The 144,179-nt window shown below is 35.6% G+C and overlaps 3 protein-coding genes across 3 annotated transcripts; 1 reads left to right on the top strand and 2 right to left on the bottom strand.

The window, feature by feature from the left end:
- Positions 1-48,871: 48,871 nt before the first annotated feature.
- On the bottom strand, positions 48,872-82,478 carry LOC129257701 (PHD finger protein 14-like). Its single transcript, XM_054896089.2, has 12 exons — positions 82,396-82,478; positions 77,069-77,180; positions 76,525-76,619; positions 75,201-75,243; positions 73,445-73,611; positions 72,311-72,558; positions 71,700-71,806; positions 69,829-70,025; positions 68,644-68,775; positions 61,044-61,194; positions 59,092-59,172; positions 48,872-49,365 (listed from the first exon to the last, which is right to left on the bottom strand). Exons 1-12 carry the CDS (start codon positions 82,476-82,478, stop codon positions 49,324-49,326), a joined length of 1,458 nt encoding a protein of 485 aa, XP_054752064.2. The 3' UTR covers positions 48,872-49,323.
- Positions 82,479-86,769: 4,291 nt separating this feature from the next.
- Positions 86,770-109,619, bottom strand: LOC129256493 (PHD finger protein 14-like). The gene is made up of 7 exons (XM_054894681.2): positions 109,456-109,619; positions 93,106-93,228; positions 92,460-92,653; positions 91,873-91,934; positions 90,525-90,580; positions 90,123-90,232; positions 86,770-89,685 (listed from the first exon to the last, which is right to left on the bottom strand). Exons 1-7 carry the CDS (start codon positions 109,523-109,525, stop codon positions 89,626-89,628), a joined length of 675 nt encoding a protein of 224 aa, XP_054750656.2. The 5' UTR covers positions 109,526-109,619; the 3' UTR covers positions 86,770-89,625.
- A 12,222-nt stretch (positions 109,620-121,841) lies between these two features.
- LOC129257702 (cytochrome c oxidase subunit NDUFA4-like) lies at positions 121,842-132,937 on the top strand. The gene is made up of 4 exons (XM_054896091.2): positions 121,842-122,270; positions 127,997-128,085; positions 130,615-130,675; positions 131,992-132,937. The coding sequence occupies exons 1-4, from the start codon at positions 122,226-122,228 to the stop codon at positions 132,049-132,051; spliced, it is 255 nt and encodes an 84-aa protein (XP_054752066.1). The 5' UTR covers positions 121,842-122,225; the 3' UTR covers positions 132,052-132,937.
- Positions 132,938-144,179: the final 11,242 nt, after the last annotated feature.

Genomic DNA, 144,179 nt, shown 5'->3' with positions numbered 1-144,179 from the left:
GGACATTTATAGACAAAATCTGTTCCTTTGACAATTGGGGATGCAAATAGCCTTCACGGTTTAGATGGTTTCATAAGGAAGCAAATCGTACAGTATGCATTTATTCTTATTTCGGGAATTTTCTTCGTCACACAGTTAACAGGTGATAGTGCTTGCTAAAAAAGCTACCCTCTTGTTTCGGTTACGCTGGATCACTTATTGGGATATACAATGTTGCGTAAAGTGGCGTAACTACGGGGGGCATGAGGGGCACGTGCCCCCCCCCCCATCGGCTGGCCAAAAAAAAAACGGGAAAAGGAGAAAAAGAGGGAGAAAGGAAGAGAAACGTAGTGGGAAAGAAGAAATTATTGTTCATTATAATGTTATATTATATTATAATTATGTAATGTTATATTACATAAGAAGCATTTTTTCATAACTTTATGAAACATAATTTGCTCAGGGCCTATGTCTTCACATGGGGCTCGCATAGTCTGTTTAACGAGATATATAATCATGTTATACTAAAACCTCCCGTTTTCAAGTCAATATACACCAAATACATTTCCTCGCACTTCGAGTTATTATTGTTTTATGCAGTGACATGTGCTTCTTTTTCATCACTACTTAAAGTGATTGCCCCATTTTAAGGTCTTAATATATAACATTTCCTTTCTGTGCTTACGTTTGCATTAGTGGATTGGTTAGATATGTCTGCTTAGTCCTAAAATCAGTCCTCAAAATATATCCCCTTTTCTGATCTGAATATAAAAAAATTTCAGCTCGCGCTTCGCACTCGCATCATTTGGTTAGTGAAATACTTATGGTCTTAGTGAATTCCTACAAACAAGCCTTAGAATGCCCCTCTTCAGGTCTAAATTTCCAAAATTTTCAGCTCGCGCTTCGTGCTCGCAATATTTGATTAGTGAGATGCGTATGGTAATCATGATAACAATGACTACAAAGAGTGCTTCATGTGTTTAAATGTAATTCTAACAAAATCAGCAAGCGCTTGGCACTCGTATTAGATGACTAATGTGAGATATATATACACTTAATGGATTCCTTAAAAATAGTCCTTAAAATATCCATGTTTGGGGTCAATATATACAAAAATTTCAGCTCGCGCTTCGCGCTCGCATCATTTGGTTAGTGAAATACGTATGGTCTTCGTGAGTTCCTACAAACAAGCCTTAAAATGGCCCTTTTCAGGTCTGAACTTCCAACATTTTCAGCTCGCAATAATTGATTAGTGAGATGCGCATGTTAATCATGATTACAACGACTACAAATGTTTCATGTGTTAAGATGTAATTCTAACAAAATCAACAAGCGCTTGGCACTCGCATTATATGACCAAGGTATAATCTGAATGGATTCCTAAAATATAGTCCTTAAAACGTCCCTGCTTGGTGTCAATATATAGAAGAATTTCAGCTCGCGCTTCGCGCTCGCATTGTTGTTTAGCGAGACAGGTACGTAACATGATTATAAAAATGTGTTTATAGTGTCCCTTTTAACGTCTGAATATAAAAAAATTTCAGCTCGCGCTTCACGCTCGCATTAATTAATCAGTGAGATACATATCCGTTTAATGGCACCGTCCATTAAATGTCTCTATTAGGTCAGTACGCCTATACGTGGCAACTGAGCGCGCTTCGCGTGCTCACTAAGTGACTCAAAAATTTTGCTGGTGCCCCCCCAGAGCCGTGACCCACGGTAAGCCACTGGTCGCGTATTTCAAAATTTCTCTATGTATTTTATGATCATTATTATTACGTTTAAAAGATTATACATGTTATAAAGAAAATCATCCACACGTCATTTTAGCTTTAATATGACTGCCTTTGAACGACTGTCCAAATTAACGTATTTAGTGATATGAACCAAGTGACATTTGTGAATAATGATATGTCTATAGGGAATATACAAAAGGAAGAACATATCGATGACTGAGAGATATCAAGATAGTACCAGTTGTCACAATTTACGAATGAGACAAATTTCTGATAGAAGAGTGACATATATTATATTGTAAAGAAATTGATGAAGAGAACAATTGGTAGGCATAGCTTAAATCAAGATTCCCCAGAGCTATCTACCCTTTGGAAAAATTGGTGATGCCGAAAAAATGTCTCCGCCGGGAATCGAACCCGGGCCCCCAGTGACCGTCAGATAGACAGATTTTCGACACTATACCAATTATAATTTCCTTTGTCGGGTGAAGGTGGGTTTCGAACAATGACAAGCCGCCATGCTTCAGCTGGATCAAAGCTATTGCTTTGATACAGTACACGTATGGGAGAAAGTATACAATTGTGTAAAGTTATACATGTACAACAGCTTTGGCAACTCTTTTATTCAAATATTGTAAAGAAATGGATGAAGAGAACAATGGTAGGCGTAGCTTACTTCAAGGTTCCCCAGAGCTATCTACCCTTTGGAAAAATTGGTGATGCCGAAAAAATGTCTCCGCCGGTCAATCGGATCGGGGTCGCCCTAGCCACTAACCCGTCTCTGTGGTCTAGTGGTTAAGGCACCGGCGTTCAAAGCTGGGGGCCCGGGTTCGATTCCCGGCGGAGACATTTTTTCGGCATCACCAATTTTTCCAAAGGGTAGATAGCTCTGGGGAACCTTGATTTAAGCTACGCCTACCATTGTTCTCTTCATCCATTTCTTTACAATATTTAAATAAAAGAGTTGCCAAAGCTGTTGTACATGTATAACTTTACACAAATATATATATATATATATATTTGTTAAACTCCTGAAGAAGAAGTTTAACAAATATATATATATATTTGTTAAACTCCTGAAGAAGACGGAGGACCGTCGAAAATTTGAGGAAACAATAAAAAACTTTATTGGCAATGAAAGCATTATCTTCAGCATTATTTTGTTACCTACAGAAGCCAATACGTGAATCTTTAAGATATATATATATATATATAGTTGTGTAAAGTTATACATGTACAACAGATTTGGCAACTCTTTTATTTAAGTATATATATATATATATATACATTTATATACACATATATATATATCCAAAATGTATTTTAAACTTACGGAATATGGCTATACAGGTAGGACAGGACGCTAAGATGTATAATGTAAGAATATTGAAGAAATGTTTGAGCTGTCAGATGCATGTGACAATGTGGAAAGCCTATTATAAATTTTTAATAATACTGGAGCACCTCAGAGCGACAGTTGTCTTGCCATGCTCAGATCATTCTGTCGTATGTTTGAATATTTACTTTATTCCCATATGGCCAAATAGGTATGTCCATTCTTATCTCTCACTTTTCACACCTCATATAGGCTGTTTATTTATTAAACTGAACGTTACCAGAATAGTCTTAATTTTGTAGGTCAGTTTTTTTGTTGTTGACATAATAAAAAGTGTTGAATCGAAGTTGAAAACACATTTCATGCGAAACATAAAATTGTATTTCATTTTATCCGATATTTTAAAGATTGTATATTTATTTCGCCACCAAAAAAATTATATACATAATTCGGCATATATTTCTATAATAAATAATCTGTACAACTGGACCTAGATAACATTGCCAAATGCAGTAAACACCAATAATACAACTGAGAAAAAAAACACGACCTGAAAAGTATGTTTTTTGTAAAATTTACATTTACTACCAAAATTTGAACGCTCTTTAATTATAATACGACGTTGCTTGTATAGCACATATCACTGTCTATGGGCGTCTCTATGCGCTTAATAGGAAAATAGACAAAGAAAGATAGAGGATTAAAGCTAATATGTAGGCTGTCTTAATCATAAACAGTTTCATAAACAAATTTAATCTACGACCTTTAATGCATTTGCTTCGTAGATCTAAACATGTGCGGCACATTTCTTTTTCACGTGACAGAATAGAGATAAAAATGTATCTTAGTAAAGTAAAGTATCATTTTATCTTATTCCAAGGGCGTCTGTAAGAAGTTAAAACATGTAAAAGGAAAGAACAAAATACCAACGTGGTGGTCTATTAGAGTATGAGGTGAATGTATATATGCCTGCTGGTGCGTGGATGTATGTTGGGGTGTGAGAGTGTTTTCAATGGTACGTCGCTTCTTTAAAGTAAAATTTCGCTTAACGCTTTACAAAATGTGTATTGTGTTGTACTGCGAGTGTTGGTGTCTTTGAAAGCATTCCGTTGCTTTCTGACAAGAAATAGAATATCAAGCTGACCATAAATCTATAGTCAGTTTATTTGCAAGAAGTGCTTCAATCACTTCTACGAAAGTTTCATCAGCAAGAATAAAGGGAGAGAGAGAGAGAGCGGGGGAGATAGAAACTAAGAGGGGGTAGAGAGAGAAGGCGGGGGGGGGGGGTGAAGAAGAGGGCAAATTGACGGACAGAAAAACAGAAAACGTGTTAAGAGAGACACTTGTCATCGTGATATGAGTTCGTTACATTGACCGTGTCACATACTTTGGCCGCGTGTAAGTAAACGTCAGTGCACAATATTCATTGGTCTTCATAAGATAAGACGTTTTTCAACTTATAAATGACTCAAAAGAACATATCGATCAATATGGTTGCCTAAGCACTAGCCGGTAAATTATAAGGTAGAATACAAAGAGATGTCCTTGGGTCATTAATCTTTACTCGGAGAAGAGAAGAAATAAATCATGTAAAAGGAATGAGGTAAGGAAAGCAACCCCTTTCCTGTTTTATATTTTCTGCAAACCCGGTCTCTAATGCAACACTGTTACTACCTGAATAATTTTAGTATGCAAGCTCTGAAAAAATCAAATTGTTTTCATCATTGTAGCATCTTATATCTGGAATTTGAAAGAAAATATCATCAAGGGGTGTCGTTGCGCCAACATTATCATCACGAGCTTATTAGAAAATCCTGAAAAAACAATGGAACTAATAATTTTGCTCATTACATGAGCACAGCTGGAATTAGTCATTATGGGACTCATGGGAAGCTGGAGTCCGTGTTCCGAAGTGCCAGGACATCGGTGGCAAAATTTTGATATTCAAAGGCCAAATTGCCATTATGGCTCATTACAGATAACATTGTCTGACGGCTTATTGTGCGTTTTGAGCCACTGCTCAGCGTACGAATGGTCCCTGATCCGAATTCGGAATAAATTCGTGTTTTGATCATGTTATGAGATTATGAACGAATAGAATCATTTCATTTGAGGGGCAAATTAACTATAAGAATAGTATTATCGAAATTTTTGATATTTTCAAAACATTATTTTTTGATAAAGGCCAGATTTGTTTCAAATTGTAGTAGAGCATATGACTGTTATACAGTGGCGTATCTTGGGCAGAAGGCGCAAGGGGCAAGGGCTAAAATCTCACCCCTTTCAAAGTGTATAATAATCACAACTGGTTTATTAAAATGCCGTAGAAATAAAATCATAGATTTTAAAAGGAGCGTAGCTTTTAAAAATGAAAGGTAACGTCACACTCTTCGTCAGTGCCCATAATGTGACAAAAAAGAGAATGCAAAATCATATACATACTCTTTGTAAACACAGGACCAGTCAAAATAAAAGATAACATCTATTCGACTGCGAATATTTTTCAATCTTAAGACGTTAAAACGGGATATTCTAAGTTGCTCTTTTGTAATCATAAACATGATTCGTATCTAACTAAACAGTGAATATGAGCGCGAAACGCGAGCTGATAATGATCGATATTTAGACCCGAAAGGGAACATTTAAAAGGCCCTTTTTAGGAAGTCATAAATGACAGAAATCTCATTAAATGAATCGACCTAATACGAGGGCGAAGCGCAAGCCTTTTTTTTTTCAATATTAATATCTTTAGACTGATTATTCTAAGCGTTTTTTGTAATCCTTAACATGATGTATATCTAAACAGTTTTAAACAGTTGTGAGCGCGAAACGCGAGCTCATTATCATTGATATTGAGACCAGAAATCAGGATATTTTAGGGAGAAGTACTCCCAACAATGGGTATCAAAGTAAGCTATCAATGCACGCACGAGGGTTAAGCTAGAGATGAAAAGTTATGATATTTGAGTTTGAAAAGGAAATATTTTAAGGACTCTTTGTTGGAATTCTTGAAGGAAATAAGTATCATTGATATTGAGACCAGAAATCAGGATATTTTAGGGAGAAGTACTCCCAACAATGGGTATCTAAGTAAGCTATCAATGCACGCACGAGGGTTAAGCTAGAGATGAAAAGTTATGATATTTGAGTTTGAAAAGGAAATATTTTAAGGACTCTTTGTTGGAATTCTTGAAGGAAATAAGTATATCACAAATCGAAATTTGGCACGAAAATTCATCCCTGGGTAAAGACATGCAACAACCATTTTCCAAATGTGTTGGAATCTTCATTACCATGGTAACAGCATATGACGGGGGTATTAATCACCTTCGATGGTATTCCTTTTCCGCCCCTTTATTCCTTTGCCCTTTTATCTTCATTTTTTATTTTCCTTTTTTTATATGCAACCCTTTTCCCTTTTCTAACCACCCCCCCCCCGATACAACAGTTGCTATATGGTCATGACCATTGGATATATAAATTCGATTTAATTCTCATAAGGAGGGTAGCATATAGCCAAGGATTTGAAATAAGTACGATGATTTAAAACTTTGCACAGACGCTCCACGTCTCGACATACGAAGATTGTCTTTCCCTCTCATTGAAACATCCATTCATTACACGTGAAATCAGATGTAGATGTGAACGTATTCTGAAAAGTCTATTTGGCATAATCATTAAGCCGGTATTAAGCAAGTGCCCTTTTTGTTAACTGCCATTGCAAAATATAAGCATATATTCTTTCGCACTGAAGTAACTGAGGGGGCAATACATGGTCTATGACAACATTTCTTAAGAGTCCCGAGCGAGCGAAATGAGCGAGCAAAAATTTAACTTTAAAAAAATGAAAATCTAGTTTTGTGACAGATTTTGACAAAATGTTTTTTTTTTTGTATACCTCATAACGTCATATCCTACCTTTTTTAGTCTCCATTTTCTTTCTTTTTCTCCTCTTACCCCCCCCCCCCCCCGGTGCATTTTTTTTTGGGGGGGGGTAAAATTTGGAGTAATGTTGAAATTCAGCCATGAAACATGCTTTTTTTACACGGTAACCCGGCAAACTTAAAAGTTATGTCACCATATTAAGCATAACTATATTCTTCGTATCTTTGTAGTGGTGACGATTGAATATTTTACACAACGGCGAGGATCAAGTACGAGAATCTAATAAGAATAATAACAACATTCAATATATATTCCCACATTTCCCGTTCCAAAACACGTATATCTCTTTTTTAATTGTCGTCCCTTTTCAAAAATTAGAGATATATATTTTTCACTTGGTTCCTACCTTAAGTAATAGAGAATATATAATCATTCACTCATGGGACGTCATCACTATTTGTTCATCAACCAACATTTTGCACTTTTGAAGGCGAGAAGGCCTTACGCATTTAACTTGGTCTCTATATAATTACAAAACAAATTATGAATTCTGATTTCGAGCTAATCTAGCCCATTCAGTTAATAAAATGCAGTTATCATCACTCTTATATTTTAAATCGAAAGTTATTTCCATTAATATCTCAATTGTTGAAAATTAAGTGAAAATTTGAATGTGTCTCCATGTACTTTCCAGGTCAATAATAATGATGCAATATTGACTGATAGATCACACAGTAATAATGTCTTGTTGAGCCTGAAGAAGAGTGAATTGATTTCCACAAATGTTTTATTCCTCCAAGAATCTCCCCGGAGACGAATATTTGATTGTGTTTGGGAAGGAGTTTGTATAAAGATTTATACTTCCGATCAGACTAGTGGATATCCACTCTTCTGTACAACTTGCCGAACATGGTACACGATTTTAAAAAAAGGGGACTTACTTCATTAATATTGACCAAGTGCATTCTTCGAGCATCGATTTGATTTCCCTTGGGTAATGCTAAGCAATTAAATATATCGTCAATTCATTCTGGAGTTATAAGATTTAGCATTGTTTCATGAAGGATTTGCATGGGGAAAATTTGGGTATGAAATTCATTAGTATAAAGTGCAAGCACTTCTTATTGCTCATACTGTCATAGGCCAACACGAACAACTTATGAGATCATGAATTTAAGTGATGATTCATAAATTGGGCATATTTGTGTTGACTATTCATTACAATAATATGAAAGACATTATGGCCTTCCTATAATTAATTAACCTTTCAAATGATGTGCGTGGCGAATCACACATCTATGACCCCCCCCCCCCTTCAATACAATCTTGAATCCGTTACTGTGCCGCCATCGGGAACAGTAGAGCTAGAACTTTTTTATTGTAAGGGTCGCTCTTATAATAAAAAGACCAGGAAGATGGTGGGGAAAAACGAGCGATACCATGCAATAAGAAATCAGAAAGTAAGAAATACATGTACATGTGTCTTTACAACCCGTTCCCCCATTTTTCTATTATTTATTTTTATTTGTTTTTTTGTGCACAGTAGCCTACAATAACTCCAATAGGAGGGTCGTTTTGTTCCCTTGAAGTCTCTCGAATCTTTAAAAAAAAAATAAAAAATAAAAAATCCGCTCATGATTCGGACCAATGAGAAGATACGTTAAATTTAACTTGCGCGTTTACACCTGGATGTGACTGTTTGACAACTACTTATCTCATTGTGACACACTCCCTGGTCCAGGCAGTATTGATTTGAATTCAAGAAAGAAGACTGTTAAGATTGAAAATGATTGTGTCCATGGGATCGTGATTGTCAATCCATGTTTATGCCAAACACGCAACCTAGTGGCGCAGTCATATTTCCCCTACGGCGGCCGTACGGCGAGTCGACATTTTTTGTACCAGCTATATACTTCGTTTGAATAGAAATGAATAAAACCGCTGTTTTTGACTCGCCGTACGACCGCCGCACCGTAGGGGAAATGTGACTGCAGCATAAGTTCACGAGCATGTGAAGAGATTTTCATTGATATCAACATTTGCATGACTTTTCAATCTGGTGCACGTAGTAATCATAAAGTATTACATAGATCATCGATGGGCATTTTTTTTTTCTCAAAAATTAAACTAAGTATTGATATCGACTTTCTTACGTGACATCATAAATTTAATACGGACATATAATTGCTTTTTACTTTGCGAATTGTAGAAAATAACGAATTTGACGTATAATCCCTGCTTGAAAGAACGCAATGTGATTAAAATATGTTCACATGATCAACTATATGAATATGTGATTCACACTGTTGAAATGCTCAAATTTAACAGTGTGAAGGTGTTTTCACACTGTGTTCCACACTGAACTGTGAACACACTGTGGCACACATAGTAGGGATATAAGGGGCAGAGAAAGGTTATATCTTAGATTAGAATATTGCTATTTTGCGGGGCATTGCACAACACAATTTCCAAGCAATTTAAAGTTCTCAATGCAGAGAAATTATATTAGCTGAATAAAATAACAAAATAGAAGAGAAATGGTATCTTGGGAATATCACTTGTCAAAATATTTTCATTTTATTTATTTTTATTTTATTTATTGATATATTCATATTCCACAAATCCCCAAAGTACATTTCATTAAAAAGCATTTTTACAATGAAAAGATGCATCAACTGCATAACATAAATTATGCAGGTTTGAAACGTACCAACGAAATAAAAAAAAAGTGGAGGGGCCTACTGATATGCAAAGCTTGTAAGATGTAGACCCCCTATCAACATTTTATACAAGGGTAATATGATATAAGTAGAGCAAAATAATCAGCAAAACTCTATAAATGTATATATATATAATTATATACAGTATATATAAACACTGTAACACGATGGTATATACATCATATACAAAATAATATATTGACCTTAAAATAATCAACACTACCGTGGATAGTATTCACAAAGTATTTGATTGAATCAGTAAGAATTCAGAAGAAATTTTTTGATGAGTAATTTAAATCGGTTCAGATTAGTTGCCTCTTTTATATCTCTGTCCAGAGAATTCCAGAGTTTGGGTCCTGTGAAAAATACAGTTTTGCTAGAAAATACTGATCTTCTTTTAGGTAAGTGATAGTTATTTGACTGTCTCGTATTCAATGAATGCAAATTATTGTTTCTCATAAATTGATTTTGTAAGACATTAGGTACACTATTTCTATCTACCTGATACATGAATTGGAAAAGTTGTAAGCGGTACATGTTACTGACTTTAAGGATACGTTTATGATTTAATGGTAATTATGATGATGATGATTTTAAAAATTTCGGTGTAGAATTAAATTAACACATTATGACAATTATCGCACTAACATTGTTTTCCAAACTGGGAATTGTTGGGGGAATTGCTAATAGTGTTATAGTGCTAGACGCAAATATTTCGTAAATGGAAGTACGGACATTCCCTCGAGTTTTTAATCTAAAAGACATTTCATTTACTCAGCATACATCTGGAGACCAAAATGACTTTCTTAATATCGCATCCTTTGGACATCGTGTCTGCGAATGAAGATATGAGAACATGCAAAGTTTCTGTGAAGAATCAGAAGATGAGGTATTAGCTATCTTCCAGACGTCATAATGGGAAAAAGTAGATGAGCTAGTCAGCGGCGTGTAATGAGCTAGAAAAAAAATTGAGGGGGTCGCACATGGCGTTTGGGGCCAACTTTCTAAAATGTCGTGAGAAAACCAAAATGATGACGTTTTAAATGACATATATGACATATATATCAATTTGTGATAGAGTTTGACTAAAATATTCAGAAGAGTATATCCTATTGCACCCTTTTCTTTTCCTTTTCTCTTTTAATTTTTGTTCTTGTTATAGAGAAACCTTTGAGAGTCAGTGCCTAAGCACTCCAATCTAAAATGCGTATCAAAAAAGTTTACACTTTGAAAAAGCCCTGGGAATTAAAAAATATACAACATGTGGGTATTTTTTTCATATATAATCTTGGGTTTGGGTCTCATCTATCCCATGAAAGTAAAAGTTTTTACAGAATGTTACACTTGAGTGTGCACCGTCCATTTTTTGTAAAGCTCGCAAAAATGCTCGTTATCACGCTGTGTCAAGGGGAAGGGGCGAAATCAAACTTACCCTGCGAAACATTTCTCATACATTTCCCTTGCACTTTTAGTCAATTGAAATAAAACGGATACATTCAAGCATTTTGCAACAATTTTCCCACCAAAATTGACATTTTAACACTTAGTTAGCACAACCATAACGCCTTTTGTGCCAGCTGGATCTGAGGACATAACTGAATCTGAACAAACGTTTATATCAGACAATTCTAGCAATTTTTCACTAAGTTTTTATCATTTAAAGTGGGTTTACATTTCATTTTTCTTTCAATACTTGTCTCTCCACATTTTTCCCAAGCTTGACAATGATTAACAAAATAAAAATCAAGCCTAAGCCATTTCATGTAAATCACAGCTCGGTGTAAAGCAAATATCGTCACGATGGCCTCGGTGTTTGGGGGAGTGGTGTGGGGCGCAATGCACTCTTCGAAGTGTTTTGGGCAAGGAAACAAGTTTGAAAAAGGTAAAAGATATCTTCAAATCAATTTTACTTGCTAAATTCCACGTGTTCTTCATGATTAAGGTCTACTTTTATTCGCATAACTATTTCAAAGTTCTGCGCAAATCATTTTTCACTTACTTTTCAAAGTAAGTGCTGCTCACTCAAGCGGAAATATTTTTCGACAGTTATATCGTCATTTGCTTAGATGGATCTGTACCAATGTTAAAATGTGGAAAAATCTTCAGGATATTACAAATGTATAATTTTACAGAATTTTTTCTAAGTGTAAACTTATTTTTTGATACGCACTGTATATTCCAGTGGAGCAGGGGATGGTACATAAAACTGTTCTCTTCTCACCGAAGAATTGGTTGCCTGTTTTTGCTTGAATTTCCCGTTTTTTACCAGTTCTGTAAATGACCTGAATCACCAATAACCCAACTGAAATCCTTACAATTAACGAACATTCTTATTCAGATGGTTATTAACAACATAATAACTTTAACTTGCAAACCACTTCTGCTAATGGGAATCAAGAAGCTTATTTATAGCCAAGAACATGATACAATCGATCCATGCAATACTGACGAATGGTTTCATAAAACAACACCGGATATAAGTTTCTAAAATTACTCATGGTCAGAATCAATGAAACATCTACTATATCTACGAGAAGGAAATATCAAGAACGATGAAAGGGAACGCACACTTTGACATCGATTTGGTAAAAAAAAATACTAAAAGCAATGTTAAAACAACAGCTCAGGTCCTGAACCGCTTAGGTAAATCCTAGTCACTTTCTTAAGATACCCCACTTTAGTCATCAAATTCATATTTCAAATTTGCGTCATTATTGTTATCATCCCCATTTTCATCACCTTCATCGTCATCGTCATTCAATCACCAAGGAGAACCATTCCTATCAAATCACCAAACTCTGCGCCTGGGTAGACACCCTTCCACCATGCCCAATAAGATCCACCCTCGCAGTGCAATATCAAGTTTACTTTATTATCACTTCGAAGGAAAATGGATGAAAACATATTCTCTCGCTCATCACCCTCAATCAGGCTGATCTCTCACCGTTGTCATAATAATAAGACTATTTTGGGGTATAACTTACGATTTCTTCGACAGTAGAAACATAGCTCGCTCTTCCTGCTTCCACCCGTGCAACGTGTTTGACAGAAGCTCCCTACGGATTCAAAAACACAAGGCATTAAGTTACAAACTTGGTGCTAATAGGAAACGACTTTGTCCGATGAGTGAGAGAAATAAGAAGATGAAATTCAAGTCTGTTTAGTTATCATGCTATGAATAATTCACTTTTTTTAACTTATGAATCATAACACCTGGGTTTCTTGAGGTATAAAACTGCCATTTTACTGGATTGAATAAGTCTTCTAGTCAGACGGAATTCAGTAGATCTTTACCTGACTTGGGGCAAATAAAATAATAATGTTCTTATGTTTTTTTCAGAAGAGTTAATAGGTAAATGAAACATTTACCATCCGTATTGCCCATTATGTTTTACATTATAACAATTTATCTGTTTTAATTGACTTTTATTACTTGAAGTAGTATACGTAAATACAACTTTTACCATCAGTCTTCTTTGTTATGTATTACATTATAACAATTATTCATTATGTTTAATATAACTTATTACTTGAAATAATATTGGATCTATTAGAAGTAGCAATAGCATGTAGAAATACTGTAGTAGTAGTAGTATAAGTAGTAGTAGCAGTGGTAGTAGTATAGGATAAAAATTTAGGTTTTTTTTCTCATATGAGATAGTATCTTAGTATCACCATCATGATCATCATTACTCTTATCAGTTTGACTGTCAAAATATATCATAAGTAATAGGCAAATTACTCCAAATGTTTAGCATATTCCTTACTAAGTTTCTTAGTATCACCATCATGATCATCATTACTCTTATCAGTTTGGCTGTCAAAATATATCATGATAAGTAATAGTCAAATTACTCCAAATGTTTAGCATATTCCTTACTAAGTATATGCAGATGCATTTTTGCAAATTTCCAGTAGGCCTATCTTTGAATTAATTCTCCATGACTTTGAAAGCAAGTTCACAATTATAAAACAGGATTATTTCTGTAACCAATGTGCAGCTGTATGCTGACACGTACTCTCTATATTTACCTCTCCTATTTTAATACCACCAAATTGATTAGAATCAGCAAACGTGTCAAAAATCATGCAGATGTTCTTGCCCTTCGCATCGATGTACAAAATTTTGTTCATGAGTTACCCGATTACAGATGCGCAGAAGACGTTTCTTCACATTTTCGCACCGACTAACAATCTATTTTTTTAAAGTTAAAGGTTACAAAGTACAATTAAAGTAACGTTACTCCGTTACTGGATTGCATTTTTATCACATTTTCTAATTTGTGGTGTATAGATATTTATACATTACCGGTATATTTAATCGAGAGTTATTTTGTACATGAGAAAAAAGAAAATTAGTCTGGAAACAATAGCAACGAATCGTACAGTCCTGAAATAAACTTTTGTTCTGTCTAAAATTTTATCTTCTTTATTCATATAATATTGAAACTAATATTAGTAACAATAGTTAAAATACTACTGATAATGATAATCATAATAGTAATGATAATGATAATACTATTAGTATTAATATTATAATAAAAATTCATAACAATTTAATAGTAATAATAATGATAATGATATTGATAAAAATAATGATAATAATATAACAGTAAAATTATGATGATAAATCTTTTACCCAGGTAGTCATTTCAGCTTTATTGGCTGACCTTCTAGCATGTTATCCATGACACTAGCTAAAACTTGAACTTGTGCCGACGTTGAGATGACTGTAACCCGTTTTGTAATATTGTTTTAAAAAAAAAGTCTATTAGAAATAACTAAAATAATGAATGGAAGTAATTTTACCTAAATCAAGAAAGATTTTGGTGATGCTCCAATCGCAAGTAGGAGTGTACATAATTGCAAACTAGATACAGGTTGATCATGCAGTTTTTTTAAAAGGTCATTGATTGAAACTAAAATTAGTAAAATCTAACCTTCTTCGTTGGTCTCATGCAGACTATATCATGATAATAGATTAAGGATAATGCTATAAAGTACTACCTAGAGATTCCAATTTCAGTATTTTATAAATATTCATGAACAAATTTTTGCTCTAGTTAGCAAAATTATACCATTGAAATATTGTTGTTTTTAGAATTGTCCTGCATGCCATATAATCTAAACCGGAAATTGTTATATATTGATTGATACAAATACAGAAAAACTCTGAGATGTAATAATGGGGATACGGGGAGAAACAAACAGATCTTTCCCTCGTTTGATTGAATCCTTTTTCTACTTCCTAAATAGCGTATTTGACAGTGATGGAAGATAAATCGCTTCGGACAGTTTGTATGGTAAATTACTCTGGAGACCTATAAATATTCTTATTAGCGAGCAATTTATTTCATTCTCATCTTAATTAGACTAAAATTCATCCCCAATCAAGATATTTCCATCCATGCTAAAGAACAACCCACACCAAAGCCGAATGTTATCGATGATTTGGAGAGCATGTGTGTTATTGGCCAAAACTATTCCATTTTACTCTTTAAAACATGAAGACCAAATTCGAAGATAAATATAATGAAATTCCGTTTTGTTTATAATGACAGGGGAAAAGGGTGTGTGATCCTTGGTTGTATTGAATGTGTATGTAGGGTGTGGTTTGGATGAGGGGCGAGAGTACGCGTGCGTGTGGGGTGTAAATGGGATTGTAGTTGTGTGTTAAAACGTACCTAAGAAATGAATCTGTGCCCCGGACGACCAAATATATATGCAGTAGTGTGAGAGAGCGAAGCCAGCTAGCGGTGACTTGAGAGACATAATTGAATAGCAATAATATCAAATGCGTTTTACGCAGGATATTACATAATTTACCACTAAAACTTAGTTCTAAAATTGGGGGGACAATCAACATAAATGAATAATTTATGAATTTTTTGCATAGGATATTATTCGTTCATACTCTTCTGGAGGAACAGTACTTAGCAAGAAGTAGATACGAGCGAAAAAAAATCAACGACAACATTTAAAATTCTAAACCCAATTTTCCAAAAATGGATCTATAAGATAACGAAATGGAAGCAAATAAAGCGAGAACAGTTATAGTCTTTTTTCAAATTCAAACCATCAAATTCCATATTTCTAATTTATACAGATAACTTGCGATTTTACAATTTCTCCCTTTGATAAGTTTTTCTCTTTTTCTGCTTTATTAAAATCTAACATGAGGTCATTGTCAACCTACCTTGATGGTGATAAAATCCTTAGATTTTATAAACGTATAGTGATTCAATTATCTATGCGCTTTGCAATAAAATACATACAAATGAAGAAAATTATCATTTATGAGTAAGAGGATGAATCATATATATTTCATAAAATGGAAAAGAATTTGTGTCCAGTCTCTGACATTCAATGGGTAATGTAAAAGAAATACAAACACTATACGCATGGCCTTACGCAGTGGGGGAGGGGGCAGTTGCTCCCCAGAAATGTGAAAACTTACATTTTTTTACTGAAAATTCTCACAATTTTCACCAAAGGTGTGCATCAATTTTACTTGACAAAATGCAAAAACACCCCAATAACAAGCCCGGTCGCTTCGCTTTCGATTTAAAAAAAAAAAAGTTTACGCGTGCTGCCCCCCCCCCCCCCCCGCGAAAAGTTTCTGCGTACGGCCAAGACTATTTGTGTTCATTGAGAAGGAAAACATATACAAAATTCAAATAAAATATCTTTTCCGTGTGTCACTATATTATAAATAACATGGATAATACTTTTGGTATGCTAAATAAAAATATAAACAATAATTGATGAGGTCCTTATTACTATCAATGTCGTTGAAAAATGATAAATGTATTACAGTTCATCCTATATTTCCGTCAGACCAATTTCATTATGCACAAGAAATGAGGTTAAGGTGAAAGCTTTAAGATGCATTACGCAAATCTAGCAATCAGCTCTTGGGATTATGTAGTCTAGATCATACAACTTAAGTTCGTCATATATGCGAAAACAAATTATCTTTGCTAAAAGAGGGAACGAATTGATCCAAATAATAGGGTTTTTTTAAAGTAGTTTCTTTGCACTGGTAGACATGGTAGAATAACCTATCAAATCATGACATTACCAGAGCATTTTATCCAACGAGACAGTTCAAGTTATCCGTAATAAAATACAGTATATTTATATATTTCTAGTTTATCATAATCATAATGGTGGGTGTACGTGAAGTTCATGTAGAGCAGTGAATTTTGTTTAGGTTTCTAAACTATCATCTTTGCTGATTCCCCCCCCCCCCCACCCATGCACAAAAAAGTAAGGGTTTTAAAAAACTTAGTTGTGCCTTAATAGTGGTGACGATCAATTGCAATGGTACACGGTGTATATCATGATATCGCCGTAGTCGACTAATAGATCATGTCCAGTAATACTGAATTTGAACATTGAATTAATTCTGCATTTCAATATAATTATTTCATAAAGCTAACTCATCCCTGCCTGTAAAACCAAACAAAATAAACGTTATTTCATGTCCAGCACTATCTGGACCCTGGCATAAGACCGTCCACCGAGCCTGTGTATTTACCCTTATAGCTTACGATGGAGGAAAGAGGAGGGCGTGGGGGCAAAATCACCCAATGGGTGTGTTGAATTTGATGTTAATACATAATGAGGTATTCTAAAGTTGTAAGACCATGAGGACCAAGTAATGTGTTTTTCGTAATAATCCCTGAACAAAGTGGGCGTTTGATTTTAATGGCTAAAATTGCTTTAGAATCCATTTTATAAAGTTATTTACGACCAGCATGGGTTCTTTGAACATGTTGAAGAACTTAAATAGATGTATTATGGAAAAACATAGATACTTTCAACTTATAAGTTGGCACAGCTGTTCTGCCAAGTGAATAATGATAATTATACTCTCCAAGATCTTGATACCATTATTACGTGATATGTTTACGCTTGGATAATGAGAATACTATGTTTTCTACTGTGATGTAAAATTCGATTAACACGAATCCCTGCAGTTCACTTCATTAAAATATTATTTTCAAATGAAATACAGTGCGTCCCAGAATAAACGAAACCGAGATTTAGCGATGATTTATCATAACTTAATCATAAATACAATAGACAAATGACCTACCAATGTAAAGCTTAGAATCTTCTCTTTCACCTGATATTACTTAGATTATTCCTCATTCACGCATGAGTGAGCAAAAACAATTTGAAGAAAGGATACCAAAAACTCATTTGGCGGGGGGGGGGGTGTCTGAATTTCAAAAAGAAAATCACATGCCTAAAGAGTTCAATATCTGCTCTTTTATTTGATACCTTAATCACAAAAATTGGTCAAGAAGTAAAAAAGTTATGTTCCCTCGAAACAATGCTTGTATTTCCATAATTTCATTAAATAAACGTGCTTTCACCGGTTTCCCACAGAAGCTATCGCACGGTTAGCAAAAGACTTAATGCATGGCTGATCGTCAACAAAACGGAGTGTCGAGTGAGTTTGAACGCTATCCTGTAAAACCTCTTCATTTTATGAAATTATTGAAATTCAAGCCTTTTTTCAAATAACCAGAACTTTGTTATTTCTTGACCATTTTCTGTAATTGAGGTATCAAATTAAAGAACAGATATTGAATTTTTTTTAAATGTGGTTTTCTTTTTGAAACCCAGATACATCCCGCCAAATGACTTTTTGGTATCCCCTCTTCAAATTGTTTTTGTGACATAATCTAAGTAATTTCAGATGAAAGAGGAGATTCTAAGCTTTACAATGGTAGGTCATTTGTCTATTGTATTTGAGATTAATTTATAATAAATCATTGCTAAATCTCGGTTTCGTTTTTTCTGGGACGCACTGTATAGTTGTTTCATGAACACTTTAAAGGATAAATTTGTATGCAGGCGTGGAACGGCCCTCGATCTTTAATTATCTATCGAGTCATAATCCCATTCTTTCCTTGCACCATAAAAATGGGGGTAATAATCCAGGAAATGAGAAAGTATGAATCAAAGAAGTTTCATCACTCAGAGTGGTTGCTACCTTCTAGCTTTCCGCTGCTATAGCTATGTGATATCCCATCAATACGTCTAAATCAGATCAATGCAAGACACTATAAGAAATCGAGTAAAATGTTCATAATTTGCTGGTTACCCGGAGTAACTGACATGACTGAGAGAAAAAGAGAGATGAAGAGAGGTTAAAAGTGCTGCGATAGGGCGGACTTCTCAGGCAGCATGTTTGAAGCTGTCACAGATCATAGCGTCAAAATGTATTTTCATTTTTTTTCTTTCCTTGAGTTGCTTCCTTCTCTTTCCTGCTTTTTCTGTGGACGTTACTTCACGCTCTAATTCTTTCCCAATGGAGCTTGACGCAATATGTTTAGTTTTCATAAATCAACAATAAGAACTGTTAAATATTTTCGAGCTTCGTATTTCTCAAATTGCGCTCAACTTTTAATGTATTAAAATGTTACGTGGCTTCAAATACTGTCATAATGAAATATGTGCTGTTATTTCTATGAGATTCGCCTAGGTTCAGCCACTATTTCTTAATTATTGTATGTGACCGGCTATGTATTAATTCAGAAAATCGGTTAACCCCCGGTTTGAGCAAACGTTTCCAATAAAACAAATTACGTCTTATAGATGTTACATGAGAGTGGGGTAACGGGAAATTTGGGGGTGAACTTCGATCAATACGGAGCCCAACAACAAGAGACCAAAAATTAGATTATCTTGAAAGCCTATGTACCAGGGGTCATTTCATAAAGCTGTTCGTAAGTTAAGAGTGACTTTAAGAACGACTGGTTATCCTTTCTTGTGGTTAATGATTTTCACCATTTATGTTCATTGATGATTATTTAGCGCGTAAGAAAGTTTCACCAGTCATTCTTAGAGCCGCTCTGCTTCATATTAGTCTACAAAAACATGAAATAAAAGGCAATCAATATAATTTATTGATATGAAATGCAGATTCGTCGTTATAGGAAGAAGAATATCCTTTTCCAAAATTAGGGAGATATTGCATGAAAACAAAATAAAAGAAAAATGAAATGATTAATTTTTGGTTTGACTGTGCGGACCACATGGCAAAATGGCGCATTTTTTGACAGTCAGCGTAGACATGTAACTGATATTCTATGAATACAGGGTCATAAATCTGCCCTAGTATCCCACATTTTTTTTTATCCTTCTTGTTACAATCAGAGATGATAGAGTATGTCAAAGCTGAGAAATCTGAATTTCAGATTATTGCAATTATAACAGGCTCGTTCAAGAGCCATATAGTGTAGAGATTTTGATATTAGATGCTCTCACTCTCTTATATATTATACAGAAGTGTTACAGCGATATTGGACCGATGCACCATAATGAGATTTCATTTTTGGTAACTAGAATTTTTTATCACGCCCTGAACTCTTAAAATTTGACCCGAAAATCTGTCGTTTTGGTGTCTAAAATGGCTTTGACTAGGGTAAAAATTACCAGGAATACGGTATGAAATGGCAATGGGTCACCTCCAGCATCATTCCGGGTTATCTTTTAGTCGGAACTAGCGTTGCCCCAAAACATTGAAGAATGTGGCATTCTTATTTATGTTGTTGGACATCATGTTTCCGTTCATGTAAGCTTGGTCACAGTGCACGATAATCAAAATGATAAAAGCTAATGCTTTTGGACGTGCATATTGCGTTACTGTCCATTTTTCAGTGACATCCAACCTTGTGAAAATGATTTCAAGCGAGGCAAACTGAAAGAGTTAATGGAGAACCATGACAACGACATGGTTTATTTTTTTAATTTAGCCATTTCAGATCATAAGGACATTGCGTATATAGGTAGGTATCTTGCATCATGCATCATGCATCTTGATTCAAAGCTCTGGGAAATAATCGTGCTGGTTCTTTGAAAACAATAATATTGACAACTTGAAAAATTATAATATTCAATGTAAATATTTCGTTTTAAAAGCATTGGAAAGCACAATGAAAGACATTCAACTGCCTACTTATATACCTTAAATTAAATATTATGCGGTTCATGTTTGATTTATAGTTGATTTTCATAATGGCTTAATTATTGATATTTTTATATTTTATAGACTAATATGATAATGATTTCAATTGAAATGACCAGGATGAAAACCAACCTTGTAAAACTAAGCGTTATTATCCAGATAAATATATGTTTGATATCTAAATGAATGAATTTTACAATGTGTGTTATTCTGTCTGCTGTATCTGACCATAATCAGAATTGATATTTCCGCTTACCATTAATTGAAAAGATTTAAATGTAACAAGGAATTAACTGACGATGTGCTAAACGTCCGTTGACTATTCTTACGTATACAGGTCAAATTTCAAGGTTGTGTATGTTTTTGTTACATAATTAACATTGAATCATTTTGATGATGTGGCGTCAAAACCTTTGAGAAATGAGAAAAAACTTGCCCCTAGTGACGACCAATGTATAATGCTAATCAAATGACATGAGCAAGTTGATTGCATTACTATCATATATATAAAAATAATATTGTTTAAGATGGGTTAAAATGCATAGAGAAGATAAGTTTCGCAATAAGTCGCTTCATGTATTCATATTAATGCTAGACATATTCGAGAATAATAACTCAATTAAAATTTACGAAAATCGATCTTGAACAGTGAATAAAAATTATAGGAAGCATGAGCATGATGATAGGCACAATGTATCATGTGTATAAAGACGAACTCTTAGTCTATTTTCCAATTTTAAATCAAATTTAACTATTCTAAAATTTTCATTAATATGCTAAAATGCGCAAATCAATATAAAGGATGTAATAATCTTTGTTTGAAAGAAACGTTTTTGACGTTCCTGAGATTATTGCTCTCGTATTTCTATTTATTTCAATCACTTTGCTAAGGTAAATGTACAAACAAATGTAAACTTAATCATTTGAATGGTCACTCTTTTGAAACCTATCAAGAGTGTGCAGCAAAAACAATACTCCGCCCAAACTGACGAAATCTAACGTTGTTAATCTTAGTAAAGGATACACTCTAAGAAATATAGGTTTAACTTGCACCTTTGTTATTATTTTTTCAATTATAAGTTTATGAAACCTATGTCACACCGGGAGCATCGTTAGAGATGCAATTTTTGTCCCCATTTTGCATCTTTCAGAAAAGGGGTTCCTTTAAAGCTGCAACTTTGCATCTTTCAGAAAAAAAATATCAAGGTGCATATTTGCACCATTTTTCTGAATTAATGTGCAAAGTTGTTCATTGACGGAGTTTCAGATGTGACATTGGTAAAAGGATGTCGGAGGTCATCACATAGAGGAATTCCGAAGCACTTCAAAGTATATCCGAAATGTCTGCAATATGCAATTCACTTTTTGAAACCTCCGAATGTGCAACTGGCACTTACTTTTCGTCGTATACCACTCCTTCGTTTAATATCATCCAGGCAAAGTGAACTCTCTTCACATCTTTGCGTGTACAACCAGCAATTCGAATGGCTTAAAATTGGCTCGATAGGACCTATTATACGACCCTTGTTTACTTATGAGACATATTCGCTTGATAAGAAAAAAAAAATCATCATCTTCGCCTTGTATTTGTATCTATAACAGGGGCCGCGGAAACGGGGGCGGGTGGACTTCAGCCCCCCTCACTCCACTTTTTTTTCTTTTAGACTTTAGCAGTAGCGACAAAACATGTTCTTTTTCAGCTGTTGAAAGTGGTTAACACTAAATCCTAGCTTATGCAGGAGAGTAAAATAAACTTTTTTTTTTTGGTTACATTGTTGTCTGAATGAAATCTGATTAAGGGATTACAAAGGGTTTATGTTCCTCATTGTGAATATTGATAAAAGATATTTAAACGGTTAGGTATTCAAATGCGATTGTTATCTCTTTTTTTCATTTATTTTGGAAATGAAATAATTTCTAATCTGATGAATATTTGAAGAAAAAAAAAATCATTTTTTTCTTATGACATTTTTGACTGATGAAGTGGGATAATTATGTTAATGACACATCAAAGACGATTTCTAATTGATACTCAGAGCTTATTTCACATTCATATAATTGTGACATCATGAGATTAAACTGCCTCCCCTCCCCCATTCCAAAACAGCACCTTAAGTCTTTCTCTTTGTCTCCTTCTCTGTAAACTGTAAACTGGTAGTACTAAACAGTTGATGCAAAGTATTTTTGGACGTTCATCACTATCTATCCTGGGGGTGTTTCACAAAGATTTAAGTATGACTTACAGCCGACGCGTACATGATATGCAACGCGTGATCTTATTGATTGATACGCAGTAGTTCGCGTCCTCATGGCACGATCTGACCAATGCGGTCATGCCTTTTATACCGCACGCAACTAGGCATTTAAGTGCGACTCTCGGTATCTTTGTGAAACACCCCCGTCGGTATCTATCTCTTTTGTAGTCAAAGTCGATATTGTCCGGGTGAAGTCACGTCCTAAATAGAACCCGACACTTTGGAATAAACATCAAATCTATATAAATATCCTCGTGATCTGCCATAACCTTTGTGAACTTATATTAGTTCTGTCCAGGGTGGATATCAAAATCCATTTAAGGTTTTTATGAAACATTATCAAAACAGTCACCTTTTGCTTTCGAAAAATCTTTCAGCAGTTACAGTGGCTGTATGGGAGGAGGAATATGAGAATCTTGAATGGGCTCACTAATGAATTCTGGCGAGTAAAAAGTCACTGTGATCTGAAATACCGAAGTATCAATATATGGCTGAATGAGAGTTTTATTTTAAAATGTTGAGTCCATTTTAATCATCGTCTGCAAATCTAGCAATTTAACGTTTTGTGTTTCTTTCGTTGTTGGGTTGAGGGAGATGTCTATCTGAGACGAAACAAAAAAAAATCCGCAAGACGTCATCCCCGTGAAAATAATGGCACTCATTTAGTTTCATCTGTTGCATCGTAATAAATATTAGAGAAAAGGGACGGATCGATCGTTGAGATAAAAAAGGCTATTATTGCTGAAAGAGAGTTTTCGCTCACGCATTACGTTCTTTGGAATTAAATACATAATTCACTACGATATTATCTACATCAATAGCATTATCCTTGGTAACCTTGACGAGAAAGATGTTTTAGTTTACTCACAATGGAAGTTCGATCCTGTGAAATCTAGATTGTGAAAGCAAATCACCGTAATTATGAAATAAACAATAAACATCATGAAAAATATCGTCGGAAAACTGTATTACATTCCCCAGCATTCAGTAACCAAACAAAACTTTGAAATTCCTGTTCAGGTTTAAAGCCATGCTGAATGTTTTGCCAAAAGCACTATACATGCACACTAAAGTAATTCCATTTCACAAATTACATTATGATGCGGTGTTTTGCTTAGGGTCATAGATTTTCAGGTCTACTACATTTGATCCCGCGATGGTAAAGTATTATATTAAAGAAAACTAGATACTGACCCCAAGCCTAATTTTGATCTTAATCATTTCAAACGATTTTTAAGACTTAAGGCTAATTTCACGCCTACATAGTCGGGGAAAACTGGAGTTGGGGGCTTATTTAGAGCCGGTCAAAATACGCAATCTTGGTAAAAATCTGCATGCATGCCGTGATTCTTTTTTTTAATGTGTAGTTAGACTTAACGAAATTAACATGACAAAGTTTATTACGCTTATTTGTGCGTAAAAATGACTTTGTACTAAAATTAAAAGCTAAAGTTTTAATAACAATCGATTTTAAAAATCATTTTAGAGAAATTGTACCGACCTGCGAGTACAAGAAAATATTTGCGTTACCCCTGAACCGTGCACTCAGATGTTGCAAATGTAGTCTTAAAGATCCACGAGAAAAAGAATAAGAAACATCGCGGCGAGAGCTAATCGCATGATCTTGGGGATAATCAGCCCCCCATTCTTTTTAGTGTTAAGATATCATTTGTGATATTATCTGGAAATTTCAGACTATTTTCATTCTTAAGATCAGAAGTAGTAAGCCATGCCAAAATATCATGAAGAAAGTTAAAGTGTGAATCCATACACCATTCGCGTAAATTAGAAATATCTTGGTGGAAAAAAAGGTTTGAAAAAGTAATATCTCGTTGATTGGAAAAGTCATATAAAATTATGTTCTAGCGGGTATTACGCCCAACTAAGATTCTCTATGTCAGGAAAAGAACTTCAAGAAGGCTTATCTTATAGATTGACTGAAAAACGAGCTCACGTCACGGATTATGAATTTTTTATACCAAAGACCAAAGTAATTGAGTGGAAATAATTTTAAACTTCAGTTTAATAGTTCACTTTTACTTATTACTGCAGCTGATACCCTACTATTACCATCACCACTACCACTGGTAATACCACTTCCTCTTCTACTACTACCTCTACTACTACTACTTCTACTATTACTACTAATTCTATACGACTACTACAACTACTATTACTACTCCTACTACACTGCAACAACTCCGGTGTTGATTTAACACCAGCCCGGAATCTATGTCAAAACCAGAGAAGTATTGAAACAACACCAGTTTGGAATCAAACCGATGCTGTTTTAACACCAATTGGTGTTGTATAAACACATATCTGGTGTTGTATAAACACATATCTGGTGTTAACCAAAACGAAACTGGTGTTGTTTAACACTTCTCTGGTGTGGACATTTATTGATTCCGGGCTGGTGTTAAATCAACACCAGAGTTTTTGTAGTGTATTACTTCTGCTATACTACTTCCACTACACGGTTATGTAGGAGACATTGCCATTCATAAATGATTTATGTGGGGACAACGCACATCTACCGGGATTAACCACTTTACTTTCTTTCATCATTTTTTATACATCGTATACTGATGACTTATAAATCATCACGATTATAAACGCCAACGAATATCTGAATAGGTGATTAAGCAAATTTTAAGTATAACAATTAAACTCACCGCTAACCACTGTCGATGAAAGAAGCACCAAGGCAAGTATAACAGGAACTAAAAAGTAATAAAAAGAATTTTTATGTCTGACTCCACACGCCATTTTAGTCTGTGTTAGGGGTTGGTTGGCTTGTTGATGGAAACGTCGAGTGTCAGTGTTCACTCTCCTTTTGAGCAGACTATCAGATGCGTTTAGAGGGAGACCTGCTTTCAGAGAAAGCCTTTTTATCCAAAATCAGACAGAAGAAGAACTCCTTCGTACGTTCCTTTAGAGTGGGTCAGAAACTTATTTTCCTTTTCTCCAAAATCACCTTCATTGGTGTTTCATAAATTAACAAGTTGCTTTATCGATACTAATTTACGAAGCGAAGTTCCGAAGTTTCATAAACCACTCATTCCTCGAAGTGATTGACCTCACCAGGCAAAAGCTGAAAGGTAAATCGACGATGGCTAAAGAGGAGAAACCATTAGCGGATTAATGGAATAATTGTTGTGTAGCAGAAAACAATTAATTAGATGACTAGATACAAAGGTGGGTAGACACTTTAACTGTCTGCTTTTAAAAACAAGTACTTGTTGACTGCGTGGTCAAGCAGCATACCTTGTTTCCTCATCGCAGTTCGTCGTTTAACTGAGATGGGTTAGCGCAGCAAGACGGTTTCTTTTGTCTTCACACAGGCGAGTCAATTACGCATGTGAGAGAAGAAGAGGCGGGCAAAGATGAGTGGTTTTTAACTGTTGGATCCATGGATGTTAAAGTGGAACCCGCCCCTACTAACACATCGCACACCCACCCATCTGCGCACACACACCCTCACCCACACGCCCACACACCCATTTTCAAGCAGATACACATCATCATAGCGTAACACATCATCATAGCGTAACACATCCCCCACACACATCCACGTACACATTTCTCATCTGTCTCTCACCCACACGAACCCACCGCACTTATCGGACAGAATAAGGGGAGAAGTATACTTGTTTAATAGACAATATACACAACAAGCGGAACTCTTCACTTCCGGGAGATCTGAGGCCGGCAGGTCATAACATGCTTCAAATGTTAATTTTTTTTAGGTAATACCCAACCATTTTTTGGCCTTTTTTGTTTTATCCTTTTTTCATACTTTCGACTTTTTTTCTTCGTTGGTTTGTACTCTTTTTCCGTCTTTTTCTTCCTCATCTTTCTCCTTTTTTGTCAACTGCCGTACTGGTGGGTCTTGTTATTTGGCAGCAAAGTTTTTTTGGTACATTATTTTCAACATTATAAATTTCCATCGCATGCCATTTAAAATCTGCCTACTCTGACTTTTCATATGCAAAATCTATTGAAGAATTACTAACATATTTACATAAAAGATATCATGATTAATTTGAAAATGGATTACGTTATGTTGGTTATGTTCACACATGCACAGAAACACTGATCACATGAGGTTGCTTTGTTCAATAAGCTGCATGCTATCACTAATGAATTTGTTAAGATATTTGGTTGAACTTTATCGCTCCATGTTTTCACTAAGAATTTTTTTGAGAATAATAAATTAATGAACGGCATACAAGGAATTGACATATAAATCCCTAACAAAATAATAAGCGCCAAAACATCTAAATTTTGGTTTTGATAGTAAATGGCTAGGTGGATCATAAAGAAGAGGAAAAAACATAAAAATCTCTGCCATTTTAATTTACACAAGATAGTTTGTAGTATCATAATAAAGACCTACACTGATAGGCCTATAATAGCCACGCCTGTCACACCCTAATATCTAGTAAATCATTTGTGAAATGAAGCATTTATTTAATGTCGCTCTGAAAATGTAAGACAGTAGAGAGCAATTCCATAATGATCGACCTTTTCGTACGTCCGACCCCCATTTTTCTCAAGTCTTACTCTACTTCATAAACTGACCAAATCATGGTCCTGAGAACATTACAGTCTGTCAAACGTGCAATAAAAAATCAGAGACAGAAAATGTCATGAAGGTCCCACATATAGGGGGTCGGACGTACTTATTTTGCCATAAACATGATGGAAGGGGGTGAGGAAGGGGAACTACAGAAATTAGTCACATGAATTCAAGCTCTTATATCATCATCATCACCGTTACAAAATCTTGATTAATTACATTATCTTGGTAATTATTTTCCATTTTCTTTTCACTGTCACATGCCTACGGACAAAGAGACAAACAATACTTCAGGAGGTATTATTCTCCTCGTCTCTCTTGCGTAATGATAAAAGGCCTATCAAAAATCAGAATAGGATGGTAAAAACATGGTCTTCGATGGTGTGTTTTGTACAGACTTAAATAAAAGAAAAGAAAATCAATTGCCATAGCGTCAGACCAGTTTATAGAGGATATCATTTTATTAGCATCTACTTGAATTAGAAAAACTATACAGTGCGTATCAAAAAAGGAACAGTTTTGAAAAGTCTATCAAAATTTTGTTTCAAATTATAATGTCTATATTTTGATTTTAATAGATGCTCTGTCTTATCTCTCAAATGCCATTTTAAAAAATGAGTTTCATTCATGCTTGAGCGAACACCAAACGTTTTTGTCAGGGGTTCAAAAAAGGCTTGCGCCAAATGGCATAAAATGTTGACCATCAGACTTCGTGCTGATTGATTATTGTTTATGTTCTGTTGGAAATAAATCTGAATATGAATGTAATCTGCAAACTCTATTAAAAAATTTTCATCATCTTTACCATAATTTTCGAATTATGCTGTCAAAATCCATTTACAAATCTATTGATTTACTTAAATTGTGCTGTTTTTTTTGTTAATATTTAAAAGGTAAAAAAATTGCCAACCCAAATAAGGGGATTCACATTATGAGTAGGAGAGCTTGTCATTTAATCAGATATTTTTATTGTGTGCTGCAAAGGCTATGGTGCCTTTGACAGACATGAATCCTTCTGTTAGAATTTACATTGTCCGGTCAAGCAAACAATTTAACTTGTTCAAAGAATCAATGTCCCTTGACAATGGGATTCATGTTTTTCAAAGGCACCATAATCTTTGTTGCACGTAATAAAAGGATATTAATAAATTACAAGCTTTCCCCATTAATAATGGAAATGTCCTTGCTTAGGTTGACAAAAAAGTTTTCTTACTTATCAAAGACTATTCAATGCTAAAAGATAACATATTTAAATGTAACAAGGTGGTTTGTGAACCACGAGTCTAGCCTGATTTTGAGATAATTAAAATATGCAATATCGTTTGGCCCCAAATAACCTTTGACCCCAAATAACCTTTGACCCCATCATCTTCATGAATACACATGTAGTATTACCCAAGGATAATATTTACCAAGTATGAACATAATTGATGCAGAAACAAAGAAATGAGAGCAAGTTGAACAAAAACTTCAACAAAAAAGGATGGACATGACCTCATATCATTTGACCTTTTGATCCATAGATGACCTTCAACCTCATCATCCTCATGGACACATATGTGATATTACTCAAGGATTATATTTACCAAGTATGAAAATAATTGATGCAGAAATTGAGAAATGAAAGCAAGTTAAATGAAAACTAGGAAGAAGTCTGATAATCTATATTTTCTAATTTGATGCCATTTGGCGCAAGCCTTTTTTTTAACCCCTAACAAAAACGATTTTTGTCCGCTCAAGCATGAACAAAACTCTTTTTTTAATGGCATTTGAAAGATAATACATCAAAGCATCTATTAACATCAAAATAAAGACATCATAATTTGAAAAAAAGGATAGACTTTTCACAACTGTCCCGTTTTTTAATACGCAATATATATATATATTATATAAGGACATCGAGCACTCTATACAAGGATAGAATTCCCGAGGTATATTATATATATATATATATATATATATATATATATATATATATACACACACAGACGTATAACCATATAAATGAAGTCGTAATAACACATGATCGCGAATTGACCAGTCGTTTGTCTAGAATACTCATGAATATTCATAAGAGGGATATATATATATATGCACTGCAAAAACTCTGGTGTTAATTTAACACCAGCTCGGAATCTATATATGTCCATACCAGAAAAGTGTTAAAAAACACCAGTTTCGTTTTGGTCTAACACCAGAAAGGTGTTTATACAACACCAGTTAGTATTAAAACAGCATCGGTTTGATACCAAACTGGTGTTGTTTCAATACTTCTCTGGTGTGGACATATATAGATTCCGGGCTGGTGTTAAATCAACACCGGGATTTTTGCAGTGTGGCCTTACTGGAAATACATGTATACATTTTTATTCTCTACTTCTTCTTCTTCTCGCTTTCATGTCATTACGTCTTGTTTATCAAATATATGAACTTGACGACCAAGGAGGTACGCAACGAAGGTCCTCTTACAGGCTCGTGTTGCAGGAGGATAGTTTTGATATACTTTGGTATTACCAAAATCATTGAAAATATATTGTCATTGGTATAAACTAAAACGACCTTTGCATTTTTCAGGTTAAAAAATTTCAATATATTATAATATTTTCAGGTTGAAGTAAATGAAAGAGTGTAGTTGTAAAGTTTTGTAAATTCTACATTACTATTTCCTGTTTTCTTAGAAATCATGTCCATCCTAGAAACAAAAAAAGGTTAATATAAATCAAAAGGGAAAAATAAAACAAGCATAACACTGAAAATTCTTTCCAAATCGGATGTAAAATAAGAAAGTTATGAAATTCTAAAATTGTCCTTTTCACAATGCGTTTTAGATGCACAATTCAGTGCGGATGATAATCTGATTCACTATTTGTTTCATTTTTATTGTATGAATCACACAATATTCCATTTTATTAGACATAAGGACTCACTTGATTTAACCATAAAAGTTTATCAGTATGGCAATTATACAAGTCAGGAGGAATATCTACATGTTTATATTTCTCTTACTTTAAATCCGATTTTAATGAAATTTTCATGGTTCAGTTCGGTTTATCTTTTATTTGAATCAACTTTTGTTTGGGTTAGCTTCCCAATTAAAAATCTTCCTATATACGAATTGCCTTTTATTACAAAATTTGTTCTTCGATAGACTTTTTCCTTTTTGTATCTCATCTGTGCTCATGTTTACATATTTAATTTTAGTCCAAGGGTTCATGAAATGTAATCATTTCCAACCATAATTTCGTTAAAATATAATTTTCACCAACGTATAATCATTCTAATTGCTAAATCAAGCATTACTTAATTCCTTTTTTGTTGATTATTATCTGATTCAAATGAACTTAATCAAATTTAGCATACATGACCAGACGACATGTCGAAACGGTTGAAGAAAAAAATCCATTTGTAACTTCAAGATAGAGAGAGGGGGGGGGGGAGTCTCCAAAGTGGTTTAGGATGTTTATTTCGACCTCGCCATGCAAAACAGTTAATCATGGTCTCATTAAAAGGCAAATCGGATAGAAATTAGGTGGGTATTATTTAAGAAAATCTCACAAAACTGACATATTAGGATTCATCACTCTAATTACGATTTCTTATTGACATTCATTGGTAAATATGAAAGGCAGACGATGCACCATGACCTTCACTTCAAATGATTTACATTTTATAGCCTTAATGCTTACGTTGTTGTCACATTTTCCTTCATTTTAAGTTTACTTTCAGACAATCATATTGCATGTTAAGCCAAATTAGTTATTTCCAAACAGTGAGCAGTTCCTGTCATTCCCTATAATCTAACCCTTTCATTTTTTTTTCAAGATATGAATCTGTTGCCGTATTGAACATATTTCTTGTTGATTCAAGTTCGGTGGAGCCCTCTTCATTTACATTTAGATGAAACTTTCGGCGACGTTTATTAAGAATTCCGTCTACTTCTCTGGCACGCAATTACTCTTATTTCAAGATACATCTTTTAATTTTTTTTTCTTCAGACTAGGTTAGTATTGAGACCATTATGAAGAAAATCAATTTTGGTTGACTTGGAATGAAGTTTAGATATTGATTGATCACGGTAAGCTTGATATTGCACCCAATTAAGAAACCAGAGGCAAATTGTTTTAAAAATGGTCTACCTACATCGGTGACAGGGATAAGTATAAATGGACTTTAAAATGATGGAAATCGTATGGAGATCCTTTGGGAGATCTTTCTCTTTATGCGAACCGCACTAATTATGTCACGTGCTTGGTTTATTGTCATCAACATCTGTAAGAAAAGGCGGGATAAATACATTAATAGCGGACCCATTTCCAGCGGGCCGCGATTTATTGTCACACGATACTCGGAGATAAAAGTCATAAGTGTAGGCGACTTTACGGAGCGCGCGCAATTTTTCTTTCTCACCATAATTTGGCGTAGATTCAGTTTGGCTTTTAATCGGTTTCATTAGGGACCCCTTAACACGGCTGAACCAGTAAGTGCAAAGAGGTCGAGATGGATTCCTTAAAGAGGGCAAGGAGATCGTGTTTCCATACTAATGAAGGGCGACGAAAAATACTCTGTCCATTATACATGGATGGTGTGTTTTTTTATTACTGGATTCATAGTCATTCACTTTGTTGTCGCCATCCATGAAATAACTGTTTAGGGAGAAAACCATAATGCTTTGATTTGCAATTGAAGATGTGCTATGAATCTTAGTCATCCTTACCCCCATTGATTTTTAGTTCACAAAAATGTGCATGAAATAGCACTAACCGGAGACTGGTGTCCGTGTGTGAAAGTATGTGCGTGTGTGGAATTACGTTCTTATCATATCAATCGGATACATGTGTGATAATATAGGTTTGGGAGTGACTTGAAACTGTCACCATCCGAAGGACTCGGCCCCAGATTTAAAACCGCGGACCATCGAAATATTTTGAACAATTCAAAAGAATATATGAATATTCAAGGCATCAAAGTTGGTGTTTGTCTTATTGAATTTTATCCACCATGCCAATTGAGTTTAAATGACTTTCTTCTGATCATGCGCAAAATGGAACGCCGAACTAGGGAGCGTTTCATGAAAGAACTGGTCGGATGTTTTATTCGATATTTACCATAGTAACCGTGCCTCTCAGCCAATCAGAATCAAGGAAAGTTGTCAGATCTGAAAATTGTCCGAGAAAAATGTTGATTAAACGCTTCCAAGGTCTATTGCTTGTTCCAATTATGTTCCTTGTACGATCACCTACACATATAATCATAATATAACCGGATACGAAATAGACAAGTCACTATATTGTGCAAAACAGTAGCATTTTCATATCTACCTAAGATGTCTCACTTTCATCAAAATCTTAACATTTTACGTCTTCCTTTTCTTTTCCCATGTCTAGCTGTATGTTTGACTGTCTGAATCTCTTTCTCGTTATCTGTCCCGCTCGCTCTCACACATAGCATTCCACACGTGCACCACGCACACTCTACCCAATGACAATGAATGACAATGAATTTATTCGACCCATGTCACCCTTATTAGCCACTTTCATGCAAACCTTACAATGTATTCTTGAATACAAACCAAAGAACCAAAGACAAATACGCAATCACACAAACATACGCACTTCCACAACACACCCACACCTCACCCTTACACATACACACATCCTGACACAGGCCTGTGTACCTCACACCACTGACCATACAAACTTGTCAAGCTAGAACTAATACTCCGACAACATGCCCCAACTAGACCCTCACCCTCATCATCACCAACTTTCTTTTTCCATTCGTCTCCTTCGCTCTCCCTGTTTCCGCAGACAAGTTCGATTCTCCAGCATAAGCTGTCATTTTCTTTCAATGTTCTACACATAATTAACGGTAACGCATGGTTCTTTGTAGAACCCTTTCAGAACCAACGTCATTTCCCACCAAAATGTCATTTTCCCCATCGTTAGTGATTCCTGTTTTAATAGGAAATATTTCCTCTGACCTCTTTACTTAAAGGTGAAAGTATCTTAATATGAGACCGCTAAACTCCCAATGGTCGACAAACGAGCATAATGCAAAGTGAATATTGATTTGCGGAATTAGGTTAGGGGAGTATAGATTAATACGTGAAAGACTTTTAAAAAATCGTAGATTTTGTAGGCCTACTAATGCAAAACTCGTATCAATATCTGTTTATGAGATGTTGCCATGGTAGCGAATTTGATTTTCTACCTCTCTCCCTCCCCCTCTTACTCTCTCTCTCTCTTTATTTCGTCGTCTTTTTATTTTGATGGTAAAATGTATTTATGGTTGTTAGTCCGCGCATGCTTGATTCATGATTATAAACTACACCATCGTCAGACCATGCAAGCAAATTAAATCCTATAATTTGATATTGGTATCAATCAATATATCTATATAGCTTTTATCTAGATGGGGTTGTGAGGGTTAAATGATTATGAAATCACAGTATTGGCGATTGATAGACATGTACTGCGGAAAAACAGCTTTTGCATTAAAAAAAATGTTGTTAGGTTTGTTTACCACATCTGTTACTTCATGAACTTTGCAAATGCGTCAAACGTGATGACCTACAATGATTCGTAACTCATAGCTACCTGCGCTGTACTAAAGATTAATAAATATATTTCATCATTTTATCTCACGGCGCTGCGACCCCTCCCCCAAAGGAAAAAAAAGTCGTGCGTACACCGTACAACCGCCTCTTTCATCCACGCCAATTTCGCAGAAGGGAGATACGATATAGCATGATAAGTTTGCAGGATTTGTATAAGAGCATTATTATACAAATTTTTTTTTATTTAGGCGTCCAGTGGAAATTACGAATATGATAATCCAACAATTTTACCTACTAACGGTTGGTCAATGACCGCATCATCTGCTGACAGAGTTTAGTCATACGATCTTCGATAAACCGTCAGACTTTTGGACGATATTCTGTAGAACCTTCTTTCCGACCGATAATTTAATCTATCATGTTTTTGTGCAGTCAACATGGTAACAATACGAAACCATGTAAATCCGTGCATTAATTTAACCTCTTATATTGTTTTTTTTTATTTTTATTTTTTTTTTTTTTTTCCGAGCACTTCATTTTCAATGCAGTCATTTATATTATACTTCAGGCAGTGGCGTAACAGATGGGGGGGGGGGGGGGGGCTTGGGGCGTTTACCCCCCCCCCCCTAAATAAGCATGATCACGAAGAAAAAAGAGAAAAGGAAAGATAGAAGGGAGAAATGTGATATTATTTTCTGATTGTGTTAAAATCTATTACAAAATTTGATATTTGTAATAAACATATCGAAATTTTTTCTCGCTCGCATATTTTTAATACCTTTTTGCCCGATACGCCATATCTTGCCTCCTCAAAATTTGTGGCTAATTGTGCTACTGACCTAAAGGATCGGATTAGATTAATATGACTTAGAAGTCACACAAAACAGTTATGAAAGTACAATAATACCTATCGAAAGGATTCTATTTCAAAATGAGTGACACTATTTGGCGTCGACTACGGATTTGAGTTTCACAATTTATGGACATCTTCGTCAAGACACCATCATATTACTGGAGAAATTGCATGATATCACAGTTCAGAGTAATCCTATATTCTGCCACATGCAAATAAGTATCCCCCTCCCATTTCCCGGTTCATGATTAATGAATATTTTAACCAACTTGGTGATCATAATGTTTATGCCTAGAAAAGATATTTAAAGGCCACCGCACACCTTACGATCGGTAGTGCGACCCGATTTTGAAATAAAACGTAATAGAATTTGGCGCTTATATTGAGACATGAAATATCTTACTGTGTAATGTTCTAAATCGTATGACTGCTATAATCCTTTAATATTAGAATAAAAGCAAATTAAATTTCTTGACTTAATTACGTCTGATAGCAATACGATTGGCAATGACTTAAAACTAATTTGGCCTTTACTCCGAAATAAAGGCTTGCAATCATCCAAAATTGTTTTATTAGTATTTTTTCAGTTAATTTGAACTTGAAATAGTGTTTTCAGCGAATGAGCAAAATTGGATTTGTTCCAAAATCGGATCGTGAACCATTTGTAAGGTGTGCGGAGCTGGTCTGGCATTTATTATACTTGTCAGTTGCCATGATTGTAAATACCAGGGAAATTGAGAATACACAAAATCATCTGATCGTTCATCATTGCAGATTATTACGCGAGCTTTAATCCAATGCCAGATATAATTGTGGCGTCCATACGCCCAGCAAAAAATAAAATTTGAAATTCAATGTTTGAATGGCTATTATTTTTTGTGTGTGGACCATCATCTCTATTCCAATGGCAATTTTTTTTTTGTTTTTTTTTCTGAATAATTGGGACTATTTGATAAGCGCTTTGTGTGAAATCCCTTGGCGATTTTTTTTTTTTCAATAAAACGTAATGAAATTTGATGCGAACATAAATTTTAGATATGAAAATGTGTAAAGTTTATGTTGTCGGACGAATAATTATATTCAGATCCATGACTATGCCACCATTATAATTAGAATAAAACCAAATTGAATATCTAATCGTAACGGCGTTATATCAATCGCACGATTTGAAACTAATTTGGCCTTTACTCCAAAGAAAGAATTGCAACCATCTAAAATGGTTAGATAGGTATTCTTACAGTTGAGTTGAACCTCAAATAAATAGTTACTTTTTCATTCACATTTTCAGAAAATAAGCAAACTGCAATTTATTCTAAAATCGGATAGTGGACCAGTCGTAAGATTGCAAAGACCTTTGTGTACGTGCATACTGTACGCCTGTCGATCCATTTCTTGGAATCAAGGTACATCTCCGGTCATGAAAAATCCGTGCATTTCTTCCTCGAGATTCAGATCGCGATTTTTTTTCGCTGTGTGTGAATGGTAGAAAAAACAACAACGAAAATTGGATCGCGATCCAGCTTTCAAGTTTACTTGTGTAATATGAACGCCTCTAAGGATTATACCACAGTCGGGAAACGAATTACAAGAGAATACACGAGAATACATGCAAGCGAGAGGGAACAAAACGTCTAAGTTGTGTTCTTTTCTTTCTGTTCCATTTAAAATTGATTTTGGTGTATATCTTACGTGGATTTTGTTTTATTTTTTTTCCAAAAGCATGTTTTACATTATCTATTTTTTTTCCAATTATTGTATCTATCTCATTTTATTATATATATATATATATTTTTTTTTTTTTGGGGGGGGGGGGCTGTAATTATATTCCCTCGTTTGGACATTAATTCGACTTAGATAAAAGTATAAAGAAACAAAATAGCTCCACTTTGTATTCAATCATATCGCCAATCCGTTATCATTCTCTTTAACTGTCCTCTGATTGCCCCGAAGGCCAGTATTCATGGTATTCTGAACACGGGAGAGCAAAGTCGACTCAGTCGGTTACGCGTCTGCCTGTCGAACCAAAGTTTGTGGGTTCGAGTCCACCCCGGGTGGATGACTGAAGCCAGTGCGTTGTGTGGAAACGTCTCTCCCCTGCTCAATGCTATGTTACAGTGGGAAACACTCTGTCCCTCGGATAAGACGTTAAATGGAGGCCCCGTGTAGAGGAGAGTCACTACCTTTGCACGTTAAGATGGAAAACATATAATGTAAATGCAATTGTTGAAAGCGTTGGCTTCTTATACAGAGTTAGACCATAGACAATAAAGACCTAGTTACAACGGAACCGAACAGCTGCGAATCCATCCGAATACACGTATTCGGGTGGTTTAAAGCCAGGCCTTTTTTTATACCGAAACCGAATTCTCCCAAATAAAATCGGACCGATTATAGCCGAATTCGGCCTAATTCGGGTGGTTTCGTTGGATTCGAATGTTTCAGAATCCTTCTTGAATTTTCTCGAATTCGCGAAGGGAGAACAGAATACTCCCGAAACCACCCGAATTCGTGTATTCGGATGGATTCGCAGCTGATTCGGTTCCGGTGTAACCCGGCCTTAAAAGCCCCCTCACACCTGACCGAATGTAGACGGACGAAGGGTGACGAAAGGGAAAAATGAACGAAATGCACGCGAATTCAAATAAAATTTCCGTCAAATCATACGATCAGTAACTATTGTCAAATTTTATCAACGAGCGGTAAGCGAAGGATAAAGATGTCATGCAAAGGATATCAATCTTTCGGTTCACCTCTTTGAGAAAATTGCGGCCGTAGGCGAGCGAAGGGTTGATATAACCCAATAAGACGAAGGAACAGTGAGCAATGGTTTGATATGGCGTGCGATTAGAAACGAAGCCGAGGGAATAGATCAGGCAATCTTGTTCGTTGTGTCATCGTGTTGCTTCGTTACGGGTTCTTTCGAGATCGGTCCACTTTGGCAAAAGCGCGAAGAGGGACTATGCGTGACAAAAACACACAAACGTTAAACGAACGATTACCGCAGACTAAATAAGAGATGCAAATTCAAACAGATGACCAACGATTTTTCAATTCGTCGGAAATTTTTAACATGTTCAAAATTTCCGCGCGAATTTGAATAATCGCAGCTGTTAGTTCAGAAGATGTACGAACCCTAACACGAAGGGTAAATATGATGTACTATCAGTTACCATTGAAAACGATAAAAAAAATGCTTTTCGCCAGCCATCGCAAGGCATATTTCAGGCAATTCGGTTAGGTGTGAGGGGGCCTTTAGGTTCACACCCGACTTCAGAGTTGCGTATGCTACTTCTCTCTGTCACACCCCCTATCTCTCTCTTTTTAAAGGAGAATGAAACCCTTGAAACCAGCTGAATCCATATCAAAGAGAAAAATCAAAGAAACATATTGTTGAAAGTTTGAGGAAGATTGAATGAATAATAAGAAAGTTATGAGCATTTGAATATTGAGATCACTAATGCCATGTAGATCCTCCCATTGGCAATGCGACCAAGATCTGTGATGTCACACACGTACAACTCCCTCATTACTTTAGTACTTATTTCACTTATATTCTCACTTTTATAGAGTCTATCACAAGGTGAGGTGTTCTCTTTATGAGATGACAAGTACAGAGGTTTCACAACATTATATCATTGATGAATCGTTTGTCATATGATTAGAATGAGCAAAAAGAGATGTTTTGGGGTATATTTTCAGTGTCCAAATGGGAGAGTTGTACGTGTGTGACATCACAGATCTTGGTCGCATTGCCAATGGGAGGATCTCCATAGCATTAGTGATCTCGACATTCAAATGCTCATAACTCTTTTATTGCTAGTCCTATTTTTCTCAAAGTTTTGTTGATCTTATTCTTTGATTTTTCTGCTTTTACAAAAGCTAACTTGCTCCAAGAGTTTCATTCTCCTTTAATGTATCCTTAGCTTTCCCTCACTCAGCTTTCTCTATCCTCTGTCTTCCTCCCCTTCTCCACCCCCACACCCTCTTTTTCTCTCCCTTTTCTTTCTCATTATAATCATACTTCTCTTACACCTTACCCCTCCCAAGCTCTCTATTTGTCGATACCTGACCTTCCTTGATCTACAATGAACAAAGAAGAACTTATCATTCTTGGTATGAAATTATCGAGTTGCTCTCGTGCGGAATAGTCTTGTAATTGAATCCCAAATATAACCGAGGTAAAAAGAATGTAAATTATGGTTTCTAAAATAAAGATATGATATTGCATACTAATGGCTCTAAATTAGCTTTCTCTACCTTATAATAACCTCGTTTGATCGTTGGTCCATTCTCTTTTTATCGTGATTACAATTATTAACGATCCATGTCGCCAAAAAAGTATTACTTGAATGAAGCAGATTGTTTATTTATCTCATCATTTTCATACATGACGACCATCTTAAACGGCTATTTTGAATTTGGTTAAGGCGAATCTACAGAAGCGGCTAACACAGAATGCAATCAGAAATCTAATTTGCTAATAACAGTATTAAATAGATTTCACTGGTCAGGAATCATTAAGTAGGCAGGTCGAGTAAGGACAGCTTCGTTCTAATTTTAAAATATAAAGCAGCCCTGCTGCCGTACTCTCCCAAAAGGATTAAAATATATCATCATGCAACGAGTGATGTTGCATAGATACAATAAACATCCGGATGTGCATTAGCAAGACATTTTAGGATGCAATACATGTCACTAAACTGCGCCTTGTTCCCCAGTTGAAAGATGCTCTTTACCATCAGGTGGTGATGACGTCATAATGAGATTTTGTTAAACTTCAGGTCCCATGACGTAACCATCCGGTCGAACATAAATCTGTACATAGCATGACAAGAAGCCATCTTTTAGAGCAATATCTCTCAATACAGAGCAAAAATGGAATAAATTTGTCTATCAAAATGGGACGAGGACAAAAATTCTCATTTGAAATAGATTCACCACAGACTCATGTGCTTGAAAATACAGATTGTTAAAAGAAGAAATGTTGTCAATGTCTGATTTATCTTTTTCTCGCTCTTTCTTACCCTGTCTCTTGCTTTGTCACTTTAACTCTTGAAGGTTTTGAGGTTTTATTAGAATATCCACATATCGCAGCCATTTAGGGTGAATTGTATTGGATTTACAAAATATAACAATAAAATGATAACATGATACAGCAATCAAACATTAGAAATGTTAAAAAGTGGACACAATGCTCGTATACTTTCTTACGACTGGGCGATGTACATGTATGAAGTGATAAGGGTTCCCCCCAAAAAAAAGGTATAAAAAAAACTCTACCCCCCCAAAAAAAAATCATTTCATGCTAATTCAGGGTGGAACAGCAACTTTAAAAAAATGGTTTAGGGTACTCCAAACCCAATCTGAGTCGGAAAGGTAATCACTTGTTTAATCACTTGGTTAGGGTACATTTTGAAAGTAGTCTGTGTATCCACCTTAAAAAAATGATCCCTCTGGAATTGATGTGTTCCAAAATTTCATTTTAATAATCTTTAGGTGTGAAACTTAAGAATAAAGGGGGCACTACTGATTGGTTTACGAAGTGGCAAATTTCCTCTGGGTTTAATTCTGTTAAGTCTTATCCCACGTGGTCCAACTCCGGGACATCCTACAAATAGTTCGTCTACTTACCATCTGTATGCATACATATTGATTAGGAATTATGTTTATTCGATATAAGATCATTTAATTTATGTGCTTTGAATATCACTTTAATCACTTGATTTCACATGATCTACAAAAAAAAACACATGAATGATAAATAACCAAAGTCTGATCTCCTTAAAGGTGAGGAAGAGAAATATTTTGATCTGAAAGGTAAATATATCTTAAAGAAACTAGTATAACAATTTTCAACGAAAAAAATTGATTGTCTATGAATTATTTCATGAAGAATGCATCACTAGTACTTTTCCATTTAAAAGAAAAATGGTTAATTATATATTTTTGAAGATGAGTTCTACATATGTGTAAAAGAGTTGGATTCTTTGTGAACATTTTCATTTGTTGTGAAATAAAAATTATTTTTATTCTCTTGAATAAACCCCCCCAAAAAAAACAAAAAAAAACTAAAAATTTTGTTATTATATTCCATAAAAAAATATTTAGAAAATCCACTTTCAATTCAATTTGGTTTAACACAAAATAAACAAGAGTTACGTGAACTATTTATGAACCAAATTTCTGTTATACAAAGTACAAACCAAGTGCAAATATTATCAGGTAAAGTGGAAATAAGACATTCTCAGCATCAGACCAAGTGGTGGTTGGACTAAACAGTACTTACATCAGTATGACAGTGGACCAAGTTAGTCTAGCCATGATGGTGTTAGACAAGCTGATATTTAGACCATCTACTAGTACTTGTAGACCAGTGCAGGCCGCATAAAAACGTTGTTAGTCCAACAGAGCGCTTATAGTAAGCACAGTCACATCTTTCGGATTGTTAAGTCAAAATATTTATTTCATCCAATGTGTAAGTAATGCATTGTTGTAACATTAGGCATCGCTACCACATTACCGATTGTAAAGGGTCTCTGTTAGCGCACTGTTAGCACTAACAACGTTTCTGTGCGGCCAATACATGAGGATACAATCCAACAATGTAACATGAAATTTGCATGAAGAACATCGAAAAAATAAAATGTGTAATTAGTCATATAGACTAAGTGGTGTGAGACCAAGTGGATGTTAGATGAAATTGGTGTAGTCCAACTGGATATTACGACACAAAGAAGTAAATGGACAACATAGCAATCAAGCCCAATGTTTAGTAGACAAACTAGTTTTAGATGAAGTAGGGTTAGACCGTGAGGGATGATGAGGCAGGCAGTAGTTGTAAACCAAGTTGTAGACCAATTATTTTGCAGGGTTTTTTTTCTGTCACTCTCACTCTCCAGTCCTCCTCTCCCTCTCTATCTTTCACTCCCTCCCTCTTTTTTTTTCTCTCTTAAAAATGGCCTTTTCCCATTTCAGTAATTGGTTCAAGGAAACAAAACACAGTGTATACATAGCAAGTGCATTATTTAATGGCACCGATGAATGAACCACTAATAACACAACCTCAACATGATCCCATGTATTTAAAAGGGAAAGACCACCTTGAAAAGTTGATTGGATAGGAGAAAAATCAAACAATGATAATACTAAAAAATTTCATCAAAATTGGATGAAAATAAAACTAAAAATAAGAAAGTTTTGACAGTTCAAAATTTTCCTTATTTTTATGAAACTATTTTATGCACAACAAAGAAGCATGCAAATGAGAGAACTTATGATGTGGCAACTTTACAATTTCTTTTTCATTTTAATAGATAAATTACAGGATATATTGCAATTTTTGAAGATTTGAAAAAAGGAACCTCTACATTGGAACACAGTAGGTTATAGCAATGGTAATTCCTCATGATCAGGGAGGAATGAAATTTGATTTGCATTATAATGAGAACAAAATTGTAATACAGTATAGTAGTATAACATATAACAAAAAACAGAGAACTTAACTGAAAATGTGACATTGCTGGCTTTGTCATTTACATATCAGCTGTGCTTGAAGTTTCATAGCTTCTACACTGATTTTCATAAAATTTTCAACATTATGCTTGTTTGATTTTTCTGTTTTTTATCCAAACCAACTTTGTTGGAGGTGGACTTCCCCAATAAACTAAATGTTTCTGTCACTTTCAGTCCACATTACAAATGTAAAACTGCAATAATAATAAAACGAAGAGCACAAATTCTAATAAAATAATAACATAATACATAGAGCCTTATCGGTATACATCAATGACACAAAATAATGCCTAATCATTATACATGCATGTGACACTAACTGACACAAACACAAATTGAACAACTGCTTTGATAAAATACAGAAGTAATTCATCTCATTGTTATTGACATAGCTGTAAATATGTATTTGAACTCCCTTTTTTCTAGGTAAAAAAAAAAGGAAAACCTGACATTTTACATGGATTTCTTGTCGACTTGATGAAGCACACTTGCGAGCTGACAGTGGGAAATTGTTATTAGTATATCAAGCAAAATGTGATGCCATCTTTTTGAGCAAGAAAAAGACAAATTTTTTGCGACCTCATAATTTTACCTTTCTTCAGCTTTATAACAGGAACAATCCTTTTCCTTTATATATACAAATGACCCTTGACCTTTTGACCCATCTAATAAGATTACAGACACCACAAATTTTGAACAACATACATGCTTTTATTCTTTAGACACTTTCACGCGGTCTGTAACCACTTTGTCTCATTAAAAATTTGCTCAAACTCAACATGGTCCAACTTCTTTTTGTATTCTTACCAATTTTTTTTTACTAATTTTCACTTGATTTTATCAACTGTTCATTTCATATCAAGTTTGGCTAGCCCATTTCTTCTCATGTACTTTGACAAAAAGTAAGATAGAAATAGTTTTGACCAAAAATAAATTAGACTTCATGATAATTAAAGGGGAATCCAGCCTTGGCCATTAAATGTTGTGTTGGGAAGAAGAAAAATAAATTAAACGGAATGGTGAAAGTTCGAAAGAAATCGGACAAGCAATAAGAAAGTTATAGCTGCTTTGAAATTGAGATCACTAATACTATGTAGATTTCAAATTGGCAACTGGGTAAGTAAATTATGACAAGGGGCAAGGACAACTTTCCCATAGGCCATGTACTTTATTATCAGGGATTTGTGGTTTTCTCCTAAGTACCCATTCCCCTGGGGCAGTAATCTAAATATAACCCTGGTAGTATATTGTTTTATGTCCTCATGAAAGAAAAAATATAATTTGAAATAAAACTTTTGGGAAAAATGACATTTTAGCCATAATATGTATTGGAGTACATGGAAGAGTAGTCCTTGCCTTACATCACTATGACATCCCATATGCAGCCAATATGAAGTCTCCATGGGTATAGTGATTACCAATATTTAAAACTTAAAAATTCATAACTTTCTTGTTGTTTGTCCAATATTGTTCAAACTTTCACCTATCAACTTGTCTGATTTTTCTTTTCCTTATAAAAACAAGTTTTTATTTGGGTTGGATTCCCCTTTAAGTCCAGGTTGTCATCAGACCTTGAAGGGAAGTTAGACAAAATGAAACATACAACAAAAGGTTTATCCAAAACAAAGACAGCCGATCTAGAAATAAACCTAGCATACACAAATCCTCAAGATAACAAGTTCCTGAATAGAAACTGACAGCCATTCCCAAATAATAAAAATAAAATTCATGGGAATGAATCCCTGAAACAATACTGCATTTTTATGTTTTCATTTATTTTCAGAAATTGAGAAATCTATTTAAGATTTCATTGTCAGAAGAATATATATATTTTTCTCAACAATATGTAAATGTTGAAAAACAACTTGATTCTCTATGAAAGTTGTTATGAAATAAGATATGAAATCATTTTAAACACGTATCCTCTTCAATGCAATCAAACATTTGTACTGATAAAAAGTTGATGTTCCCAAAAAAGCTATCATGCAAGGGCATCACATTTATCATTTTGAACTTACCACTGAAATGCAGTCAATAAACATATTTCTAAAAACACATCCCTAATCTAGGTTCACATACAAATTTGCTATGACCAGGCATCTTTCATTGTCTACTATACTACACACAGGATAACGACCATTGTCAGTTCCACAAGCATCAGCTTCGAATTGGAAAATAATATTTTGATATGTACAATTCAAGCTTAATGATGAATATCTGTTATTGTACAATGCCTTCAGAGCTTGTTGAAACTTGCAATATCATACCATTGCACTCTGATGCTACCCTCCAAACTACACCATTGCAAGGCCACATACCTGAAAATAAGCACTGTTCATTCAGCTCTGCGTTTGCTAACTGCACCAGTGATAAATTTACTTGCTTTGTTTATTTTGTGAAATCACTGCTAGCTTGCAAAGTATAAGTCACTGGTAAGTGATGTATGTGTACTTTCTGCACTATAAGTAAATTCAAAATGTGTAGATATCTGTTTCCCCATTTCAAAATCCTTGATCATGTTTAAAGAAAACTTTATTTTTCCCATAGTGAATATTCCAACTTCTATTGTATTTTAAAAGAATAAATGGCAAATAGTCTAATTTGTGCAACACTGCAATGGTATACAATTTGGCCCAAGGTGAAATAGTCCAGGATAGGCCCCATAGACACGGGGTCGAACCTTGTTTTTTTTAGATATACAATGTTTTTTTATGGTTTCTTGTCAATTCGAGGGTGCTGATTCCGAATCTGAATGATGCCACTCTTGTAACCTTGAGCATTTTCCGCAAATTGGCAAAATCCAATATGGCCGCCAAAATATGCAAATTACCCATGAAAATTATAAAATTGCCAACACATTAGCTATAAAATGCATGTAGTTGTTGTGCAGAAGTGAAATACCAATTGGAAAAGCGATAATTGACAAAATATTTATTTTATTGATATTCAAAATGGCCGCCATAACCCCTGTATACTTTATTATGTAGAATATGAATGGGGAAAATATTTTTTCAAACAAGAGCACTATTATTGCATGTTATTGTGACCTGCGAGTGGACTACTGTCTGAAAACATGACTATTAACAAAACTATGTCATTTGTATACTATATAATGTGATAAATGCTGTATTATGATATTCAAAATGGCTGTCATAGACCCCTTATACTGTGTACAATATATAAAAGGGGACAAATAATTGTCACAACCTTTGAATTTGTTTGACTTTAAAATGCCAATAACTGCGAAATATTGGTGTAACATTGTCTGACAACAAGGATTTCTAACAAAACATATCATTTCCCTTGCAATTTCGGTAATTATGCTGCATGTTGGCATTCAAAATGGCTGCCATAGGCCCTATCTGTATTATGAACAAAGCGAATGGAGAAACTAATTTTCACAAGAGTAGAAACAATAAAATGAATGTAATTGTAATCTATACGAGTGAAATATTGTCTAAACACATGATTGGTGGCGAAACATATCATTTCATTTTTCATGCATGAGATAAATTCATTTTTCATGCATGAGATAAATGCTGTATTGTAAAATTCAAAATGGCTCCTATGGGCCCTTACAGTATTATCTACAATGTAAATGGGGACAAATACTTTTGAAAGAATTAGGATTTGCCTGACTATGAAATCCATATAATTCTGTTGTATAAGGAAAATATTGTTTGAAAACGTGATTTTTTTAATGAAATATAACATTTCCTCTGGCTCTCCCATAGGTGATAAATACTGTATTTTGACTTTCAAAACGGCCGCACAAGCCCTTACCCCCTACAAATTCTGTAATATGCGTATAGGGAAACTAATCATCACCAGAATGAGAACCAAAAACGCACGTAACTATGTGATGTATAGGTAAAATTTGGTCTTGAACATGATTTCTGACTAAATACATCACATAATGGTTGAGAAGGTAATAAAGGCCTTATTTTGAAATTCAAAATTGCTGCCATAGCCCAAATTAGTATGTACATTGTAACTGGGGACAGATAATTTTGACAAAATTTTTACTATGAAAATGGCTTAATTTTGATGTGTTAAGTATTGTCTAAACCCAATGATTTCTAACGAAATATATCATAGCTTGTGTCATAAAGGTGATGAATGCAGCCTTTTAAAAATGAAAAATGGCCGCCATAGTCCCTTATCTTAATATGTAAAATTTGAATGGGGAAAGATAATTTCCACAAAGAAACATATTGCAGCCATTTTGAAATTTAAATATAGCATTTATCACCTAAATATCATAAGAAATGATCTATTTGGTTACAAAATCATATTTTCAGACGATATTTCACTCATACATGCAACACCATTTAGTCAAGCAAAGCCAAATTCTGTTAAAATTATATGTTCCCATTCACAAAGTACATAATAGGCCTACCGTTAGGGCCTGTAGCGGCCAGTTTGACTTTCAAAATACATTATTTATCACCTACCTGGCAGAATGAATGGTATATCTTGTTAGGAATTATGTTTTCAGACAATATTTTACTCTTAAATCACAATTATATGCATGTTATGGTGCTGACTCATGTGAAAATTGGTTTCCCAGATCGATTGTACATAATACAGTCAATGTCTTTTGGTGGCCATTTTGAAAGTCAAAATACAATATTTAACACAAATATGAAACCCGAATAATATATTTCGTTGTAAATTATATTTGAAGACAGTATTCCACTAATTTACCACAAAAAAATACGTTTTAGTGCTCACCTTGTGATTGTTTTTGTCCTCTCTCACATCGTAGATCATAATTTTAGGGTCTTTGGCGGTCATATTAAATATCAAAATACAGGGTTTATCACATACATGGCATGTTAAATAATAAATTTCGTTAACAATAATGTTTTTAGTCAGTATTCCACTCGTTTATCTCAACAAAATGCATTTTAGTGCTCACTCTTGTGATTTTTTTGTGTCACCATTCACATTGTACATAATAGTGTTAGGGCTTTTGAAGGCCATTTTGAATATCAAAATACAGGATTTATCACATAACTGACATAACAAATGATATATATCGTTAGCAATCATGTTTACAGACATTGCTTCACTCATAGATCATAATTACTTGCATTTCAGTGCTCAATTTTGTAAAAATTAATTTTCCCTATTCATAATGTACAGGGGTCTATGATGGCGGCCATTTTGATATCAAGAAAATAAATATTTTGACAAAAATCATTTTTTCAGATATTATTTCACTCCGGCAACACAATTGCATGAACTTTAAAGCCAATGTGTGGACAATTTTATGATTTTCATGGGTAATTTGAATATTTTGGCGGCCATATTGGATTTTGCCAATTTGCAGAAAATGCTCAAGGTTACACGAGTGGCATCATTCAGATTCGGAATCAGCACCCTCGAATTGACAAGAAACCATAAAAAACATTGTATATATAAAAAAACAAGGTTCGACCCCTTCTATCCTGGACTAAAAGAATCTACTAGTATTCAACAAGCCATATGTCTCTTTGGTATCTGTTAAGAGCCAAAGATTCAAAGCCTGTATTAAGCTTTAGGTATAGATTCAATAATGTGACTGTTATAAACCTCTTTTTTCCATCTATTCTTTGTGAAAACTTAGAAGTTTACATTGAGGATATCAAGCATCCTATTTTACTAATGATTCTATTTTTTTTAATGGCCTCCTGAACACTGGTCCTAGATGTGCAGTGATTTCCTTTCACAAAACTACAAACAATGACTACATCCTGAATTTTGTTACACTTTCCATGTATTAGAAATTGCCTTTTTTGGGGAAAATTATGAATTCCAATTCACAGGGTCTGTCTATTGGAAATTTTTCTATAGACATTGTACACATGGAGACATATAGAGCAATTCCCATTCATAATTGAGAGTGTAACTATGATGACTTGATTTGAGATAAAAGGTGCTAAAAAGAATTTCTCTACATTTGCAAGAGTATATTATGCACCACTGAATATAAACATCCTAGACAGCCTCTTCGGTAATGGTACTATGAATACAGCAGAACTAAACAAAAACAATCAGACTTATTTCGGTCAGGATATGCTCCGCTGAGACTTTGTCTTGCTTCACGGCATCCTATATGCACTACAGTGGTGGTGATGGACATCATGCCATGATACACAAAGGTACCACAGGAATCAAGCCTAATTAAAGCTGGGTACATACTAATCCGCTGCAATTTGACTTCCTTCTACACTCCATCTTAAAAATAATCATTTTGGGATTACATTTTTATTTATCAAAAAATGTTTGTGCTATAGTGTATTCTGAAGTGATTTTCAATGATTTTTATCCTGAAGTGCTCTTTTTCCATCTCAAACAGCCGTTTCCATGTTTTCCATCCATTTTCTTTGATTGACAATCGTCATCCTTACTTTGATGAAGACATTTTCACATAAAATAACATGTACATCCAAACAAGTTTTTACATCACATCATATTTTGAGGACGTTCATAATTATAATGTAAATAATTTGAAGAGTGGCCAACACTTTTAGGGGGATTAACCAAAATTAAAAAGAAGCTTTTAACTGAATACTACAAGTTGGCAATGTCAGGGACTTGGATTACAATAAAGTATACCCATTTCTGTAAGTTGCGATAGAAAAACGGTTACTACAGTAAAATGACGACTTCTCAGCCAATCAAAGCCAAGGATTTCTCTCTCTCTCTTTTTGCCATTTATCGATTGATTGCTAATCTGTGTTACGGAGCCAAAGTCCAACAGGTATGGGGAAACACATGGCTCTGTTGTATGTAAGAATACAATACCCCTATATTTGATATTAACAAATACTTCATATTAACCTCTGGGGCTTCTCATTGCCCATAACAAAATACCCTGGTGCTGCCACTGAACACTTTCTTTATTATGCCACTATTACTTGTATGCTTCAGAAGTTCATCATCTTGACTTGCTCCTTGCCTTTGGAGTTGGTTCAGGCTGCTGGAAGACAAAAAGCAAATAGATACAGAGTGTGGTTTACTTGCATGAATATGAGTGAGAATTTCTAGACACTTTTTCAAATTTACAGATTGTCTTAGTTTGACTAGTCCTCATCAACAACTAAAAACAAGTGGAGCGCCTCTTGCAGTCTATCCTGCATTACGCGATTCAATATACTAGCAGTGCTGACTTTAAAAACTATCAAATAATTATTCACAAAAAACAATACATACAGTTGAGGCCAAACGTTTACATACACTCATGGAATTCAGTGAAATTTGTTCACTTGCCAAATATCATAAAATTTACTATATCTTCAGAAATATAAATACTATCATGATGAATTTGGTATCAAATGAAAGTGCATATTAAGCTCTTTTACATGGGATTAAAGTATATTTCAGGTGAAATTTTCTTTGAAGAAAAAAAGTAATATTCCTGCAAAATGCATTCTATTGTTTTTATTATATTTTCAAACATCGTTAATAGAAATATATATATGTCAAATCTATGATTTATATTACATTTTGTGACGACCCCAAGTCTGGATGTAGACTAGGATTAATAAAGAGTTCGCGGCTAGAGATCAAATACACAAACACGGCTTCCCTGTCTTTAAAAGATGTGTCATCGATTGTGAGGATTTGGGGTGACTTGAGAGTTGGAGAAGTTTAGGTTCTTGTGTGCTGAGATGTAGAGTTGGTCCTGGCCACGTAACATATTTGGGACCTTGTCCAGGAGTCGGAAAACAAGCCAGTTTTCTTGTCGAGGTAGTTTGTTTTCGTATTCCGTATACCGGTTATTACGTACAGTACATATGTATAATGCGCGAACGCTAACGCTGCGTGTAGTTATGTGCATGGTCTATGCATGTGTGTGTATGCACGTTTTGTGTGTGGAGCGTTTCGTTGGGCTCGTGTAGGCGACGGGTCACGCTCAATTTTTCTCGGATTTAGCCTTCGTTCAAGGCGCAGTGGATTTCTGGTATTTTAATTTGCTGCTAGGTTTCCTTTGCATTTTTGTGCTTGCTCACTGCATGTTTTGGATCAGTCTGTCTTGTTTACTAGCTGTTGTGCTGGTTTTGTCTCCTTAGTGGAGTTTGGTATATATTATAGACTGGTTGTTTGGTTTTGTGGTCTGGGCATAGTTTTATCTCAATGGCTGAAGATAGAGTGCAAAGTTTTGTTGATGGTCCCACACCAGAGTTGTTGGGGCAGTTGACAAAGGCTGAGTTAGTGGAAGCTGCTCGTCTTTTAGACATTTCGGTTCGTCCTTCATTTAGAAAGGATGAGGTTAAGGACTGCATTCGTCAGTTTTTGGTCCAAACGGACATTTGGTCAGCGCATGTTGATTCTGAGGAGGAGGGGGATGATTCTGCGTCTTCTATTGGATCTCGTGATTCTGAGTTAAATCTAAAAAATATGGAAGCACAGTTGCACAGTTGACATTGAAGGAGCTTGAACTTCGTACAAAAGAGGTTGAGTTACAGATGAAGAGCCTAGATTTGAAATCTAAGGAATTGGATGTGAGGAGTGGAGATTCCTCTGGCAAGTTTGATGCTTGCAAGTATGTTAGGTTGGTTCCTAAGTTTGATGAGAGTAAGGTAGAAGAGTTCTTTCAGCATTTTGAGAAGGTAGCTGTCAATTTAGGCTGGGAGAGATCTGTCTGGCCAACTTTGGTACAGAGTGTGCTCATCGGTAGGGCCCAGGAGGTTTATGCCTCATTGTCTGTGGAAGAGGGGGGTTGCTACGAGCAACTGAAGTCTTCTGTCTTGAGGGCTTATGAATTAGTGCCTGAGGCACATCGGCAAGCATTTCGCAATGCTAAAAAGGGCGAACGGGACACTTATGTGGACCTGGTTCGTAAGAAGGTTGTTCATTTTGAACGATGGTTGTCCTCAACTGGTGTTAATAGCTTTGATAGTTTGAAGGAGCTTATGTTGAGTGAGGAGTTGAAACGTTCGGTTACACATGAGTTAAGGCAGTACTTAGAGGAGCGTGAGGTGGTGAACGTTCATAGGGCAGCAGTACTCTTGGATGAATATGTCTTAACACATAAGGTAGTTGAGAGGAGTAAACCTCAAGGGAAGGTTAATCAGTTTGTTGGTAAGAAAGATTCTTCATGGAAGGATGAGAGTCAAGGTAGTAACAATACTGTCAAGAGTGGTAATAGGCAAAAACCTGTTCCTGGTCCTTGTTATTACTGTAAGCAAGAAGGACATAGAATGTCTGAGTGTAGTAAGCTGAAGAAAAAGAGAGAGAAAGAGGGTTTTGGTGAGAGGAAAGTAGTTCCTAATGCATTAGCTAGTGTCAAGAGGGAGAATAGAGCAGTGTCTGTAGGGTACAAACCGTTTATGACTGAAGGTTTTGTAAGTTTGTCAGGTAGTAGTGAGGAGGTTCCTGTGCGTATTCTTCGGGATACTGGGGCTACCCAGACTCTTCTCTTAGCTAATGTTTTGCCTTTTTCTGAAGACTCGGCTGTTCATTCAGATGTGTTTGTAAAAGGTATAGGTGGTGTAATTCAGGTGCCTTTACATAGCGTGAATTTGAAGTCTGACATTGTGTCAGGTCAGGTGGTTGTTGCAGTTTCTCCTGCCTTACCGGTAGAAGGAGTATCGTTGCTGTTAGGTAATGATCTTGCAGGTGATAAGGTTTTGCCACACCCAGTTAAATCAAACATTCCTGTGACTGATGAGGAAACTGAAAGTTTGGTAAAAGAGATGCCAGACGTGTTTTCCTCCTGTGTATTGACTAGGTCTATGGCTGCTAAGGAAAAACAGGAAAGGGAAAATTCAGAGCAGGGTTTGAAAGAGACTAGTCCGGATACTGTTGATTTGGGAGATAGTTTTCTTGGTCATTTGGATGATAACAGTGTGTTCTGTCAGGTAGATGATAGCAAATCTGCTGAAGATGGTAGTGGAGTTTATCAGGATGGTGAAACTGATATAGGACTTAATAGGTTGTCTTTGATCGATGCTCAAGGCAAAGATCCTGAGTTGGTTGGAAATATCAATAGCGCTCTGTCTGAGGAGGAAGCTGTAAATGAAAGCACATGCTTTTACATGAAGGATGATATTCTCATGAGGAGATGGAGACCTCCAGATGCAAGTCTTGATGAAGATTGGAGGGTTATTCATCAGGTTGTGGTGCCTAATGTCTTTCGTAGGCAGATTTTGAAAGTTTCACATGAAACTGGTCTTGGTGGACACCTTGGTGTCAATAAGACTGTTAACAGAATTCTGAAACATTTCTTTTGGCCAGGGCTGCGGAGTGATGTTAGTGAGTTTTGTAGGGCATGTCATGCTTGCCAAGTTGTTGGCAAACCCAACCAAAAGATCCCGCCGGCACCCTTACGGCCCATCCCTGCATTTGATGAGCCATTTTCAACAATAATTGTTGATTGTGTTGGCCCACTGCCTAAGACTAAGGCTGGACATGAGTATCTCTTGACTATGATGTGTGCAGCAACCAGATTTCCCGAGGCAGTGCCACTTCGTAGAATAACGGCTCAGAATGTTTGCAAAGCACTGGTGAAGTTCTTTTCGTTGGTAGGATTACCAAGGATTATTCAGAGTGATCAAGGCTCTAATTTCACTTCCAAGTTGTTCAGACAGGTGATGTCGCAGTTGGGAATTCGATGCGTGAATTCGAGTGCCTATCATCCTGAGAGCCAAGGAGCATTGGAAAGGTTTCATCAAACCTTGAAAAACATGATGAGAACTTATTGTTTTCAGTGTGAGAAAGAGTGGGACGAGGGACTACCCTTACTCTTGTTTGCAGTTAGGGAGTCTGTTCAAGACTCATTAGGATTTAGTCCATTTGACTTGGTATTTGGCCACACTGTTCGTGGGCCTTTATTGGTGTTGAAAGAGAAGATGCTTGAATCGGATGAGAAGTGTGGATTACTGGATTATGTATCTCGGTTCCGAGAAAGGTTGTCTTATTCAAGAGAACTTGCCATGCAGCACATGAAGACTGCTCAGGCAGACATGAAGAAAGTGTTTGATCGCAAAGCTAGGGAGAGAAGCTTTGATCCTGGTTCTAAGGTGTTAGTGCTGTTGCCAATTCCAGGTAATTGCTTGCAGGCTCGGTACTCTGGTCCATACGTTGTGGAGAAGAAAGTGAGTGAGGTGAACTATGTAATTCGCACTCCGGATAAGAGAAAACAGAAACGTCTTTGTCACATTAACATGTTGAAAGAGTATGTAGAGAGCAATGAGGATTGCGTAGCAAAGTCGGTTGCGAGTGTTGGTGTTGCTTGTGGTAGGAGTGATGATGTTGACGTTGAGGGACAAAAGGAAGTTGGTCTTTCCTTGCCCGAAGTAAAGCTTGAAAACTCGGAAGTTCTGGAGAATCTTGGTGAAAGGTTGAATTATCTTCCAGTGAGTGAGAGAGAGTCGTTGCAGGAGTTGATTTCCGAATACAGTCACTTGTTTGGTGATGTTCCCAGTAGAACCACTCTCGTAGAACATGATGTTGATATCGGGGAGTGTACCCCAATTAAGCAACATCCGTACAGGTTGAATCCGTCAAAGTTGGAAATTCTCAGGAAAGAAGTGAACTACATGATTGTCAATGACATTATTGAACCAAGTAATAGTCAGTGGAGTTCTCCTTGTGTCTTAGTACCAAAGAAGGATGGTAGTTATAGGTTCTGTACAGACTATAGGTTGTTGAATTCCAAGTCCAAATCAGACTCGTACCCCATACCTCGCATTGACGACCTGATTGACAAGATAGGGAGTGCCAAGTTTGTGTCAAAGCTAGATCTCTTAAAAGGATACTGGCAGGTGCCCCTGTCACCAAGGGCACAAGAGCTGTCTGCATTTGTTACACCAGATGGTCTCTACCAATACAAAGTCATGCCGTTCGGAATGAAGAACAGCCCTGCCACTTTCCAACGGTTGATGAATGCAGTGATCGCTGGTCTCGAAGGATGTCAGGCATACCTGGATGACATTGTGGTATATAGCAACACCTGGGAAGAGCATCTGCATCGCCTGAAGTCTCTCTTTGATCGTCTCTCCAAGGCAAACCTGACTGTGAATCTGAAAAAGTCGGACTTTGCTCATGCTCAGGTATCGTTCCTTGGCCATGTGGTTGGGCTTGGGACAGTACGTCCAATCAGTGCAAAGGTAGGAGCCATTGTGGACTTCCCGGTTCCAGAGGATAAGCGAGCCCTACGTCGCTTTCTGGGGATGTCCGGATTCTATCGGAAATTCTGCAAGAACTTTGCTTCTGTTTCTGCACCTCTGACGAACCTACTGAAGAAAGATGTGCCATATACTTGGACACCGTCATGTCAGATCGCTTTTGAACGCTTGAAGGCAACTCTTGCTAGTGAGCCTGTCTTGGCAGCACCGGACTTCAGCAAGACGTTCGTGCTGGAAGTTGATGCTAGTGGTCTTGGAGTCGGAGGGGTTCTTCTTCAAAAAGATGGTGATGGGATAGAGCGACCAGTGTGCTACATGTCAAAAAAACTAAATAGCCATCAAGTTAAGTATAGCACTATTGAGAAGGAGACTCTCGCACTGATTCTTGGCCTTCAACACTTTGATGTCTACACATCGAACAATCCATTGGTGGTCAGAACAGACCACAATCCCTTGACCTTCCTCAACAGAATGAAGAACAAGAACGCTAGGCTGATGAGGTGGTCCTTGATGCTTCAGGAATACTATCTTACCATAGAACACATACCCGGAAAGGACAATGTGATCGCAGATACCCTGTCTCGTGGATTTGCCGAGTAATATTGTATTGTAACCTAAACTGAGTAATGGTGAATTTGAATCCAACGGATGTACTGGATCTTGATATTGATAATGATGAATCGGAACTTTGACAGATATACTTCAATTTGAACTGATCTTGGAAACTAGAAGTTGAACAATCACAAACTGAACACTAACTGAAGTGCGAACTGATACTTCATCAGAATGAACCCAAAGTGAACTTTAACTTCCATCATTGATCTTGTTTTTGCAAACTGTTTGTTATTTTGTATCAAGATATACATGTACATTTATGCTCAGTCTTTGTCACTGGGGGCTTGTAAGCTTTATGGATGCAAAAATTAAACAAAAAAACAAAGAAATTGTACCCAAAATAGGTAATTGGGGTTGCGTTTTTCATGGCATTGATTGTTGCTGATATTTTCTTCACAAAGTATATAGTTGTCAGCTTAATCAATCTTATATTGGTTGTGTTTTTAATTAGTGATTAAAAAAATAATAATAATAATTGTGTGACAAAAATGAATGAGCATGATGTACAACTGTATTGCATTTTTCATACAATGATGTTTTCATTTGTTGTCGGTGGTTTTTGAGGATACTCAAATTCAAAACAAAAACCCTTATTTGGATGTGAAAGTATATTTTACTCAATCACTCAATGAGTACACTGTTCATGTATTTGATTATTTGGATACTAACGTTCTCAAAAGGAATGTTCTCTAATTAAACAAATTATTGAGTGTATTTTAAACCAAGGTATTGGTATCGGAAAGAGTTTAACAAATGCGCTCACAAAAGGTTTTAGCATCAAAATTTTCATTAGTCTTTTATTCCTCAATAACCACATTTATTATTGATTATGTACTATTTTGTCACGAAAGTTCTGTTATAACTTTCGTTCTTAGGGGTGGAGGTGTGACGACCCCAAGTCTGGATGTAGACTAGGATTAATAAAGAGTTCGCGGCTAGAGATCAAATACACAAACACGGCTTCCCTGTCTTTAAAAGATGTGTCATCGATTGTGAGGATTTGGGGTGACTTGAGAGTTGGAGAAGTTTAGGTTCTTGTGTGCTGAGATGTAGAGTTGGTCCTGGCCACGTAACAATTTTCTATCATGATGTGTCACCACTGAACAAAAAAGTGTAATCTGAAATGTTTGTGTTGAGAAGTAACTAGCACAAATATGAAATGTTTTTGTCAAGTTTTTATTTTTAATTTGTCTAAAATATGAAGATTTTTTTTGGGAAAATGACACCTAAATATTTTTCAGCTCCTGATGACAAAGCAATGCGATGAAGGGGCATGACATACTCATTGGTTTGATATCAAATTCGTCATGATAGCACAAACATTTTATAAGATACAGTAAATTGTATGTTTGGCAAGTGTCAACTTTTCTTTGAATTTCCTGGGAGTATGTAAACTTCTGACCTCAACTTCATAACAATATGCTATGTTCATTGACCCTAATTACGTGACCTAAGACTTGTGCAAGATGATCGGTGATATTTGATTTCCCCTATGTCCACATTTCATGAACTATATCCATAAACTTTCAAAGTTATGATGGCAATTCAACGATTACCTCCCCCCCCCCCCCATGTGGTCAAAGATCATTGACCCTAAATCATGTGTTCTAAAACTCGCATGGGATGTTCAGCGATACTTGATTACTCTTGTGTCTAAGTTTTATGAACTGGATCCATAAACTTTCCAAGTTACGATGATATTTCAAAAAATACATCCAACATGGCCAAAATTCATTGACCCTAAATGACCTTTGACCTTGGTCATGTGACCTGAAACTCGGACAGGATGTTAAGTAATACTTCATTACCCTCATGTACAAGTTTCAAGAACTAGGTCCATATACTTTTTAAGTTATGATTACATTCCAGAACTTAACCTTTGGTTAAGATTTTTATGTTGATTTCCAAACATGGTCTATAAAGCAGAGCTGCCAAGTTGTATTTTGCATTTTCAGTATTCTTATCCCCCAAAATCAGTATTTTGACAAAAAAATCAGTATTTTTACCGTGTGAGATAAATATTCTGTATTTTTCCCCCAAAAAGCGTATTTCATAATAAAGTGCTTGGCGCACTCGCCCATCACGGCGCTGAAGCTGCATGCAAGCTAAAATGTGCACTGCTCTTGCAGATGAAAAAAAAAAAACATTGAAACTTGTGTATATTTCACCCTGGTTTTTACAAAATGATTGAAAAAAAAAACAAGTTACCTGAAATAACATTGATCTAATAACCATATTTGTGTACGTTTTTTTTTTTTTTTTTTTTTAATACAAAAAAAAGTATTTTTTAAAGAAAAAACGTACTGCCATATTTTGGTTGCAAAAACGTACTAAATACGGAAAAAAATCGTACTACTTGGCAGCTCTGATAAAGTTCACTGACCCTAAATGACCTTTGGCCTTGGTCATGTGACCTGAAACTCATACAGGATGTTCAGTAATACTTGATAAGTTTCATGAACACGATCCATATACTTTTTAAGTTATGATGACATTTCAAAAACTTAACCTTCTGTTAAGATTTGATGTTGACGCCGCTGTCGCCGTCGGAAAAGCGGCGCCTGTAGTGTCGCTCTGCTATGCAGGCAAGACAAAAATGAACACACAGTGGAAATCTATGATTCCATCATTGCTAAATCTAAAATTGATTGATTGCCACCAAAATACGCATACACAAAAAATAAACAAGCTTGAATTTGATCTGACAAAAGTTTGGTCATTAATATAACAAGAACAAGTTATATCAAAATATGAAATTATCTCTGGAATGGAATATTCATTAGCACAAGGATTTCCAAGCATATAACAATGAAATTTTTTTACTGGATGTGACTGGATCTCATTCTTAGTAGTTTAACATATCAACTGAAATTTTCAGAAATAAATCTTTTTAGAGTTGAGAAAGAAAGGAATATATTTTATTTTCTTGGTAGTTTCTAACTAAATCAAAATAAATTCAAGGAAACTTGGGACAATATAATCAGAATTTCATGGATGCAAAGATATGAAATGTGAAATTTCAGCAAATTTTGGGGAAAAAGTCCCCCCCCCCCTCCGATACACCAACACTGCACACTTTTGAAAAGTTGTTAAAGAGGAATCCAACCCAAATAAAAACTTGATTTCAGAGGAAAAGGAAAAATCAGACAAGTTGATAGGTAAAAGTTTGAACAATATTGGACAAACAATAAGAAAGTTATGATTTTTTTTAAGTTGTAAAACTTGGTAATCACTACACTCATGGAGACTTCAAATTGGCCACATATGTGATGGCATAGTGATGTAAGGTAAGGACTACTCTTCCATGTACTCCAATACATAAAATGGTTAAAAATGTAATTTTTTCCAAAAGTTTTAATTCAAATTATATTTTCATTTGATGAGGACATAAAACAATATGCTACCTGGGTTATATTTTGATTACTGCCCTAGGGGAATGGGTACTCAAGAGAAAACCACAAATCCCTGATAATAAAGTACATGGCCTATGGGAAAGTTGTCCTTGCCCCTTGTCATAATTTGCTTACTCAGTTGCCAATTTGAAATCTACATAGTCTTAGGGATTTCAATTTTAAAGCAGCCATAACTTTCTTATTGCTTGTCCGATTTCTTTCAAACTTTCACCATTCTGTTTTATTTATTTTTCTCCTTTCCCATACATTTTATGACCAAGGCTGGATTCCCCTTTAAATATTTTCAAAGGAAATTTAACGACTCAGGCCTACATGTATATGAAATCATGGCCTTCATGGCCTTGCTTATTGTCAATTTAAAGAAGTCTAAGTGCTGTTTGAAACATATCAACACTTTACATTTCCCTCCAAAGTTGTGAGCAGAAACTTGATGGATTTTAAATCCCCAAAATGATTGTTTATCGCAGATTCAATACTGTAACATTTCAAAGATCAGTGTGCAGTGCAGAGGTGATGAAGGAAATGTTCTTGGCATAGTAAACTTACTACATCATCATTATTATCCATGTTGAGTTGTTTCCTTTTTGCTGCCGTCCTGCTATTTACTTTTCCCTTTGGTTTGGTGACCTAGAAGAGATTAACATGAAATGAACTATTTGATGATGAACACATTCTAATTGGTATTCATACAGGATGGCAAACCAGGATTTAGAAAATGAATGCAGCATGACCTTTTACCAAGCCTACGCCTATAAAGGCCAAAATTCACCAAGGTGGTTTTGGCAGATTTCCTGTAAGAATTACGCTAATGTACCACGCATATAAAAACAAATGTCCAATGGTGATGCATGCTTTTGTCACATTGCGCTAAATTGACACCTGTTGCCATGGTTGAATTCACAATTTTATGCATGAGCCCACAGTTTTGAACAGGGGACGGATTAATTCAAAACAGTGGATTCATGAATAATATAGCGTACTCAACCATGGTAACATGCGTCAATTTCAAATAATAAGACAAAGCAAGCATCAACATTGGACATTTTTTTTAATATGGTCAATACGGTAAATCAGCCTAATTTATACTGGAAATTTGAATAAACCATGGGTTCAATCAACAGTTTTCAAAACCACCTTTGAAAATTCAGGCTAAAGGGTGAACAAAAGAGAGAAGAAAAGCTAAAGGCCTGGTCCAACTGGCCGACGGACACAAAACGTATTTGTAACGGATATAGCGGACAAGCAAAATTCGGGGATCCGTTTTCATCCGTTCCAGACAATGGACAAAATGGGTTTCAGTTTTCAGGAAATATCTCAAAATATGCCATGTATCAAGGCAAGAATATACTTTATCTTCCTTTCACACTTTTCTGCACGTGAATCATGACATAACCTAATAAAAAGGAAGTTCACTTTGAAAATAACAAGGCATAAGCGATGTTGTGTCTTGCCCACTTGTGGAAATAACCAGAAATATCATGATTTGTGACAGCACGCAACAGAATTGTATCAAAAGTTCTTTGTGAAATAACTGGGATGTAATAACATTTGTCATAAGAGAGTCTTGCACATAAACTTTTGAACTCAAAATGACCTTTGACCTATCCATGTGACCTTCGACTGCACCATAACATGCAGGTCCCCTAAGTACATCTACAACCCTAGTTTGGGTGAAAAGTGACTTACGGTTGCTGAGTTATGTGACGGACGGACGACATTTGGATCCCTTAGGATAGTCAGAAGAAAAAAGTCATATATCAAATTGAAAGTTGGGAAGAAGTATCCAAAGCCATAACATAAAATTTTAAAAACATATTTTTGTCTGAGTGGAAGCATGGCTTCTCAACTTACAGGAAAGAGGGAGGTGGAGTCTAAATGAAAAACTTGATGAGTTTCTGTCTTTAGCTATCCAAGATTAAATCGTACTGCCACCACTAGCATACTTTGAACTCAGGGAACATTTAAAGGGAAATGAAACTTTTGGAACATTTGGACTTGTCTTGAAAGAGAAAAAAGTCATATATCAAATTGAAAGTTGGAAAGAAGTATCCAAAGCCATAACATACAATTTAAAAACATATTTTTGTCTGAATGCAAGCATGGCTTCTCAACTTACAGGAAAGAGGGAGGTGGAGTCTAAATGAAAAACTTGATGAGTTTCTGTCTAGCTATCCAAAGGTTTCATTTTCCTTTAATGAATGTTGTCAGCTTTGACTATTTTAGTAAATCTTCGGTTTTAATTGCCTGAGAAGCGCTAGCATCTGACTGTTACCATGGTAACAGTAAGAGAATGACAGCTTGTCCATTCCGGCAAGAGATAATGTCTCAACCATGTGAAGTAACGGGGAACACAGACTGTGTCACCTAACATTTGTTTGTTACAAAACTTTCCACCTTGGGTGATGGAGAACACTCATTACTGACAAAGTCCCAAAGTAAAATCAAATCTTCCATGAAAGCTGAAGACAATGGCATTAAAAATAATCATGAAATATTACCCTTTTGATAGTAGGGAAGTCTGTGTACTGAGTGGTAAACTTGAGAGGCTCCTTGATGATACGTCTCTTGCGTCTTGGCTCCTCTTCCACTTCCTTACTTTCTTCTCCCTCACTTTCGTCACTGCTACTGCTTACACACTCTGAACATTGCCTGGGGTAAAGAATGAATTACTCATTGTTTTACAAAATTACTATATTCTGCTATATTGTTATATGGCCTCTGCATAATAGCAAATATTTGTAGGGTTTGTATTAACCCAATGCCATCAAGGTGACATTTGGGTGCAAATCTCAACTGCCTTGCTACCCTTGAAATTCTCTATACAGATAATGGTTCAAAGGCAATTCTAAAAAAAAAATCTCCTTCCCCTGGAGGTTTACTTTTGTCACATAAATATTGGACTTTGACATTTTTTGTATTGTTTGTATTTATTTCCATTTAAAAATAAAATATATACATGCTCAATTTTACAATAAATATCAGACCATGAATTCCAACGTTCACCAAGCATGTAAAGCTTTGATGATAAAATCTATCATTTCACCTGGAAATACCGTAAATTCATTCATTAAAAATAAATTCATGTAATCTTTGGATTTACCTAGACTTTATACAAGCTTAAAAGAAATCTACTCATCTATGTTCATCAAAAATGTTTTAAAAATTAATGCCAACTTGGTAAAATTTCATATCATTAAAATTAGAAGCAATCATCAAAAAAGCTAGTAGAAAGACAAGTGTAACAATTCTACAATAAAAATAATGTAAATTTCTTATCTGCACCTATAGCCTACAGCGCATCCCAGAAAAAATGTCTCTCTGGCATAGGGCTGGATTAATTAAAAAATATGATAGTATTCTCAATTAAATGTACAGGACTCGAAAGGTCATTTCATGTTCTAACTTCTATAAAAAAAATCATTGGTCTCCCTTCAGTGGTTTTGAATACACAATCTATTATGTATTAGTGGTACTTTTCAGCCCATTCCAAGTTTGCATGCTGTACTGCTGTATGTTCAGCACTGTCTCGCATATCAACCCCTTTTGATCATCCAGAATCTGACCAGGAAAATATCCATGATCTAACAAGGCTCATCAAATTGCATCCTTGAGCATGTTCAGAAGGGTAACAGCAGTGCGTGATAGTCCATTTCAAGTTTGATAATGAGAAATGCACACTGATGGAGACAACAGGGGAGCGTTTCATCAATATTTTCATCCGACAAGTTGTCAGATCTGACATCTTTCCATGACTTTGATTGGCAGAGAGGCACTGTTCCTATGGTAACTGTCGGATAAAATGGGACTTGTCGGATAAAACGTCCGACAAGTCCTTTCATGAAACGCCCCCCAGGTCATGACTGTTTCAAGCCTAATTCCAACAATTGCATTTCATTTTATAATTTTTGTTATTAAGTTACTGGGGTCAAGTTAATTCCCTTTAAGTAATTGTTTCAATAAAAAAAGTCAATTTCACTGGTTATGTTCACTATCACAGAGTGTGATACTCTTGTGGTTTGCCTCCATTGTACAGCTTTTAGTACTCATCCATCATTCAAATTTTCTATCAGATTTTTGCGCTGATTCCCCTATCAATTATCAAACAAACTGCATGCTGGATGTTTCTTGCTCTGAACATGCTCAACTTTATGATTGGATGAGCATGGATAGATCAGGGAACTGTCCCTGCTCATATCCTGGATGTAAAAATGGGTGTTGACATGCAAGAGACAATGCAGAAATACAGCAGTGCTGCAAACTTGGAATGGGCTGAAATGCACCGCTGTTACATGACAAAATGTGTATTCAAAACCACTGAACTGGACCAATGAAATTATCACAGAAGTTACATTATGAAATGAGCTTTCTAGTTCTGCACATTTATTTGGGAATAATACTTTATATTAGAATTAATTCAGCGATATGTCACAGGGACATTTTTTTATGGGACGCGCTGTATGTATTTTCATTAGCATTCTCATAAGCATTAGTGTATAATTCCATTTCATGACCCCCTCCCCCTCCACCAATCAAAGTATAATAAAGCAATGCTTGACTAAGACATTCCAAATTTTCAATCACAAAATATGAAACTCTGCATTTCAAAGACTTGTGCACGTTACCTCTTTAAATCACAAAGTGCAGGTGTCTTAATGAAATTCTAACATGTGATTTGCCACCCACACTTAAATAATGCGGAATGTCAAGCAAACCAAAAATAATTCTGTATGATTACTTCTTAAACTGTCATGATTATCTCCGCAAGTAAAATTAATACATTAAGCACAATGTGATATTCAAGGCAGTATTAAATTGCTAAGGGCAATACCGATACCCTGAAAAGGTATTTCACCTAGCTCTATTTCTAGTTGCAAGAGATGATTTTCTAAATTTGCTTGATTTGTTCTAAATTTGCTCCTTCAGCATAAACCATTGATCTTCATCAATGCCTCTTCTAAATCTCTGAGATATCAATTTAGCGCTGACATATAAATATTCATACAATTATTTTTACTTGACTGATCCACGATTGATTATATTAAAACAGCTCAGAATGACATTTATATTATATTGGATGGCTCAGAATGGAATACTAGAAATGTTCTAAGAGTTGGGGCAAATATTCTGAAAATCGCAGATGAGTGGAATATTGGCCCTAACAAGTGGAATATTTCTGGTATTCCATGAAATAAAGCTATCCAAAATAATTACTATTATCTACCCCACCCCCCAAAAAAAAAAATAAGAGGGAAAAAATTTGATTGAGCAGCTATTTCACTTACCACAATCAGTTAATATGGGCCTCACTTCTCAAGATCAAATTTGATCTTAGAAATGTGACTTAGACATCATTCTCATTGTACTTTCTAAAACTAGTTTACTGGAAACTGGTTCAGGAAACTAGTTTGGAAGATTACTTTGCTAGCATTCCCATGATTTGATCAGCTGAAAGTGGTTTTCGAATCCACTTCACATAAAGTGGACTTTTTGCTATAGGAACGCTATCAGTGCGAGTCACATACTTCGCGTGAAATTCGAAACCACAGCGTAGACATTCTACCCACAGTGTGTGGAGTAGCGTGCTCAAAATGTGCGAAGATCGCTTCCCATTGTGTCCTCACTTGCTAAAACCAGTTAAACGAGGCAAAGCGATCTTGAAAACTACATCCCGAGATGGTTATTCGAACTGGTTTGGAAGATCGCTTCCAAGACCGCTTCGACTGTTCTCATTACATGTTAAACTAGTTTTAGGGCGGTAATGGGAACAGGGTCTTAGACAACAAGACTGCTTTACATGAAGTGGTTTTGAAAACCACTTTCGGGTGAACCAATGGGAATGCTAGCAAAGCGATCTTCCAAACTGGTCTCCTGAACCGATTTCCAGTAAACAAGTTTTTTAATAGGTAGTTCATCATGACTTAATTAAGTATCATTGTGCTCTTTACCTCGCATCTCATTACATTCATTGTAGTACATGTTGAATTTTTCACGCATTTGCTCATGCGCACGAGACTGTTGAATATGGTCTCATATTCAACAGCAACTTTTTTACAGGAGCCTATGAGAAATTTGTCAGATTTTGGCCCTGTTAGGAATATGCTCTAATATTTTACAGGCAATTGATGCAGACCAAAATACAAATTGTTTTTAATTCATCGCTAAAACACTTGATAATTAGAGGATATTGAATGCCTTCAGGTGGGATACATGAAAATATTGGATGACCTACATTTGTAAAATAAAACGTTAAACAAGATGTCACACTACAAGTCCCATATGATTTACAGGAAGAATTAACAATTAAGAGTTCTCTCCAAAATTCTGTCATTCAATATATGATAATCATCTCTTGCATAATTACAACAGCATGGATATACCTGGTGAGAGTCAGATAAGTACTTGTACGCATCATATGCAAAAGCTAATTGTGACGTGACAAGTAGTTTTTTTTTATCATTTCTAACACAAGAATAAGACACAAGAGTATCAAGCACTACCTTGGAAGTCATCAATATGCAAAATGATGCACAATTATATGATTAGCAAGTCACCAATGAGAGTCTCGTAGGTAGAGGTAAATATTACTAGTAATGTTCAAGATGAAATTACTTAGCAGTATTATGTTTATGCTTGGAATTTCAATATTTTTAAATCAATTTATTTCACATTTGCATGAAGAGACAATTTACCTACAATTACAGGCATACATGGTATTGAACAGGCCTGCCAACATTTGAAAATGTAAAAACAGAGTCCAAATTGTGTGGCACAAATTTTTTTTGCTCTATGTTAGGTGTGTCTCCCTCATTTTTTTAAATTAAGACATGTTTAGCATTCTTATATTTGAACAATGAGAAATTACAAGTGTTGAAAAACTACATGTATATTACTCTTACACCCATACATGGGCTGATTTATTTTTTATCTTAAATAAATGGAAAAATGGTTGATAAAAAAATTTTTAAAGGGAGGTAAATCCTGGTAAAAAGGAGTACTAGTAGTTGGCAGGATTGCATTGAAGTTTTAAAAAAAATTGTTATTTTATGCCTTTAAAGAGGAAAGATTGAAAAAAATACAAAATTACATTGGCGTAGGCATTTCTCAACAAAAATGCTTGAGAGGAATACACGTATTGATAAAAAAAATAAAATAAAAATAACTCTAACTAAACTAGCATTGAAGTTGATTTTCAAGATATGATTCTACATGTATGGTCATTTTAGCCCCTTCCTACGCTTTCTAGCAGAGAAACATCCCTGAAATTTTCATCAAGAAAAAAAATCATTATTCTGAATAATTTTCAATGAGCAAACACATGTATGCAACAACTTTACACAAGTGTAATGTTGTACTGTACATGTACAAACATTATGCAAGTGTATGGTTGTACAAACATTACACAAATGTAAGGTTGTATTGGTATAACAGCTGCTCAAAACTGTGTTATTTATTTTTAAAATATCTTTTTATACTCTATTAGGTCGCATGTTACATTAGGTGGTCCAATTTCGCGAACAGGGTAAAAATGGAAAAAAAAAGAGATGTTTTTTATGTTATAAATGTAGGTATTACCGTTCTTCATATAATGAAGGAGGATTTTACGCTAAAATATCTTTGTTTTTTGCTTAAAATGACTAGTTGTTATCTAAGTAATACATTGACGCTAATGTGAATTTGAATTTTCAAATGCGTTTTTCTCAATTGGACCTGCTGCACATAAAATGGTGTAAAAAATTAAAGCTACATTGGATCACCCTAGTATTTAGCAGTTGTATTTTTGGAACATCAATGCTTACAGTACATCCATAACAAAAAACAAATGGTTATCTGTTATTGCATGCATATTAATTACATCTAAATTTAATGATGTTTAATTTTGCAATTTTTCCAAAAAATGACTGTCACACTTACATGCCATGCGAATTCACTACACCATGAATAGAAAAAAGTATTTTTCAAAAGACTTTTAATAAATACTAGAAGTTTACAAATTAAATAATTGACATTTTTTCTCTCAAAAATTTACACATTAAATAGGTTGCAGATTGGAGCTAACATGCATGCACATGTAGCTAATTCTTGCATATTTTCAAAATTGTCAAATTTGAACAAAATTTAATTTTTCTTTGCATTTAAATTGAATAGAAATATAAGGCTGGCAGTCAATATACATATTTTGACAAAATAAATAGAATATATAAGTTGTGGCCACATTTGTGCTGCATTGCCATTGAATAAGAATATACATAGCAAGTATTGTTGTATGTTACAATCAACATACTTGGCATGAAAGGAAAATCAGCAGCGGGTATCTAGTGGTTCCAGAGCTCAACTATTTTTTTTTCTCAGAATTTAATCCAAACTGTTGCCTATTACACCTACATGTATTTTGTTCATATGCCTCATGAATGGATAGAAAATCAAGAATGTATGATCAAAGTGCGAGCAGAAATTTATTTTGTGTTACTGTACATGATGAGTCAATTAATTCTATAAATACCCTGAATATATAATTATATATCAAAATATTGTGAACATTAATTTCTTGATTTCTGAGAATTACCTGGAAAACATCTATAGATTTTATGGATTTCAGGTAATTACCTACACACTGGCAGGTCTATAGTTTGTTGGCTTTTTTTTTTAGGTACATCTCATAGTAGGATCAGCCCCATTGTGCTGTAGAATATGGCTCTAATTTGCATTATTACCAACAAAATATGAATTAGTAGGTATAGTAAATGAAAAATGAGTATATTCATGCAAATATATGTTATTTGTGTATATTGTGGATATGTGCAACTCAGTTTATTACACTCTAACAATCCATACATTTACTTTACCATATTCATGACATGGAAATGCATTTGCCTTTAACCCTTAGAACCCTAAATTATTAGGGGCGGTGGTGACCTTGACCCTGAATAATTTGCACATATTGACCACATTCACAAATTCCCATGATATGAGACCCAACGGCATCTTCCCCCCGCTAGTACCCGGACCGAGCCGACTGGAGTTGTTTACCTTCCCGTAGACCTAGTCTACAAACAGAAATATCAACTTTAGTGTCTGTTTTGGGCTCAAAATCACTGTTTTTACCAAAGTCAGATATATCAGTTGCTTCCCCATAGTAAGCACGTGACTCGCTGCGTATTACACCGTGTGTTACCACACATAACCACAAAAAGTGGCATATTTTTTATGCCAAACATTCCAAACCCATTGCCGCCCTTGACTGAAATTATCGACTAAATATTCCTATACGTTTTGCTACGTACGTACTAGAGAGATGACGTCATTGTAAAAGATCACCTGACATTTTGAAGTCACATGGCTGATCGGGTATATGCGCGTTCACTGGTAGGCCGGTATTCCGGCCTATCGGGTTCAAAGGGTTAAGTGGTGTAGATCCCCTGTATTATGTGCCATATAATTCTGTGCATGCCAACACTGAGCAGGGAACCACGTTTTCATTGCTATACTAAACAGGATTAAGGTTATCAGTAAAGGCAGATATATCCACCCCCCCCCCCCCCCCCAATTTCCTAATAGAAAATGTACATATGTCAAAAAATTGGCAGGACTCAACAATTGGATTTCTTGCAAGAAAAGCATTCAACCTGATAACTTCTGTGACCATGTTTTAAATTCCTTCCTTGTTCGTTTAACATCTCGTTCCCTTTCTAGATGTCATCCACATTCAGTGCCAGTAGCCAGTCATAACAGATAACCAATATTAACAAAGTCTCCACTTGCAATCAATCACTATATCAGACCATGTCTAGGCTATTAATAACAAGTGGCAATAAAAGTCTGAATGGAAGATGTGAAATCAATCACTGATCAACTGGGCAGAGCCTAGACCCAGTGCAATTATCATCATACAGAGTACCCTAAAGCTTGCATTGTGACACATCATACATTATAATACTGTCCATGAAGAGCATAATAAACAAATTCCTATGGCAGGAGGTGATAAGTTACTGATATTATCTAGCAAATGTGGCAATGCTGTGTTACTCTTTGTTACTGTCTACTGATAGTGCTACCCTTCCCAGCAATGGGGTTGAAAAGGCTCTAGATAAGACTACTCACCAGGCACTGAAAGCACTCTTCTTTGGTAGGCGTGTCAGGGGTGGGTCCAAACATCCCATGTGGTAGTATTTCTTGCAGATATCACATAGCACTAAAAGATGCTGGTCATGGGACTGTTCACAAATACCACACCTGAAAACAACAAAATCATCAAGGAATTGTTGATAACTCATCTGGCAAATGTATACTCTCAATGTAGTAAAATACATTAGTGGTTAATTTACACAGAAAGTACTAAGTAATTTACCTTTTACATGTTCATGACAAAAACTATTGGGCAAAATAATCCCCCATAATATTGGTAAAATCAAATGGTCAAAGAGCAAAACTCAACCCTGCTCAAGTAGGGATATGGATGTGATTAATTCATGGCATTTCTTTCTTCCCGAGATCCTATGAAAATATTTTTTTCCAAATCTGTCTTTTTTCAAAATCATAAGACATAGTTTGGACACAATAGTAGTAACTTTTTGCAACAATGTTAGTGGTAGATGTACATCCACATTATAGCTAACTCAAAGATAAATCAAGTATTCTGCATAAAAAATGAATACACAGATATTGGATCCATCACGTAAGTGTAGTAAGGTTGGAAGTGAAATGAAAGTAGAGATTAATACATAGTAAAGAAAACAAGAGAGAGGCATACGATACAAGAGATGAAATGAGAAGTACATATTATACACAGATGGAAAAACTAAATGATTGATGTGAACACGCCTCAAGCCCACACAACTTACAATTTGCTGTGATACGATTTCAGACATGTATCTATCATTACCAAACACGGACTCCATAAAATATTCTTGCTAAGATTCTGATATATGCAGGAAAATTGAAATTACAGCATCATTTACCTTTTTGTTTGAGAAAATGCAAGAATTGTTTCACATGAGCAGTCATGCAATCACCTATGATTTATACAATTTTGTCTCTATTTGCATTGGCCTTTATCCCAAATGGCATGCTTCCCTCGCACAAATTTATATGCTAAGTATTGATAGATTGATTATTCAGACTCTAAATTAGGTAGACTTGATAGGTCGAAATGTATTGACAGACTGCTATTTTGAATGTAAATCATTATTCCAATAGCCTATCAGCAGTTCACTACTGTGAAGGAGGCTTTACAAGCAACGGTGCAAATTGAAATAAAACAATGAAGGAGAAAAGGTATATACTTACAGATGAATAACCCCTGGAGATTTCAGCTCTTCTTTTTCTTCTCTCTTAGGTGGTGTCTTTCGAATTCGTGGAAGGCTGAGGACTTGAGGTTGCTGCAACTTCTTTCCTGCCAGTGTTCCCAATGTTTTCCACATGGTTTCCACATCACTACGGCTCTCAGCTTGAGAAGACCGTAGCTCTGCTACTTGCACAGAAAGCTGGTCATTTGAAGAAAAACAAAGAAAGAAATTATGATGATCAGAAAGTTAGTCATTGACACCCCTATACAGAGACGCTATTTGCATAAAGAGCAAAGCATGAGATTTATGCAAAATAACAAAATATTACCTGGGATTTAGAATACAAGACTCAGCAACTGATCATACATTTGCCTCTAGGACTTCATGGTCAATGCAATGAATTATTAACATTAGTCCTACAATCCATCACTTAACTGTGTGTGTTACAGGGCCAAGATCACTGTCATTCCAACATGAGTGATGAAATATAAGCCAATTTTACAGTTAATATATTGAACAGAAGTCCTTTCTTTGAACTTTTTTTCCTCTGTAACCTTACACATTTAAAGCTAAATGAACGTAGTTGCAGTAAAACACTGATTTCGTGGGAAAGTCTGTAAAACCAAGGTAAAGTATTGATATATCATCGTGGATCTAGATCTGGTACAGTTACATTAACTGAACTTTGTGAAATCATAAAATCTAAGCTAAAAAACGATCACACTGAAGATCGCCAACACAGATAGGCACACCTGGGACAGTGTATTATTATTGCTGGAATAAAGACCTGACGGAAGTGACCGAATCCACGCTTATTTTGCTTATTTCTCAGCAATTACACAATTTCTTCCAGAATCCTTTGGCACATATTTTTTATTCATACAAACAGACACTTTGGTGATCATTATATTAAATTCTGTAAAAAGTCATTTTGAGATCGTTCCCACAACTGGAATTTACCTTTAACAATTTTATCAAAATGTAATATGATCATAATCACTTCCATATGCAACTTCAATGAGCTGAAAAATAATATATTTATCATGAGAGTTAGCCATGTTAAACAATTCAATGACCCAGAAAACCCACAACTATTCAGATTAATGACATCATATGCTCTCCATATGCATATATATCTAAAGTCTGAAGGTGATCTGTCAAATGGTTCTTCTGTTGTAGCTAGATTGAATAGATGAATGGACAACCCAGAGATGTGCATTGCCAAAACATGATGTGAAAACAATCAACTCATGCACTGTTGATTGTTTTTTTCAAAAGTTGACAAGTTGAGTTTCCACAACGCATTCTGGCAAAATGGCCTAATGGATTGCGATTGATGTGCCTCTGCATGTAACCACCTATTTTTAATATATTGTTATTATCAATATCAACAACATCATTCTCACAATAGGAATACATTATTTTCTTCAATATCATAGAGCAGCACTTCTCAAAAGGTGAGCCGCGATAAGTTCCAGAGGGAGAAATAAATAGGGGAAAGCTATAATATATTTCACAGACCTCTCCGATCGGTCTATATGGGTCAAACAAAACTCAAACATGCATAGGTATCATACATGTTGCAAAGCATGCACATAACATACTATGATGGTTTCAAACTTTGATGTGAATTGTGTATGTAGTTAATTGTCGCCCATTTACCGGACATTTGCTAATGCAGATTAGTTCTCAAACTCTCTGTTTCGAATGTGCTTCAGAGCTTTGTGTTCAAATTTCAATAATGTTTTTTTCATCAAAATGGATGTTTTCTTATAATTTTGGTAGGTGGGCGTCAAAAAAAATCTGAGAGTCAAAAGGTCCTCGAGTAAGAAAAGGTGGAGAAGCTTCGTCATAGAGGAATAAATGACTTACCCGATCATACTTGGTGCGTAACTGACTTTCAAGAGATTGAAGCTTCTCATTCTGCTTCATCAAATCATTGAGACGAGACTTAAAGGTATTCATCCTCTCATCTCGATCTGAATAGAAACAACAAACGCTAAGAAATTATTTAATATCTATCAGAAGTTGCATGTAGAGTGATTTGAACTAGATTTTGCAATAAAATTAACTGCAAATTATCTTTGATGCTTGATAACATTCAGGTCTTAATTCCATGGAGTGGGGCCTTACACTCGCAAAATTATGTCCTAATTTCAAAAACTTAACCTTAGGTAATGTTGAATGTGCAAATGTTCTTCAATGAATGTCTCCTAATTGATGACTGATCTATAAGACAATAACACCCGAGAAGAACCTGACCAATAGAACATAAATGAACAGAACAAAAAACTTTGGTGCGTGCAAAAGCTTCAATATGCCTGTTTTTAATGCCATTCTCTGATTTTACAGTACCAACACTTATTCAGGGCATAAATGACATTACTGAGACAAATTTCAACAGAATATGTTGTTCCTTACAATTGAAGAAGAGTAGGGCCCATACACAGAGGCCACTACACGAAGAGATCAAGAATACTCACCAATACAGTAATTGACAAACTCTGCAGAGAATGCTGGAGGGATATGCCACTTTCTGCTGACCTGCTGACTACTCTTGTGTCTCACATGAGCAGCCCTCATGCTGTCAACAGTAAAGCCCATCAGTTCTGCCTTCCGCATGAGACGCCTACAGGCCGACGCGCTGGTGGTCAGGGCCCGGGGAACCTTCTCTGGGGGTATCCAAGGATCTGGCTTCAACCTTCTCATAGCCTTGTACTGGTCTTGGAATCTGGTTGACAATTGGTGAAAAAAAAATGAAAGGAAGAATGGGAGGGGGAACATAGTGAATATTGTAAACAAAGCACTTCCTCTAGGTGGATGACTCCCACAAGATTATTATATTCCTACATGAAGAATACTCGAAGACTAGTTTCCCCAGATGAGACACCAAAAAGTCTCTGTAAAGTTTACAGTCTCTGGGGTGTTGTATTCATGGTAATGTGTCATAAAAGGTTTAACAATCAACTCTGCATACATATCAAACAAAGCTGCAAGTAACAAATGTTTCAGTCAACAAGTTACTATAAAGGAAATCAATTAAGCTGTACAATCAAAACACCAAAACATTTATACAGTTGCAAGACCTCCATAAATGCATGTATCTTATTTTCATTTGATACAATTATAAATGCCTTCAATAGGAAACCTTGATATCTCCTGTTCAAAAGTTTTTGTCACCCTTGGGTACATAAGATTACCACTTTACTGCTGGCTAGGAAGCATATTACACATAAGCTATGTGATTTACCTTTCAAATGAATAAAGAATGGTGACCTTTGTGACTGTATAAATCTCTGGGTAAAATTATGAAGAAAAAAAATGTGGGATGCATTTATTTCAGTTTTTCTTTATAATATAATTACGGGACTCAGAACGGACAATGCATGAAATGAATGATGCATGTTTTTAATTGTTCTCATTATAAGGTCTATCACCTCTTGTCAAGGCCAAGCATTAAATGCACTTGGCTTAATTGCTCTGTGTGATAAATGAACACAGCCTTTATTAGAGGGGAGACAGATTACAATATAAACATGCTTAATTTGAAAAAAAAAGCATCTTAATGAAAATAAAGTATATTTAAAAATAGCACTTTGACATCAAAGGTAACGGACCTGAGAAATTTTGCATGTACTCGATCGGGCAGGGCAGCCAAACGCTGATTGACTGAGCTTGCTTGCTTCTGATTGGATTGGATAGCAAGCCAGTTCTGACGCTTGTAACGACGGATGCCCTTCTCAACATGAAGCTTGCAGTAAGCGTAGAATGGGTCTGCTATCGCCTGGTTCAAAGGGGGAATAAACATACAGCACTATAGCTTATGGCAGTTTGAAAATCAAGGGTAGGTATACCAAGTGATTGGTGAACAATATAAGTTTAACAAGTGGAGCACCTCTGGCAGTCTCACCTGCATTAATGCGATTTAATATAGCAGCAGTACTTACTTTTAAAATGACTATGAAATAATTATTCACCAAAAAACACCATTCATATAATATGCTACTACGTTCGTTGATCCTAAATGTCATTTGACCTTGATCAAGTGACCTCTAACTTGTGCAAGAAGAGCAATGATACTGGATCACCACTTTGTTCACATTTTATTAACTATATCCATAAACTTTCAAAGTTATGATGGCAATTCAACAATAACCTACAACATGGCCAAAAGGTCATTGACCTGAAATGACCTTCAACCTTGGTCATGTGACCTGAAACTCGCACAGGATGTTCAGTGATAGTTGATTACTCTTATTTCGAAGTTTTATGAACTAGCTCCGTAATCATTAAAAGTAATGATGGAAATTCAACAAATACCCCCAACATGCCCAAAGTTAATTGACCCTAAGTGACCTTTGACCTTGGTTATGTGACCTGAAACTCAGGCAAGATATTCAGTATTACTTCATTACTCTTATGTGTAAGTCTCATTAACTAGGTCCATATACTTTCTAAGTAACGACATTTCAAAAATAACCTTAGGTTAAGATTTCAATATTGATTCCCCCAACATCGACCCTAAATGACCTTTGACCTTGGTCATGTGACCTGAAACCAAGGCAGAATGTTCAGTAATACTTGATTACCCTTATGTCTAAGTTTCATGAACTAGGTCCATATACTTTCTAAGTTATGATGTCATCTAAAAAACTTAACCTTTGGTTAAGAATCGATGGTGACACCTTCGGAAAAGCGGCGTCTAGAGTCTCGCTCTGCTATGCAGGCGAGACAAAAACAAGGCAATAGCCAGATTGAGTCTTGCCTATCCATTACTACATAACACAAAGATTCCCCCAAGTACATGCCTAATCAAGTTTTATTTCACAATAGTATACAGGTAAACAATAAATGTCTCACTTCGAATGACATTTGACCTCACCATGTGACCTCTGAAAGTATTGTAATATGATGTTAGCCCTAGTGCATCCATGATAAAAGTTTCATTGAAAAAGGAGCAACAGTTCAAAGTTTTACAAGTAAACTTTAACAATGTGACCATATATGACTTTTGAACGCACCATGTGACCTCCGAGTGTACCACAATATGAGGGCACCCCTAGTGCATCTACAACCCAAGTTTGGTTTCAATTTTTTTCTGATCATAAAAAAGATGAAAATAATTGAGTTGAAATATTAATAATGTTATTTCTAGAGTTTTGGCTGAAAAACAATTTGCACAAGATTCGTACTTGAATTCACTTTTTCTTATGAATGTCACGTAATTTCAGAACAGCATAACTCAGGGTCGCGATTTGTTGCAGATTTCATGCAAAACAGGTAATAAGGAATTGAATCAATACCCCCCCCCCCCCCGTCTTATTTATGGTGAAACTCAAATTTCTGATTTAATAATGTATAACGAGCATGTACCTCATCAATTGAAGCCTCTGATAACAATCCTTCTCTCTGTCCACTGTAAGAGATAAAATAATGAAATTAATTACTTTACAGAAACAACAATGGAATGATACAGCCCAATCCTTTCAAATATTATATAGCCATCACAATTGATTATTACTGATTACAACTGAATGGTGCTGAGTTTCCACATAATACAGAGTGCTATATTCTTATTGACTGTGGAAAAATATGCATTTTGCACTGTGACACATCACATGTTTGGGATCAAACTATCGACCTTGCAGTTTTTAGAAAATGAAAGTGGAAGTCCTCCAGCTGTAAAAATTATATTGTATATTATGATAGCAAACTGTCGTACCTGCCTCGTTGACTTTGCACCTCATAGAGTGATACAACAGTTTGGATGAACATACGCATTAAAAGTGCAGTCACCTACGATGTAATACCCAAGGTGTATTTGCGTGAGAAAACGCTAGCCTCCTAAACCAAAATACAAGCATTTATCCCTCAAGCAATTTCTCTTCCAATTCTTGATTAAAGGGATGGTCCAGGCTGGAGATATTTCAATAAATAGAGTATAATTTACAGAGCAATATGCTGAAAATTTGATCAAAATTGGATAACAAATAACGAAGTTATTGAATTTCAAAGATTTGCATTATTCCGGTGAAACAGTTTTAGGCATGTCTTCATGAATATTCATTAGGTGGGCTGATGATGTCATATCCCCACTTGTTCTTTGTATTTTATTATATAAAATTAGGTTTATTCAATTTTTTTTCTACCAAGAACAATAGGATTGACAACAGATTAAGTGCATTAGTTATTAATTGCCGCAACTTATTTCATCATAATAGAGACACATCATTTACACATGTATTGAAAAAATGAATCAATTATGATTTCATGTAATAACATACATGTAAGAAAAAGGAAAGTGGTGATATGACATCATCAGCCCACCTAATGTATATTCATGACGATGTGCATAATTGTTTTCACAAAATATTTATAAACTTTAAAATTCAATAACTTCGTCATTTGTCATCTGATTTTGATGAAATTTTTCAGCACTTTGCTCTGAATTGTACTCTATTTATTTAGTTATAAATATTTTTAGCTGGGACCATCCCTTTAAGATAAGGGTAAAGAAAAAGATACAACATTCAAAAAGTGAACTTATATAAGCCTGTCATTCACTTTTAAGATGACTTCTCCTCAGTATCAGTGGTTACAAGTACTTTCATTCCAGCTAGGAAAAAAAATTGAATATAAGGGATCAATACTGATACTACAATATTGATCATTCTGGCTATGGAAGCTAGAGCCTTACCATGTAACATGAAAGAAGTTTCTACACATTCCTGCATCACAGCTGATAGCTACTCCTGTTTGGCTAAACCTTTCATCTTCACAGTAGCTGCATGACTGCAGAATAAAAGAAGTTACAGAAGCTTTCAAAAACAGGCAAGTCATGGTGTTAATATAAACATTTAGGATGAAACATTCCTTAACTATTCATTGTATGAGGATATTGATGCACATCTTCTTGCCAAGAATTATTCAACGTATTTGATATCAATAAAAAAAAATAATGAATACCCTCACAAATATTTTTGCAACCAAATTTCCGTTGCAATCGCTAATGATCTCTAACAACTTTTTAACAATTGCTGACAAAAGCTGCATTAAGAATAAAGATTTGTATCATAAAACAATGATAAAAACATGTATTTTAATCAATAATTTAACACACACTTTGAAATGAGCATGTGAAAAGTACCTATTTGCTTTATTGAAAAAAAATACTTTGAAAATCATTTCTTAAAAGAATAGGCAAATATTGCATTGTAACAGTGGTTAGAAAATGAACAGACCTTTGCTCCCCACTTTGCTGGAGCCATCTCAGAAAGCGTAACCCATCTCAGCTTGGCAACATCAGAAAATGCAACCCCAGGAACGTACAAGGCACAAACAACATGTACCCACCTACAAAAAACAAAACATGGATCAAACTAAAAAAGCTGACCAAGCAAGATCAGTAACATAACAAATTCCTTCTTTTTAAAATTACAATTGACATAGTAAAAGGTAACATCCATGGATCTGCCTCATGCAGTATTTACAACTTTTATAATGCCTGATTTTTCTGTATTATAAGGAAATTGGTAGTATGCTTTAGACCATTTGAAGCTGAACATGACCAAGACTCTTGTGGAAGTATTGCAATAAACCTAAGTTGGTCCATTCAGAAGAACATAATCTCAAGACATAGAGCAATTACCTTTCACAATAAAATAGCAAAAGAGCCTACTATAGATTCTAAACTGTGCAGTTAAAGGTATAGTGTATGATTGGTTGTTCTCAGAAAAGGGCAATGAATCAATTTCAAAATTATTACATTAATTAAATACCTATATTATTGCTCCATTTTATCACGGAAAAAAAACTTGCATAACTTTTCTATTTTCATGATATTGAGGGGTGAAACATGTATTATATATTTATCGGTTAACCGTTTATACTTAGGACCTTTCTATTGACGCCCTCTCGGGTTAAAAAATAAATTGATCTTAGAACACTGTTCGAATAATGCATATTCATTACGACTCATGCATATTGATGAATACGTCATCGCGCATGCGCAGTATCTAGAAATCCCCGTATGTGTGTAGCTGAGAAAGCAAACGTCGAACGGTGCGTGCAAGCTCAAAGCGCCGATGCCAGCCGGCTAGCGACTTGTTTACGCTTTGCACACAAGCTACCGGTTCACATCACAGTCACAGGACATTATCATCGCATGCAAAGTACGTGAGTATAGTCTACACATATAGACCGAACAGTGCGTGTATGCGAGTATCGATGCACGTTTTGGAATTTTAATTCACAAGCAGATGATGAGCAGAGAAAATTGAGGGATGGGGCAGACATGACGTACTCGGCAAGATTTCAACAACAACAAAAAACAGTGACAAAATAGCTATTAATTTTGCAGCCCTGCAAGGAAACTTGCATCTCGATTTTTGATAATGAGAAGTTCAGTATTGCTCAGCAGTAAAAGTGTGATTTTTATCTGGGGATATATATATACAGGACCGAACTCTGTGCTATAGACCCAGAGTTATTAATTCTTCTTTATTTGCTTGTTTAAAAAGCACAGTCACATGCAATCATAAAAATATACACAAAGTACAAATAATAACATGAGTACAGGCAAGATACAATGTGTATTTGGGTCTCATTCCTAAGACGGTATTTACAATGAACGCGTGGGGAATCCGGGAAGCAAGGTACGTGAAGAAGACTACGCAAACTTGGAGAAGCAGAAGAGAACAGACCAACGTAATGTGTAAGCATGGAGCTATTTATAGCCCCATGGTGTATGATTTGTGTATCAATTTCGAGGAGATCAACTCGCTCACACACACTCATGCGAGCCCATGAGCCGGAAAGTTGGGGGCGGCAGAAGAGAGGGTGGTAGCCTTATTACCAATGGACAGATCTAAAGCTATATTCTATGGACGGATGGAGCAATCTCCTTGGATGGAGAAATGACTGAAGATCGAGTGAAGAGAATGAATGATGGATTGATAGCTGGGCCTGGGTATGGGTGTATTGTATCATCCGCCCGATCATCCGATGGATAGGCCTACTGATAACCAGGCCTACTGATAACCCCCCCCCCAGGATGGACGGATTGAATGGATGAACGAATGGATACTAATGATAAAATGATGAAACAAGTGGAATGCCTCTGGCCGTCTCACCTGCATCACGCGATTCAATATAGCAGCAGTGCTGATTTTGAAAACTACTATAACTCGCACAAGATGTTCAGTGATACTTGGTTACTCTTATTTCCACGTTTTATGAACTAGACCAATACACTTATAGAGATATGATGGCAATTCAACAAATACCCCCAACGTGGCCAAAGTTCTTTGACCTTACATGACCTTTGACCTTGATCATGTGACCTGAAACTCGCACAGGATGTTCAGTGATACTTGATTACTATTATGTCCAAGTTTTATGAACTAGACCAACACACTTTCAAATTTATGGCTGTAATTCAACAAATACCCCAATCTGGCCAAAGTTCATTGACCCTAAATGACCTTTGACCTTGATCATGTGACCTGAAACTTGCACAGGATGTTCAGTAATACTTGATTACTATTATGTCCAAGTTTCATGAATCAGATCCATAAACTTTCAAAGTTATGATGGTAATTCAACAGATACCCCCAATTCGGCCAAAGTTCATTGACCCTAAATGACCTTTGACCTTGGTCATGTGATGTGAAACTCATGCAGGATGTTCAGTGATACTTGATTAACCTTATGTATAAGTTTCATGAACTAGGTCCATATATTTTCTAAGTTATGATGACATTTCAAAAACTTAACCTTAGGTTAAGATTTTGATGTTGATTCCCCCAACATGGTCTAAGTTCATTGACCCTAAATGACCTTTGACCTTGGTCATGTGACATGAAACTCAGGCAGGATGTTCAGTAATACTTGATTAACCTTATGGCCAAGTTTCATGAACTAGGTCCATATACTTTCTAAGTTATGCTGTCATTTCAAAAACTTAACCTCAGGTTAAGATTTGGTGTTGACGCCGCCGCCGTCGCCGTCGCCGCCGCCGCCGTCGCCGTCGCCGCCGCCGCCGCCGTCGGAAAAGCGGCGCCTATAGTCTCACTCTGCTATGCAGGTGAGACAATAAAATGAATTGGTGGCTGGACAGATGAGCTGGTCATGTAGAAAAAATAGCAGAAAATACGCATTCGCTCTATGTTTATTTGAGAAAAAAATGTAAATGACTGCTTGTACGTGCTTGGCGGTGAAAATGACAATTACGCGGCTCACACTTTGTTTGGGGGCATGAGAGGAACCACTTGCTACGGTCATCGCAAATAGATTCTCTGCCTCTTTACAAAATGAAATGGATGTTACAGCACTGTTAGGTATATATGGGTTTCGGGATGGGTTTACCCCACTTATGCGTACATGATATGATCTTGGTACAGGTAGAGGCAGCTGCATGCATTGGCCTTCAGTTTTTTTCATAGTCTTACGGATTAGACGTAGGCCTATAGCTACCGTTTCGTGTTCTACCAGTGGTATGGGGTAATAGGTACGGCAATATGGGTCGCGGAACAGTTTTCAAATTGGGGGGGGGGGCTGACCATTCAAAATATCACAGTCCTAATGTCATTTTTGTACACTGTTTTGGAAATAAGTGAGGGGGCCGGGGGGCTGAATTCCCCCAGCCCCCCCCCCCCCCCGGACCCGCTTCCGCGGCCCCTGAGGCATGGGTTGTAGAGGAGTTGCACCATGGTCGCACACAAAGTGGTCGCTAGCTACTTCCACATGCTCGTCCCAGCCTCTGCCAAGATTGAAACTTCATAGAGCAAGGAAATTCTGAGATTTGCTATGTAAACAATACCGTAGATTTTGTTTCGGCACGACCAGTGGCGTAACAGGCGGGGGGGGGGGGGGGGCAAGCTGCCCCCTAACGGATTTCACTGGAAAAAAAAAGAAAAAAAAAAACGGGGAAAAGGGAGGGATATTTTAACAAACATAAGGGTGAAAGGGGAAGGGGAAAGAAAAGGAAAGGAGGAAAAGGGAAGGGCAAGAGAAAAGTGAAAGAAAACGAAGATTTTTTTTAATGGAAAAGGACGGATATCGGATGGAAAAGGAATGAAAGAAGAACATTTGAGAAAGAAAAAATCATTCCGAAATAGGCCTATATTTAATGCAATAGAAAACATAGCGGTAAATGAAGGTCGGAATGGAAATAGTCAAAAGCTACATTGGAAATCAAAGAAAAAAGACAAGAAAAAAAATTAATGACACAACCGGGCTGCCGAGGAATGAAAATAAAGAGTGGGAAAAAAGAAGGACTGCTTACAACATAGTGCTATAAACTTGCTAAATTTTATTCAAATAAGCTACCGGGGCAGTTGCCCCAGACCCCACGCGGTAGGAGCTCTTCATCTATAACCTTCAAATGGCTCTGTAACGCTCCTTGTAGGGACCATTCCTTTAAGTTCAATCACTGGCCTACAAGTGGTTCTACACCCAAGAAGTAATAAAATAAATTATAGGAGACAACGTATGATGAAATGAATGGAAACAATGAAATGTCAATTTCGATGGGCAATTTTTTCTAGCTCGATTTGCTCGCGTGCTGGCGACTTTTTACAAATTTTCCCACATTGCTATGTTTGGCCACCTCAAAATATTCGGTTCAACTGGGTTGAATAAATGTAATGTGTAAAAGCTATATTCTGTATATACCTGCGATTTGATTAAAAAAACCGGCAATCTGCGAGGTTTAAATGGCTTTGATATCAAGAAGGGGAAAGGGGCGTCACATAAATAGAGTACATGCAATGTCACTGCATGGCGTACATGTTGGGGGCGGGGGCTTGGGGACCATCCGCCCTCAAGAAAGAAGATCTGTGACCAAGATATAGAAATAGAAAAGATGTAGAAATAGAAATTGAGAAAACAATGACATGAAAGAAGGAATAATTTTCTGGATTCCCTCGCTTAGTTCACTCGCACAAAAAATAATGTTGTTTGCGTCGAGTTGTTGGGTCATTTAACGCTAAGGCAGTGGCAGCATGGAGTTGAAAGTGTGGGGGCTGAGCAGAAAGGGTGAAGGGGGCTGGCCATAAAAAAATCACATGGCATTTTTTTGCGTTTTATCTTGCTATATGTTTAAAAGATGTAGAGTAACCCGAACCCCTCAATTCATAGGTTCCAAAATATGATATGCTGCCGTCGTGAAATAGGGGAAAGAGAATGAAAGAAGTATCTGGACTATTGAATACACAACCGAAAGAATACGAGGTCGAGACGGTCCGAAGTGATAGCTGGGTGTAAATAAATAAAATAAAATACCAACGAAAGTTACACAAAAACAACAACAAAAAACAATCAAAATGGTAGAATACATGAAAAAGTGGGTGTTATCATTAAAGGGCATAATTATCCTGTAACGCATTTTTAGAGTATATATAGAAAGACGAATTAAATGTTGTATTATATCCGACGCCTTTAGCTCCACGGCGTCATCAACATTTTACAACTCAGGCGGAAAATAATGTTGAAATCATTATTGATGATAAAGTAAATTTACTCGTCTATATATGGCTTGTAAGAATAGTTTGGGGCGGGAAAAGCCTACCTTTGGAAGTAAAGATGACATTCTTGTTTGAAAATGATGGGCAGGTCCCGAGGTTTAACGGATATGAGATGCACATTTTTCATGTTGCCGATGAAAATATTCTTGCCTATTATGTTTTCATAAACTCCAGGAGAAAAATGATAATTATACTTGTGAATCCTCACTGAGCGGTAATTCGATATGTAGAAGTATATAAATGCACAGCGGCCACGGGGCAATAACTCACAAGTGATATATTTCTTTGAATCTAGGCATATACCAAAATAAAGCTCACACTTCACTTTTGGATTCCTACTTTTTTCCCTTTCTCAAGGGCCGCGAAACGGATTGGAAAGTGTGATGGGGTGGGGGCTGCCCATGCAAATAATCATAATCCGATGGTAACTTTTACGTTTTTTTGCAGTGCGTGGGCCGCAGCCCCTCCCCCCGTTTCCGTGGCCCCTGTAATACTTTGATTATTTGTGACATTAAATTTTTCTTACGGACCAATTTAATTCATAAGTTTCCGTGTAGCCCTTCTCCCCCTTTTTGGCTGATACGTTTCAAGCATTTCTTTGCTTTTGGAGTTTTACTCTGCATTTTCTGCATTGTTCATGATAGTTATATGCTTTTACATTCTTTATGTCTAAGTCCTATCTTCATACAGTTAAAACATTGTCAATTGTATTTCAGGCCGTATTATGATTATGCTACATGCATTGTAAATTTATTTTGTTTATCCAATCAATAAATCGAAAAAAAAACTTCCAAAAAAGAGTTGGAGAACAATATTGAAATAAAAGAAAGTCCCTTTGAAAATGTGAACATGAAGACTATAGACACAACCGGATATAGGAATTGTATAGCAACGAAATACAGAAAGATAAAAACAATACTGAATTAATCAAGAACTCATTAATTCCAAATTGACAATGATAAGTGACCAATAGCGTAAAATGGGCAAAAATTGAGTTGGACATAATGGCGTATCGGGCAAATGTCTTGACATTCCTCATAACAAAACACTGATTGTGATAGATTTTGACCTATTATTGAGATGATAATTTATTTCCTATTGTCTCTCAGTTCTTTCCTATTCTCTTCTGTTTTCTTAACGGTGATTTTTTTATGGGCCGGGGGAGGTGTCCATGGCCCTCACCCCATCTGTAATCCAGCGATTTCAACATAATATAATTGAAACAAAATATCTACATGGTAGACAAAAATTTTAGTCATGATAGTTCATATCATTGATAAATGATAAAATAATGACGAAATACCATGTGTGGTGAGCGGAAACAATGATGGAACGTTTTGTTATTTGACTATAACAGATATAGGTTTCGATCCCGGGGGTGGGTGGGGTATATATCCCCCAATATAATAATAATGATAACGATGGTGTATTAATAATAGTAATAATAATGTACGTAATTATCATGACGTTGGAAGTGATGGATATCGGATTTACGCACTAATGACCATTCATATTGTTTTTCTCATTATTTTTCTCGAAATCAATTTTTCTTCTAATGTATTGCTATTGAATGAAAACATTCCTTTCGGGAAGTGATACTAACTGCGGAATTTTTTTTTTTTTAATCCAAGATGAAATGAAATAATATCCTCATGTTTATATTTTTATACATGATATTATCATTTTGAGATGTACACATCCACGCAAGTAAGCGCATTGCATGGCCTGCTTTTTGTGTTCCGTTTATTTCACCACCCTTTTAAATTTTCTCGAAGTTTCCTTTATTCAGGTTCATGTTGTAAAAGGGTGGAGAATATATAAAAAAGAAATGAGAAGTGAAATTTAAAAGAGTGCATGAAAGGTTTTTTTTTCATCCATGAAAACCGATGACGGTTCATGCAGGGCTGTCGCGCTCGACGTATCATCCATTACATGTACGTGAAAATTAAATGATCGGGTTTGTATAAAAACTATTATCTTATGCTTTATCTTATGCGCTGTCATTGATTACTCATCGACATACATAGATTGTGATTAAAATCTACAATTTTCATGTCAGACTGAATATAAAAAAATAAGATAGCGCTTCGCGCTCGCATTATTTGAAGAGTTTAGTTGCAAAAGGGGTTAGGTCCACTTTTTACCATTCCGAAAAAAACCATGTTTTTTATTCTCACTTACTGCAATACTCTTATGAGGAACTAAATTGTCATGATGTACTACCCTATCATGTGAACATAAAATTAGGTATGAAGTAAATCTACCTGTCTTCAATTTTTTCTATATATTCTTTTAAAAATTATCATTGTGGACCTAACCCCTTTTGCTACTAAACTGGAATTAATCCAATCTATTTTGATTAAAAAGGTGATTTATTTTTGCCACTTTTATTCACGTTTTCATATGATTCGAATTTCAAAATTTCGTTGTTTTCATCGGAACGACTAAAATTTTAGAGGATTCGAGACAGAAAACAAAACAAATAATGAACAATGGACCTAACCCCTTTTGACAAATGAGCTCTTCAGAATAGTTTGTTTGCAAAAGGGGTTATAGGTCAACTCCAAGAAATTTACTATTTTTTTTTATTCTCCCCTATTGCAATATTCTTATGCGAAATTTAATGTTTGTGATACCCTACCATGAGACCCGGGGGGGGGGGGGCCACTTCCATTCACGAGTGGATACCATGCGCGACCATGGGGTCTCGAAAAGCACCCTAAACACGTAATTTCCATATTCTGAAAATGCACCCCTTAACAAGTATTGGCGTGTGAAACCCTACCCTTAACAAGTATTGGAAACAAAACGATACTCTTGGCAAATATTCCCTGAAATCAACCCCTAAACAAGTACAGGAATGTTTTATTGTTACGGGTCCTTCGGTCGTCGGCTTTACCTTATTTGGTTTAGTACGACCCCACCTTCTACACCTCGCGCAAATCGGACTCTAAACACGAAGTGTTGGGGCAAAATGGACATCCTTTATAAAACGTTTTTTTTTTTTGGTTTTATCATTCCCGCAAATTCGACCCTAAACACGTAATTTTCCTAGCGAAATAGACACCCTTTTTTCATTATTTTTGTGTTTTTGACACCCTTATCACGTTACGTACGTAACGTGCCCTATCGTGAAAAGGACATCCTTTTTACGTGTTTTTTTGGTCGCGCATGGTATCCACTCGTCAATGTAAGTGGCCCCCCCCCCCCCGGGCCATGAGAACATAAAATTGGATATAAAAGAAATCAACCAGTCTTCATATCTTTAAAAAAATTCTGTGTGGACGTTAGGTCCACACAGAATTTTTGCAACCTTTTGCAACTAAACTGAAATGGACCTAACCCCTTAAAAAAAAGTGATTTTTATTTGCCATTAGATCACTTTTTAATGGAAATTTCAACTTTTTTTTGAATCACCTTATAGAGCTACTACAAATCTATACATTGAGAAAAAAAAAAAATCATATTTGATGAAAAATGGACCTAACCCCTTTTGCAAGTGGGCTCTTCATTTATTGAGCATGATACTCTTCCTAATCATATTATGGTTATAAATAGTGGCTAGAATGTCCATGTTTTATGTCTAAATCTTTAACAAAAGTCAGTTTGCGCTCCGAACAATATTCGAGATATTTTGTTCTTGGTCTGCCCGTATATTGACGAAAGAAGTAAAGATGAGGAACACTAAAGCCTAATGACTCATATCTGTCGGCAACCAATTACCTCACCCCCCCCCCCCTCCGCCACAACCTGCCCCTTCCCGGAGACGGCGCGAATAAGCATGCACCTACTAAACATTAGCACTATTGTCAGTCAGTTGTTTTTTTTTATTGCAGCTCACGCGCTCGTAGGACTAAATTTAGTTTACTCAAGTATATACTCGACCCCCTATACATGGGCGTACAGAAAGGGCTCAGGACTCACGGTCCCCTCCAAGAAAGAAGGATGGGGGGGGGGGCACTCAGTATATAATGCATAGTGGGTATGTGCCGCGAAGGGGACCCCCATTTTTTGACACTCAAATTTCCGTTCCAAGGCATAGCATTTTTGTGTTATTGAGAAAAGAACAAAGAAAGCCGCTCCAAAGCATAGCATTTTTCTTCTTATCGAGAAAAAAAGAAGAAAGAAATCCGCTCGAAAACTTCGCATATTTTTCGTTACGCCGTTCCGGTCGCATTGATCTGCTACAATAAGCTGCAATTTTGGTAAAAAGCGGCCGCAGAGCGCTGTCCGACCACCTCTACGCGAGCGCACTCGGCGCCCGCCGGACTCGCTGCATCATGCACGCATGCCCGTTCCATAGGGATACATACGCACCATAAAAGCGGGGGGGGGGGGGGGGAGGACAGGGGGGACTTGAGGTGGGGGGGGGGGGACGGTTCCCCCCAAATTTTTTGTTGATAACCTTTTTTTTTTTTGCTTGTCAATTTTGTTTCGTGCGTCCCCCCCTAAATTCACGTGGACCCCCCTGAAATGTTTGTGGTCCCCCCCTAAAATGTAGGCTGATGACCTTTTTTTCATTTTCCTTGTCAAACAATTTGGGTGATCCACTTTCCTAAAATTTAGGTTGATAACCTTTTTTTTGGGAGGGGGAGGGGGCTTGTCAAATTTTACCTGTGTCCATCCCAAAATTTCAGGTGGACCTCCCCTAATTTTTTTTGCTTCCGCCGCCAATGATTCGCACTCACACGCTGGCGATCCGTTCCAAGGACCCCCATTTTCACAAACATTTGTAGTTCCAAAAGCCCGTTCCGAGGGCCCTCCTCTTTACAATAAGCCCGCTCCAAGACCCCGTTTTTAGTCTCGCCAGCGGCACACCCCTACCACTTTTTTTGGTCGAGTGCCCCCCCCCCCCCCCCCGGGGAGAAAATAAAGACAGAAAAAAGAAAAAGGGTGAGGTATAATAATAATCATGAATATACTTTCAAAAAATTACATTTATGCTCGCCCGCGAGCAGATTTTTTAAATCGTAAAGCCATACACCCCATTGGAACGAAAGATGAAATGAAATCCCCAAAATATAACAATATTCGTGATGTTCTTCGACCCAAGCACGTAGGCAGCTTGACATGTCATTGATTGACTCGTAACCTTTATTATAGCTGGCCTCAAAATAAAAGAAACGGAATAGTAGGCTATATATATTACAAAAAACAGAGCACGCGGTATTGTAGGTGGAGGCTGTAATTTACTGATAGAGGTAGTCTATATAGGACGCACAGTTATTATTTTTCCTTCTTTTTTTCAAGAGTATCATAAATAAAGACATCATACAACACGTGATATGAATCATAATGAGCAAATCAAAAAACGTGATAACAGTTTAGTGAACGGAATTAGAAAAGGAAAAGTTGTGTATAATAAAATGTAACTAAACAGGAAGAAAGAAAGAAAGAAAATAAGAAAGAAAGAAAAAAAAAGAAAGGAAGGAAGGAAGAAAGAAATACGAATAGCCATTTTCTTTCCCTTTCACAAGCATCCTTACACGCCTCCCGTCCTGCTTGCCTAGCCTTCCATACACTGAGGAAGTAATAAAGAGAGAAACGAAATATATGAGAGAAAGGAAAAAATCTCTCATATACACACACATACACAAACCCAAATCACCGCAATTTGAAAGAAGTGGGGGTAGCCGGGCTGAACATGCATAACGTCATTGTCGTGATGGTCACTGCACGAAGCACGTTTGACCAAGGATTTGACATGTCCGCGGTATCTGATTCTTTGAAAGTGTGCATTACAGGGGCCTGCACGTCCAAGGCATCTTCCGTATTTACACACGCTTTCTACGAAATCGAAGGAAATATAGGAACAGAACAACCCTGATTTCAGTCTGCGCGGTCAACGTGCAGCAAAGCGGGACTTTCCCCGTATTGTTGACAATGTGATCAAGGTCGATCGTACGTTTCAAAGTAAATGTTGTGCACACGGCACGAATCTGGGCGGTGTTGTCTTGCACTGATCGGAAGTTATCGAATCATTTGGTCTCAAGGTGGCGCTCTTCATATTTCCTTCCTTCGATTTAACCATACTTCCAAATAAAGCAGACAATTCGGGACTTCTCATCTATTTTATTTTTTTGGAAAAACAAAACAGTACATTCTGGCCAATCCAGGCATTGTTAGGAATCAGAACTTGTATATCAATATTGCGGAAAGCAAAGCGCGAAATATATTTAAAAAAATTGAATTAAACCAATGTCACAATTTACCTTTAAATTAAAAAAAAAGTTTTCAGAATCTCATCCAATTGTCAGTTCCCATGAATTCATGAGCCAAGTTCGATTTGCATTTATCTATATGTATTAGTATAATCATGATCTTTGACATTGTTACCCTAAAAACTATTCACATCTTCGTTACAACTATGCATACTTGGCAAATTTTTTAAGTTGATCTGTCAATCAGTTCTTTAATCATAAAAAAAACGAAAATAGGATGAACAGACAACCTGAAATATTTAAGGCTCCGGTAATCACTATATGGTGGGTGAAATCATAATAACAAATCAAAAAAATTCATTTCCTTTTTTTACTGAGTGGGAAAGAAGTGTAAATTTGACTTCACATAATAGATGCTTAATTTCACTCATTCCCTTGATCTCATTGACTGATGTAGTAAAGTAATCCGATACTGTAGGCTATTCGTTTAGAGCAGAGTTCAGTGGGGGAGAGTACTTTTGCTCAAATACATAATTCCCACTGTCACAAATCGTGTCACAATCGTTGAGTAATTGCATTGACTATATCAGATTCAGATTGTATCGGATCATAAAAAACTTTTGAACAGTCCCAATTTTTCGCCATCAGCTACAAAAGTTCAATAGTTGCATTCATAAGAGATCACACAATAGTGATTAGTGGGAACAAGGTTTGGCCAATAAACCCTATCACTGTTCAGCAATTAAAATATAATCAATTCCCTGCCCCAAGTGTATTATAGATGTTAAACTATTTTGCATATTCATATCAAATCATTTCTGGTTTCAAAGCACAGATGTATTGCGCACAGCCAATCCATCCGTGTCATTGTCCTGACACACTGTCATAGAAAGAGTCAAGGGTACAAAGCTACTGGGGGCAGAGATAATGAAGTGTAACATCTTTTAGAATGAGCTTCTAAATATATTGAACTGTCATTAGATGATACCAATATGTGATTCTTAAACATCTAAGATCAATTTTAAGTGTGATAAAATCTATTTTTCACAATTTGTTTGGTCAAAAAAATAAGCTGTACATGTGACACAAAAGGGGCAAATTAAATGGAGCAACTCACCTCCCAGCATCTGTTTCCTTGAATGCACCTCCAAGATTAGGACATAACTCACAGGTCTAGCATTGACAATTAAAAAAATGGGAAAATAAAATAAAAATGGTAGTTTCATTGGAAGAAGTAATTTCATTTTCAAAAACTTTGAACCAACTGATTAAACAACTAACGCTAGGGCATATATAAGAAGACGAGTTATTTTGTACAGGGTATAATGAACTTGATAAATATCTTCCTACAATATTCTAATGAGAGATAGAATGAAGGAGAAAATACACCAAAGAATACACATCTGTAAAGACATGCTTCATTGAAAAAATTGTTATATTAGTATTTTCTTAGTTTATTTGAACCTCAAAAGGAAAATAATTTTTATTCACTTTTTCAGAAAATAAGAAAATGCGATTTGTATCAAAATCAGTTCGTGGACCAGTCGTAAGGTGTGCAAAGAGCTTAACACTCAAGATCATGACCTTCATTGCAAAAGCTTCAAACTCACCGGATTAAGGACTCCAGCTTTACATGGATCACAGAACCACGGCTCTGTGGAGCTAGAAGTCTGATTGCTGGATGTCGAATCTGCGTCACTTTGGCTCTCACCATAACAACCTAGTCGAAAAAATAGGAACATGTTAAAGGCTCATTCATGTAATAACAAAATAAATATGCCATCAAAGGTATGAGTTGTGACATCGCAATGTCATAAGCATGTTCGAACAATTTTGGAAAAAAAATTGAGAAATGAAGCATATAATGTGCATCAATTAGCTGAAGTATCCTGATTTTAATCATAATGTATTACTTAACACTCTTCAAAATTTTTGCTGTGCTTTGTCACATTTTATCTGATACTTAATATGCAATCGGTTTTGCAAATAGGGTTGTAAAAAATTAAACAAACCTTCATGGACTGGGACTCCACACATGTCACATTCTACAATCTCATCTGTGTCTTCACTGAAATAAGGGAAGAAAAAAATATACAAATAATTTAGATATGTCCATAAGAGACCATTGACTAAAAAGTATAAACTTTTACACAGACAACTTTGATGTATTAAAACAAGTGAATTGCCTTCTCTTCAATGTATTTCATACAAGTATTACTACTGATTAATCTTTTAGTATAATAACACCCCCCCCCTTGCCTCGTAAAAATTGTTTATGCTCCTTGACATGTACAAGGAGCATTAATGATGTAGGGAAGCAGCAAAAACTCTGCTGAAAGACCTAGAAGATAATCATATGAGATAATCATCTTGACCCTCATAAGATTACATTATACCGAGTGAGTAAAAAAAACCTTGGCACCTCACAAATTCCCAATTTTAGGAAAAATATGTCATGAATACATAATCATTTTTATAAGACCTGAAAGAGTATGTTCTCCCTAATAATTTGATACCATATTTGGATGACCAGGAGTTATTCTTTGCAGTGATGTAAATTTTGGTTTGCGCCAAATTAAGACATGGCTGCAATAATGAATCCATTTCAAAACACCTTTTCAGTTATTTACATTATAATTGTTTAACAAACACATTTAAGTATCGATTCTCAAGTTAATTTCATTGAAAACGGATTCACAAATATGTTCACTAACTCATGTAGGATTTTGACCTCATTGGCGTCCGGATTCATTCATTGCTGTCATGCCTTACTTTGGCGCAAGTCAAAATTTACATCACTGCAAAGAATACCTACTGATTATCCAAGCATAAAGGCATGCAACATAAATATGATATCAAATTATTTGGGAGAAGATACTCTTTCCAACCAGATATAAAAATGTGTTCATGACATGTTTTACCCTAAAATTTGGGATTCGTGAGGTGTCAGGTTTTTTTAATCACACGGGAGAGTGAAACCTGTGTAAAAAGAGAACCAACTGGAGACACGATTTGTTTTGGAAAGGTTCTTGTAATATGGGGGGATTATTCAGGGAAGACACAAAATAATGGTCTTTGTAAATAGGTGGTCATTCTTTACTGGCGGTCATTAGAACAGGTCTCAATGTAGTGTAATTCCTGCACCTCCCATCTGAATAATGAACAAGTTATTTCAAAATTATTCATAAATGCTAGGAAATAGTAATTTCAGAAAATGCAGTAAAATCTCTATTTATTGATAACCTTCATAAACAGAAAACAATTTTCTTAAAATACTGTCAACTGTTTGTGATACACCACCAGCTATTTTTGTCAATGATAAAAGATGAAATGGAGCAGCAAGTCCAAGTGCTCTCTTACCTGTTCTCTCCGAGACACACACAGCAAATTACTATTTTCAATTTGTCACCAGATGAGTTTGGCTGAATACATGAAAAATGAAATTATAAACAAAAATATCAGACAACCTACGGCTTTATACACTGTAAAATTAGGGAGCATTTAGTCATCCATGACATGGAATCTTCTGATTTGGGGAAATCAACTTTATCATGTATGTGTGAGGTAAAGTATTGTGTGCCACCAATCTTTTCACAATCCTCCTCAGGTAATATAAATTTTCACCAAATTCGTGGAGCAGCAAGTCCAAGTGCTCTCTTAAGTTGCGTTGCACTGCAAAATATTATTTCTAAAGCAGAATCATTCATGACATGGAATAAGAGAAAACACAATGTTAAGGAGAGAAGGTTTTGTGTCGTGAGATAGGTCATATGTTACAATCCACCCATGACAGTCATATGAAATCAATATTTTATAACAGATTATTCAAAACATTTTAGCTTATAGTTGTTGATATCCTCCCAAGTCACATACAGAATCGGTGATCCAAAAGGACGTCATCTTAGACAAGATTGTATATCATTTTTTTTAAAACAAATATGGCTTACCGACTGAGAGTGGCCTTTAAATCTCTTAGCCTTTGCAATCATTTGATCAACCGTAAGCTTTGCCTCAGTCTCACTGTCTGATGATACTCTGTCCAGGCTGCTTCCACTCCCTTCATCACTCTCATCCTCATCACCATCATCATTATCATCATCACTACTACCAACACCTCCATCCCCGTGAGATCCTCCAGAATCTACAAGTCAAACACATGTTTTGAAAATCTTTGTTGTTATTGTAAAACTCTTTGTTGTTATTGTAAAAATATTTGTTGTGATTGTGGGGGAGGAGGGAACTTTTGCTATTGGAATATACATAAAACATTTGCGTGATACTGCATACTAATAATTGGATATTGTGAAATTGCCATGAGATCAGGCCATTTCACCCCAACTGTAAAAAAAAATCCTTTGCAACATGGAAATAATTCCATGGGATCCAATAAAAAAATATTTTTCCCCCTGGATATTACTGAAAGTACTTGAAAGTTTCATATTAAAGTCAAAGCAATTTATAAATCAGATCATGCAAAAATGTGTTATATACCTCATCTAAGTTAAGTTTCTGTTTAAAGATTGTGGTGGTCCCTTAGATTTTACTTTAGTAGTCAAAGTTTACTTGTATTACATGTAATGAACACATATTTACCACTTTCATGATCTCCTTTCACTTCAAAGTCGCTATCGCTGTCACTGTCACTCAGACCAAAGTCTAACTGCAGGAGATGATGATCGACTGGTTTGACTCTTCTCTTTTGTGGGTCTCTTTGGTCTGTGCAATGTATAACCATAAGAAAGGTAATCACAATAATGTACTCTTCTGGACAGCAAACTATATGCCTACATGTAAATCAAATTCATTATCAATTCAAAGAGTTGCCTGTTCGATGAGATTCATATCTTGCTCAATAGGCTGATATGGAGAAAGTTTTGAAATCAATATACACAACATATTTTAGCTCGGACATCGAGCTTTCATTATTTTTTTTCATTTACAAATTTAAGTGCTCTGTAACATGCCTGTTTTATGGTCTACATATCAACATTTTAAACTCACGCTGCGTGGTCCCATTGTTTGATTTGCCAAGTTCCTATTGTCTTCGTGTATTCCATAAAGTTCCATTAAACAAATGTATTCAGAATGCCCAGATTCTAGGTCTAAATCTAAAACATGCGCGATAGCCTGCATGTTCTTTATTTAAAATGTACTTAAATTATCCAGTTTCAGATCAGAATATCAATATTTGTCTGCTCACGCTTCACGATTGCATTATTAATGATACCCAATTAACTATATCCTATTCATGATTTACAAAATATGAATAGAGTGTCCCGCTTTTAGGTCTAAAATCTCAATTTCCTTCCTCTCGCGCGCTCACATCAATTGTTAAGTTACATACCTATCCCATTTATGAATACAAAAAGAAAGACAATTTTTTAGGTCGGAATGTCAAAAATAATTTGCTCGCGCTTCGGGCTCCCATTATTGAAATATATACCGTCTTCGTGGGTAACTGTAAGCAGTCCTTAACAAATCCCTTCTTGATCATGCTAGAACGGTTTTTAAAAATTTCTGCTCGTGCTTGGCGTTCGCAGTAATCATCTAGTTACATACGCATCTTGTTCAGGATCACACATTACATTGCCCAGAATATTAAATTTTCAGGACAAAATACATGAAAGTTAAAAAAAACAAGTGGAACGCCTCTGGCAGTCTCGCCTGCATTACACAATTTGATAAAGCAGCAGAGCTGCCTTTGAAAACAGCTAATGAATAATTATTTACAGAAGAAAACACTAATATGATAAAATATGATTTTAGAGACAATGGACATTTGATTACAATTTTTCGGAGGGATGAGCAGCTGAGTGTAAAATATGTATGTAGCATTGTATGCAATTTTTTACAAGTATCAAGACGGATAAAAATTAAGCTTTAATATATTCTATCAGTTTTCAATGTATTTCTTAGATTTGTATACATACATTGTATAACAAAAGCCCTGTTTGAGCTCTCTTTTTAAAGAAAAATAAATAAATTCAGATTCTAGAGTGAAATCACTGCACATAAATGTACACAATTTTTTACATATACTTCCATATTATTATGAAACAAACAAAAAAAATAGCAAGATTTTGTGGAAAAGAACTTAACAATCCAAACTTAGCAATCTCCCCATGGATAGACTTGAAAGGCACCAAAGTATTAGTTGAAGCAAAAAGAAAAGGAAAAGAGTGGTCTATTTCTTTCAAAACAAAACAAAAAACAACCAGGAAAAGCAGATATCAAATCTCTAAACAACAACAAAAACAGACATCAAAGCTCCAAACAAACACCCAAAACAAGAGAAACAAAAGTGACACAAAAACTTGTACCAATCCAGAGCTGCCAAGTTGTATTTTGCATTTTCAGTATTCTTATCCCCCAAAATCAGTATTTTGACAAAAAAATCAAGGGTAGCTTGCGGCTCTTATATCGGGCCTGCGTTTTTAAAAAATCGGTTCATTTTGGTTTTATTTTGAAGATCAATGGTTAAAGAAAGACTAAATATCCTTATTTGTAACTTATTTCTACTTATCACAAAATTTCAATCATTTATGCATCCAAAAATTTGATGAACTTTCAAGCTCCGATATCCATACTTGACAGCCGAGTATCCATATTGTACAGAAAGTGCACATCTTCGACTGTCTGAAAAAAGGCACAAGATCGCATGCCACTATGTGCGCATGTCCATTAAACCCCATTTTCGAGGAGCGAATGCCACTTGCAGCAAAACCCACGCAAAACCGGTGCGGCCAAAACCAGCGCTCGGGATGCGGCACTCAGTATATAATGCATAGTGGGTATGTGCCGCGGAGGGGACCCCCATTTTTACACTCAAATTTCCGTTCCAAGGCATAGCATTTTTGTCTTATTGAGAAAAAGAACAAAGAAAGCCGATCCAAAGCATAGCATTTTCTTCTTATCGAGAAAAAAGAAGAAAGATACCCGCTCCAAAGCTTCGCATATTTTCCGCTACGCCGTTCCGGTCGCATTGATCCGCTACGATGAGCCGCAATTTTGGTGCATTTGAGGCCAAAACATAATTAACAATCTTTATTTTGGCACAGTTCTTTTTATATATTTTTATGAAATAAAGACAAAAATCGATGAGCCCCGTCGGGGGATTTTGCATTGTTAACCCCCTAATGGTGGCTGCACGATAGCAAGCCGTCTGTGTACGAGAAATTAAAAAAATTAAAATGTTAAAAAAATCCTTGAAACAGCCGGCTTCCAGCTGTCTAGGATTTTGAGTGACACTACACAAAACATATGCCATGGCCCATGTGCGATTTGTATTCTGTATGTGGCCGTGGCGAGCGCGAGTGCAGTGACACAGAACTTGGTTGGTAGACACACCGTCAGTAGAGGCGCACGGCCAATATGGGAGACTCTCTCCAATAGGGGAGACAATCTCCCACATTGGAGACTTGCTTTGCAAAAGGACAAAAGAAACAACACCAACAAAAGCATGATTTTTTCCACCAAAAATGTCTCACTGAGGTCAGAAGCCCATTTGTTTTGTGTGTGATTGACAACAAAAATCCTTATCAAAACAAAAGTAGACGGTGAATTTTTAAAGAAGAAGGTGAAAAGGGGTTATTTTTCATGAGGAATCTCCTTATCACATTTTTATTTGCCGCCAAGGTAATCCTTTTGCAGCAAATGTAAACAAAGGAAATTGGTCTCCAAAACTGGAGACTGTCTCTGAAATTGGATACACAAATTCTTTACAAAAGTCTCTGATATTGGAGATAATCTCCCACATTGGAGACAATCGGAATATAAATGTGAATAAATCATTTTGCTGTAAGTAAATGAGTTGGACATTATAATCAATCCATTCCTGTGGCTTTGTCATTATTAACGTGATCTTTTAATTTTCTCAATTCGCTCTACGGCAGTGTCATCAGAAATGCATTCGCTATATAAGGCTAGGGCCCGAGATGAAACTAAATTTTGATCAAATTTTATACTATTTTTGACACACTTTACTTTTGACAAAATAAGGAACAATATCAACTGAAATTCGTAACATCTAAATTACATCGCCCAACCCAGTAACCCACGGTACCCCTCTCTCCTCACTTTATTTTTTAGCGTATTTACTACCATTTTAAAGACGTAAATAATGTGAGCAATGTGATACGCAAATGCGAGGTAAACATCTTCGCGCTTCCTAAATAAGAGAGAGAGTTAAATTGGGCCTCGAGTCGAGGTCGTATCGTATACAGCATATAGTAGCGAGTCAAAGAAATCCCGGGAAGAAATCGTGGACGAAATAATCGACAAGGTTATTTTAGGATCTGAAAAGCAGATTGTTTTTTTTATAATATTATTCAGTTTTTTGTGTAGATCTAGGCCTGTTTTACAGTTGTCGGGGAAGTTCACGATTGGCAGATTTGCCCTGAAAATTTTCAGGGTTGTCGGCGCCCGCCAACCGTGACGCGTGGTAGCGAGAACGTTGGGTCACCGTGGAGCTCGGAGCGCGAGTGTAGTGTAGCGGTAGTAAAGTGGAGTGGAGCCTGCACTAGACAGCTGGCAGCGGTCTGTTTCGAGGAGTTTTTTAACATTTTTTTATTTTTTTAATTTCTCCTCGTACACAGACGGCTCGCTACCGTGCAGCCACCATTAGGGGACTTACAATGCAAAATCCCCCCGTCGGGGCTCTTCAATTTTGTCTTTAATGAATCAAATTTTTGAAAATTAACGCGACCGAAATGCAAATTAATATTCCCTCTTGGCACTAATTGCCAAAAAACAGGGAAAATCAAGTTAAAAGGAACAAAAACAGTGACTTACCTCGGCTGTCGCGCAACTTCACTGCCCTGTTTTATCCGAACTTAATACACATAAACATATGGCCATTGTCATTGAGTCCCCTGTACAGATCGCGCTAGAACTTCGTCTTCGGTCTCTGTGTATTTGGTGAGTGAAGCCAACGGAGTTCAGCTGAACAACCAACATAACAGAGACCGAAGCTTTTTTTGGTCTAAGCCTGCATGAACTTGGTTGGAACTACCCCTTATCGACCACCTAATCTTCTAAGCATCGTATCTGCAAAAATATTCATCAATTTTACCCAGTTTTTGTCTCATTTGTGCAGAAAATTGAGCAGATCAGATTCCAATGTTTCGCTCGGCGACTCCGATTCAATCCGCGTATATATCGACGAACAACGAATGCGACGATTTTCCATTTGCTCATTTGCACCTGTCTTTTGAAACCGACCACCCGCGATACACTAAGTTTACGGCCGATTCTTGTCGCATTGGCGAAATATTTTTACTCTTTCAAATCAGTTGTATGACGTCAACATGCTAAATGATCGCGGGGGGGGGGGGGGCACTCAGTATATAATGCATAGTGGGTATGTGCCGCGGAGGGGACCCCCATTTTTACACTCAAATTTCCGTTCCAAGGCATAGCATTTTTGTCTTATTGAGAAAAAGAACAAAGAAAGCCGATCCAAGGCATAGCATTTTCTTCTTATCGAGAAAAAGAAGAAAGATACCCGCTCCAAAGCTTCGCATATTTTCCGCTACGCCGTTCCGGTCGCATTGATCCGCTACGATGAGCCGCAATTTTGGTGAAAAGCGTCCGGAGAGCGCTGTCCGACCATCGTCTCTGCGCTGGCGCAGCCGGCGCCTGTGCGCCGTGCTAGCTGCATGCACGTATGCTCGTTCCATTGGGATGCACACGCAGGCGACCCGTTCCAAGGACCCCCGTTTTCACAAACATTTGTAGTTCCGAAGCCCGTTCTGAGGACCCTCCTTTTTACAATAAGCCCGCTCCAAGGCCCCCGTTTTTTGTCTCGCCCGTGGCACACCCCTACCACTTTTTTGGTCGAGTGCACTCACACGTATTGCGAGGTTATAGTATTAGTATACGAGTGCCCCCCCCCCCCGGCAGTAGAGGCGCACGGCCAATATTGGAGACTGTCTCCAATGTGGGAGATTATCTCCAATATCAGAGACTTTTGTAAAGAATTTGGGTATCCAATTTCAGAGACAGTCTCCAGTTTTGGAGTCCAATTTCCTTTGTTTACATTTGCTGCAAAAGGATTACCTTGGCGGCAAATAAAAATGTGATAAGCAGATTCCTCATGAAAAATTACCCCTTTTCACGTCTACTTTAAATATTCACCGTCTACTTTAGTTTTGTTTTGATAAGGATTTTTGTTGTCAACCACACACAAAACAAATGGGCTTCTGACCTCAGTGAGACAAAATTTTGGGTGGAAAAAATCATGCTTTTGTTGGTGTTGTTTCGGCATACTCGTGATATAGGCCCCGCTCGAGAAAAACTTGTAATCGATCATACCTCAATATCTAGGTTGCTAACTTCAGCTCACTATATATACTCGTGATATAGGCCCCGCTGCTGTGTTGAATGGCTCAGAATGTCCGTTCGCGGGGCCTGTTTCACGAGTATAATACTATAATCGTTATATAGGCCCCGCACTACGGCACTTCAGGCACTCCAACACAGTAGTGGGGCCTATATCACGAGTATATTATTAAGCTTGCATCCTAAGATAATCGCGAAACTGGCCCCGTCCAATGCGCTCTTCTCAGCATTCGCACGTGCGTGGGGCTCGGATGACGGCTATTAGTATACTCGTTATCGAGGCCCCTTACACTGTTATATCATGGAAAATAACGTGGTCCTGGGGCTTGTTTCCCCGGCCGGTGAGAATTGTCATGGGCGGCGCTGGAGTGGGGGGGGGGGGGGGGGGGGCCTCCAATTTATTTTCCAAATAAACAAGGAGAGAGAATAATAAAATGTGTATGTATTTACTTCTTCAGAAATTTCTTTGTCGATTTACTAATATATTGATACAGTTATTAACTTATTTATTTATTTATTTATCAATCTATTTATATTGATTAATTAAAGTATTTATTCATTTAATTTATTTGTTTTCAGTTTGTTTTTCTTTTGTGAGATAGAGAGTAAGAGGTATCATTCGTTTTTAATAATTTTTATGTGTGGAAGTTCTCTTATTTCAATCTATTTTAATTGATTAATTAATCATTTAATTTATTTGTTTTCAGGTTTTTTTTCTTTTGTGAGATAGAGAGTAAGAGGTATCATTCGTTTTTAATTATTCGTATGTGTGGAAGTTCACTTATTTCAATCTATTTTAATTGATTAATTAATCATTTAATTTATTTGTTTTCAGGTTTTTTTTCTTTTGTGAGATAGAGTAAGAGGTATCATTCGTTTTCAATTATTTTTATGTGTGGAAGTTCACTTATTTCAATCTATTTTAATTGATTAATTAATCATTTAATTTATTTGTTTTCAGTTTTTTTTTCTTTTGTGAGATAGAGAGTAAGAGGTATCATTCGTTTTTAATTATTTTTATGTGTGGAAGTTCACTTATTTCAATCTATTTTAATTGATTAATTAACCATTTAATTTATTTGTTTTCAGGTTTTTTTTCTTTTGTGAGATAGAGAGTAAGAGGTATCATTCGTTTTTAATTATTTTTATGTGTGGAAGTTCACTTATTTCAATCTATTTTAATTGATTAATTAATCATTTAATTTATTTGTTTTCAGGTTTTTTTTTCTTTTGTGAGATAGAGAGTAAGAGGTATCATTCGTTCTTAATTATTTTTATGTGTGGAAGTTCACTTATTTCAATCTATTTTAATTGATTAATTAATCATTTAATTTATTTGTTTTCAGATTTTTTTTCTTTTGTGAGATAGAGAGTAAGAGGTATCATTCGTTTTTAATTATTTTTATGTGTGGAAGTTCACTTATTTCAATCTATTTTAATTGATTAATTAATCATTTAATTTATTTGTTTTCAGGTTTTTTTTCTTTTGTGAGATAGAGAGTAAGAGGCATCATTCGTTTTTAATTATTTTTATTTGTGGAAGTTCACTTATTTCAATCTATTTTAATTTATTAATTAATCATTTAATTTATTTGTTTTCAGGTTTTTTTTCTTTTGTGAGATAGAGAGTAAGAGGTATCATTCGTTTTTAATTATTTTTATGTGTGGAAGTTCACTTATTTCAATCTATTTTAATTGATTAATTAATCATTTAATTTATTTGTTTTCAGGTTTTTTTTCTTTTGTGAGATAGAGAGTAAGAGGTATCATTCGTTTTTAATTATTTTTATGTGTGGAAGTTCACTTATTTCAATCTATTTTAATTGATTAATTAATCATTTAATTTATTTGTTTTCAGATTTTTTTTCTTTTGTGAGATAGAGAGTAAGAGGTATCATTCGTTTTTAATTATTTTTATGTGTGGAAGTTCACTTATTTCAATCTATTTTAATTGATTAATTAATCATTTAATTTATTTGTTTTCAGGTTTTTTTTCTTTTGTGAGATAGAGAGTAAGAGGTATCATTCGTTTTTAATTATTTTTATGTGTGGAAGTTCACTTATTTCAATCTATTTTAATTGATTAATTAATGTATTTACATTGATTAATTAATGTATTTATATTTATTCATTAATCATTAATCATTTAATTTATTTGTTTTCAGTTTTTTTGTAATGTCCAATGCGCTTGTCCCAGCATTCGCCGTGTGTGGGGCTCAGATGACGGCTATTATAGTATACTCGTTATCGAGGCCCCTTACACTTGTTATATCATGGAAAATAGCGTGGTCGTGGGTCTTGATTCCCCGGTGAGTGATATCATGCGCGGCGCTGTAGGGGCCCAGGGGGCTCCAATTTATTTTAAAAAAAACAAGGGGAATAATAAAGAAGTGAGTATAAAAACTCTGCATGACAATGGAGTAGGATCCATATGAGTGACTTGTTTTACATGGGCATGATGTTATCCTTCCAGTTTTCAGAGAAATATCAACCAGGCCCCTCACAACCTGACGCCGCCCTCGTGTTGCTAATATTTTGCTTTTAAAGATCTGCTCTCTGAATAACTTTTGATAAATCCGTGAATGATTCATTCATTTGCTAATTTTTGGGGAGTGTTTTCGATGTAACGTTGGGCCTATATATAGTTATTTTTGTTCCATTATCCATCGTAATTTGTATTTGCTAGTTATTTGATAACCTCGTTTTATTCAGCATTTCATTTGAATTATTTTTTGCGGGGAGGGAGGTGTCATTAATAATTAAATTATATAGTTCTTGTATAATTTCCCCCAATCTTTCACTTGACGTACTGCTGCGAATGAATCCATTTATTCATTCATGTATCATAATCTATTTATAATCACCTGGATGTAAGAAGTCAATATACATTTTTTTCAAATCTGCTTTCTTCTCTTATTCAATATTGAATCATTCATCCGGCTTCCTGCGTATTATCAATTTGTATTTTTTTAATTCCTTTCATAAATCCCCCCCCCCCCCCGCTTTTCATCCTTTTAAGTTCAGAAAAGAAAACGAATAGGCATATTCATTCGGGGAAAATGTATTAATTTTCTTTTGGTCAATTTTATTATTGCTTGAGGGATATCTACGCTATAATTAATTTAATCTATATTTTACTGAGACTTATCCCCCTCCCGGCCCCCACAACTGGGGATAGGCCTATCATTATCTATATTATCTAAGTACGTTAAGTACGTTTTCTCTTTTACCTAAATATCAATTTATTAATCTTTTATTTTTTTAAAAGCTTACTAATACCGTTCATTGATATCCCAGTATTTCTTCATCTAATTAACATATCAACTTAAATTATTTTCTCATCCTGCTTTCATTTTAATCAATCCACTTGAAGATTGTTTGTAACTGTATTTGATGGCATGGTTTTAAAAATGATGGATTTCGATTGTTTGCTGGTATACATGGTAGTAGGCCTGAAATAACGGCATATCGCATCAACAAATTATTTTAAAAAAAACATTTATTGATCGATCGTCATTTCATTAATTCGCCATCCAAATATTGCATTTTTTTCTTCGCCTATATGGTATTCATTTATTTACTAATTCATACACCCTCGCCCCCGATTTTATTAAAAGATTTAATAATTTTGGAAAAGTGTCTCAATGTGTTCTTATAATTTATTTTCATGCACGGATTATTCTACTATTTCCTTATCTGTGTTATTTTATTTTAGGAGTTTAATGTGTCCCCCAGATCCGAGATTTCGTAGCGGGGGGGGGGGGGGGGAGCGCAAATTTGAGAAGACAGTTGGTGGCGCATAGGTCTGTCTGGTTGAATGCGTCAGAAAAAAATATACACACATGTACGGGTTCAGTATTTTTAAAGGGGCGGGGGTACAGCCGTACAGGCCGGTTGGACACATTGCCATTCATGAAATCCCTGGTCGGCCACTAAAAGAGGAAAAGGTAAGTTTTTTTTTTTTTGGGGGGGGGCGTTGTGATATGGAAGTTTAAGTACATTTTACTTTAATATTTACCAACAAGATAGGCCTACCATGACTATATGGCCGAACTAAACGAGACCGCTAACTGTTTCTAATAGGCGCTGTTTTTCATGCAGTTGCATCATACATATACTTAGTTGACAGTGAGGTCACGAATCGTGGCATGTTCTGATATTCTTTTTTTTTATATATATAAATACACAAATTTAGAATAAGAAATCAGATAAAGCGGCAAAAAAAATTTTAATTTAATTTTTCTGTTTTTTGATATACAAAAACCAAATCATAACACGTTATTCTCGTTGTGATTTCGTTATGGGGGTTTCCAAAAACCCCAAACTAAGGGGCTGATTTTCGTTTTCGCTTCTTCATGATTGGAACAGAAAAACAAATTATCCATTAGTACCTTGATTGTGCAGGTTACTGGGCAGGTGAAAGTGACATTACAATTGATCTTAGCAAGTCATTCATTATATTAATGAGTAGAATACAATTTAATATAATAAACACTAATTAAAGTGTGAGAATGGAAATATTTGATTAGAGAATAGCGAACTTCTTAACCAAAATGCGTGGCAATTAAAAAAATATATTTTCAGCAAACCTTTAAGAATATTTTTTCTAGTTTCTGCTTTAATTATCATCAACTTCACGTCAGGGTATACTGCCCCCTCTCGGGGTAGGCCTATCGTGTCAATTAATAGACAACATTTTTTTGCCAAAACAGCACAAACATGAACGAATAAATGAATAAACCAGGAAATGATAAGTGAAGCAATACGAAGGAGAACTTGAAATAGTAATGTATTAGGCCCTCTCTCTCTCTCTCTCTCTCTCTCTCTCTCTCTCTCTCTATATATATATATATATATATATATATAAACGTTTCACGTATTGGTTTCAGTGGTATTATAAGGTAACAAAATATTGTTTGTTATATATATAATAATATACGGTGTAGAGAGAGAGATCAAATCCATACACAAAAAAGATAAATTAACGATAATTGTTGGTCTAATATCAAATAAAACAAAAAGTTTAATACAAACAAATACATGAATAAAAAAATTAATTTAAAGGACAAGTCCACCCCAAAAAATTTGATTTGAATAAAAAGAGGAAAATCGAACGATCATAACGCTGAAAATTTCATAAAAATCGGATGCAAAATAAGAAAGTTATAACATTTCGAAGTTTAGTTTAATTCAAAATAATAGTTATATATGCACATCCAGGTCGGTATGCAAATGAGGAAACTGATGACGCCACCCAATCACTATTTCTTTAGTATTTTATTATATGAAATATATTTTCCAATTTTCTCATTGTCAAGTGAAACAATGATTAAATCCTCCCTGAACATGTGGAATATATGGTTCAGTCACGTTGGCCCTTATTGTAAAATCTGTGAAAATTGAAATATTGTATAATTCAAACAATAAAAAAACAAAAGAAATAGCGAGGGACATCATCAACTGTATCATTTGCAAGCAAATGAGTTGTGCATATCACTGTTTTGTGAAAAATAAGTGAAACTTTAAAATTTCACAACTTTCTTATTTTACATCCGATTTTGATGAAATTGCCAGCGTTATGCGAGTTTGATTTTTCTCTATTTATTCAAATCAACATTTTCTGGGGTGAACTTGACCTTTAAATAAAATATATATTCCTTTTATGTAACAAAAAATAAGGTTATAACACCCTTCAACTACGACTAATTAAAAAAGGTAAACGATTATTTTTAAATTTAGATTGTATATCTATACTTTCTTCAAATTGTTAAAGTCATTCGTGCCTGAATGATCGAGGAATCTTCTGAGGATACCAGGTGAAAGAGTAGATATTCTGAGCTTTATAATGATTGCCGTCACCATTTTGTATATCCACAAGAACTTACAGAATGAATAAAAATAAATGAAATGTACGAGCCTGTATCAACATAAGACCTAGGCCTACGCACGCGTCTCAGATAACAAAAAATATATATATATAATAAATAGATATATAGATAATAAATAAATAAATGAACTTCCACACATAAAAAGAATTAACAAGTGGAATGCCTCTGGCCGTCTCACCTGCATCACGCGATTCAATATAGCAGCAGTGCTGATTTTGAAAACTACTATAACTCGCACAAGATGTTCAGTGATACTTGGTTACTCTTATTTCCACTTTTTATGAACTAGACCAATACACTTATAGAGATATGATGGCAATTCAACAAATACCCCCAACGTGGCCAAAGTTCTTTGACCTTACATGACCTTTGACCTTGATCATGTGACCTGAAACTCGCACAGGATGTTCAGTGATACTTGATTACTATTATGTCCAAGTTTTATGAACTAGACCAACACACTTTCAAATTTATGGCTGTAATTCAACAAATACCCCAATTTGGCCAAAGTTCATTGACCCTAAATGACCTTTGACCTTGATCATGTGACCTGAAACTTGCACAGGATGTTCAGTAATACTTGATTACTATTATGTCCAAGTTTCATGAATCAGATCCATAAACTTTCAAAGTTATGATGGTAATTCAACAGATACCCCCAATTCGGCCAAAGTTCATTGACCCTAAATGACCTTTGACCTTGGTCATGTGATGTGAAACTCATGCAGGATGTTCAGTGATACTTGATTAACCTTATGTATAAGTTTCATGAACTAGGTCCATATATTTTCTAAGTTATGATGACATTTCAAAAACTTAACCTTAGGTTAAGATTTTGATGTTGATTCCCCCAACATGGTCTAAGTTCATTGACCCTAAATGACCTTTGACCTTGGTCATGTGACATGAAACTCAGGCAGGATGTTCAGTAATACTTGATTAACCTTATGGCCAAGTTTCATGAACTAGGTCCATATACTTTCTAAGTTATGCTGTCATTTCAAAAACTTAACCTCAGGTTAAGATTTGGTGTTGACGCCGCCGCCGCCGTCGCCGCCGCCGTCGGAAAAGCGGCGCCTATAGTCTCACTCTGCTATGCAGGTGAGACAAAAACGAATGATACCTCTGACTCTCTATATCACAAAAAAAAATACAAATAAATTAAATGATTAATGAATAAATATAAATATATTAATTAATCAATTAATATAGATTGATAAATAAATAAATGAACTTCCACACATAAAAATAATTAAAAACGAATGATACCTCTGACTCTCTACATCACAAAAGACAAAAAAACTGAAAACAAATAAATTAAATGATTAATGAATAAATATGAAAACATTAATTAATCAATATAAATACATTGATTAATCAATTATTTAAAATAGACTGAAATAAATGAACTTCCACACATAAAAAGAATTAAAAACGAATGATACCTCTGGCTCTCTATATCACAAAAGGAAAAATATTAATACAAATAAATTAAATGATTAATGAATAAATATAAATGCATTAATCAATCAATTAAAATAGATTGATAAATAAATAAATAAATAAATAAATGAACTTCCACACATAGAAAGAATTAACAAGTGGAATGCCTCTGGCCGTCTCACCTGCATCACGCGATTCAATATAGCAGCAGTGCTGATTTTGAAAACTACTATAACTCGCACAAGATGTTCAGTGATACTTGGTTACTCTTATTTCCACGTTTTATGAACTAGACCAATACACTTATAGAGATATGATGGCAATTCAACAAATACCCCCAACGTGGCCAAAGTTCTTTGACCTTACATGACCTTTGAACTTGATCATGTGACCTGAAACTCGCACAGGATGTTCAGTGATACTTGATTACTATTATGTCCAAGTTTTATGAACGAGACCAACACACTTTCAAATTTATGGCTGTAATTCAACAAATACCCCAATTTGGCCAAAGTTCATTGACCCTAAATGACCTTTGACCTTGATCATGTGACCTGAAACTTGCACAGGATGTTCAGTAATACTTGATTACTATTATGTCCAAGTTTCATGAATCAGATCCATAAACTTTCAAAGTTATGATGGTAATTCAACAGATACCCCCAATTCGGCCAAAGTTCATTGACCCTAAATGACCTTTGACCTTGGTCATGTGATGTGAAACTCATGCAGGATGTTCAGTGATACTTGATTAACCTTATGTATAAGTTTCATGAACTAGGTCCATATATTTTCTAAGTTATGATGACATTTCAAAAATTTAACCTTAGGTTAAGATTTTGATGTTGATTCCCCCAACATGGTCTAAGTTCATTGACCCTAAATGACCTTTGACCTTGGTCATGTGACATGAAACTCAGGCAGGATGTTCAGTAATACTTGATTAACCTTATGGCCAAGTTTCATGAACTAGGTCCATATACTTTCTAAGTTATGCTGTCATTTCAAAAACTTAACCTCAGGTTAAGATTTGGTGTTGACGCCGCCGCCGCCGCCGCCGTCGCCGCCGCCGTCGCCGCCGCCGTCGGAAAAGCGGCGCCTATAGTCTCACTCTGCTATGCAGGTGAGACAAAAACGAATGATACCTCTGACTCTCTACATCACAAAAGACAAAAAAACTGAAAACAAATAAATTAAATGATTAATGTATGAATATAAATACATTAAATTAATCAATATAAATACATTAAATTAATCAATATAAATACATTAAATTAATCAATATAAATACATTAAATTAATCAATATAAATACATTAATTAATCAATTAAAATAGATTGAAATGATTGATTTCCACACATAGAAATAATTAACAAGTGGAATGCCTCTGGCCGTCTCACCTGCATCACGCGATTCAATATAGCAGCAGTGCTGATTTTGAAAACTACTATAACTCGCACAAGATGTTCAGTGATACTTGGTTACTCTTATTTCCACGTTTTATGAACTAGACCAATACACTTATAGAGATATGATGGCAATTCAACAAATACCCCCAACGTGGCCAAAGTTCTTTGACCTTACATGACCTTTGACCTTGATCATGTGACCTGAAACTCGCACAGGATGTTCAGTGATACTTGATTACTATTATGTCCAAGTTTTATGAACTAGACCAACACACTTTCAAATTTATGGCTGTAATTCAACAAATACCCCAATTTGGCCAAAGTTCATTGACCCTAAATGACCTTTGACCTTGATCATGTGACCTGAAACTTGCACAGGATGTTCAGTAATACTTGATTACTATTATGTCCAAGTTTCATGAATCAGATCCATAAACTTTCAAAGTTATGATGGTAATTCAACAGATACCCCCAATTGGCCAAAGCTCATTGACCCTAAATGACCTTTGACCTTGGTCATGTGACGTGAAACTCATGCAGGATGTTCAGTGATACTTGATTAACCTTATGTATAAGTTTCATGAACTAGGTCCATATATTTTCTAAGTTATGATGACATTTCAAAAACTTAACCTTAGGTTAAGATTTTGATGTTGATTCCCCCAACATGGTCTAAGTTCATTGACCCTAAATGACCTTTGACCTTGGTCATGTGACATGAAACTCAGGCAGGATGTTCAGTAATACTTGATTAACCTTATGGCCAAGTTTCATGAACTAGGTCCATATACTTTCTGAGTTATGCTGTCATTTCAAAAACTTAACCTCAGGTTAAGATTTGGTGTTGACGCCGCCGTCGCCGCCGTCGGAAAAGCGGCGCCTATAGTCCCACTCTGCTATGCAGGTGAGACAAAAACGAATGATACCTCTTATTCTCTATATCACAAAAGAAATAAAACTGAAAACAAATCAATTAAATGATTAATTTATCAATTAAAATAGATTGAAATAAATACATACACATTTTTATTATTCTCTCTCCTTGTTTATTTGGTATTTTGGAAAATAAATTGGAGGCCCTCCCCCCCCCCCTCCAGCGCCGCCCATGATAATTCTCACCGGCCGGGGAAACAAGCCCCAGGACCACGTTATTTTCCATGATATAACATTGCAAGGGGCCTCGATAACGAGTATACTAATAGCCGTCATCCGAGCCCCACACACGTGCGAATGCTGGAAAAGGCGCATTGGACGGGGCCAGTTTCGCGACTATTTAGGATGCAAGCTTAATAATATACTCGTGATACAGGCCCCGCTACTGTGTTGGAGTGCCTGAAGTGCCGTAGTGCGGGGCCTATATAACGATTATAATATTATACTCTTGAAACAGGCCCCGCGAACGGACATTCTAAGCCATTCAACACAGTAGCGGGGCCTATATCACGAGTATATATAGTGAGCTGAAGTTAGCAACCTAGATATTGAGGTATGATCGATTACAAGTTTTTCTCGAGCGGGGCCTATATCACGATTTTGCCGTTGTTTCTTTTGTCCTTTTGCAAAGCAAGTCTCCAATGTGGGAGATTGTCTCCCCTATTGGAGAGAGTCTCCCATATTGGCCGTGCGCCTCTACTGCCCGGGGACTGGTGATCCTTTCTTGTGGTAAATGGTATATTCATTGGCGATGGTTTAGCGCGTAAGAAGGGATCACCAGTCGTTCTTAAAGTTAAAGTCGCTCTTAGTCTTAGTCTTAACTTACGATACGAACAGCTTTATGAAACGGCCCCCAGGCCCAGGACTCCATGATGACTTTCCATAATGCCGCCAAGGCCAGATAACACACTATTTTAGGTTTTCAAACTTACACATTGCCTTGTACAGGAACTGTACTTGCTCTGGCTCTTCATTAGATCCATTTGTCTCGGGGTCTTCCATCTTCCTCTGTCTCTGATTAATTATGCCTTTCTATTAGTATTAGTATTTGATTCACGCGACCTAGCGCGCGCGCTCAGCTTAGCTTGGTAATGGTAAGCTGACACATTGGCTGAGCGAGTTTTCAGTAATCTCCATCCAGCAACGTAGAGGGCTTCAACATTTTGCAATCTTAGCAGTTTTTCGGTTTTATACTGACAGTTGGTCTTACATCACTTGGCCTAATCTTCAGATGGGCTAACAACATTCGGGCTAGACCCACTTAATCGTCCAATACTCATTTGGTCTAATGACCACGTGGTCTAATGGAAAATTAGTTTAATGACCACTTGGTCTAAAGCAACTGGTCTGACCACTAACTTGGCCTAAAATAGCCATTCGGTCTAATGCCCAGTTGGCCGGGCCAATCGTCACTTGGTCTAATTTTCATTTGGTCTAATTACCATTTTGGCTAATGTATTTTATTGTCACTTGGTATAATAATTGCATTTGGTTTTATACTAGTTATTGTCGGTTAGTCTAATACTATAGTTGGTTTAATACCAGTTTGTCTAATCCTCACTTGGTCTATTATTCATATTGCAGTTGGTCTAATTTCAATTTTCGCTAATTTCCACTTGGTCTAATTTCCACTTCGTCTAATTTCCAGATAGTCTAACATTCATTTCGTCTACATACCACTTGGCCGGTCTACAGTCTAAATTTGGCCGGATAATCATTTGTTCGGCTATTCCCATTAGGCCATCATACGTACAGTTTATTCATAATTTATGTTATTTGTGTTTTTCTTTTTTCATTTTTGAACCTGAACACTGTAGAAATTTAATATTGCATTGCTAATTGTCCGCTCTAGGCCTTATATTAGGCCTATCCATTATTTTAAATTTAAATGTGAAATGAATGGGGGTGGGGAAGGAATAAAAAATAAGAACAAGCATGGGGCGGAAATCCCAGGAGGGACAGGTGGGACGCGTCCCCCCTACTCAAAATAGTAGGGGGGGCACAATATCAAATGTCCCACCTACTATTTTTGGCCTTTTATGATGGAAAGAAATACATCATTCGAAATCGAAATAAAACATGTATCAAAATGACCTTATATTTGGGGTGATAACTTTTTTTTTGCTTGTCAAATTTTCCGGTCCCTGTCCCCCCCCCCCCCCACCTTTGGGGAGAGATCGATTTCCACCCTTGAGAACAAGCGAAAAATGAATTAAGAGGAAATGAGAATGATTAAGGTTGAATGAAGAAGCCCTAAAATTAACACAAGTTGAAGTAGAAGAAGAAGAAGAAGGAGAAGAAGGAGAATTAAGAAGAAGAAGCTTGAAGAAGAAGAAGAAAGAAGCTTGAAGAAGCAGAAGCTTGAAGAAGAAGAAGAATTAAAGAAGAAGAAGAAGAAGTGTCGTGGCCCAGTGGATTAGTCTCCGGACTTTGAAACAGAGGGTCGTGGGTTCAAATCCCAGTCATGGCGTAGTTTCCTTCAGCAAGGAATTCATCCACAGTGTGCTGCACTCGACCCAGGTGAGGTAAATTGGTACGGTAATTCCTCAAAAAAGCTGTGTGCACCTGAATAGAAAGCCCTATAGCTTAGCCGGGGTACATGCAGGGCGCTGGGAGAACAGTTTTCGGAACTGAAGTAGCTACCCTGGGTAAATATACCGTTACTATTATTAAGGAGGAATAAGTAGACAATGAAGAAATTATAACAACTTTCTTTTTACCTTCGTCTAAAGTTTTTGTTATTGATATAACTTACCATTATTATCGTCTGTATATGCATATTATTTCAAGATTCAATGTACGCATACAAAGAAATTTGGTTTCCAATGTCTTTAACAATAAACGATTGCTTTTCAACGATTAAAGCAATTTATTTTTCAAAGCTCGCTCACACTATCCTCGCTCGCCGCATTTCTCCCATAATTAGATACCCCTTGAAAGACATTCTTGGACATCATTCTGTTTTCCAAGTACTGAAAAATCGCTCACTCGCCTCGATCGCTCGCTCACTCACATTAGGATTAACTTCAGTGGTTTATAGATAACAAAAAACATTAAAATAGCCATAGAAAATACATGATAGGCTTTTAAATGTTAGCACAAATAGAGATGGATGGTAATATTATGTACACAGTTACTAGTGTCCAAAGCCCAAATTTTTAATTACACGTAATCATTTGAAAGACGTTTTTGGACACAATTCTGTCTTCCGACTTCTGAAAATTCGCTCGCTCGCTTCACTCTCCCACATATTGATTATTAACTGCAATTCAGTAGTTTATATCACAGCAAGACCATTACAACATAGCAATCGAAAAAGTCGTGATTGATCTTTAACATAAAGACGGTATAGTATGATGCACACGGTTATGATTCTATGATATACCCCCGTATACATAGCCCTTGAGCCGAATACGTACTGTCAAGAAAACAGGAAATTAAGTAGTTTGTTAGATATCATATGGGAGTATATCTCACTAATAAAAAATACGAGCGCTAGCTAATAAAATTTGCTAATCAGACCTGAAAAGGAATATGGAATACACGAAAAGGATATAGGCGTATATATATTAAAATTTTCACAAAATACAATGCGAGCGCGTAGCGAGAGCTGAATTTTTTTCCAGCAAATAATCATCGTTGGTGAGGTGATGGGCAAACTATCACTTACGAGGCAAGCCGGAGGTATAGCTATCAAATTCTGCTAAAAATCTCATTGCTAATTAATTATGCTAATTTATGCGTAAAATCAAAAGTTTGCTCTAATTAACAAAACAATGCCCCCTATTTATAGGGATCTGATCAAATTTACTTTTTAAAAAATTCAACATCGCATTTATTTATGCATTTTATTGTTTTCTAAATTTCTCATGTAGGCCTATTTCTTTGTTTTTCGACTTTGTTTTTACAGTTTTTTTCAATGGAAATTGTCGGGAACTTTATTTTGACCATAAAAAAGATGGAACTTATTAATTTTAATCAGCAAAAGGACATTTATGAATGTTGTTATTTTTTTTATTTCCAATTAGTTTATTCCCCTCCCCTTATTTCAATCACTTGCATTACTCCTCTCATCGTTCTTTATTTATTCTCCGTCCCCTCCTCTTTTCGCCTCCGCCTTTTTGTAGCCCCTTTTGTAATAAAACCACAATTTTTACTCAACTTTCTAAAAGTATTTTTAATGCTGGTGCAATGGTTTATAAAATAAACTTATTCTTATATCTATCTATTTATCTAACTATTCAGGCCTATCCATCCATCTATCTATCTATCTATCTATCTATCTATCTATCTATCTATCTATCTATCTATCTATCTATCTGTCTGTCTGTGTGCATGACTGTCTGTCTCACGGTCTGTCCGTCTGTCTGTCTGTCTATCTATCTATCTATCCATCCATCCATCCATCCATCCAACCATCCATCCATCCATCCATCCATCCATCCATCCATCCATCCATCCATCCACCCATGCACCGGCCCACATATCCATCCATCGATCTATCTATCTATCTATCTATCTATCTATCTATCTGTCTGTCTGTCTGTCTGTCTGTCTGTCTGTCTATAATCCATCCACCCAGCCACCCACCCACCCATCCATCCATCCTTCCATCCATCCACCCACCCATCCATCCATCCACCCACCCACATATCCGTTCATCCATTAATCTGTCCGTCCGTCTATCTATCTATCTATCTAATCTATCTCCCGAGATTATTTTCTTCCCTTTTAATTTTCGCCATATTAGTACGTAGACTTGTTAAGAGGTTGAACGCTGCATTTTTGAGTACAAGTGTCCCACTTGGCAAAAATGTTCCTTGAGTCAAAAGAAAAAGATTCATCCAAAGAGACACGATGTCTCTATGCAAATAAGCAAGTAATTTGCATAAATTTGCATATTATGTCGATATAGTGAAAACAAGTATTTAAATGTATAAATATTTAACCAGAACTGATGCTCCAAAATTGGAAACAAAGACTTAGGGTATATAAGAAAGGGAAGAAAATTGTCATAAAATGATTGGGATATCCTTGTTTACTATTACCTGATTTACATGAATTATGCAAATTATAATTTAAAACAGAGTATTTGTTTCATGAATCCTGAAATGTTTTTTAAATAACAGCAATTAATGCACAATGTCAACATTCTCCAGGAAAGAGAATATATAAGCGAAAACATAGATATGCTTCATGACCGTATTAGTGTCTTAATTTGCTTAGAAAGAGGGAAAATATGTCAAAATGTATTACGTGATATTGCGCTAAAACGAGGCCAAAACAAACCTCTATATAATTATGTCACAGTCACACTCACGAATCCGCTATAAAGCGATCAATGGTATGTCATTCGAGATAACACAATCCCATAAACACAAGAGCTTCCATCGGCTTCTCGTATCGCTTTTGTTGGTGTGTCTGTCACAACGTAATATATGGTATATATACGGGCAAAATGCATTTCGGTATCGGTATAAAACACCATTTGTTTTATTTGTTTCTAGTTTGTTTCTCTTCGAAAATTTAGAGGAGACCTTGCTTTGTAGGTTACTTTAATGAAGCTCTGGCACATCAAAAATATAAACACATGAGTCATGACGAATGTACCCAACCTCAATCCATATTTTAACTTTATTAAAATATCTATGGAGACCCCGAAGTGGCAAATCTGCATTCCCGCTACTTTACAAAGTCAGTTTGAGATGTATTATCGACTTGGAAAAGACAGATGTATGAGACATCAGTCAACATGTTTCCTGAAGAAAGTTTTTGGTTTATTTAAGCCTACGCCCACGGCAGGCCACCGAATTTACTCCCTCCCCTCTCCGTATTTCGACACTATATAAAAAAAATATATATAAAAATATCAAAGGCAAGGCAAATGGCGTTTTTGGTAAAGCAATTTTTATATTTAGGGAACCTCTTTTATTACAGGGGATATTGTTCTGCAGTTTGTAATAATGCTCTAGCACAGTATAGATGCTATAACCCAACAGGAGCATGCCTATAGGGTACCCTTTCCCCTTTTGGTTTTATGTATTTAGAAATAATTTATTGTCTTTAGAACTCCAAAAAGATTACTTTTGTTTGTATTGATATCTTGGAATAGATTGAGGAGAGAATACTCTACAAGTAACATGTAGAGGAGCTGTGGTACATTGAAGAACAGCCACACGTAAGCTCTAAACTACCCAAACCTCTTTATTGATTCCACTCTATGTTGAAATAAAATATTTTTAGTGCCGCATCGGAAGAAAGATGCATTTCTACTATACAGTAAAGCCGCTTTACTCCTCTTGGAAAAAACAACAACAGAGAAGGCATTGTTTTATATCGCATGGAAATAAGTCCCTGTATATACATGACGGGGCCTGTCGAAGTTGCCCCACCCTTTATTTTGTTTTGACAATATATATATCGAAAATATCGTCTAAATGAAGCCCTCATCTGGAAAAGGGCACTTATTAACAGCAGCATCTACATTATACAGAGGAGGCCCTGGCACTGGGAAGCGTGGGCTGAAGCACCCGCAAGATTTTCGGGGGGGGGGGGGTGCTGCGTGTATTATTCTTCATAGACAGCACCCCCTGGAATTCCGGCAGATGTGACAAAACGAAAACAAAAAGTTACCAAAATAACCTTCATTTTGTAGTGCAATCCTTTTTGTTTCTTTGCTTGTTAAATTTCTTGGGACCAAAATTACCTTCATTTTATATTGAACCCTTTTTGCTTTTCAAATTTACATCAGCACTCCCTGTAAAAATCGTTCACAGTGCACAGGAGGAGGCATTGTTCTAGTGCACAGGCTATATAAAATAAGAAATTCAGGCAAATTAAAGCGTACTTCTAAGGGGGCTATTTCCCCATCCCTTTCCATATTTTGACAATATTGAAATATTTCATGTGTTTGTAGCCCCCACGGTGGCAAAAAAGGCGTCTTTAACACCTAGTAAAGCAAAGTTTAGTTTTATAGAACCTCTGTTTAATAGATAGAGGAGACGTTGCTCTGTCGATTTCATGTTATTAAGTTCATTAGATCCTATTCCACAAAGGAGCCTGCCTGTCGAAATTATCACATCTCATTCCGCATTGAATCTATGTTTGAACTAGCGTCCTTTTGGAACTCTCAATTGGGACAAAACGTCATTTTTTTTCTACATGGAAAAGCCACTTCAATTTTTTTGTTGATTTGTTTTAACATAGAGGGGACACTCTGCCTGTCTGCCAAGGTAGAGAAAATCCGGCACATTGAAGCATATCCAACATTCAGGGCCGTAGCCAGAAGCATTTTGTTGGGGGGGTGTACCAGCTAAATTTGCCAACTAAATTTGGCGTGACAGCGCCAACGTGAGCACGGGGGGGGGGGGGGAGTCTGATGGGGGATGTGCCCCCCCCCCTACAATAATCACATGCCAAAAGATTTTGAATTTTTAGAATTAAATTAGTGGCATTTGGTGAATACTTTAAGGTAAATTATACAAAGATATACAAAGATATTTGCACTATAAAAATAAACATTTTGGATCAAAATAGAAAGGCTAGTGTGCCGTAGTTGCTAACTTGCAGTATAATGATATACCCTATGCATTAATAATATCAAAATCAAAGATTTGTTAATTTTTAATTTACCTTCTGTGCAAGATGTCTCAACTAAAATTTCAACAAGAGTGCTACTGCTAACAGTGGCGTAACGTGGGTCGCGGCATGGGGGGGGGGACCAGCAAAAATTTTGAGTCATTAAGTGGGCGCGCGAAGCGCGCTCAATTGCCAGGTATACTGACCTAATAGAGACATTTTAAGGACTATGCAATTAAACGGATATGTATCTTAGTGATCAAATAATGCGAGCGCGAAGCGCGAGCTGAAAATGTTTGATATTCAGTCCTAAAAAGGGACATTATAATCATGATATGTACCTGTCTCACAAAACAAACAATGCGAGCGCGAAGCGCGAGCGGAAATTTTTTGTATAACTTGACCCTAAAAAGGGACATTTTAAGGACTGTCTTTAGGAATTTGTGCACAGCAAAAAAACGCCGGTGTTGATTTAACACCAGCCCGGTACCTATATCGGTCCACACCAATGCGAACGTAAACACAGACTGGAAATGTTTTATATTAAGGCCTTAAAAGGGGGCAGTCACTTCAAGTATATTGTCATGAAAAAAGTATATATCACTACACAAAACAATAATAACTTGTGTTTTTTGCCAACTGCAAACTTGTAGACAAGTCTACAAGTTGTACACTTGTCTTCATGAATTTGCCAACTGCAGAGTTACAAGTTTTTTAAGTCTTGTGTTCTGTTCTTTTCACTTTGCCTTGCCTCTAATTTTACAAAACTAATGTGTATGTTAAATCGTCAATAATTGTGGTATAATTTGCAAACTCACAAGCTAGTTTATATTAGGGGAGGACCGGGGGCTTACTTTGTGCGTTATTATAGCTCCATCTGTTTTGTCCTTTGTATTTTGCTGACTAGTAGGGCTCTAAGCCTGGCTACATGGACTTGGATTTGTCAACTGGTTGTCTTTACTCCATAAGTCGTAACCTTCTTCGAAGTTGATACCTCTATTTTTCTTTCCTTTTTTTCTTTCTTTCTTTCTTTCTTTCTTTCTTTCTTTCTTTCTTTCTTTCTTTCTTTCTTTCTTTCTTTCTTTCTTTCTTTCTTTCTTTCTTTCTTTCTTTCTTTCTTTCTTTCTTTCTTTCTTTCTTTCTTTCTTTCTTTCTTTCTTTCTTTCTTTCTTTCTTTCTCTCTCCCCTTCTCTCCTTTCTTTTTTTCTCTTCCTTCTTTCCCTCTTTCTTTTTCTCCCCTATCCTCCATTTTGCCAACTGGTACATGATTTTGCCGACTGCCATGAATGTTGGGGGGGTGTCACACCCCCCCATACCCCCCCTCTAGCTACGGCCCTGCCAACATTGTGTGCCTGTCGAAGTACCCCCTCCCCACAATTCTACATATCATTTAAGGTAATTATAGGAAGCATCATTTCACAAGTTGCATGTAGAAAATTCATGGTACAGAGCGTACCTTCATTGTTCCCCACTCCTTTTCATACTGCACTTTTTAAACCCCCTTTGGGGCAAAAAACATTCCTCTTACTTTTTAATATGTACCATGGCTAGCTAATGTATAGTAAAGGCACCTTTTCCAATGGAACATCTTCATATTTTGTATTACATTACAAGAAGATAGTAGAAAATGTATTAATACCCGTCTAAATGAAATAATACATGTTACGAACAATAATATATTTTTATGCGTGCTCGTGTACTATAAATGCCATGGGGGCTCCCATTGGGAAAGGCTTTGATGTTCTAAATGCTAATGTAACCACTGGTTACATGCTCTACTGGTTACTAACCAGTAGAGTAGGGTCTTCTATTTCTTATCCAAGAGAACATTAAGTATTGAAGTGGTTTTACAGTGAAGCAGAATTTGCAGAAATGTAATTAATAAGATAATTAGTCGTGCAACTTCTTATAGGTTTCGATGGGGAGAGGATTTAATTTGTCAGGATTTTTCTTCACTTAATCCTTATGCCTCCTTTATCTTAGAACGTTAATGAAAATAGAAGCTGATTTAATTTTCAACAAAAGCGCCCCTTTTACAGAAGGGGCGTTATTAAATTAAGGATATTCTAAATAGAATAATATATAGTCTAAGGAAAGTGATGGGGCTACTTTGACAAGCAACGTAAAATAGTAAAGGGTATATAGGCTTCAATGTACCAGGACATGTTTTAATCCAACCTTTAGAACAATGTATCCTCTGTCTTTTTCAAAAGATCGGTGGAAATTATAGCGATAATTTCGAATGAAAATTATATAACTCTTGATATTGAGAAAGGGGTGTGGAGTACCTTCGACAGGCTCCCAATGGGGTTAGGCTTTCGTTACCAGAACGTTATTGCATGTAAAATGCATAGCAATTTTTTATTTTTCTCCATGCATAACAAGAAATAAATTGACTGAATATAATGTTACATATAATACAAAGTAGGAACTATTAAAGCATAAACAAGAAAATGTTTGAAGTGCAGAGTTCCTTAAATAACATCGTATGTAAGTAATTCATTTAACTAAACATGGTTCAAATTACGCATTCACAGAAACCAGAACAAAAATTAATTCAATACTAAAACTACAATAATACCCTTTTCCGTCTTTTTCTAATTTTTCCAAGAGCAGAGGAGGTTTCATAAATATAAAAGTTGTTTTGCTAATTGTGGCATCGCAGCATTTAGGAAAATATAAAAGTTTCAGACTATGAACTCTAAAACTCAAAATTTTCTTTAACTGTGGGACCAATTTTTGTAAATATAATCCCATGTATATGTTTGAAGAGAATCAATTTAGTTGATACAAGCAATTAGATAACACTGTCTGGAACTATATAATTATACCAATAAAATTGTAATTAGCATGATATGAAAAGTTGTGTAGTTCTACACCCAACAAACTATTTCTATCTGTATTTACTTGTCTCTTCATGTCATATTGAACTTTAGTTTCAATTGTGCCAGAATTTTGATTGGGAATCAGGTATAAACTGCGAAAATTAGCCATTTTATGTTTGCATAATTTGCATAATGTATGATAATAATAATTTATACATAATTTATGCAAATTAGACGACAATGTGGATGGATAAACGGCTCGTTGGTAAATGTTTTCTTTTCCTCCATCCATAGAACGTTAGTACTGATTAAAATGCCTCATTTTTTACACTACTCATGGAATTAGTATATGTAAACTCATTAATATGTATTTATGGTAATAAGTGGTCATTTGCATAGATGTAGCGAATTCTTTGTGCCCGAATACTTTATAATAACCCTATTTAACACATATATCATTATTTATTAAGTTTAGATCATTCAAAATCACACAAAAGCTTAATATAGTACTAATTTGCATAATTTATGCAAATTATGCACTGAATATCACAAACAAATGAATTTAACGCAAATATTGAAAATTACAAAGATACAGTTTTCTCATGTATAGTTTCTTTTATCTTTCATCATTAGATTGTCACGAGTAAGACACGTTTTACTATTAAAATCGGTTTTTCTAATGTTCAAAGCATTTTGCAGTTTTATGCATAAATTATGGTAATTAGGGATTATTTGCATATTTAAAAAAGTTCGTTTGTCCAATGTCTTTCCCAGACCCTAAGACACATTTCTACCATTCATTATTTACATATATACCACATTTATTAATACTTTTATTCAATTCAGATTATCCAGAATCATTGGAAAAAAGGGGCACTTTTGATTGAAAATGTGTATAATTTATGCAAATTAGGTAATGAAATGTATGGTTACTGCATTTTTTTTTCATTAGTTTTCTTTTGCTACTTCCACAAACGCTTTGCATCAAATTTGACATTTCTATGAAGTAGCTTTATATTTTTACAAGTATTTTTAGTAAATTACTCATTTTAGAGGCTAATTTACATAATTTATGCTAATTAGGGTTAATTTGCATAGATGCAGGGTGTCTCTTTGGATAAAAATTTCCATAATGGTTAGTTTCGGTCATATTCGCTCATTTGGTTTACGTAGCAGACGATGCTAGCCTGCTAGTATATAGTATACTTACGCAGACCCCATTGCAAATCAAAATCGATTCTGGACTCGATATTTGCTTCCTCAAACTATAGATATGTTATAAATAACATTATGCAAAGCTTTATAGTACAGGAACATTGTTACTCTCAACATTAAATGCGTTAATTAAGTTTGTTTGGACTGTATTAATTGTTTCAAATAAAAAGGGTCTGGGAATGGAAACTACCATACGTTAGTCACGTGACGTTGTACACAGAAATATGCCATGTTCTGCCTGCTCGATCTCAAAGTTTGGGGAAAAAACGAGATGTAACCATTATACCAGTCATAAAGTATTATACATCAAGCTGTAGGTGATCTAGCTATTTAGCATTGGGATGACAATCAATCTCGACCTTTTTTACCCTTAGGAATACTCCAGAGGGAAAACAAAGATGCCAATGTCTCGAAAATATGGGTGATTTTAGACCGTCTGCCATAGCAAGAGTTGTGAACATGGACACTTTCAAATGAATAGCGAGACGTAAATAGTGAATTAATTGTAATAATACTACATCAAATTAATGGAATTAAATAAAAGTTTCACACTATTATCAATCTGGTGTGAGATTATTAATAGTTATAAAGATATTCCCGGAATTCTGCAATATTACGTTCATGAAAACCACTGTTCCCTGTGTTGAAGCTCTGTGTGTGGACTTTCACTTTCGGACACTCAAATGCACGCGACTAACCATTATGAATGGGTTAAAGGAATACACATGCCAAGAGGCACATTTGTACTAAAACAAGTCTACTATACAGTGCGTATTAAAAAAAAACTTAGAAAAAGTCCTGTAAAATTATACATTTGTAATATCTTGAAGATTTTTTGACATTTTAACACTGGTACAGATCCATTAAATCGGATGACGATATAACTGTCGAAAAATATTTCCGCTTGAGTGAGCACCACTTACTTTTGAAAATTTAGTGAAAAATGATTTGCGCAGAACTTTGAAATACATGTAGTTATGCGAATAAAAGTAGACTTTTACCTTTTTAAATTTGTTTTCTTGCCCAAAACACTTCGAAGAGTGCCATTGCGCCCCACCCCACTCCCCCACACACCGGAGGCCGTCATGATGATATTTGCTTTACACTGAGCTGTGATTTTCATGAAATGGCTTAGGCTTGATTTTAATTTTGTTAATCATTTTTAAGCTTGGGAAAAGTGTGGAGAAACAAGTATTAAATGAAAAATGAAATGTAAACCCACATTAAATGATAAAAACTTAGTAAAAAAAATGTTGGAGATGTATGATACAAGCTTTTGTTTAGATTTAGTTATGTCCTCAGATCCAGCTGGCACAAAAAGCGTAAAGGTTGTGCTTACTTAAGTGTTAAAATTTTAATTTTGGTGGCAAAATTGTTACAAAATGCTTACATGTATCCATTTTACTTCAATTGACTCAAAGTGCAAGAGAAATGTTCCGCAGGGTAAGTTTGATTTAGCCTTGAAGGTCTTTGCTGCTGACACAGCGTGAAAACGAGCATTTCTGCGCAAACAGATTTCTGCGAGCTTTACAAAAATGGACAGTGCTCATTCAAGTGTAAATTCTGTCAAAATTTTTACTTTCATTAGATAGATGAGACCCAAACCCAAGAATATATGTAAAAAAAATACCCACATGTTGTATATTTTTTAATTGCCAGGGCTTTTTCAAAGTGTAAACTTTTTTTTTGATACGCACTGTATAGAGCTATCGATCTATATGGGCCTGATCTGAGGACCGAATTAAGACTTCTTTTTTCTATAAGAATGCTAGTCTTAATATAGTTCGCTGGAAAAAATCTAAATTAGTATAGAATGGCTGAATATTATCAGTACATTAATATTTTCTAAAATTTTCAATTTGAATTGAAAAGAATAATAATTTGAAAATTATCAAGAACTATAAAATTATCTTAACCATACACATTTATGAAAATCTACTCTAAGTGAATTCCGAAACGACTGAATTTACATACCGGTATAATGTTAAGGTCGCCATTTTCAATAATTCGAAGAGACGACTACGCCGGCAGACTGTCCAAAATTTCATCAGTTTTGCTGACATAAGACAATTCAATCTTCCAAAATGATGCAAGGTTTGACATGGACGAGTTTAAAGCACCATAAAGCGGTAATGTATCCCCTTAACACTTTGTTAAATGTATCTAAACTCACAAAACAGTGACTGTGTCTGTGGCTGTGCTGAGCTGAAGTTGAATTGTTCGTGCAGGCTCCTTCTTCTTCTTCTTCTTCTGTATCCTTCCTCCGCTGTATCGGAGATCCGCAGTTTAATACTGCATTAATACTCCACTTTAGTCTTTACTACGGAGTACGGTACCCGGTACCGCTACACGTCACTAGCCTGAGTAGCCTGGGGCCTGTTGCATGACGAGATGAGCGATACGTAGGAACGTCCTACTCCTAGGACCATTCTTTCGAATTCGAGATAGGAAGATTGGCGACAAATCAGCGCTTTCCGTTTCACGAAGGCAATTTTGTCTTCCAAGTCCGCGACATCGTTTGATATCGATAGTATCGGAAAAATATTTAGTCTTCATCGTCACCTGAAGGCTGAACCTTTTATTTCTGAATGACGACTTTAGGCCTACATAAAATCCGATATTTCAATAAAAGTAGATCAAATAATGTTTTATTTATTACTGATACTGATAGTAGAATTGATGTATGGAGCTTACTTTATGAGGTTAAAAGAGAAAGAACTTTAAAGATTCACGAACATAACTAAATAAAATCGAAATTTTCATTTGACATTATTTCCCTCATTCAGAACACGGTGTCTTTTAATTTTAGAGACACCTTTTATTGATATTTCAACGAAAGAGACCCTTGTTCGACATAAAAATTGATTTAACTAAGTAATTTCGACATTTATTAGTTCAATATTCTGTATTTTTATAGAATACTTGTATATAATGATAATTTTGCAAATTATGCGTTAATATGTTATTTGTTGAGGTAAATATAGGGTTTGAATGGAGTAAACAAAATCAACAGTGTCTGATTGTATGAGACTAAAAAGGAAAATATGAGAGGCTGCGTGTGAGAAATCTAATTTATTTATTTTATTTGTCAGATATAACGCAAGAAATACGAATGTGAGTGTTTAGAGTATAAACATACCTCAGTTGCATGATGAGTAACAGAAGAAAATGAAAATATGAAAATTGCTGCACACATGTCCAAGTGGATAAAGTAGTACTTTGCAATAATGATTAAAACATAGAAAAAGGTGTGAATCAATCCGCAATGGAAAAAATACTTTTACAGAAATAATGCTAAATATGACAACAATCATAAACGCTGGTCATATTTAAAGATAATCACTTAATTTATGGAAGTTTATATAAGAATATAAGGTTTAAGAAATAACATAAAAAATATATATGTTCAACATTTCAAAGTTAAGGAGTATAGAGACTATATGCTATGACATAAGGACCGAAAGGGGCCTACCCTAAGATTTAAAATGCGCCTCTTCGTATGGACTTTCCATAATCTTTTCTTTAATGAACTTATCTTCATAGTGTGATGGATTCGTAAGCTATAGGCTTAATCTGTATCTTAAATTCAATATTAGCTGCAGGTTTTTTGTTTTGTTTCACTGTTTCAAATCCAACAATTAATTTACATTGATTAAAATAAATCTCAGCAAAAAAAAAATTATAATGAAAATAAAATAAAAATAAATAAATGATTTAGCATGTTTAACATCTTAGTTTTGTTTGTCTTGTTTTTTTTTTGCTGAATGTTATTGAACACGTTTTTTACCTTACATAATTTCTTTTAAAGAAATTTGTTGTTTATCTATAATGAGAAAGCATGAGGGGTCGGCTAAAGAGATATAGTGCCGCCCATTTCAAGTTTATTTTTTAATAGAAAAGGGGTGGGAATAAGATGGAGGGAGAATAGAAGAAAATATATTTAAAAAAATATTTGGCCCTATACATTACCCCCGGGAATAATACATGTACCCCGGAGAAGTTAAAATGACATCCGTTTTTGGTCGTCCTGCCGCGCAAAAAGACGACCTGAAATTGATGACAACTAGCCCCCATATAAGAAATAACTTGGCGCCATCCCAGATAAAATGCATCAGAGTGCAACCAAAAAAATGTTTAGAGGTGATATGTCAGTGTGGCTTGCCGTAAATGCATTTTCTCTCAATGCCGACGGTGGCGGGCGGTGTGCAAAGAAGATCATGCCTACGTAGGACATGTCTGGAGGTGTCTTTCCAAGGACCATTCTTCGTATCGCCCAAATCGGCTTTGTGAAACAGTTGAGCGATATCTCGTTCTTACGTAGAATGGTTCTACGAAAGACCCTTTCATGCAACAGGCCCCTGGAGGCATCTGGGGAGTAAAAGTCATCTACTCTAGGCCTACGTATAACGTAGGCTTACTCCCCACTGACGTAGCCTGGAGGCGTGTGGGGAGTAAAAATCATGGTACTATTGTACACTTACTCTCCACACGCCTGGGTCTTGAAGCCATCCTCGCTGTAGAGGCTAGCATTACCCATGGTGATTTAGGTCTAGTTTCACCAATTTTTATTTTTTGTAAAGCGCCCAAACTAAAGTACATGTACATGGGCAAGTTTTATGTTTACCCCCATTTTTTATCAAATTTTCTAATTTTACTTGAATACTTATTTTTAAAATCGAAGAAAATTAAGAGCAAGAGCATTCACTTACCCCGTCTGTTTACGTCGCCATTTTCCATTCTTTTGTTATCGATACCTAGATACACAGTATAGCTGCCAACTTGGATTAAAAAATTACTTGCATCTGCCGATAGATATCAGGAATCGTAAAATATTTATTTTAATCAATAAATATCATATAAATTACTTTATGATATCTATCAACCAAAACAAATATTTTACGATTCCTGATATCTATCGGCAGATGCAAGTAATTTTTTAATCCAAGTTGGCAGCTATACTGTGTATCTAGGTATCGATAACAAAAGAATGGAAAATGGCGACGTAAACAGACGGGGTAAGTGAATGCTCTTGCTCTTAATTTTCTTCGATTTTAAAAATAAGTATTCAAGTAAAATTAGAAAATTTGATAAAAAATGGGGGTAAACATAAAACTTGCCCATGTACTTTAGTTTGGGCGCTTTACAAAAAATAAAAATTGGTGAAACTAGACCTAAATCACCATGGGTAATGCTAGCCTCTACAGCGAGGATGGCTTCAAGACCCAGGCGTGTGGAGAGTAAGTGTACGATAGTAGTACCATGATTTTTACTCCCCAGACGCCTCCAGGCTACACTGACGCCTCACTCACACAACATGCGAGGTTAGTTGTAATAACCTCGCACAACGCATGTCATTTCATAATGAATTTTGACGTTTTCATTCATCACAAGAATGTCAGTAGAGGCGCACGGCCAATATTGGAGACTATCTCCAATGTGGGAGATTATCTCCAATATCAGAGACTTTGGTAAAGAATTTTGGTATCCAATTTTAGAGACAGTCTCCAGTTTTGGAGTCCAATTTCCTTTGTTTACATTTGCTGCAAAAGGATTACCTTGGCGGCAAATAAAAATGTGATAAGCAGATTCCTCATAAAAAATTACCCCTTTTCACCGTCTACTTTAAAAATTCACAGTCTACTTTTGTTTTGATAAGGATTTTTGTTGTCAATCACACACAAAACAAATGGGCTTCTGACCTCAGTGAGACAAAATTTTGGGTGGAAAAAATCATGCTTTTGTTGGTGTTGTTTCTTTTGTCCTTTTGCAAAGCAAGTCTCCAATGTGGGAGATTGTCTCCCCTATTGGAGAGAGTCTCCCATATTGGCCGTGCGCCTCTACTGAATGTGAGAGAATGACACACGCCAAAATCTTCACAATATACTAAATTTATTCATCTTAATCTTATTATTGAATGCAATTTTAAAAATATGCTAAAAAGTATTTATAAAAAGGGATTTTAAACGCTTACCTCCAAATCTCAGCCAAGATACTCCGTCCGATCCTAATACTGCGGTGGAAATTACGCAAACAACAATCGAAATGCGAATTTTTCCTATCGAATAGTCTAGATTAAAGTCGCCGGCGCATAATAGGAAATTGTACCAAAAATCAACAGGTTGCATGTCACGTATAATCGCTGATGGCGTTACATCATAAAATAGTGCTGAACAGCGAAAAAAATGCGGAGCGCCTAGAACGCAACCAGCAGTAGCCAGGCGGCTTCTTGAGAGTAAAAATCATTTACTAACGTAGGCTTACTCTAAACGAAGCCAGGCAGTCCTCCCCTTTCATCTGCGTGTACCGCAAAAAACCCTGAAACTTTCGCCCCCAGATTTCTACTTTCCTTCTAAAAGATCTAGCTCTAAATCATGTAAATGTGATAAAACTTCATTTCCGACATTTCTACGCTCTCGTTTTTATTTTTAAAACAAGAATTCATCAAAAAAATGAAAAAATATTGTGAAAAGACGGAAGAGACTTGCCCGATGTTTACGCCGCCATCTTGTTTCTTATTGTACTTCCCCAACGTTACGCGACGCTCGCGTCTAAGTCACTTTACAACCAAAATTGGATGGTAGATGTACTTCAGGGACCTGCATTTTATAGAGGTCACATGGTAAGGTCAAAGGTCATTTTCAGGTCAACGTTAAAGTTTACGTGCAAGACTCTCTTATGACACATAACTCCGCAACCGTAATTCATTTTTCACCCAAACTTTGGCTGTAAATATAATTAGGAGACAGGCATATCATGACACAGTCAGAGGTCACATGGTAATGTCAAAGGTAATTTTAAGGTCATTGTTATGACATAACTGTGGAACCGTAAGTCACTTTTGAACCAAACTTTGGTTGTAGCTGTACTTAGGAGACCTGCATGCTATTGTGTTCAGAGGTCACATGGTAAGGTAAAAAGTCATTTTGAGGTCAACATTAAAGTTTACGTGCAAGACTCTTATGACGAATGTTATTCCATCCATTATTTTACAATAAACTTGATACAATTCTGTTTCGTACCCTCGCAAATCACGATATTTCTGGTTACGTTCACAAGTGGGCGAGACACAACATCGCTTATGCCTTGGTTTTTTTTAATGACATTTTAGGCTTTTAGCCAATATTTGTAAATTGGAGTGTACCGTACATGGAAGAGTAGTCCTTGCCACAGTGCTTTGTATCCTCTGAAAAAAGTGCTATGTAAATCCAATTATTAGTATTATTATTAGTTGCCTTACACCACTATGACTTCACAGATGCAGCCAATTTGAAGTCTCTATTGGTAGAGTGATTACCACTTTTTAAAATTCACAGCTTTCTTATTTGTCCGATATTGTTCAAACTTTCACCTATCAACTTGTCTGAATTTCCTTTTTCCTTTAAAAACAACTTTTTATTTGGGATGGATTCCCCTTCAAGCTTGGAGCTTGAAATTGAAGGCGGCCTCAAAAGGAAAGTGGAAAGAAAACCAGACTACATGTACAGTGCATTTTGATTGAGTTCTACTTCTAATTAGGACATCTAATCCACTTTTTGTCACCTTGCACAATAGTGTGAGGGTGGTGTGTTTTGATAGACTTGTGAACCCTAATCCCTCATTTCTCAGAAGTAACATTCTATGATCAATGTTCTTCTCTATGTAATGGGGGTTAGAAACATCCAGTTGTGCATGTGCTGAGATTGTCCTCTTCAGTTTCTGTTGGGATATTTAACTGAAAATTCATTAACTGGCAATTTTTTTGTGGGTTTTCCCATGCCTGGTCACAATTTTTTAAGTACGGTATTGGTTACTTGGTATGTAAATTGAAAAGATTCATATAGTGACACCCTCTTGTCCTCTTCTCTTTCATATTCAGTTGATTCCGCTGTTTATATCAGTAGCAACAGGAGCAGCCTTTGCAGCATTCTATGTGGCTAGGTTGGCAATAAAGAACCCAGATGCAACGTGAGTTAGACTTTAGATTGTTCAATTTACAAAAGTAGATTTCACTTATCATCAAATTAGTTTTGATAAAAGCTAAAAGCAGAACAATGAATAAGAAAAATAGTAAAAATTTTGCTGTTTTGGCAAAACTTCTAAATTAATTAAGGATTTTTAAAGTTTTTATTTTGTGACATCACATGCAATAAGCTTCCTCGTATTCAATGTGATAAATGAAGTACATTATATATTTCTGTTTGAATGCCATTTCTTCAGATAGGATTTTCTGTGTACATTCAGAGACATAATACTAATACTTGCTTTTGTGTGATTTTCAATCAACATGAACCATATGAGAATGTATAGCACATGATACTGGGAAGCTGCTCACATGTGGCATCACAGCATTACACTTTTAAAGGTCAAGTCCACCCCAGAAAAATGTTGATTTGAAAAAAATCCAAGCATAATGCTGAAAATTTCACCAAAATCGGATGTAAAATAAGAAAGCTATGACATGTTAAAGTTTCACTTATTTTTCACAAAACAGTGATATGCAAATGAGACAGTCGATGATTGATGTCCTTCACTCACTATTTCTTTTGTTTTTTATTGCTTGAATTATACAATATTCCATTTTTTACAGATTTGACAATAAGGACCAATTCGATTGGACCATATAGTATTAAACAATGCCAATTCCACATGCTGAGGGAGGAATTAATAGTTGTTTCACAGGAAAACGGAGAAAATTTGAATATTTCACATTTCATATAATAAGATGCAAAAGAAATAGTGAGTGATGTCATCAGTCTCCTCATTTGCATACTGAAATGGATGTGAATTTGACTGTTTTGTGAAATTAAGCGAAACTTTAATGAAATTTTCAGTGTTATGCTTGCTAGATTTTTCTCTTTTTATTCCAATCAACTTTCTGTTGGACTTCTGGTGGACTTGTCCTTTAAAAAGGTCAAGTCATCGGGATTTTAAAACCAAACTTTCATTGAAAACAAATTCTTATTATTTTGTACTTCTACATGTACACAGGGGCGTCAATCCATTTTTCAGAGGGGGAGGGGCAAAATCATAAATCAACGTTCCAAAGGCGCTCAATCACACAAAATAAATAAACTCACGCACTCACACCACACATATATATATAGGCATATATATATTTTACTCATAAGAAAGAGACACAAATTTCACCAACAAATTGATGCGAGTGCGAAGCGCGAGCTGAAATTTTTTAGTATATTGACCTGAAAACAGGAAAAGGGTACCTGTTTAGGACTGTTTGTAGGGACTCATGAGGATACATATCTCACTAAACAGATGATTTGAGTGCAGAGAGTGAGCTTGATATTCTAAGCATTTTTGTCTCACCTGCATAGCAGAGTGAGACTCATTCTCATGCTGCATGCTATTGTGTTCACATGGTAAGATCAAAGGTCATTTTTAGGTCAACGTTAAATTTTACATACAAGACTCTTACGAGAAGTGTTATTCCATCTCAGTCATTTTACAATGAAGTTTCAATACAATTCTCTTGCATGCCCTGGCAAATCACGATATTTCTGGTTAGTTTCATAAGTGGGCGAGACACAAAATCGTTTATAAATGCCTTGTTCTTAAAGTGGGTCATCATGATCCCCTCATCCAATATTCAGCTGCCCAAGTCTTGTTAAATCATTTCAAGATATTTTTTTCTTAAGTTTTTAAGTAAAAATTCAAACAACATTTTAGCCAACTACAAAATCCCACCACCGCGCATATCACCGGTAGCCCATTGTTTGCCGCTTTGCTGGAAATGCTTGTTTTTCAATGTTCTGTCCAATAGGTAGGAATCAAGCATGTTTTCATGCAACTTTTTCTCAACAGTGCCTCAATCATTTTTTACGCACAAGGTCTCATATGAAAGATGAATAATTGATATTTAAGTTCTGAATTTTGTATTCCAAATAGATAGCAATAAAAGGGAGAAAGACTCGCTATAAATTGTAATTTGCTCGTGCAATTGGAATTTTACTAGCACCCCTTTCCATTGTTCTAACTCAGTCATGCATACACTATGAACTTTCAGATGGATCTCAAAAGAAAGAAGAGAAGCAAATCTTTCCATTCATTTACATTTCATGTAGCAAATTTACACTGAATTCCGGATTTCCGGTTTCCTTTTTTCGAGGATGCACTGTATACCTACGGAAGATACTAGAAAAATTGCTTACCAAAAGTACATTTTATTTGAGACTTCTATAGGAAAGTCATGTTTCGCAGGTAATAAAACTGTTATAATTGTTTTGATTTCAAAGAAAAGTAAAAAAAAAAAAGTAATCAGTCAGTCACTTTTTGTCATATCCTTTTTTGTAATGCGACTGACCAACTTTTAGGATTGTCATGGCGTTTACACTTCATACAGCCTGCAGTCTTGCCGAATGTATTGCTGTCAAACTTAGAATAAACTTGACAGAAACACTCACCATATAATGTGACTGACCTAGGAATCGTTCATATGTTACATACATATATCACTGTTGTATCACACTGTTTATGCAGGTGGAGGAGAGGCAGCAACCCTTACCCATGGCAAAACATAAAACCAAACCAGAATATCAAGGTAATACATACATGTAGCAACATAGAACATTCTGATTCAGTATAATTTAGCAGTGATCTGTTTCTAATCAAATGATTGTTTGAGAGTGTTCACAGTACATGACCTGGGGGTGTTTCTTAAAGCTGTTCATAAGTTACGAGCGACTTAAAGAACAACTGATGAACATTTCTTACACGCTAAACCATCGCTAGTGAACATTTTGGTGTGTATCTTTTACCTCAAAAAAGGATCACAGTTACTCTTAACTTAGAAACAGCTTTATGAAACACCCACCACAAATTTATTTTTGCCAAACATCGTTTAACTCATGGTGGTGGATATGGCCAGTGATGTCACAACCAGTCCTGACAAGTCACAAGTAAATTTTTTTTATCAATGAGAAAGATTTAAATCTTAACCATTAAAAAAAATAAATATATACCCCCCCCCCTTTTGCTCAAAATTTTTAATTGTGTCAACCAGGCCTGGTGTCAACACAACCACCAAGGCACCAAATGTGACTTTCTTCAGGAAAATTATTTTCTTTTATACATCTTGCACATATGTTCCTGTTAGTACAAATTTTATTGAGTTCTGAAGAGGATTTGGGGATCAAGATATATTCTCTAAACAGTTGTCAGCTGAAAAAAAATAAAAGCAAATTAAGATTACTTTCATATACATTTCTAATTTCACATATTAAGCCAAATGAATTACACTTCAAAATTCTCAAAATTATATTCAGGATCATAGTCAGTTATAATAAAACTGAAATATATAAAATTATAATGTATAATTCAACATTTTTTATCATTACAAACAATCAACAAATTAATAACATAATTTTTTTCCCTTATTTCCTTATATTTGCCTGTTTTGAATGTATACTGTAGCTACTATTTCGTTTACACAACATACATTTTGAGAAAATAGTATGTTTCACCAACAGGTCACCAACTCATTGTTTGTAAACCTATTGATGCATAAAATGTGAAATGAAATATGAATTTAAAAAAGACTAAACTATTGGAAATGCTTTCCTCTGAGTTTTGCAAAAGATTTGGCACTATTGCATCTAGATTTTGATAAATATGATAATGATTGTCATGGTCATGGTCATTATAATATTTTGTAACACATTTGATGAGAAATTGAAATGCTTTTCAGCTTCAGGTACGGTACCTTTAATTACATTATGTTTCATAAATCATATTGTCTATCAAATCTCAGTTTTCTAAATGATCATGACACTTCACATGTCTTGTATGTGGACATTCATATGCAAAATTTATCAATAATTCTTATTGTTATTCTTTTCTTTCTCATTGTCATTCCAGTTCTACTCGGCAGGCAAGATTGACTTTCAGAACCTTAAAAAGAATGGTCCTGAAATTTGAGTGTACAGAGTGTGGATTTATTGTGTAACGATTATATAATACTTGTGTATAATAAAAAAAAAAAAGGCAATGCAGATACTGTTTTATTCTCTGAACGCTTCAGATTAAGAATTCTGCTCATCTGGAGTGACTGCAATTTTTGAATTTATACAGGTGGTATTTAATTCTTGGATGGAGTACATTTGCGTTTAGTATTTTGCCATTTTGATACATAAATTGATTTGTATTCTTGTTATGAAATACACATTTCCTATTGCATATTTGAAACCCCAACTTTTTAAATATTGCATTAAGCACACACTGCTCTTTGGGATTCCAGGCATTTTACAAAGATCTTTTATCTTTAGCAATTTTTGTTTTTGATATCTAATTATTCACTTGTCCAAAATATGTGTCAATCTGTTTCATATCAATGTAGTTTAGAAGGAGGAAAATAGGGATATTCTGAAGTATTGGTCCTAAAGCACAAATATGGAAATAGAGAGGGTACATGAATGGGCTGAACTTTACTAAGCACAAGCTATCAGCCAGCTCTCAAGGTAAAATAATGTTATTAAAGTTTTCTTTTTGCTCATTTTCCTGACAGAGTTATTAATAAGAGAATACAGGTAATACAACAGCACAAACTAAAAAAAATAAATTATTTAATTCTCTTTTCACACTGCCCTGACTGTGTATTGAACATGGTCTGAACCTAGCAGAGCACAAAATGTGAACTTTCTGTATGATTTCTGTTTACAAATCAAACTTGTTACTCCAATGAGACCTACAATATTGTACACCTGTCTTGCATATTTGTAGTAAGCATTCTCCAGAAAGCAATATGCCTTATGTTTGTAAAGTGATAGAAAATTGTTTCAATAAACATTTGTTGTAAACAAGGAAATGTGGATTGTCTATGATCATTGTTTGGTATGAAGCCAGGGTTTTTCTTATTTATTATTTGGTATTATTGATTGTTATACTCTCACTTGATCTATAACCACTTGGTTAACTATTGATTGTGACAAGTTTTTCCATAGGGCTTAGCCTGAGTTATCTGCTAACCATTTCATGAATCTAATTTTCACATAACTTAAACCAGTATGTCATAAGGCTACATGTAAGTCCATAGATATGAACGAAAGACTTCATGAAGATAATCCATCTACGTATGAGACCTAGTGGTCATTGACAAAGTATGCAATACTGCGCCATTCTGAAAAACCCACTTTTCATTATCTCAACCACCTATTGGCCTATAGAATCACAAACTTGCAGGTTTGTGTGGAATTTGTCAGGAGAATAACATGGGTGAATAGGCTGTGCACCAGTGCATCTTTGTTTCAGCTACCAGCATTGTTTTGGCTTGAATACGTTTTGCTACTAGCTCAATAACAATTCAATACATTGTTTAGAAAATGCTTTTCAGTTCAGATTCAAGAGTCGCTGTCCTACAAGTGCAGATACTGTGTGCAGCTTGTATAGCATGGCATTGTTGTGAACCAAATGGTACTTAAAAGTCAAGTCCACCCCAGAAAAATATTGATTTGAATAAATAGAGAAAAATCAAATTAGCAAAATGCTGAAAATTTCATAAAAATCAGATGTAAAATAAGAAAGTTATGACATTTTAAGGTTTCGCTTATTTTTCACAAAACTGTGATATGCACAACTTAGTGATATGCAAATGAGACAGTCAATGATTTGTATCACTCACTATTTTTTTTGTTTTTTATTGTTTGAATTATACATTATTTCACTTTTTACAGATTTGACAATAAGGACCAACTTGACTGAATCATATAGTATTAAACAATGCTAATTCCACATATTCAGTGAGGAATTAATCGTTGATTCACTTGACAATCAGGAGAAAATTAGAATATTTCATATAATAAAACACAAAAGAAATAGTAAGTGGATGATGTCATCAGTCGCCTCATTTGCATACCAACCAGGATGTGCATATAACTTGTGTGAAATTAAGCGAATCTTTAAAATATAACTTTCTTATTTTACATCCGATTTTGATGAAATTTTCAGTGTTATGCTTGTTGGATTTTTCTCTTTTTATTCAAATCAACTTTTTGTTGGGGTGGACTTGTCCTTTAAACATGATTTCATGAATTGAGTTATTATTTATGAGAATATTTGTTTGAATGCATCATTTTCAGTTAGAGTTAAAAGTTTCCTCATGAATTGCACATTTGCCAAATCATAATATCAACAACTCCTATACAGTGCGTATCAAAAAAACCGGGACAGATTTGAAAAGCCTATAATTTTTTTGTTTCAAATTATGATGTCTATATATTGGTGTTAATAGGTGCTCTGAAGTCTTATCTTTCAAATGCCATTAAAAAAATTAGTTTCGTTCATGCTTGAGCGCACACGGAATGTTTTTGTATGGGATTAAAAAGGAGGCTTGCGCCAGAATGGCATAAAATGATAAATATGATGATCGGACTTTTTGCTAATCAGCAGACTTCCTCTTAACCTTTTCATTGTCTTTGCCACAATTTTCAAATTATGCGGTCAAAATTCATTTTCACATCTATTTGTTTGCTTGAATTGTTCTGTTGTTGTTTCTTTTCAATATGTTCTCTTTTAGCTTTGAATATTCCTTCTTCAAGCAAAAACATTTTTTTTTCAACCGAAGTATGGGAGAGCTTGTATTTTTTTTCTTCAAATCCTTTCATTGTGTGCTACAAAGGTTATGGTGCCTTTTGAACAGTTTCATACAGATAGGCGGGGATTCGGGATGCCCCCCCCCCCCCCCCCCCCCAATTAAAAAAAATCATGACCAAGAAAAAAAGTGGAAAGGAAATAAAAGGAAAGATAGAAAGTAAAATATATTATTTTCTGAGTATTATGTCAAAATCTATCACAAAATTTGATATTGTAATAAAAAAGTGGGAATTTTTGTGTGCTCGCTTCGCTTGCACACAATTTTTTAAATTTTTTTTCCTGATCTGCCATATCTAGCTTCTTCAAAATTGACTCAATACACCATTGTCATTGAAAGACATGAATCCCTTCCTGTTTTTCCTGTCAAGCATAATAATTAAACTTGGTCAAGGAATCAATAACCCATTTGAAAAATGGATTCATGTCTTTTAAAGGTACCACAACATAATTTGTTGTACATAATAAAAGGATTTAAATAATTACAAGTTTTCCCAATTAATAATGCAAATCGTCTTGCTTGGGTTGACAAAAAGTCTTATTTTCTTCTTTATGAGGGAAAATTCAAAGGTAAAAGAGATTTAATTGAAAAATTATAATTCAAGTAAATGAATAAATAAATTAGTAAATAAAATTTGAAAGCATAATTCGAAAATTATGGCACAGATAATGAAAAGGTTAAGAGGAAGTCTGCTGATTAGGAAGAAGTCTGATAATCTATTACTCATATTCTGCCATTCTGGCGCAAGCCTCTTTTTGAACCCCCGGCAAAAACGTCCCGTGTTCGCTCAAGCATGAACAATTTTTTTTTTTTTTGCATTTCAAAGATAAGATTTAAGAGCATCTATTAACATCAAAATATAGATATTATAATTTGAAAGAAATTTTGTATAGACTTTTCAAAACTGTCCCGTTTTTTTTTTTATACGCACTGTAGTTATTTCATTCGGTATCAAATTAGAGCTTAACATGATAGTTAACCTAATTTACATTTCTTAAAATGTATATGGGTCATTCTATCAGGATAAGGCCATATTTGTGACATATCTGGAAAAAAAACTATTGCTCAAACTAGGCAAATACATGTTATAATTACTTAATAAAAAAAAAATTGGTATCCCACTAAGCTTTACTTATAATGAGAGTGCATTTTCAGACCTGATAATAGGTCTATTGTCATTGGTGTATGAATACAATATATCCATTAAAAGTTGTTAAAAAATAAATTGAACTGCAACAAAATTCCATAAAAGATTTCAAATTGAAATTGAAACATGGATTACAATGGTAGGAGACCTTTCTCACATTGGCATATCAAAATACTGAATTAATGTTTATTGTGAAAAGCAGTTGATATGTACTTACCTTACATGGACATTTGTCATTTGTGCCTCCAACCGATAACTATGCAAAACGCAGTAATAATGCACGTTAGAGAGTCTATGTCACATCTTTTCTATTTTTCAGTGTACGAATTATACAATATTTGAATATTTGCTGCTTTGACAAATCACCCTTCATTGAATCACAATAGCAACAGTCACAATGTCGCACATTCAGGGAGGAATGAACCTCTTTGCATAATGATAAAAATGTATTTCATATTTATACGCACGTCCTTGACGGGACGTATTATTCATATATATCATCGGGATACATTAGGTGACATCTATTCCTTAATATACATTAGTGACATCTAAACTGGATGAAAGAGCTGATAGCAAATTCATTCCTGGAAGCATGAACATTGCTAAATATTTTCCTACTTTTTTTTTAAAATGACATGTGTGGAATTCCTTAGAAAAAAAGTTAACTTCCGACTCCATCTTTACGTCTAAGACGGGCGGATCAAGGATTTTCCAAAAGGGGTGCACATTTTTCTGATGAAAATTTGACAAGCTAAAAAAAGGTCCTCACTTTCAAAATGGGGGGGGGGGGCACACTTGGGTAAACGCAATACATTTACATTACAAATTTTGATTATGGCTCTCAAAGGGAGGGGGCATCGGCCGGCTTTGCCCCCCCTCCACCGTGGTCCAAGTTTACAACTCTCGAGATATGTGCCTTTCACCAGGCTTCTCACTCTTGCGTACATTGCTTATAGTCCAGGATAGAAGAGGCATAACCTTGTTTTTTGTCTCACCTGCATAGCAGAGTGAGACTATAGGCGCCGCTTTTCCGACGGCGACGGCGACGGCGGCGGCGGCGTCAACACCAAATCTTAACCTGAGGTTAAGTTTTTGAAATGACAGCATAACTTAGAAAGTATATGGACCTAGTTCATGAAACTTGGCCATAAGGTTAATCAAGTATTACTGAACATCCTGCCTGAGTTTCATGTCACATGACCAAGGTCAAAGGTCATTTAGGGTCAATGAACTTAGACCATGTTGGGGGAATCAACATCAAAATCTTAACCTAAGGTTAAGTTTTTGAAATGTCATCATAACTTAGAAAATATATGGACCTAGTTCATGAAACTTATACATAAGGTTAATCAAGTATCACTGAACATCCTGCATGAGTTTCACATCACATGACCAAGGTCAAAGGTCATTTAGGGTCAATGAACTTTGGCCGAATTGGGGGTATCTGTTGAATTACCATCATAACTTTGAAAGTTTATGGATCTGATTCATGAAACTTGGACATAATAGTAATCAAGTATTACTGAACATCCTGTGCAAGTTTCAGGTCACATGATCAAGGTCAAAGGTCATTTAGGGTCAATGAACTTTGGCCAAATTGGGGTATTTGTTGAATTACAGCCATAAATTTGAAAGTGTGTTGGTCTAGTTCATAAAACTTGGACATAATAGTAATCAAGTATCACTGAACATCCTGTGCGAGTTTCAGGTCACATGATCAAGGTCAAAGGTCATGTAAGGTCAAAGAACTTTGGCCACGTTGGGGGTATTTGTTGAATTGCCATCATATCTCTATAAGTGTATTGGTCTAGTTCATAAAACGTGGAAATAAGAGTAACCAAGTATCACTGAACATCTTGTGCGAGTTATAGTAGTTTTCAAAATCAGCACTGCTGCTATATTGAATCGCGTGATGCAGGTGAGACGGCCAGAGGCATTCCACTTGTTTCATATATACAATATTTTTTGATTGATTCTTGTCAATTCGAGGATGCTGAATGATGCCACTCGTGTAACCTTGTGCATTTTCCGCGAATTGGCAAAATCCAATATGGCCGCCAAAATATGCGAATTACCCATGAAAATCATAAAATTGCCTGCACATTGGCAAAAAATGCATGAAATTGTGTGGCAGGAGTGAAATACTTGCTGAAAAAATAGTTTTGACAAAATATTTATTTTCTGGATAATCATAATGGCCGCCATAGGCCTCTGTATACTCTATTATGTACAACATGAATAGGGAAAAATAATTTACACAACATATTAGCACTAAACTGCAAGAAATCGTAATCTATGAACGAAGTTCTGTATGCAAATCATCATTACTAACGAGATATATCATTTATTATGTCATGTATGGGAACATTGCTGTATTTTGATATTTAAAATAGCCACCACTGGCCCAAACAGTATTATGTACAATGGCAATGGGGGCCAAAAAATTCACAAGAGTGAGCACTAAAATGCATATTATTAAGATAAACGAGTGGAATACTGACTAAAAGCATAATTGTTAACGAAATATATTATTTAATATGCCATGTATGTGATAAATGTTGTATTTTGATATTCAAAATTGCTGCCAAAGACCCTAACAGTATTATGTACAATGAGAAAGAGGACCAAAGAAATTACAAGAGTGGGCACTAAAATGCATATATATGGTTGTGATATAAGTAATGGGATACTTTCTAAAAAAAACATAATGAAATATTCGTAGTACATGTAAATGGAGTAGTTCTCCAACGAAATATAGTTTGTGTTAAATACTGTATTTTGACTTTAAAAAAAACCACCATAGACATTGACTGTATTATGAATAATGCGAACTGGGAAACTAATATTCACAGGAGTGAGCACCATAAATATACGTAATAGTGATCCATGAGTAAAATATTGTCTGAAAGCATAATTTCTAACAAGATATATCATTTATTCTGCCAGTTAGGTGACAAATACTGGATTTTAAAAGTAAAAATGGCTACTACAGGCCCTTACCGGCGGTGTTATGTACCATGTAAATGGAAAAAAATGATTTCAACAGATTTGGCTTTGCTTGACTAAATGGTGTTGTATGAGTGAAATATTGTCTGAAAACATCATTTATAACAAAATGTATCAAATCTTATGTAACTCAGGTGATACTGTATTTCAACATTCAAAATGGCCGTCATATGCCCTTTTGTGAAAATTATCTGTCCACATTCAAATTGACGATAAGGGCCTATGATGGCTATTTTCAATTTCAAAATGCAGCATTTATCAACTTAATTACACAAGATATGATATATCTCGGTTGAAACCATGGTTTTAGACAATATTTCACCCTTCACAATTATATGCAATATTTATAGTCAAGCAAAGCCAAATTCTGTCAAAATTATATGTCCCATGTTCCAATGTTCATAATACTTTTAGGACCTATGGCAGCCATTTTGGATTTCAAAGTACAGCATTTACTACCTCCATGACCAATATGTGATGTATGTAGTTAGAAATCATGTTCAAGACAATTTTTTTTACTTGTACATAACAGTTACATGCATTTTATTATTCTAACTCTTGTGAAAATTATGCATACATAATTTAGTTGAGGCTTGTAGCGGCTACTTTGAATGTCAAAATACAGTATTTATCACCTACATGGCAGAAGAAATGCTTTAATTCCTTAAAAATTATGTTTTCAAATAATATTTTACTCATACAACAGGATTATATGGATTTCATAGTCAAGCAAACCAAAATTCTTACAAAATTATAGGTCCCCATTTATACATTATAGATAATACTGTTAGGGCCTTAATGGGCCATTTTGAATTTCACAATACAGCATTTATCGCATGCATGACAAAAGAAATGATGTCTCACTAGAAAACATGTTTTTAGACAATATGTTACTCGTAGGTTACAATTACATGCATTTTATGTTTCTTACTCTTGTGAAAAATAGTTTCTCCATTTGCATTGTACATAATAAATATAGGGCCTATGGTGGCCATATTGAATGTCAAAATACAGCATTTATCACATACATGGCATATTGAATAATATCTTTCGTTAACAATTATGCTTTTAGTCAGTATTCCACTCGTTTATCTTAATAATATGCATTTTAGTGCTCACTCTTGTGATTTTTTGGCCCCCATTGCCATTGTACATAATACTGTTTGAGCCAGCGGCGGCTATTTTAAATATCAAAATACAGCAATTTCCCCATACATGACATAACAAATGATATATCTCGTTAGTAATGGTGATTTGCATACTGTACTTTGTTCATATATCACGATTTCTTGCAGTTTATTCCCTATTCATGTTGTACATAATAGAGTATACAGAGGCCTATGGCGGGCATTTTGAGTATCCAGAAAATAAATATTTTGTGAAATTCCTGCCACAAAATTTCATGCATTTTATTGCCAATATACGAGCAATTTTGTGATTTTCATGGGTAATTCACATATTTTGGCTGCCATATTGGATTTTGCCAAATTGCGGAAAATGCTCAAGGTTACACGAGTGGCATCATTCAGATTCGTAATCAGCACCCTCCAATTGACAAGAAACCATTAAAAAATATTGTATATATGAAAAAACAAGGTTTAGTCAATTTTCTATGGGGCCTATCCTGGACTTACAAATAAAAATATTTAATTCTTCTCAGACAGATTGTGGTGTTGATGGCTTTCCATAGCTGCTAATGGCAGAGACTATAGTTATGAACGTATTAATATTATGGCGGTGTTTCATGACGTATCCATTTAAGTTCTACGTCTCATTCTGTCATTCAAGTTAAAGTTAGATCTGATTTATTAATGGATATCACCTATCCATGTTTTCCATAAGTTAACGAGAGAGGGTGCTCTTTAAGTGTTTTTTTTTAAACTGTACTTCGCCCGGAACTGGTTTATTCCGCCGAATTTTCCGGGCTTCGTATATTCACTTGGTCTACAAGCAGACAAACTATAGTATTAGACCAATTGCCATCGGGATGAGACCCCCCCCCCCCTCAAAGAAAAAAGTTGCCCATTGAGCTGTATGTGAATTTTCTAGTCATGGTGATAAGTAGCGATTATGACAAAATTATTTTTATGACTCTGTATTGTAAAAAAAAAAAAAAAACTTCGGAAACAAAAAAGGTATGATAGAACTTGGTTCTGTTAAAAAAAATGCTTACATTCCCCTGTCTAATTGTCATATTACTATTTTCCATCTGTACATCACTGTCGGATATTTGTGTCCTAAGGGCCGTACATACCTACAGTTAAATACCCGGGGGCGGGGCAGTTCCATTGACGAGTGGATACCATGCGTGACCATGGGTTTTCGAAAAGCACCCTAAACAAGTATTTCCATGTTCTGAAAATGCAATACTTATCAATTAAGTATTGGCGTATGAAACCCTACCCTTAAAGGACAAGTCCACCCCAACAAAGAGTTGACTTTGATAAAATGAGAAAAATCCAACGAGTATAACACTGAAAATTTCATCAAAATCGGTTGTAAAATAAGAAAGTTATGACATTTTGAAGTTTCACTTAATTTCACAAAACAGTTATATGCACATCCTGTTCGGTATGCAAATGAGGCGACTGATGACATCACTCACTCACTATTTCTATTGTTTTTCATTATTATGAAATATGATTTATTCCCATCATTTCTCCTCATTGTCCTTAATTGAAACAAAGTTTCATTCGTCCCTGAACACGTGGAATTACCATCGCCTTAACATTTTAAGGTTCAATCAAGTTGGTCCTTGTCAAATCTGTAAAAATTGAAATATTCTATATTTCTATCAATAAAAAACAAAAGAAACAGTGAGTGAGGGACATCATCGACTCTCATTTGCATGTCATTGAGCTGTCCATAATTATAACTGTTTTGTGAGAAATAAGCGAAACTTTAAAATGTCGTAACTTTCTTATTTTACATCCGATTTTGATGAAATTTTCAGCGTTATGCTTGTTTGATTTTTCTCTATTGATTCAGAACAACATTTTTATAGGATGGACTTGACCTTTAAAAAGTATTGGAAACAAAACTATACCCTTGACAAGAATTTCCTGAACTGACTCCCTGAACAAGTACAACGATATATGTCCTGGACGTCGGCTTTACCTCTCATGGAGCTATTAAAGGGATGGTCCGGGCTGAAAATATTTATATCTAAAGAAATAAAATTCACAGAGAAAAATGCTGAAAATTTCATTAAAATCGGTTAACAAAATAATAGCGAAGTTATTGAATTTTAAAGTTTATCAATATTTTGTGAAAACAGTTATAATTATGCACATCGTCATGAATATTCATTAGGTGGGCTGATGATGTCACATCCCCACTTTCCTTTTTCTTATTACATGAAATCATAATTGATTCATTTTTTAATTGTGTAAATGATGTGCCTCCATTATGATGAAATAAGTTGCGGCAAGAAATACTAATGCATTTAATCAGTTGTCAATCTAATTGTTTTAGTTCTTGGTAGAAAAAAATTGAATAAACCTAATTTCATATATTAATAAAATACTAAGGAGCAAGTGGGGATATGACATCATCAGTCCACCTAATGAATATTCATAAAGACATGGCTAAAATTGTTTTACCATGCAAAATAATGCAAATCTTTAAAATTCAATAACTTCATTATTTATTATCCGATTTTGATCAAATTTTCAGCATTTTGCTTTTGTGAATTTTACTCTATTTATTGAGATATAAATATATCCAGCCTGGACTATTCCTTTAATAGCTCCATGCCTTTACTTTCATCGGGTTTAGTACCACCCCACATGCACACCTCACTCAAATCGGACCCTAAATGCGCCCAGTGTTGGAGCAAAAAGTACTAGTACATCCTTTATAAAGTACTTAAGTCTTATATACCCTCGCAAATTGGACCGTAAACACGTAGTTTTCCTAGCGAAATATATACTCCTTTTCATTGTTTTGACACCCTTATTATAATTATGTTTCGTACGTAACGTTCCCTATTCTGAAAAAGCGATCCTTTTTACGACCGAGTTCTTTTAAGTCACGCATGGTAATCCACTCGTCAATGGAAGTGCCCCCCCCCCCCCGGAGTTAGACAAAGAGGATTGATGTTAAAGGAATAGAAAAAGAAAATGAAAGAAAAGTGGAAGAAAACGAAGAAAGATAAGAAGAAAGAATTAAGAAAGGAGGGAGGGAAAGAAACTTGAGGGGCCGGATGAACTTGATAAGCATCCAATAAGTTGGATGTAACTGTAAGATAATAAAGTTCAGTTTTGCTTAATATTTTCCATAAGAGTTATATGCACAACTCAGTGATATGCAAATGTTTTTTATTGTTTGAATAATAGATTTCAAGTTTTACAGATTTGACAATACGACCAATTTAGCCGAATCACAAAATTTTAAAACAACGGCACAGGGACATAAATTATCAACCATATCCACGGAGGATCTATTGTTACTGGGGGTGCTGAGCATTGATTGTCACATTGCAGCACCCCCAGTAACAATAGCTAATCCTCCTTGGATAGGTCCATGCAACTGCAATTCCACATGTTCAGGGAGGAATAAAACTTTGCTTCACATGACCATTATAATGAAATACAAAAGAAATAGCGAGTTGTTGAGGTCATTAATCCCTCGTGAAACTTTCATAACTTTGTTAATTTATATCCGATGTTGATGAAATTTTCATTTTTACGTTTAATGTTCAATTTTTCTATTTTTTACTCATGCACTCAACTTTTGTGGGTGACATTCGTAATTCCGAAGGTTCGTAATTCCGAATTAGGTTCGTTAATCCGAAAACAACATAAGATTCGTTAGTCCAAAAACGCAATAAGATTCGCCATCTCGAAGGTTCGTTAGTCCGAAAACGAAATAAGGTTGGTTAATATAAGGTTCGTTAGTGCAAAATAAGGTTCGTAGACCGAAAATGGATAAAAAAATGTTCGTTTTTCCGAAAATGAAATTGATACTTTTTTTTGTAACAAAAACGGGGTTGTTATGAATAACAGGATATTATGCTGTAATAGTTCCAACGGAGGATTATATGCATGTGTATGTTGTGGTGGTCAAAGCGTATTGCATCAAGAATTGAAGGTTGGATCAAACATAAATTATTATAATGCTGCTTGATCGAGCGAAGGAGTAAGAATATTGGGGACTGTGTGTATTTGGTCACAGTCAGGTGACCTCAAGATAAGGGCATTTTTTTAGGGGAGGGGTCATTTTTAACAGATTCTGCTGGTTCCCGTTGGCAAAAAATGCTCCTTTTTTCAAAAGGGGAAATGCCCCTTTTTTCAAAGTGAAATGTGC

Source organism: Lytechinus pictus, chromosome 3, assembly GCF_037042905.1.
Source record: "Lytechinus pictus isolate F3 Inbred chromosome 3, Lp3.0, whole genome shotgun sequence".
In the NCBI taxonomy this organism is placed as follows: Eukaryota; Metazoa; Echinodermata; class Echinoidea; order Temnopleuroida; family Toxopneustidae; genus Lytechinus; species Lytechinus pictus.
Note: the sequence above shows the minus strand (reverse complement) of the source record. Positions and strands in the feature narration are given on the sequence as shown.

What these genes read in the sequence shown, in the direction of transcription:
- LOC129257702 (XM_054896091.2), top strand. Translation starts at nt 122,226, where the DNA reads ATGATGCAAGGTTTGACATGGACGAGTTTAAAGCACCATAAAGCG. An exon ending in GTTTAAAGCACCATAAAGCG is followed by an intron (nt 122,271 to 127,996) that starts GTAATGTATCCC and finishes TTTCATATTCAG; the next exon opens with TTGATTCCGCTGTTTATATC. An exon ending in AACCAAACCAGAATATCAAG is followed by an intron (nt 130,676 to 131,991) that starts GTAATACATACA and finishes TTGTCATTCCAG; the next exon opens with TTCTACTCGGCAGGCAAGAT.
- LOC129257701 (XM_054896089.2), bottom strand. Translation starts at nt 82,478, where the DNA reads ATGAAAAATGTGCATCTCATATCCGTTAAACCTCGGGACCTGCCCATC. An exon ending in GTTTGTCAATTACTGTATTG is followed by an intron (nt 71,807 to 72,310) that starts GTGAGTATTCTT and finishes GTTTCTATTCAG; the next exon opens with ATCGAGATGAGAGGATGAAT. An exon ending in TCTCCAGGGGTTATTCATCT is followed by an intron (nt 68,776 to 69,828) that starts GTAAGTATATAC and finishes TGTTGTTTTCAG; the next exon opens with GTGTGGTATTTGTGAACAGT.
- LOC129256493 (XM_054894681.2), bottom strand. Translation starts at nt 109,525, where the DNA reads ATGGAAGACCCCGAGACAAATGGATCTAATGAAGAGCCAGAGCAAGTA. An exon ending in GTTCCTGTACAAGGCAATGT is followed by an intron (nt 93,229 to 109,455) that starts GTAAGTTTGAAA and finishes TACATTGCACAG; the next exon opens with ACCAAAGAGACCCACAAAAG. An exon ending in TGGAGTCCCAGTCCATGAAG is followed by an intron (nt 90,233 to 90,524) that starts GTTTGTTTAATT and finishes TTTTTCGACTAG; the next exon opens with GTTGTTATGGTGAGAGCCAA.